The 129072-nt window shown below is 48.6% G+C and overlaps 13 protein-coding genes across 23 annotated transcripts; 7 read left to right on the top strand and 6 right to left on the bottom strand.

Moving 5' to 3' along the window:
• Nucleotides 1–866: 866 nt before the first annotated feature.
• Nucleotides 867–6274, top strand: LOC1270282 (ADP,ATP carrier protein 1). Its single transcript, XM_308964.5, has 3 exons — nt 867–1239; nt 2082–2578; nt 5774–6274. The coding sequence occupies exons 1-3, from the start codon at nt 1077–1079 to the stop codon at nt 6017–6019; spliced, it is 906 nt and encodes a 301-aa protein (XP_308964.2). The 5' UTR covers nt 867–1076; the 3' UTR covers nt 6020–6274.
• Nucleotides 6275–7721: 1447 nt separating this feature from the next.
• LOC5666849 (uncharacterized) lies at nt 7722–10196 on the top strand. Its single transcript, XM_001688092.2, has 3 exons — nt 7722–7897; nt 7976–8099; nt 8180–10196. Exons 1-3 carry the CDS (start codon nt 7847–7849, stop codon nt 10024–10026), a joined length of 2022 nt encoding a protein of 673 aa, XP_001688144.2. The 5' UTR covers nt 7722–7846; the 3' UTR covers nt 10027–10196.
• On the bottom strand, nt 10158–11954 carry LOC1270283 (isovaleryl-CoA dehydrogenase, mitochondrial). The gene is made up of 3 exons (XM_308965.5): nt 11790–11954; nt 11626–11705; nt 10158–11436 (listed from the first exon to the last, which is right to left on the bottom strand). The coding sequence occupies exons 1-3, from the start codon at nt 11952–11954 to the stop codon at nt 10392–10394; spliced, it is 1290 nt and encodes a 429-aa protein (XP_308965.3). The 3' UTR covers nt 10158–10391.
• A 366-nt stretch (nt 11955–12320) lies between these two features.
• On the top strand, nt 12321–14459 carry LOC3290236 (uncharacterized). The gene is made up of 3 exons (XM_565420.4): nt 12321–13090; nt 13162–13742; nt 13826–14459. The coding sequence occupies exons 1-3, from the start codon at nt 12922–12924 to the stop codon at nt 13949–13951; spliced, it is 876 nt and encodes a 291-aa protein (XP_565420.4). The 5' UTR covers nt 12321–12921; the 3' UTR covers nt 13952–14459.
• Nucleotides 14460–15373: 914 nt separating this feature from the next.
• LOC1270284 (glycerol kinase) lies at nt 15374–18874 on the top strand. The gene is made up of 3 exons (XM_061650555.1): nt 15374–15517; nt 15584–17400; nt 17731–18874. Exons 2-3 carry the CDS (start codon nt 16015–16017, stop codon nt 17902–17904), a joined length of 1560 nt encoding a protein of 519 aa, XP_061506539.1. The 5' UTR covers nt 15374–15517; nt 15584–16014; the 3' UTR covers nt 17905–18874.
• On the bottom strand, nt 18161–22290 carry LOC1270285 (BTB/POZ domain-containing protein 10). 2 transcript variants are annotated; one of them, XM_308967.4, is made up of 4 exons: nt 21383–22290; nt 19841–20385; nt 19402–19779; nt 18161–19325 (listed from the first exon to the last, which is right to left on the bottom strand). In XM_308967.4, exons 1-4 carry the CDS (start codon nt 21625–21627, stop codon nt 19165–19167), a joined length of 1329 nt encoding a protein of 442 aa, XP_308967.3. In that variant the 5' UTR covers nt 21628–22290; the 3' UTR covers nt 18161–19164. The 2 variants fall into 2 exon arrangements, with proteins under 2 accessions (XP_308967.3, XP_061506540.1); XM_061650556.1 differs by lacking the exon at nt 21383–22290 and adding an exon at nt 20542–20637.
• Nucleotides 22291–22529: 239 nt separating this feature from the next.
• Nucleotides 22530–55764, top strand: LOC4576338 (PHD finger protein rhinoceros). 2 transcript variants are annotated; one of them, XM_061650544.1, is made up of 6 exons: nt 22530–23881; nt 35865–37124; nt 37251–37445; nt 37548–37764; nt 37861–38050; nt 38211–55764. In XM_061650544.1, the coding sequence occupies exons 2-6, from the start codon at nt 36799–36801 to the stop codon at nt 50615–50617; spliced, it is 13335 nt and encodes a 4444-aa protein (XP_061506528.1). In that variant the 5' UTR covers nt 22530–23881; nt 35865–36798; the 3' UTR covers nt 50618–55764. The 2 variants fall into 2 exon arrangements, with proteins under 2 accessions (XP_061506528.1, XP_061506527.1); XM_061650543.1 differs by having other exon boundaries at nt 22530–24908.
• A 329-nt stretch (nt 55765–56093) lies between these two features.
• On the bottom strand, nt 56094–58007 carry LOC1270287 (UDP-glucosyltransferase 2). The gene is made up of 3 exons (XM_308969.5): nt 57846–58007; nt 56596–57777; nt 56094–56457 (listed from the first exon to the last, which is right to left on the bottom strand). The coding sequence occupies exons 1-3, from the start codon at nt 57953–57955 to the stop codon at nt 56172–56174; spliced, it is 1578 nt and encodes a 525-aa protein (XP_308969.5). The 5' UTR covers nt 57956–58007; the 3' UTR covers nt 56094–56171.
• A 1858-nt stretch (nt 58008–59865) lies between these two features.
• LOC1270288 (protein nervous wreck) lies at nt 59866–70144 on the top strand. Of its 9 annotated transcripts, none has more exons than XM_061650552.1 (10): nt 60305–60807; nt 61902–62253; nt 62443–62672; nt 63900–64983; nt 65053–65188; nt 65271–65854; nt 65924–66167; nt 66326–66439; nt 66917–66939; nt 67059–70144. In XM_061650552.1, exons 2-10 carry the CDS (start codon nt 62233–62235, stop codon nt 67812–67814), a joined length of 3192 nt encoding a protein of 1063 aa, XP_061506536.1. In that variant the 5' UTR covers nt 60305–60807; nt 61902–62232; the 3' UTR covers nt 67815–70144. The 9 variants fall into 9 exon arrangements, with proteins under 9 accessions (XP_061506538.1, XP_061506530.1, XP_061506529.1 ...); XM_061650551.1 differs by having other exon boundaries at nt 60305–60961; XM_061650550.1 differs by having other exon boundaries at nt 60305–60984.
• Nucleotides 70145–71719: 1575 nt separating this feature from the next.
• LOC1270290 (uncharacterized) lies at nt 71720–86571 on the bottom strand. The gene is made up of 14 exons (XM_061640536.1): nt 86225–86571; nt 77990–78104; nt 77801–77897; nt 77581–77733; nt 76457–77509; nt 76158–76389; nt 75917–76089; nt 75712–75836; nt 75443–75640; nt 72978–73188; nt 72802–72867; nt 72577–72726; nt 71973–72505; nt 71720–71893 (listed from the first exon to the last, which is right to left on the bottom strand). The coding sequence occupies exons 2-14, from the start codon at nt 78074–78076 to the stop codon at nt 71861–71863; spliced, it is 3111 nt and encodes a 1036-aa protein (XP_061496520.1). The 5' UTR covers nt 78077–78104; nt 86225–86571; the 3' UTR covers nt 71720–71860.
• A 6728-nt stretch (nt 86572–93299) lies between these two features.
• On the bottom strand, nt 93300–113943 carry LOC1270292 (uncharacterized). Its single transcript, XM_308974.5, has 7 exons — nt 113178–113943; nt 111362–111457; nt 96410–96918; nt 96189–96351; nt 95970–96119; nt 95620–95883; nt 93300–94372 (listed from the first exon to the last, which is right to left on the bottom strand). The coding sequence occupies exons 1-7, from the start codon at nt 113334–113336 to the stop codon at nt 94079–94081; spliced, it is 1635 nt and encodes a 544-aa protein (XP_308974.5). The 5' UTR covers nt 113337–113943; the 3' UTR covers nt 93300–94078.
• A 1684-nt stretch (nt 113944–115627) lies between these two features.
• LOC1270293 (probable lysine-specific demethylase 4A) lies at nt 115628–118633 on the top strand. Its single transcript, XM_061643133.1, has 3 exons — nt 115628–116107; nt 116195–117147; nt 117231–118633. The coding sequence occupies exons 1-3, from the start codon at nt 115994–115996 to the stop codon at nt 117475–117477; spliced, it is 1314 nt and encodes a 437-aa protein (XP_061499117.1). The 5' UTR covers nt 115628–115993; the 3' UTR covers nt 117478–118633.
• Nucleotides 118634–119242: 609 nt separating this feature from the next.
• Nucleotides 119243–125429, bottom strand: LOC3290233 (uncharacterized). The gene is made up of 4 exons (XM_565432.3): nt 124871–125429; nt 120593–121120; nt 120443–120509; nt 119243–120354 (listed from the first exon to the last, which is right to left on the bottom strand). Exons 2-4 carry the CDS (start codon nt 121047–121049, stop codon nt 120345–120347), a joined length of 534 nt encoding a protein of 177 aa, XP_565432.3. The 5' UTR covers nt 121050–121120; nt 124871–125429; the 3' UTR covers nt 119243–120344.
• Between the last annotated feature and the right edge of the window lie 3643 nt (nt 125430–129072).

The raw sequence follows: 129072 nt of genomic DNA, 5'->3' as shown, positions 1-129072 counted from the left end.
TCATCGGATGCAATGCTGAATCTGCGGCACATTTCTCGAAACACACTGGTCCGTGCCGAGGACAGGCGGTCGAATATTTTTTTACACGGATAACCTTTGTGTACATCAGTGTACTGAAAATAGTGAATTATTTTTTCGTGTTTTTACCAGAAAAGGTTATTTAAACAGTTCAAACTACTTTCTTAACACTTGTAAATATTTTAATTAAACAAATATGCATTCACTCATTTTATTAAATTGCCTTTTTTTGGTAAAAAACTAAAGGATAATTGATTGTTTCTAATAGACTGATGTACACAAAGGTTATCCGTGTAAAAAAATATTCGACCGCATGTCCTCGGCGCGGACCAGTGTGTTTCGAGAAATGTGCCGCAGATTCAGCATTGCATCCGATGAATTCAGGTATCATCAACGTTTTCAGGTATCATCAACGTTTTCAAGCATCATACCGCAGTCTTGGCTTTGGCTAAGACAGATTCGGGAAGGGGTCCCGCGGTCTTGAGATAAAGTGTGAAACCCTGTAACCGCCGACAGCGAGATTCAAATTCAAATTTAAATGATTTTCTTTGACGAAAAATTCTCGGAATCCACGCAACTGACATTTTCTACTTATTATGAACATTAAATTTTAACGGATAAAAATAAAAAGTGCCAGGCAAACAAACGTGCATCAGCGCGATAAGTAGCTAATGAGGTTAGCAATCCTTGAAACAGCATCCTAAGCGCCACAGATTAAGCTTAAACGACTGAAAAATTAAATATCTGTGATTTTCGGTAGGATAAATGGAAAATCAGTAGTTTTAGGGCGGTCATCTGTGAATCGGTAGGCATATAAAAAATCGGTTGGAATACAGATAAATCGGTATTTCTGGTCACTCTGGTAGCAATAGCTCGGCAACGTTCGGCACTGTTCGGCCCGCGCGCCCGTTTCGATACTGCAAGTGGCAAGCCGTGGTGGTTCGCAAAATCTTTTCATTCTCTTGATTTGTGCCCTCCGAACGGTTAAGGCCCTCGACCGCGTGCTCCGCCGGGTTTTTCTTACAGTTGCTAGCGTCACCAGACCAGATCCATCGAAAATGACCAAGAAGGCTGATCCCTATGGCTTCGCCAAGGATTTCCTGGCCGGTGGTATCTCTGCCGCTGTCTCGAAAACGGCCGTAGCACCGATCGAACGCGTCAAGCTGCTGCTCCAGGTCCAGGCTGCCTCCAAGCAGATCGCCGTCGACCAGCAGTACAAGGGTGAGTGTGTGTGTGTGTTGGGCAGAGACAGAAATTTGCCAGCTCTCGACCAAATGGTGTGCGAGTGTGTGTGTGTGCGTGTAATAGTGCCAGTATACCGCCCCAGTACCGGGTCCCGGTCTTTGTGGGAGAAATGAACTTCGCAACGTGGTCTCGTGACGGAAGTCTTGAAGTTGGGAAAAAGCATGTCTTTTCGATGTCTTAAATGAAGTGCTTTTTCTCATCGCCTTGAGCCCGCTGGAAGTCGATGGAAATAGCAGGTGGCTGGCATAATTGGCTTGTAGTATGTGTGAGAGAAGGTAGAATAGACAGAGCACAGCAGCACACAGTTGTCGGCATGTATGTGCGGTTGTGTTGCCCCGGTCGCCATATTGATTTTTCTCCCTAACCCCGCGAGCATGGCTCAAGTAGTCGGGGAGAGGAACACGGTGTTTCGCAACGAGCTCCGTTTCCCCCAACCAGCATTATGGTAGGGCATGGTGTGAAAATGAAGAAAACTTGAGCTTTTTCTTTACGAAATATGTCTAAAACATAGCTATTTAGCTTAATACTTTCAATGCTAAAATGAAACTAGCTGTTCTGTGGGGATTTTGCACACTTCACGTGATACACAATTTTGTATGGTTATGTAACAGATCACAGGGTTCAGCCCTGGAAATATTCTAGAAGGATCGTCGGCGCGTGGTCCAAGGTTAGGGAATAGAGTGCGTACAATTTCTTTTTCTCAACCGTTTGGCCAGAACGGGGTTGCATAACGTACTCGCAAATACCATTATTAACGATTTTTTCTTCTTTTCTTCCTCCCCCCTCTCCCACCCACAACAACCCCACTCAATCTGCAGGTATCGTCGATTGCTTCGTTCGCATCCCGAAGGAGCAGGGAATCGGTGCCTTCTGGCGCGGTAACTTGGCCAACGTGATCCGTTACTTCCCGACCCAGGCCCTGAACTTCGCGTTCAAGGATGTGTACAAACAGGTGTTCCTCGGCGGCGTCGACAAGAACACCCAGTTCTGGCGCTACTTCCTGGGTAACCTCGGATCCGGCGGTGCCGCCGGTGCCACGTCGCTCTGCTTCGTGTACCCGCTCGACTTCGCCCGTACCCGTCTCGGTGCGGACGTTGGTCGCGGTGCCGGCGAGCGTGAGTTCAACGGTCTGCTCGACTGTCTGAAGAAGACGGTCAAGTCGGACGGTATCATCGGTCTGTACCGTGGATTCAACGTGTCCGTTCAGGGTATCATCATCTATCGTGCGGCCTACTTCGGTTGCTTCGATACTGCCAAGGGAATGCTGCCGGACCCGAAGAACACCTCCATCTTCGTCTCCTGGGCCATCGCACAGGTAAGTGCTCGGACTTATGTTTCTCAGCAATAGCACAATAATACGGTACTGCGCGTGTTTTGCGCATTACATAACCATTTCCAATCGATCGCGCAAAAAACAGACTCTGGGCGGTTGTTTTGCTCAGTTGCCACAGTTCGATTTGTGACAAATGGGGCTTCTCGCGATTAACGACAGACGGGCTTTGGGAGCACGTTTGTTTGTTCGTGACCTGCACTGTCCTCCGGTTCCTTCAACACCGCGAACCACTCATTAACGCTAAGGGGGAAGAACTCTGGGTTTCTAACCGTGTGTCAGCACTGGGCTCTCCACTACAGCCGCTGTGCGTAGGAAGTACACGGGGGTATATTGGGGAAGTGTAACATGTGCTCGGGGGGCTATCTGATTGTTTTTTAGTTGTGGCCATTGGCTCGGATTTCGCTGATAAGAAGGAAGCGAGCATAGTAATAGTAAGACGTATTTCTCTCCGATTGATGACTTTGCTGCAAACCAAAACACATGTGCCTGCTTTGCGTTTGACAAACGTCGTATGGCGGCCTCTCCTCCAGCAGAGTGAGAGCAGCAGGAGAATGTCGTTTTGACATTGAAATTTCTTGCAAATAGCTGATGAAGATGAATGAGACGCATTTGAAAATGTGCTTGGCTGTTACGTAAAAGGTGGAGGAGTAGAGAATACAGTTGAAATACTATCTTAAATTCGAATTTTGAGGTTTCTTCACTTTGCAGCTTTTGTTCTTATCAACACCGTTGTGTAATAATGGCCGGTGGCAGGATTAGGGGTGGAAGAAAAAAACGGCAACGGAGGAAGTGCGACTGTCAAACGGTCAAGAAGATTGGTGAATGACGCGCAGGTCATGACGCAAGTGTCAAAAACTGCTGCTGCTACGGCAAAAGAATACCATCCCCAAACAAACGTTTCCCCCCCCCCCCCCCGCCCACACTTTTGTACGTAAATCAAAGTTGCAGAAATCGGTCAGAGTATTTTTTTTTAACTGCATCATGTAAAGATGTCACCTGAAAACTGAAAATGCGTATGTTCTTAGACGCACACACTTGCATAACAGCGGCGGTTTACTCCAAACCACCACCACCCCAATGGTTATACAATCCCCCGCCCCAAAAACATACGCACATGTGTGTGTTTAGTAGTAGGCCCCCCATAACAACCGTCACAGGTTGCCTCGTGCTCTCATCTCATATTGTCCCGGTTATATTTAGAGCAAAGGCCACCTTGTTTTTTTTTCTTTCACCGTTCCTCCCGGTTTTCCACGTATTGCTTTTAACCTTTTTTTTATGTAGAAGAAGCTGCGTTTTTCTTTTGCCACCACTTCTCGTCTACTTTCTTCATTAGCCGCCTTCTGATGGCTGCCAGTGGAAAGGGGTGGTGGGTAAAGATGTGTTCTATTGTACAGCGCAGAATGGCAGCGCGTCAAGCTTCCTCGGTTACTCGTTGCCGCCAAGGTCGGATCAATTGATGGAGAAAATCGACGTCAACGAGCGAATGGTTTGCGTCTCTAGGCGTAGGTTTCCTCTAGCCGCTGTTACGCGATGCAGCTATACGAACGATACTTTGTGCATTTTTAGGAATATTTCTGAAAAATCACATTTTAATGAATTGTTTTAGTTGTAGTTTGTTAATGTGCTCAATTTTCCTACTACTCTTTAAAAGCAAATTTAACAACGAGACAATACAAATGTTAAACATTCTTTGGCCCTTTTGGTATCTCGCCTATGGCCCTATCTCGAGGCCTTTACATTCGCAAAAGACAAGGCTGCAAACAGAGTGTGGTGTGTGGCACATTGCTAACGCGAACTCGACAAACAGTTCGACCCATCCTCACCTCAGGGTTGAGAGTGAAAGATTTCGAAACATTTACCACCACTGTGTGGCGCGTGTGTCGCCCTTTTTTTCGCTCAGCCTATGCCATCTTGAAGAGATTGTTTTTTTTAGTGTTCTTGTTGCTTTCTTTTTATCTGTGAAACGAGAATGGCGAGACGCGGAACGTCGTCACAGCTACGTAGCGGGTATTTATAGGAAACAGAGAAACCTCCTACCGCCACTTGAGAATAGACCGGTGTGGGCATGATGAGGAAAGCCCCCCCCCCCCCACCAATCCGTTCTATCCACATGCACGTTTAATCGCTATTGATTCAAATACGCGATGCTATTAACTCATTAAGCATCACTTCGTGGATCCTTTTTGTACAACAATTCTTAATTAGAAGAAATTATCGTTAATCCTTGTTTTTCACCACAAACACCCTTTTTTCGCTGATACTTATGTAACACACCGGTGTGTCCCATTTACAATGAGCGCGCACTATGTGTGTGTGCCCGTGCCCGTAAATGTGACGTAACGTATCATTTTGTCCAGAGTCTTGCCCCCTCGCTGAATAGCCTTGAACAGTCACGAACAGCAGCAGAGCGCCGGGTTGGTTTGGTCAATCGATAATTCTTTCACTTCTTATGCTGTTGTGAATGTTGCAAATACGGTTTAATTTTCGATCAAATTAGCAAACGATGCTACAGAAACCTGCTTTTACAGCAATCACATGATAAGTTGGCGAAATCCCTTTCCTCCCTCGTGCTGCTAACACCTCTCTTTCGTAATTTCTTTTTTACTGCATTTGAGTGGAGCCGCTGTTCTGGTGACAAGGGTATCCGCAGTCTGGGTTGTTATCACTTATCAGCTGCGCAGGGCCAACGCTTTTAACTGGTGTGAATAGGAGCGAGCTCTGTGTTAGCCTTGAAAAAATGGTACGGCTTTGCCCCCGCTAAAGGGAAGATAGCAGCAGCAGCAGCACGCGTGGCAATAACGACTATGGCAAACACAACGTGACACAGCGCATACCTTTTAGAGGACGGAAGATCTCAAATCCGCAGACATGTGATGCGTGTTAAATATGTGTACCTTTGGAATTAGGAGAGTGTTTGATACATTGTGATAATAGTTTGGAGCGATCACTACTATATGAATTGGTTGCAGCGCCAGTGGGAGTATCAGCTGATTTCGAAAAATCAATAATTTGTAACAATGATGGAATGAGCTTCATTCAATGTTGGGGATATTTCAGCCCATCTTAAGCCGATCATGGAAATGGATATGTAAAATGTATTACTACTGTGTTATACCTTGAAAATACCACTGTCAACAAATAATGCTAACCAAAACATTCTTTTCCTCTTTCACACAGGTGGTGACGACGGCTTCCGGTATTATTTCGTATCCTTTCGATACCGTCAGACGACGCATGATGATGCAGTCTGGCCGTGCCAAGTCGGAGGTGATGTACAAGAACACGCTCGACTGCTGGGTCAAGATCGCCAAGCAGGAAGGTTCCGGCGCGTTCTTCAAGGGCGCCTTCTCGAACGTCCTGCGTGGTACTGGTGGCGCTCTGGTGCTCGTATTCTACGACGAAGTTAAGGCCCTGCTGGGTTAAGACGGGGAACAGCACGCACCTTAGTGTAATTAGTTATGTCCAGCCAGTCAGAACAGCAGCAGCAGCAGCAGTAACATCAACAACAACAACAACCATTATAATAACATCCAAATCAACACACACTTACCGGTAGCGATCGGTCTTGGGTGCTGGTGCTGATGGGATTGATACCCTTTAGCCACACAATCACAGGCGATCGCCGCTAGTAAAAATGGTGTATTTGCAAGACAAAATTAACTGTTACAAAACCAATAACCCTTCGCTGTCTCGCTCTCTTTCTCTTGTACTCACTTTTTCTGTATTGCTTTACTGTTCCGAATAACCGACAAGCTACTAGATACCGCTATGCGACGTACGCTTTTTAGAAAAAGGAGCAAAGGAGGGAGCCTTTCGTGTTTCCTCTTTCTCTCTCTCTCTCTACGGGAGATGAGTGTGAGCGGACCCTGGGGGTAGAGACAGTGTGCTGTTTGTTGCATGTACTAAGTCGAAGAAGCAGAAAAGTTGCGTTGTTTTATCATCATATTGCCCTCTTCCTTTGGTTCCGCAACACACGGGCATTAAGGGAAGAAGCCAGCACTATTCTAACTTCCTGGACGACAACTGCTGCACACGCAATGCAACCAACCACAACAATTATAGCCGGGTTAATACGATAAAAATAACCGATTGCGATCACGAAAACAGAAATAGATTCGAAATAATAAAATGGGCCAACCATGAAATAACACGAAGTTTTTTGTTATCTCTCAAAAGCCGAAACGTAACGGGAGCGTTTGAGCGCAATCATAAAGTTATTCGTTGGGCTGGTCTTATTGTAAAACCAATTGGATTTGAAAATTTAGGATTTCCATGAATATTTTGTGATCTTTCCTAGTGATGTGCTCTTTGGAGCGCACCTGCGACGTCGATCTGACTTCGGCTATTGTTAGTCAAAATCCGAACCACTAGTTCCACCTAGAGTCGGAGTCGTTCGGAATCATCTGGAGTCGGCCGTCTGTCCGATCAGACGACTCCGAACGACTCCGGATAATGTTGGGAGGACCTGCTTTCCGGAGTCAAAACGAATCCGAATGAATGCTCTCTGAATTAGTGACCTCAATTAGCGAGCTGGGAGGACCTTCTTTCCGGAGTCAATTCGAATCCGAATAAATGCTCTCTGAATTAATGAGCTCAATTTCTGTTTGTTGGAGACTTTTCGTACGTTTGCCAATCCAATATCACTTTAAAAATAAATAGATTTCATTAAAAAAAAAATTGCCAGCCAAATGTGTTGGTTGTTTATAATATTAAAACAAATCATATTTCCATTTTGAATTTGTTAACGCCTTCATGCAGGTCCAATTTGAATCACAGACGTCAAAAATCATGTGAAATTCCTGCTGGGCAAAAACTGTCATTCCGCCTTTCAAAAACGCTCGCCTGCGAGGGAAAATCGCTCCGATTTGGAGCATTCGCGAGCTCACCAACTGCAGTAATTTGTTGCATCGCGCGTGTGTTTATAGCCTCGCGTTATGATCTGTCCCTTGTCATGCCGCAGAAAAACTCACAAATTTGTTGCAATTTATCGATTTTCATGAAAAAATTATGTGAGAAAAAAGGAGAATAAAATAATTAAACGGAATTGTAATGTATTTCTCGCATTAGAATGATTTTGAGGGGATTGCTGAACTCTGAAGCAGGGGAATTGTTTTGCTTTCATCTGTACTAAAACTTGACGTCGTACCAAAACCCAATCGAAGTAGCCGTTTTTAGTACTAAAAGTAGAAATTTGCCGCCTCACGGCATGCTTGGGCTCATTTACAACAACACTACCGCCCGGTGCACATCATGGACGAGGCAGCGCAGCAGGAAGTGAAAAAGATTCTCGCCGACTTCATGGTAAGTTTTCATTCGCCTTCTAAAATTCGATCACTGTGACGCATTATGCACACTTTGCCTCGCGTTTTATGTTTGCAGTCGAACAATTCATCGTCCTCCTCGCACGATGCGTCGTTCAACGACCTCGAACAGTTGGCCGAGCTGCACAAACAGATAGAGCTGAAGAAAGTGCACCGGGACGATTTGCGTCGTTTGAATTTCGGTGAGTTACACCGTGGCCATCTGTTTCCACTTAGTCTAATTGAAAAACTTCGCTTTTTAATGGTGTCCAAAATCCAACAGGACTGTTCTCGCTCAAGCAGGGACTGGCGAGCTTTGGCAGCGGAGCGTTCGAGGAACAGCTTGCCATCGATCACCACACCATCGTCCGGCAGGTGGTGGAGAAGTACCGGGAGGCATCGTACGGTTTGCAGCGTTATTGCGGCGAGCAGACACTGCTCGGCCACTCGCGGCAGGCTCTGCTCGACCAGGGCGAGCTGCAGAAGCTGCAGAGTGTGCTGCGGCTGCAGGACCAGCTGCGCGTGAAGCTCGCCAGCACGCCGATCGTGAAGCAGTGGGACCGGGAGAAGGCCACCCTGTGCGCGGAACAGAAGGAGCTGGCCAAGCTGGAGCAGGTCAGCAATGAGATTACGCACAAGCGTAAAGACATGCTCGACCGGAAGCAGGGCGAGTTGGCCAACGTGCTGATCGCTATCGGCGAAGGTTTCGAACGGGCGGAGGAGCTGCGCATCAAGCTGGCGGGGATTACGAAGCAGCACGGAGACGACCTGCACGACGACCACAGCAGCGAGACCGATCTGCGGTCGGAAGATGGGCGGAAGGATGCGGGCGGCACCGGTGGGGTGGAAGCGGATCGGGAGGCGAACAGTTCGCCGATGTTTGAATCGATCGACTGGAACCTGGAAAGCGCCAGCATGGACTTGAAGTTGGATCTGAACTTCAAGAATCCGAACGATTTCCCCGACATCCTGGCGCACCTCAGCACCATCCATTCCGGCAAGTATCAGCTGCAGGATGTAGCCCACTCCGTCGTTGACAAGGGCAACGGGAAGAAAGCGCGCCACGAAGCAAAGCCACCAAAGGGTGCGATGAGAAAGGGTGGCAAAGCAGCACCGGGTGAGGTTAAGTCATCGCTCCCGGAACAAACTGACAGAGATGCTGCTGCTACGGTCGCAAAGAAATCCAAAATGGCGGACTGTCGCGAAAAGGTTACTACGCCACAAGTGGAAGAGCGCAACGGGAACGACACGGAAAATGTAAAGCCGGCCGAAAATCGCAAAAATCCTCAGCAACGCAACGATTTCGCAGTGCCCAAAGCACCAATGCCAAAGAAGGCGGTTGGCGCCAATACGGCCAATGTGCAAAATGCTGCTGCACGCCCGTTGCGCAAAGTGCCGCCACCAGGGACGCCGAAAAAGTCCCCACAGAAGCGGGTCACGATGGCCGGAACCGGTCGTAAGGAGTGCAAAAAAGCACTCACGCCTGCTTTGGTCCAAATACAGCAGTCCAGCAGCCATCGCTCTTCAAGCAACCCTTCTGCCAGAGCGTCCGGTGGAAACAGTAAGGGCGGTGGTTCCAACAGCAATCAACCGAACTCGAAAAAGGAACCAGAATATGGCGCTCAAGAGCAGCCACGTGTGCAGCAAGAGAAACCTCAACAAGCCACAGCGCAACAGAAACAGCAACCGCAACAGCAACAATCAAACAGAAACAACAAACCGACAGTGTCGAACACTGCCAAGTCGTCTACCCGTGAGCCGGTGGTGAAGGAGAGCGACCCGGAACCGATGGAGCTGGACGCGGAGGACGACTGCAACATCGGCGAGATGATGGACACTTCGGCGAGCAACAATTCCCTGGACTTTGTGATGCAAAGTTCGAGCGGTGAGTTTGATCTGAACTTTTCCGGCGACCTTCCCGACATGAATCTGGGTGATGATGCTGCTGCCGATGAAGCGGACGATCTGGACTTTTTGTGTGCCGGCCCGGCTAAACAGACGCGCAGCAAATCGCAGAAGAGGAAAAAATCGGTCGATAGTAGTAATGACGTAGCGGACAGCTTTGACTTTGCGTTCGACGGCAGCAACTCCAGCGAATGTTTGGACGGTGGGGACGATTTGTTTAGTTGAGCTACTTTTTTTTTAAATGCTGCTAATTGAATTGAATTCTATTTATTTGCCTATCCCGCCCAACCAAACGTTGGGGGATAGAGCGTAAAATCATTTCTTTCCATTGTTCGGTTTCGGTTTCACGACCTCGCTTTGAAGTTAAAATATACGCAACAGTATATTACAGATTAGCGGGAGTAGCAAAAGGGTTTCGATTTTCCACCAAACGTTTTCATAAAACGTTCCCTGGACACTAACTCTAGTAAATGCACTTTTTTGCTTGGAATTATTGGCGGTCGTTTTGCTGTGTCAACCACAGCCAAACGCCGATATGGCAGCGTCGGTCAGTGTTTGCTGTCGGTTTCGCTCTGCTCCGCCCTCAACCATCACTGGTACTCCTTGTTTAGGGCGCGCCCGATCAGCATGCGCCTAATTTCGGACGTACCAGCGCCGATCTCGTACAGCTTGCAGTCGCGCATGATCCGCCCGGTCGGATAGTCGTTGATGTACCCGTTGCCGCCGAGGATCTGGATCGCGTCGAGCGCGACCTGCGTCGCCTTCTCGGCACAGTACAGGATGACGCCCGCGCAGTCCTTCGGATTGGCCTGGCCGCGGTCGCAGGCCCGCGCCACCGAGTACAGGTACGCCCGGCACGCGTTCATCGTCGTGTACATGTCGGCCATCTTGCCCTGCAGCAGCTGAAACTCGCCGATGCGCGTGTTGAACTGCTTGCGCGAGTGCGCATACTCGAACGCCACGTCGCAGGCCGCCTGCATCAGCCCGACCGGACCGGCGGCCAGCACGAGCCGCTCCAGATCCAGCCCCGACATCAGCACGTACACGCCCTTGTTCAGCCCGCCGAGAATGTTGCCGGCCGGCACCTTCGCGTCCTCGAAGATCAGCTCCCCGGTCGGGCTGCCCCGGATGCCCAGCTTGTCCAGCTTCGGGCCCTGCGTGAACCCGGCCGTGCCACGCTCGACAATGAACGCGGTAATGCCGTGCTGCGGTTTCGCGCTCGTGTCCGTCTTCGCGTAGATGACGTACGTGTCCGCCACTGGGCCGTTGGTGATCCAGAACTTGCTACCATTCAGCACGTAGTAGTCGCCGTGCTTGTCGGCCCGCAGCTTCATCGACACGACATCGCTGCCCGAGCCGGCCTCGGACATGGCCAGGGCGCCGATGTGTTCGCCGCTGCACAGCTTGGGCAGGTAGCGCTCCTTCTGCTCGTCCGTACCGTGCCGATGGATCTGATTGACGCACAGGTTCGAGTGGGCACCGTAGGACAGGGCGACCGAGCCGGACGCACGCGACAGTTCCTCGTTCACGATGCAGTGGTCAAGGTACGATCCGCCGAGCCCACCGTACTCGGGCTTTACCGTCACGCCGAGCACTCCCATCTCGCCCAGCTTGCGCCAGAAGCTGCGCATCTCTCTAAAATGGAATAGAATAAGAAGGGAAATGAAGGAGTTAATATGAGAATTATTTAGTAAGTTTAAAATGATGGAAGGCGTAATTTCCCTTCCAGGTGCCATGTCTCATTATGTTTTCCTACTGGCATTACGCAACGCTACACTTCTTACGCTGACGTACTAATCGCTGGAACTACAACAGGATTCTTACTTGAATTCATTCTGCTTGTCGATCTCCTGTGCCAAGGGAGCCAATTCTTTTTGCGCAAAGTTGAACACGGTTTGGCGCAGCTGGAGAAAAAAAAGAAAACAAATGAAATGCAAAATTATCACCACGACTATCTTCAAAGGCTCCATCCGCTGCTGCACGCATACCTGTTGCTGATCTTCCGTCAATCCGAACAGATACTCATCGATCGGATAGTGCTGCATGGACCGGGCGGGCACAACGAACGAACCGCCCCACGATCGGGCTTGGCTCGGGGCCAACCTAGCGGACAGGAACCTTGCCGCAGTCGTTAGGTTGCGTATTGCTGACATTTTGCCCTACCTCCTCTGTGCCTTCTTATTCTGCGGCAAGTGTTCGCACCAACAACGCAAAACAACACCACCACACACACACGAACGTACGGAAGGAACGATAACCGCGTGGCGTATGTGCTGATACCCGGAAAGGGGGAGGAGAAGGGAGTATTTAAATTGATAGGAGGAGGTGGTGGTGGTGGTGGTTGGCACCCTAGTTACAGTGTGACGTAGCGCAGCAAGCAAAGCCGATCTAACGCCAAACGGAGATACGCGCTCCCGTGTCCAGCGAGTTCGCTTTCGTTCGATCGTGATGCTCGCAGCAAGCAGACTGAGCGGTCGGTTTCGCGTTCGTGGGGGTTGTTTTCGCGACTCGCCGTACGGTGCGCGGCCCTCGCACGCACACACTGCCATTTGGTTGGCGGATCATCAGGCGCTGATAGTAGAGGAGCAGCCTTTCCGACCTTGATTGCCTGTTTCGTTGTGAGAGGTGGATGAATGGCAAATTTTCGATGCCTGCTGGTGAGGGAAGGTACAAAGAGCGATTTCATGGTCCCTTCTGGGGGCTTGGCTTGTGGAACGAGTTGGGGAGAAACTGCAATGGGAATGGGAAGAGAACCACGTTGCAAAAAAGAAGATCATTTTTTTTTGGGATGAAGTTCGATAAATTTTAGATCGTTTACGAGGATTTCAAGCGATTTAGCGATTTTTTGTTGTTTCAAAATTCAATAAATAAACCATAGATTTTTCGTATAGCGAGCTGGCAACACTGCCATCAGCTGTCAAATGCCAAACATCCATAAACAACTGGCTTGACAGCGGAAAAGCAAACGAGAGTAATAAAAAAAACAAGTGATGATGGTAAACAATTTGGCGATCTCGATCTTCGTCCAATAGTGAGCCTGGAATCGTAATTTAACCCTCCCAAGCACAAGCATTTCCTACCATAATACAATTGCTAGTGCGTGCGTGTAGCGTAGGAGAGATGAACGGCAACATGACGGTGAAATGTGAACCAATCAGCGAAGAGGCGGAACTGTTCAACAGCCTTGTCGCGGCCGGCGATGATGGGCAGCCGCTGCCCCAGCAAGACCTTCGGTTTCTCTGCCTGTACAGACTGAAAGTTACCCAAGAGACGGTGGAATTGCTGGAAGGTATACATTCAAATGACATCCAAACTCCTGCCCATCCCAATAACTTCTCGCTCCATTCCGACTCATTCCAGCGCAAAAGATTGACGTCGAGTGTTTGCGCAAAATGCGCATCGAGGACGTGGATGTACTATTCGAGGGGAAGCCGCTCGGGTCGAAAATTTTGTTTCGCGAAGCATTCCTCGAGTGGCGCGACGAGATTGGGCTGCCGTGCCAAAGCATTAAATCGATAGGCGATCGCAAACGGTACAGTGAACCGTCGCCGGCGTCGTCGGCGTCGTTCGATCTGCTGGGCGGAACCCCGCTGAAACAGCAGCTGCTCACCTCACCGAACTGGGACGAATGCCTGCCGCCGGCGGTACAGCTGTTCGGCGAGCGGGAAGCGAACGGTCAGCGGGATGGTGCGGCTCCCGTGTCCTACCGCTCGTTTCAGTGGCCAATGACGCCGGGCACGCTAAAGGACGTGCTGAGCAGTAGCCCGATCGGGCAGCCGATCCTTGCGCGCGGATGTTTGGGCAGCTTGAGCAAATCGCTGCAGTATCAGCTGGCCGCCATCATTATCGATTATCATATGGAGTTCGAGACGAAGATTACCACCCCGCAGCTGGAGAACTATGCGTACTGCATTACGACGCTGTTTCCACACGAAAATGCGGTAAGAATTGGCGCAATGGAGTGCTGAGGGAGGTTTCTGAATTGCTTTCCGGAGTAGCTAACACATTTCTATTTCCCTTCTAGCAAACGTATCACATTCCTCGTGGTCCCAACAGGCGAAATCCGGGCGGTTCGCTGTACTCTCGATTTATTAATCAAAAGATAAGCAAAAAAGCACTCGCCATCGGAAGCACGATGGCTACAACTTAATAGCAGAATGCGTTCCATAATGCCTGTGTGTGCATGAGTGAAATAGAGAGAGACGATTTACATTTAAGAGGATTCATTCAACCGTCTCACGGACCAAGTTTGTGCACAATTTAGCTCTACCACCTTATAAGTCTGTTCAGAGTATTTTTATGTTGCTCGTAAAATCGAATGTGCGTTGTGTGATTAATTGGAGTGATTTAGCTTACTTTCTAGGGTTACATGAAATGGTCATATTTTTTTTTTTGGTGGAAACTGTGGAAGCTATTGTTTATCTGTGGAATCAAATACTTAACCTATCTGCAATATTTATGTGTGTGTGTGTTTTAGGAATCTAATATTTATTCTTGTGATTGCAACGATTGTTTACCATTCATCCCATCCTCTCTACACTGTAGTCTACTTCAAGATGTGTCTTTTTTCAAACATCACTTCATGATATCGGATAGTACGTGATATGTACGCAGGTGGGAATTGCTACGAATAAACTATGAAAACTTTGGATTAATAATTTCAAAATGCGTGATCCCGTGGTATAGTCATCGATATGCTCTTCTTGGGTTCAAGGCTCGTATTCAAGACGGTAGCAAGGGGACTGACTATACGCCTGCCTGGTCAGTTTGAGCTAGTGATGGGAAAAAATAAGTTTTCGTCAGAATCGATTCCGGCTTGCTCCGAATTTTTCTGGAATCGATTCCGGGTCCTACCTGTCCGGAATCGGATTTGGTTCCGCAATTGGATCCGGAATCGATTCCAGAATCTAAATCAGCTCCTAAAACGGAATAGGCTCTGAAATCAGAATCGGCTTCGAAACGGAGTCGGTTTTAGCATCTCCATAAGAACAGGCGTTTGCGTCCAATGATGCTACGTATTGATTGCAGCAAAGAATCAAAATTTATTTGTAAACAATCCATGATCATAGAGACTCCCGGACTGATTTTGCTTCTGAAACTTCTTATTTCAATTCAAGAACTGATTCTCATTCTGGAGCTCATTCCAATTCTGGAGTCAATCCTGATTCCGTTACCGGAACAAATTGCAATTCCCAGATCGATTACGATCCCAGAGTCGATTCTGATCCCGGAATCGAAGCCGATTCCAGCATAGAAATCGGCTCCAGAATTAATTCCGAGCACGGAATCGGAATCTGGTAGGTCCGATTCCGAGCTACCACCACTAGTATGAGCGCAAGTAGGTCGTTACGCGAAAAAAGAGTAAGAAATATCATGACTTGTAAAATATTCTGATCCATTAGGAATACATTGGTTCTAATACTAACAAACCAATAAAAATCATTTAAATTTAAAGAACAATAAATTAGTGTTCATGTCTCAATTCTCGTTGTGTCCGTTGGTCCCATTTTCGCCTTCTCGTCTCTTTCAATGCACACGTGTAGCGGGCACTTTATCATCCCGAGCCCGTTTGACGTTTTGTATGTAAACAAACACAAACACGCTGACATCTGATTTCCCTAGAAGGAGAGAGAGAGAGAGAGAGAGAGAGAGCGCCCGAGACAGAGAGTGCTCTTGGGGACCGTCCACGAAAGAAGAAAATTTTGCTCACGATCGTGTTAGTTACGGGGTGGTGCAACATAGTACGATAAGAAAGATTACATCCCTCTCCCCTTAATTGCAGCGCCACTAATTATGGCATCGTTTTGATGTGCAGCGCGCAAGCGACGAACAATGTTTGCGCTGGAATTGCTGTGAAGTTTGGCCGCCGACAAAGTGTGCGCTGGTGCGCTCGGGGAAGGTTCGCGCGTTGTTTACTTGTGATCCCCTCGCTCGGACAGACCCTTGCCGGAGGACGCAACTCGATAAGATAAGAGGCGGTTGATCGATCTCGTCGAACGAACGGAGACGCAGGCGGTCCAAGACCCCATTGAACAAGCGCAGCGAAAGATTAGATACGCACACCTGCTGTAATCGGATTAGGAGGGCGGTTAGGGCGCTAGTCGGGAGTCCCACCAGCCAGTCAGAGCAAGTGCCAGCCAGAGGACGGTTCTGGTGAACCAGCAGAAAGTGGCAGTGAACTTTGCACCCCCCAACCACCAGCCGAAAGAAAGCATGAGCACCACCGGCGGGATGAAGAAATTCGGCGACCTCGTCGGCTCGATCGACGAGGGCACCAGCTCGGCCCGGTTTCTGCTGTTCCGGGCAGAGACGGCCGAGGTGGTGTGCTTCCACCAGAAGGAGCTGCGCCTGATCTGCCCCCAGGAGGGTTGGGTCGAGCAGGATCCGCACGAAATCCTGAGCGTCGTGTACGAGTGCATCGAGCGCACGCTGGAGAAGCTGGTCGAGCTGGGCGGCAATCCGCAGACCGACATCGTGGCGATCGGTGTGACGAACCAGCGCGAGACGACGATCGTGTGGGACCGCACGACCGGCGAACCGCTGTACAATGCGATCGTTTGGCAGGACATGCGCACGTCCTCGACGGTGGACCAGCTGCTCGAGACGGTACCGAACAAGACGAAGAACAAAAACTACCTCAAACCGCTGTGCGGGCTGCCGCTGTCGCCGTACTTCTCCGCCGTCAAGCTGCGCTGGCTGCTCGACAACGTGCCGAAGGTAAAGGGGGCGGTCCGCGCCGGCAGCTGCCTGTTCGGCACGGTCGACACGTGGCTGATCTGGAACCTGACCGGCGGTCCGGACGGGGGCGCCCACGTAACGGACGTGTCGAACGCGTCCCGCACCATGCTGATGAACATCGAGACGCTCAAGTACGACAAGGCGCTGATGAAGTTCTTCGACGTGCCGCTGGAAATACTGCCCACCATCCGGTCCAGCTCGGAGGTGTACGGGCTGATCAAGTTTCGGCCACTGCAGCACATCCCGCTGGCCGGCTGCCTGGGCGACCAGCAGTCGGCACTGGTCGGGCAGGAGTGTTTGACGCGCGGACGGGCAAAGGCAACGTACGGGACGGGATGCTTTCTGCTGTACAACACCGGGACGGCGGTGATCGACTCGTACCACGGGCTGATCTCGACCGTCGCCTACCAGATGGGACCGAACGCGCTGCCCGTGTACGCGCTGGAGGGTTCGGTCGCGGTGGCCGGTGCCGCCCTCGGCTGGTTGCGCGACAACCTGAACCTGATCGGGGGTGCCTCCGAGTCGGAATCGGCCGCACTGGAGGTGGAGAACAATGGGGACGTGTACTTTGTGCCGGCGTTCAGTGGGCTGTACGCACCGTACTGGGATCCGGAGGCGCGCGGCGTCATCTGCGGCATCACGGAGGACACGCAGCGGGGGCACATCGTGCGGGCGGCGCTGGAGGCGGTCTGCTTTCAGGTGCGCGACATACTGGACGCGATGAACAATGACAGCGGCACGCCGCTGCAGAAGCTCAAGGTGGACGGTGGCATGACGGCGAACGCGACCATGATGCAGTGGCAGGCGGACCTGATCGGGCTGGACGTGTTGAAGCCCAAGTTTGTCGAGACGACGGCACTGGTAAGGTTCACTACTTTTGCTGCTGCTGTGCACAGCTTGCTGTGATTAAACGATTTTCCAGGAGTTCTCATAGCTGTGGGACACTTCATTGACTCCTTCTTGCGTGCAATGAACTTAATGTATTGGGAATTATACTCTATATCACCCTTTGTTGGACAAATCCAATCGGAATTTCCTGTTGAAGCTGTCCAACCATAGAGTCCAATATGAAGTTCACTTCCAATAAGAAAGAGTCAAGGAAGTGTCCCACAACAATGAGAACCCCTAGAAAACCCTGTATTAATGTTTCTTTGGTTGCTATTTTGTTCTACTTTTTTCTCTCTTTGCCAGGGTGCTGCCATGGTAGCGGGCCGTGCGGTTGGCAAGTGGGATATCGAGAACGTGAGCGTGGAAAGCGACAGTACCGTGTTTAAGCCACAAATCAGCGAAAACGAGCGGGACGTCCGGTACAAGCGGTGGAAGATGGCCATCGAACGGGCTGTCGGTTGGGACAAGTGTCTGTAAATTTGAGTGGCCACGCGCAGTTTGCCGAGCGTAGCGAGCGATGAATGGACGATGGAATTTTTATTACTATATCTTTACACTGGACGATAACTCGCAGATAAGGTTTAAACAGTAAGGGGAGAAGGTTGTAGTTATTGTGATAGCGACACCTAGTTTTAATTACGTAAAATCAAAGCGCATTACGAAAATAAACGCATAAAATCGGAAACAGTTCACGGTCATCATTAGCGAAAGGATAAAACCACCAAAATCGATATTTCAAGGCTTTATAATATGTCTTATTTATTTTCGCTTGGTATAAAAAAGGTAAAATCTGTATATATGCGTTGAAAACGTAGGAATAACGGGGTCGTCGCACTGCTCACCGTGACAGTGAGAACGTGGGATATCTCGCGCGTTTGGGGGAAACCGGGAACAACGGGGGGGTTGTGGTATTTTGGTAGTGAAATAAGCGCATACATATAAAAAAAATAAGTTGTAACATAACACTAGTATCAAATGAATATCAAAAAAGTAGGTTAGTTTCATGAGTAATAGAGACGATCGTCGCTTCACAAAATAAGGAGGAGTCACGACAGCTTTAGAAAAACGCTTCACGCGCGGGGGCAGCTTGCGTTGTTAATCGGTAACGAAATCATAACGGTTCACAAACAACGACGGCGTGCGATTAGCATTTGCGTGTTAATAATCAAATAATAGTTGGAGAATATCGTGTGAGTTTGGTTTACATAGATATATATATACAATAATACAATACTAAAGCGCCAATTGAAACAAAAGCGAACGCATTCGCCCAAAACTTGTCCGATCACACAACATCGAGAGAGGAGAATAGTTGTAAAGGTAGAAATGAGCGCATAAAAATTATGATTAATAAACATAGCGACGAAACTTCGAGGACGATTTGTCATTTCATTTTCACGAGCACCACGCGATCGCGCAAGAGGAGGGGGGGGGGGGGGGGGGGAGTTGTAATAATAAGGCAAAACACATAGGCGGAACACACACACACGCGGTTACGATTCAGTGGAGAAAACAGAACGCGGGACGCACACGAACACACACACTTACGCACACCCTGGAATCCGATCAGTCAAAAGAAAATGGATTTCCTACAACGCATGAGAAGATGCTGCTGCGCAAAAAAAGCTACTTTTTACGTACTTCAAGAGTACGGGGGCGGCTCCGGGGGGAGGTTGGTTTGTGTTTTGCATGGGTATCGCCAGGGAGCAGGGCAGAGACTGTTCTGATTCCTTCCCGCTACTGTGGTTCCTCTGGGCCGAGCAGCCCGTTCTCGTCCCCGTTCGGCAGTCCACCGATGGCACCTTCCTCGCCGTCGAGCAGGGCGTCGGGCCGCATGAACGGTTCCGCGTCTGGTTCGTGCGATATTTCAAAGTGCCGCTGAGGAAGCGGATTCCCGGCTGCGGAGGAAGTTAGCAGGGTGGAAAAGCGTTAGTGGCTCCGGCATGCCATTTCGGTGGCCGTTTCGTGTCTTACCCGAATCGAGCTCGAGCGCTGGATCGGCGGTCGCCTCCGCCAGGTTGGTGACCGATTTCGACTTGACGCACTGGAAGTCGACGTGGCGGCTCTTCGCCTCCTCCTTCTCCCAGGACATGTGGATGAACGGCCGCTGCAGGTAGTTGTAGATCACCTCCATCCGGCCGCTCGGGCGCCGCTTGATCTTCTCCTTGTACGTCGGGTAGCCCTCGATGCCGAGCCGGATCTTCTTCAGCCCCCGGTCCTTCAGCACCTGCTTGGCGACGTCCCGGTTTTCGATGTACTTGAAGAACCGGTACATGGCCGTGTTGGCGACCGTTTGGCAGTCTTCCTCGCCCATCTGCGGCGGATACTCCGCGTCCCAGTCGATGATGTCGTCTGGTGGGATATCGGAGGGAGTGTAAATATGCGAAACTTTGCTGAATATTAAGGCACTTACCCTCGGATAGGACGACGATGTGACACTCCCGATGCCCCTGCCGGGCAGCGTCCACCATCAGCGGCAGGATGAGCTGCTCCAGGAACGCCTCGAACTGGATGCTCGCCCCCTCGTTGGACAGCTCGTGCAGCAGGCCGCGCAGGTTCTGGCACCGGATCGTGTTGGCGTTGAACGGGATGAGCAGATAGTCGCACGCCTCCCGCAGCTCCTGCACCGACACGGTCGGCGGGCAGCGCACCACCCCGGACAGGTAGTACTCGAGGATGGCCCGGAAGACGGTGCGCGAGATGCCTTCGGCCACCTCGTACTCGCCCCGCTCGTTCGGGTGGGTAAACTCGAACCCGGTGCTGAACATGCGGCCCAGCATTGTTTCAGGCTGGGCCGTCAGCATCGACACGTTCACGGAGAAGGTCGTATTGTCGACGACCAGTGTGATGCGCTCGTTCTCGGCCAACTTTTTCCCAGCCGCCACCTTCGCACTGTCCGTTGTGTTCTGCTGCTGTTGTTGCTGTTGCTGCTGCTGCTGCTGCATCAGTCTGTTGTTCCTGCAACGCACGAGACAGGAGGGCATTGTGTTAGAGGGAGCGCTGGTCTATTGCAATTGTTAAGTAATGCGAACGAAAATGCTGATTAATCAGACGAATCGTGTGCAATGATTTCACTATTTATCAGCAGACAGAATTACACAGCCTGCTACTCACTTCATCGTTAGGCACACTAGAAACCACGCTTTGATCATCCGAGACGCTTGCTGACTAAGGAAAGTAACCATGGGAGAGCAAATGTAACCGCCGCCGCGAGCAACCAAGCTGCCCTGGGGTGGCAAATGAGGGGGAGCGCGACGCGTGTGTGTCTGTGTCTGTGTGCAGAGTCTGTGCAGACAAGGGCAGAGTTTGCACAGCGCAGCAAGAAAGGAAGAAGATTCAAAACCAGACCAAACCCTGACCTAGCACACAAAGAAACCCAGTCTCCCAGTAAACTAATGATACTTGTTCTCCCGCGCGGCTGCTGGGCGCGCAGGGACGAACCGCCAGGCAAAGGGGAACCCGATCGTGCCCGCCAAAGGTGGAGGGTCGGTAGAGGTAGTCGTCTGGACGGTCTGCGTCTGTGTCAACTCAAAGGATGCCACATAGCCACAAGCCCTTATATCTTCGGTGCTCTTTTCGCGCAATGCTGCTGCTGCTGCTGCACACCAATCGCGACGCATCCCACACTATGCAACGCGATGCTCGGTAGTGTTCATCTATAGACTACACACACACACATGCACATCAAAGGTTGCTTTGTCCTTTGTAATGCATTTTTTTGTCGTGGCTGGTTGCTCCACTTATTTCAGATGTTCCTTCTCAACCCTGCCCGGCGCAGACTCGTCCGTCTCGCTCAGTTTCGGTCGACAAGATTGGGCGCCTGTTACGTTCTACCCTCCCATCCCACATCCCTCTTTCTTCCCACTCTTTTCCCTCGACCGACAAGATCTCCCAAACGCCCGCGTTGTCCTAGGACATGGCCACCCGTACTTCCTGCCACCCTGTTTTCACTTACCTGGCCCGGTTCTTCATCATTTTCCTACGGCGATCGTCCGTCTCGGTGGTGTCCTCCGTGTTGCTGCTGCTGTGCGAGCTGTCGTAGCTGTCGTTTTTGCTGATTGCACCATTGCCAGCGCTGGCACCGCCGCCACCACCACCACCACCGCTGGAAGCACCGCTGCTCGCGCTGCTCGATCCGGCCATCCCGCTGTCGCGCTGCTGTGCGGCCGTGCCCTGTTTGCGTTGCAGCTGCAGCTCCATCGCGAAACGCTTCAACAATTCACACGCCCGGCCAATGTATCGATGACAAAGCGAATGTAGCCTATCCACGACGGCGTTGGTGGTGGGGATGCCGACCGAACGTGTGTCTTACTGGTGGTGGGTCGGGTGGTCCCCGCCTGCGTTCCCACCAAACCCAATCCTTGCACAGGCCAGTAAGGCCACCGAATGGGAAAGGAGGGAGGGCTTCGGAATGTTACGGTCTGTACAGGTTTTTGGGGGAGTTTTTTTTCCGCCTGGCGGAGGTGGGTCTTCGTTCGGCTCGGCTTGCAGCTGGCAAGAAGTGTGGTTCACGAATTCTTTCTCACCTCCCTGCCACCATCACCAAGCACACAGCTACCGGAAGGGGAAGAGAGTTAGCTCGCAGCCTGACCCAGTGCGCTTTTCTGGGCCCTTTGCTCTGGGCAACACACTCAAGAGCACACAGAAACAGAGGTGGGAGGGGAGAGCTGGCTCCAAAACTAAAACCTAATTACTTCGGTATGCACGGGCAAGGTATTTTCCTATAAAACGAAAATTTTCTTCCTCCACCACCATCTAGGAGCGTTTTGCTTCTTTTGTTTGACGGAATGAGTATGTTTCTCAACCCCTTCTTCTCCCCAGCGCCCGACGGCACAGGGTGGTGTTTGACGTTTCGGGCTGCGAAAAACAAAACGGGTAGGGATAACACCGAAATTGGATCAAACAATGGGCGATGAGTTTCAGTTTTTCTGTCCGCGTCAACGATGAAGCAAAATGTTTTACCACTTACCGATTAATAATGTGATGGATAAATCACAATTGTCTTCGTCTTTTCACTAGATAATTCGCACACAAAATTCACTCATCCTGGCGCTAACGATTATTTTGCTCTGTAGGATAAAATGAAAAGGGGCTCACTTGGCGCACGCACCTATCACAAACGTCACCGTTTGACGTTAGTGACGTTTTGGGATCGCTCGCTCTCTCGCTCGTTCGCTCGCTCGGCCGTCCTCTCGCTTCTGCACGAGTGAATGTTTCGATTGGCAAAAAAAAAGAAAAACTCCGCCAGAGTGTGTAAACGGGGTATGAAAATTTCAGCCCGTGTACGCTGGAAAAACGGTGCAATCAATGGTGTAAAATCGCCCATTACCATGCGAACGTGCGTGCTTTCTTCGGCTGGCGTGGCTAGCGAGACGGCGTGAACAGCCAGGGAGACGAACCAGCCAGATCCGCCGATCCCCCCCTAGTGCCCGTCCCATCAGGCGGAGGATGTGGTAGTAGCCTGTCCGGCCTGTGGCAAAAAGGGGGCACCGAAGGAAGAAAAAAATCCCCCGAAGAAGCACTGCGACACAGCAGGGAAAAGCAACATCACACGGGTGGCCAGGACCGTCGTGGCAGGGGGCGCAGGAATCAGTGGTGTGGCGTTCAGGGTTGTTTTGAAACTGCAACAACAGCAATGCAAACGACATCAACAGCGTTATCCAACGCACCACCACGGCCGATACCAGCAGCAGCAGCAGCAGGATGCAGCGAGGAGTAATGTCATCGTGGAGCTGTAACGCGAAGGAAAACTCGACAAAGCTTATCTTTTGCACGCTGCACCGTGCTGCAGGGAGGGAAACGCATTTCCATCGTCTGTGCAGCGTAGCTTGCTACTAGTTTGGCGTGGCAGACCGTGGCTCGTGGGTGCAAAAGCGGTGCAAAAAGCCTGTGCAAAAGCAGTAATATTTGCAAACATACTCCCTCTCCCCGGATGTCTACAGTACTTTTATCAAAGATGAGTTTTTTCAGCTCCGGAGTCGGATAAATCGGGCGAGAAGCGCGCGCGGCCCTTCCATCGTGTGGGAAGGGTCAGCCCCTAGAACAAAAAAAAAAACGACTGGACACTGTATGCGAGGTGATAGAAGAACTATTTCTGGTGCCAACCAAGAACATTCCTTGGAGAACAGTCATTATGGACATTAGCGAACCACCGAGCTGTATGGTTTAGATGCAAGAGGTGTGATGAAAATCGTTCGCTAATTTAGAAGGTGTTTGTGCGAATTTGCGCGGTTTTTATGAGTTCCAACGGTTGGTGACATGGAAAAACATTTATCCGGTGTGGTCGTTTAGTGCAAAATATTGTCACATTGCAACGCGGAACTACTTCATTGCAGTCCCAACGGTATCTCCGCGCTGTGGATGGATCTATGGACTACAAATAGGATTTACTTGAAGCAATACGGTTTACTGCAATACACAGTATTCAAAAACGTCAGTCGATTATTCTGCATTGGTACGTATAAAAACAAACATACCCAGGGATTTAAGGAAAATGGTCTGTTTTGGGGTTCAACATTAAGCTCCAATAGCATCTCTACACCAGCAAGGGGGCTTTGCATTTACTGTGACATTGCAATGCATCGCAGCTTCTTTTCACTCTAATTAATCGTAACTTTTGTATTTTTGTTTTAGCAATACTATACAAGTAGCTTACACGCCACATACAGTACAGTTTTTGCAGAAACAGCATCGAATAAGTCTTAGTTTTGGCGTTGTCTCGTACGTTTTGCACCACGGAAACTTATCTCTGTGGTGCGCATGTTTCCCTACATTTATCACCGATGTTATTGTATTAATGTTTTGATATCGATCAATTTGAAGGAATGTCGTTGGAATAATTGAGTTTGAGTAGTGAACACTTTGTTGATCTACATTTTCGTGCAGAGAAATTGTGTTTGTGTGTGCATTTTATTATGCATCAATATGCTTGGAATATAATTGTGCCAAGTTATAAATATTGTGGAAACTCGCTTAGTATCGTTTTCAAACGTTCAACCAACTTCGTGTTTGTTTCAACCAGCTGAAGAGTCTGTTTGCAGAACATTGATTTTTTTACTTTCGAATTTTGATCGTAATGTGGTTTAATTTTATTATCTTTCCAAAAATTCTAAAACGCCTCTTGAGGTAGCATCCAACAGTATAAAATTCCCAATATAAAGATTGATTAACCTGTGCAAAAACAAATTTTCAAAACGTTATCAGTTGCAACTGGCTCGATTGGCCGGGCTTCTCGCTGAAAGCGCACAGTGAGCTGTCAAACGACTAAAAAAGACAAACGAAAACAATGTCCCACTTGGCACCTCAAGGGTTGAAGTTTTGCCCTACGGGTGGCTGGCAGCACTGGCGCACTTTCTTGACAGTTGGCGCTTGGGATGAAAAAAGAAGCAAAAAAAAAGGATGGAAAATTATAATGGCGGCTGTGTCTCGCCGTACCAAATTTTCGGATTAAAACGCGTTTAATTCGCACCGAAATAGAAATGGTAGGTCGGAAGCGGTGTGCAAGTGCGTTCGGTATCGGTTGGTGATGGATGCCGCGGTGCATCTCGTGCGTGTTGTGCGCTGTTTGGTGAAAACAATGGCGGCCCAGTCACAATTTGTTGTTTACTCTTTTACGATGGAGCCACACCACACACAGAGTGTGGTGTACAGAGTGGAGGCCAAATGATCGATGATTGTAATTGAGTCGGGGAAGGGTGTGCTGTGCTGTGGTGTGTATGTGTGTATGTAGTGTGCAATCGACGTTTTTCCTTTTGCCCCATTGCCCCGTGCACCTATGCGTGCTAGATGCACTGGCTGGATAAATGGTTTCGCGCGGGGGGAAGGCAAATTGTGAAATGCAGTTTGGGCGCATCCATTATGTTGCGGAATGGGAAACGAAAAATTGCAAGCCAGTTTCGCGTTCCGTCCCTTCCTCTCCCTGCCGTCATATCCTTTCCCTCGCCGTCATCGTCATCAGCGCCTCCGTCAACATCCGCGCAGCCTGGCCTTCGCTCTCTTCTCTCTCTCTCGTTCACTCTCGGGCGCTGTACACGCCAGGGCAACCAACAACAGTATCATCATCAGCATCATCATCATCATCATTACCATCATCAGCAACAGCAGCAGCAGCAAGCAGAGAGCAATTCAGATGGGTCAGGTGAAGTTTGCACGGTGGCACGGTGCACTCAGCAATGGCCGACAGGTCTGCCACTGGTGCCGATGCAACGCCAGTGCGGGAAAAAATGTTTTGAAAGATCCGTGCAAGGATTGTTCCGCCCGTCCGGTCGGGATATTTCTTCAGTGCACGGTCCCCAGAAGGCAGTAAGATAGAAAGAGAGCCATCGTACCATCATCCCCAGCGATGAGTGCTTTCCGTCTCTCGCGCACACGTTCGCTCACTCGCTCTCTTCGACGTTCACGACTACGCGTTCCGTCTCTGTCCGTCACACGCTCGCATGGCTGCGTCTCCATTGCACCACCGCGGTGCTTACTGCGTGTGTCAAACCTTACAGCGCTCATGGTGTGGTGGTGGTGTGTGTGCGCGAGAGTGTGTGTACATTACAGTGTGTGCGTGTGATCAATTTCTGCGGAGTTTAAGGCGATGGGTGAAAAAGAAAAGCAAAGAAAAGAAGGTTTTTCACAGTGGTGTGCGCCTTGGGGAAAAGCAATACGGGGGGAAAAAACAGCATGACAAAATTTCCCCGCGATGCAAATTGGCGTGTGAAAAGCATAGCGATCATGCGAAAACGCGAAGAATGATAGAACCCAGCAAGGGGGGGGGGGGGGGGTCAGCGGGGATTAAGGGAGGAAGCAATGCTGTGTGCTGACACAGGGGCACGAAAAGGCATTAATAGTAAACATCTCTCTAATGACGACACACTGATGACGGTTTCGTGTGTGCGCGCGTGTGCAGCGGTGTGAGTGTGTGTGTGTATGTTTGCGCGATTGTTGAATGGTTGAAAAAGAAGGTGAAAAAGAAGCGGACGAAACGGGGCAGGCAGGCGGGTTTGTCAATGATACATTTGCGGGTGTGTGTGCGTGTGTGTGCGCGCGCGGGTGTTGAGCCATCTTCCTTCGTGTTCGATGATCAAGCGAACAACAATAGCAGCAACAACAACAATGGTAGTCGAAGAGGCAGGCAAAAAATAGGAAGTTAACGAATACTAAGAAACGCGTGAATAGGAAAAAGTGCGTCAACAAATGTGTCAAAAAAAAAAAAAAACAGAAATTAAACAGGTTCATTGCTCTTGGTGGTTTTTATTCCGCATCTGGCGTTGAAAATAGTCGAGCAACATATTTTTTTTCGACCACCACGACACAACCAACCACCATCGCCACCCGCTGGAAAAATAGTGTATGTTGTTTTCGGGTTGAGGGTGGGTGGGTGGGTGCGATGGTTGGGATGAGCAGCTTGGCCAAAGAATGCATCCTTCTGCATCGAAGGGGTTGTTTGGGAGGGTGGTGGTGGTGTTTGGGAGGGGGAGGCTGACGACAATGCACAAGGAGCGAGAGACACGGGGTACGGCGGAGCGATGCTAGGAATTGGCTACTTGGATGCTACTTCGTCTTCTTTCAACCGCTGTATTTGGTGGGAGACGATAAAGAATGTTTCGCTCGCACTAAGGGGTAACGGCGGAAAAGCAAGAAGAAAACCAACAATTGTGTGTGCAACATGATGAGGCCGAATGAGCCGAAACAATAAAAAAAAAAGATCTAGGAAAAAAGGGCGGCGGTGAAAGATGAAGGAAAGTTCGTATGCGTTTGTGTTTGTGTGTACGGGCGCAACGCATTGTGGTGTTGGTGGTGGTACTACGTCTAGAGTGTCATGGAAAAGTCGGGCAAATGATGTGGGAATTGCTATTCGATCGGAAGACGAAAAAGTCTTGATGCGACCACCCGCCCGTCCGCGCACGGAAGAAAAAGAATGATGGGCGAGGGAGTGAGAAGGGCGGTAAGAGTGAAGCATCCGATTTTGATTGTGATTAATGCGTCGCTCTGGATAAGCGCGCGAGAGAGAGAGAGCGCGAACGAATAATAGCAGCAGCAGCAGTACACACACAACAGCGCCTTCTGTGAGAAGATGATGGAAGCAGGGCAGCGAGCAAGTGTGCGTGCGTGCTTGTGTGTCCCCAGGGGTGTATGTTCCTGCGTGCGTGCTGGTGTGTGTGTGTGGTGTAAAAAGGGAAGCGTGTGTACAGTGTCGAAGGCGCGCGCGCGCGCTCGCGCACACACCTGAGCGTGAATGTATGTTCGAGCGAGAGAGAGAAAGAGAGAGTAAGCAATCTGGCCGACAAGAGAAGGATGTGAAATGCGTTTCTGTATGCCTTGTGATACGTGAGATAGGCGCGCGCGCCTGTGTGCAGGAAAGAGAAGGCAATACAGTGTACCGAGATGAAGAATAACACAGCAAAAGGTGGCGAGCCATGCGTACGTGCGTGTGTGTGTGTGTGTGATGTGTAAATTTCAGCGAAAAGTATTCACTTCCAAGAAAAAATCATTCAATCAATGAAAATATGCAAAAATCAATTCGCATCCCAATCTCGGTTAGAGAATGATGCATCCCTGGGTGGTGGTGGTGTATGTGTGGTCATGTCGTCGTCGTTCGGCGTAGATGTGTGTGTGTGCGCGAATCAAAACACACAACTGAGCAGGTGTAGAAAAGAAGGGGGAAGACGAGGGGATGGGGGAAAAATGGGGGATGAAAGTATGCAAACTTGGGAAGCTGCGTGCATACGGCACGGGTGTGCGTGTGTGTGTGTGTGTAGTAGCTCTGCGCGCGCGTGTGTGTGTGTTTGTATGACGCGGTAACGGTGGATGAGTTTGATAATAATACACCAAAGCAATTGGAGTAGCTAGCGGGAAAAAGGTGCATGAATATTATAAACGGAATCTGATTCTCAGCCTCAAAGGCAACACGGTTCTATCGTGCGCGAGAGAAAGAGAGAGTGCGCGTGTATCGTCATCGCGATGAAAGAGCGATTCGTGATTCCTCTCTTTCGAGAGTGTGTGTGTGTGATTGTGTGAATTCTGTTGCTACGCGCGTTGAAGGAATAGGCGCAAGAAAGTGCGAGAGAGAGAGAGAAAGCGAAAAGAAGAGGGTGTGAGATTGGTGGATAAAGTGGTGACGATGAGGATGATGATGATGCTGGCTGGCTGCTGCTGCCGTGACTGTCTTCGCTTGATGCTGCTGATATTGCTCCCCCTCTCTCTCTCTCTGTTGCTGCTGTTGTTGCTCCTACTGATCATCCTTTTACACACTTTGCCTGTGTCTGATGTTTTCTTCACTGCCATGTTCGTTTCTAGCTGTTCTAGTCGTGTGGCACAAATCGTCGCTTTTCGCATCTTTTTGTTTTCCATCCTGTGCTGCTTTCCTGTCACACAGTGGCAATATCAAAACGACACACACCGAACTTCAACCTCTCATGTTACACATCCGCCATCGAAGGTGCTGGTGTGATGTTGAGAAGTGCAAACCACCCCCCCCCCCCCCCCACTCCCGTTTTCTTTTTGAAGAAGAGCAAGAGTTGCTTCCGTTGTCGCACAACAAAAAAAATAATAATAATGCGCACACATCTGTGTGTTCTACCGACACAGTTCGCGGAAGGATGTGAAGATGCATCTTCCGAAGGCATGCATATTAGTGCAGGCAGCCGCACTCGCCCCCGTTTTCCCGCGAGCCGAGGGAAAAAAGAGTCGCCGTCCTGCAGATCGTGGAGAAAAATCACATGTGCGCGTTAGTGTGCAAGAAAGAGAAGAGATATGGAAAGAGAGAGAGAGAGAGACAGTGTGCGCGCGCGTGTAACATCATGCATGTGGTAGAAAGAGAAGCAACACATACGCGCTGTGTTTCGGTTTTTCATTTACGAGATTTCTCTTGCTTGCTTTGCACATCCCGTGTTCTCTCGCTCTCTCACTCTCGCTCTCTTTCTCTGTGTTTCGATCCGTCCGGTTGAATTTTTTTGCTTGGAAGATGGAAGCGGAAGGGCTCCTGCAATGAAGGGAAGCGAAACCAGCAAAAGACGACACACGCGAGGTCGGTTCTTCACACACAACACCATCCGCCGCGAGCAAGTCGTCATTCGCGGGCCACCCCATCATCAACGCATTCACACACACACACACACGTGCACGTGCCAGCAGGCAAGCGATCACCATCCTCTTGGTGTGTGCGTGCGTGTGCATATCACAATCGCGACGGGTGGTGTGGCGCGTGTTGTGTTCGCGCACTAACCCAAGCGCGGAGTGTTGGCTGCACCGCCGCCAAACCAACCAACCTCCCAGCAGCAGCCCCACCCGCTTCAGCGTGATTCCACACGTCGCGACCATTATTCGCGCTGTATCGATGGGAAGTCGATGCATACTGGGGATGCAACTCTCCCTCTCTCCCGCTGGCCCTGCCATTTTTCTGCATAAGGTGCATTCAAGATCGACGTGCGCGCGCGCGCTCTTCCGTGGCCTTTCCAGCGCGTGGTGCTGTGCGTTCTCGATCCAATCCGAAGCGCAATCCGTAGCGGGTCGCGGGACATGCAAAACCAGCGCGCCGTCGTTCCTTTTTTGGTGCAGCTGTTGGAAGCAACAGGAAAGAGCGTGAATGAAAAGAAGGAGAACAAAAAAAGCAACACGTCTGGCTGGTCTGGCCTGGTCTGGTGTGGTGTGCGCATACCACTTGCCAGAGGGGTGAACGTTTCGGCACACATCTGTGCTCGTTGTTGCGCTGCACCGAGGGAAAATGCATCGGCTGGCTGGGCGACAAATTTTGTCAAGCATTTCTTCGGCACACGTGTTTTGGTTCAATTTCAGAGACTTTCAGACGCTCAGGCTGCCTGCTTCATTCACGGAGCACATGTTGGAAAATTTGAAACCGGTTTTTTGTTTTGTTTCGAATATTACATTATTGTACTTGTTTAACGCAATACAATATGCAGCTTTATCGCTTCTGATCGCGAGCTTGTGAAGAGTGGACATACAATGTTGCTAATGTTCTTGTAACTGAGCTCGACTCAACCACCCACCACCGACATCATGAGGCGGGCACACATCATCATCGACTAACATCGGCTTGGTCAATGATAGCTATTAACTCGAATCTTTTAAACATGCAGCGGCGAATATATCCAATAGGCTCAAAGCCTCTATATACAGTCGTTGCCACACAAATTGCTCCAACTCACCTATTTATGTCTCTAAGTTATGAATTGTTGACAGTGCGCATCAGTTTTAAGTCTGTCTGTATGTCAATCGTTTTATTTACAAAATCTAACGTAATGTCGGCGAATTCTTTCCAAAACTCATCCACTAAGAGCATCTAGGCAGCCAAAAAGCATATAATGCAGCTTAGAGAAATTCGCCATACGGAGACATTAATGTTGAAGAAACAATTCATCTTGAAGAGACTTCGATAGACTTCACTGTAATGAACAAAGGAAGAAAATGTCACAAGTAATGCAGTCTGCATTGCAGGAAGTTCAAGCTTTACTATTTACTATTGAGCCTTTGAATTCTCTCTTATTCTTTCTCTTGTTTTGAATCCTCAATCAACATCTTTACTCGAAGGGTTTTCTTAGATTTGGACCCAATAATTGAAAAAAATGGCACAAACCATTTCAAACACTCGCCCCTGGATGGCAAAAGCGACGAAATCAATCATTGATGATTCCATGAGATAGTGAGAGTGAGTGTCGTAGTGTGCATTTACTAGTGCTTCCTATTTCTAACCGAGACGAACACTATCAATTCCTACACCTATCAACTCTTCCCACCTACCACTAATGCACGGGATGCATTCTCTTGCTACTCTTGCGTCTTGGGCTGTACAAACGACGCGATAAGCAGCACAGAGTGATGCGTACGTGTGCGCGAGTACTACGCGAGCGTGCCGAGAAGCACAAGTGCGCTCTCGCTGCAACACACTCGTCCATAACCACCGCCTGTCCAGCCCCCCCCCCCCCCCTCCATCGACACTACGCGTAAAATAGCACGAACGCGTTAGCACGTCTTCCGTCCATCCGTCCTTCAAAGCCGATCGGATCAAAGCAAACAGCGGAGATCGTGGCAGTTAGCGCGCGTAGAACGCGGATCTCTCCCGGCTCGACAAAACAAAGCAACCCTCCGAACGCGCACTACCACCCTTGTAGGCAGCTCCGTGCGTCTGTTTGTGTGTGTACGCACTCACACACTAACACACGTGCCAGTCAACAATAATCGAACGCGCGCGGGCGGCGTTCGTTGGCTGTTGGGGTGTCGTCTTTCATTGGGCGCGGATCGCCGCCACCGCTCGCCTTTGACGCACTTGAGCGAACGGCAAACGATCCTCCATTGGTGTGAGTGCGTGTGTAGATAGATCGGATTTAACACATCCCGCAACACACAGGGGGATTTTGTTGTTGGCTGTGTGTTGTGGCGTTTGTTGCCGGAAAGCGGAAGGGGAGACAGGGAGTTCAACCGTTTTGAAAAACCCGCGAGTTCAATATGATCATCCCGCCACCAGAACCTCCGCTCCAGATCGCTGCCCTCTTCTCATTCCCCGGTACACGCGATTGATCGCGGTTGACGATAGAGTTTGAAGACAAAAGCACAGCGCCATGTGTAGCAGTAAAGGTGTGTGAGTGTGTGTGTGTGTGTGAGCGACAGACGTGCCAGCGAAATCCAAGGCTACAAGCGCGCGCGACACAGAGACGGTCTCGGGGCCGATGGGTCGATGAATGTACGATGAAGGCGAATTGGGGAAGGTGAATGAACAAATCTGCTGCCGCTGCGCGCAGTTTAATGAATCATCACGATCTTCTACTGGGTGGGGATTTTGACGAAGTCGTCTCTCTGTGTGTGGCTTTTTTTGCCTTTTTTTTGCTTCTTATTTGGAATGTGCCAATCGTTGTTGGATTATCATTAAGCAGTAATTCTTCCTTTCACGGAGCAAGTGCAGCACATGAGGGTCTTTGTTGGCATCAATGTAGTGTTAAGGGGTGAAATAGGAAAATCATGAATGCAGATATCCTGACAGACAGAGTGATTTTTTTAAGTTTTTGTATATCATCACGAGATAGGCACACACACTGGATTCTTATGATAACATGTGATGCAATTCCAATAAGATTTGCATATTGTTTCATAATTTGCGAAATGAACTGAAATACTTTCTTATTAAACTTCTACAAACGCTAACGCTCTACTTGGAAAGTGATGGAAAAATGATGTTTTCGTTGGAATCGATTCCGGCTTGCTCCGAAGTTTTTGCGTCTGAATCTTCTTATTTCTATTAAAGAACTGATTCTCATTCCGGAGTCAATTCCATTTCTGGTGTCAATTCTGATTCCGTTACCGGAGCAAATTGTGATTCCCAGGCCGATTTCGATTCCGAAACCGATCCCGATTCCGGAGCCGATTCCGATCCCAGAATCGATTCCGAAATTGGCTCCGGGATCGATTTCAGCATCGGCTTCGGAATTGATTGCGAATACGGAATTGGAATCGGATCGGTCCAATTCCGTGCTCCCACCGCTAATTCCAACCATATACGGCAAAACTTCAACCTGTCACGGCAAAACGACAATCCCGTTGCCAAAGAAACCACCCAAGACGCATTAGCATGCAGATTGAACGGTGGGGGTAAGAGGCGCCACCCGGATGAGATTTCCTCATTTTCCCACAGTGGTTGATGGCTAGGCTAGACATGAGGCGCGCTACTGGCTATCGTCAGGCTCAAGAATTCGAACGGGACTTTGGTTTCGGTTGGGCCGTGATCGATCGTGCGCGCATATGGCGTATTTTATGTGTTTTAGTACAGTTAGTGCGCGCATACATTCGCTTGTGCTGGCTCTTTGCTTTCCTTCCTTTCAGCAATTGTCCGACCCACGATGCGGGTCTGGTCACAGTAGGCCCGAACTAGCCAAGACTTAAATGAAAACACAGAACACAAGCGATGGAATGGAAAAGAGGAAGCAAAAGAGGGAGGAGGGAGGACGCCGTTAGCAACTAGGAAGCAGAAAGACAACAGAGCGCGGCTGCTCTGCCCTTCCCACTGGCGTCATATATCCCAGCCCCAGTGCTCTGTGTTTTTTTGGTAGAACGTTTGCTTCGATTGCTTCGTTTAAAACATAAAATAGAAAACTGTGTGCGTACACAGCAATGAAAGAAGAAGAAGCTTCCGCGCGCGTCTTGGGAGGTTTTTATCGGGAGAGTCTCTAGCGAAGAAGGAAGTGAGAGAAAGTGAGAAAGAGAGAGGGAGAGTGAGAGCGAGAAAGTTAATAGGCGAGTAGAGATAGAGACAAGAGAGAGTGAGATAAAAACATCATGCCCTAAAGGGCTCCCCAGTTGTAAGCGCACAACACGCGTCAGGGAGAGAGAGAGAGAGAGATAGTGGAATGATTGTTTTTCCCGTGCTTCTTTAGCTGATGATCGATTGATGCGAGCAAGCGGGAAAGGGCGTCCTTAGTCAATAGAAGCGCAGCATGGCAGCGCGAGCGAGAGCGTAGGTAAAACAAATTCTGCATCTTTCCCGTCCCGCCGTGTTGCTCTTCTATTTTGGAGATGGGGAGGGGGGGTGGGGGGGGAGGGTGAGGGAGCCTCTTTTAGAGCGAAAATTCCTGCCGCACGTTTGCGTTCGCACAGACGACACCAAAGCGTGCCCCCAAATCCGGAGGGGGAGCGGAGAGGCGGGGATGATGGAATGCATGGGCCAGAGGAAGGGGAGTGAAAACCGCGAGAATGATGTTGATGGTTGTTGGGGTTGTGTTGTGGTGGTGGTGTCGCAAGGTAGTACCGTACACAACACGAGCACACGCAGCACAACATTGTGAATTGTCCACCAACATGCGGGAGGGAGAGAGAGAGAGAACACAGAAACAGCATTTTTGGGGAGGCTTTAGAAGGATACCCTTTTCCATGCGTATATTGGAAGGTAAAACCACTGTGTGTATGTGTGTGTGTGTGTATGGGTCATCATAGTAAAAGGTGCCGAAAAGGTATGCGCTTGTGCCGAAGAGGACGAAGAGGGGGCTCCAAACGGGGGTCGGGCGGGAGATGATGCTGAAGAAAATTCCTTTCGTTTCCGGTTTCCGCTCTGAGCGAAAGAGGCTGATTTGTTGCCCATGTGTGTTGGTGCCCCGTGTGGCCTAATGCCTGTTTTTGTGTGTGTGCGTGTGTTTACTCTCGGGGGGGGGGTTGCGATACTCCTGGGCGGTAGTGATGATGATTTCGAGTGGCTCACGGATGCTGATGATGGTTGACAGAGAGAGGGCATGAGAAGGAGGTACCTCAGCTTTTCTGCACGGAAACGGTTCTGCGGTGCCGGAAATCTTCCCCGAAAGGAAAGGGTAACGAAGTGTGGGGGGTGGTGGGAGGCCGTGTAGAGCGCAAAGTAAGCATCTTCTGTGCGGCCCTCGTCGAATCGGCCCCAAACCGGGGAGGAGGAAGCAATCTGATCTCGGGCCACCGGAAGGAAAAAAAACCGACGGGGTGACCTGTTTTGTTTAGCCTCTAGTGCGTTTGTTGGGGGACATTGGGGGAAACTGAAACGGGTCAAATCCGCCAATCATGTTTTGTCATTGCTGGTGGACTATTCTAAGGCTACTTTTGTCTTTTTCTTTACTCCCCAAATTCGTTAATTTTTGAATCCTCGCATCATTCGATGAACTTCTTAAGTAGGCCTCGCTAACTTCATCGCCCCAGGCAGTACTGTACTGGCAGAGCGTGTGTGTTACACAGCATTTAACCCAAAGAAGCCGAAGGAGCGCCTTGCGAAGTGGTGGTGTGGAGCAGCAAAGGCACTGTGTGTGCGTGTGTGGCGGTGGGTGGTGCTGCGCATGTGTGGGGAATTGCGAGGAATGGGTGGAATGCGCACACGGAGCACGATATCGAATGATAAAACGAGCGAAAAACGAGTCCACCAACATCACCACGGGCAGAGGATGTAGGATGCTCCGGCCCCGCTCCGTAAAATCATGTAAAATGAGAAAAGCTTTTGAAAGGCAGAGGTGAAAGGAAAAGTGTTGTAGCGGGGGAGGCTTTTTTGTAAATTACACACACACACACACACACGCACACCCTTCTGATGTTGTTTGGCGGGCGGGGAAGACACACACCTTCCCGCGTGGATCTTCATTAGGGCCAAAGGTGGTGGTGGGCGCGATTGTGCGTAATGCTTGCTGTTGACCCGTGCCAATAAACGTTTTTCCTACAGACAGGCTGTAGAGGAATGCGCTAAATAAGGGCCTTTAAAAACTGTCAAACGAAATGGCACTTCCGGTCCCGTACTGGGAATGAAATACTGTGAGAATTGTTCAATTTATTATAAACATTCGGATCATCAGGCTGTCGTGCTGAAAATTGTTTAAATACCTTCTTGCTTTGGATTGGCTTTGTATCAAAGATTGTCCAAATATTTACATCCAATACACTCAAAAAATGCAAGCATGTCAGCTCATATTATTAACAATTTTCCTTCTTTCTTCTCATTTTAGGTCGCGTTCTCACCGTATTATTACTACAAAAAAGCTGAGTAACTGAGTGTGTGTCTGTGTGTGTGTGTATGTCTGTGTGTGTGTGTGCGTGTATACATGTGTTGTGTACACCGAGCCCGAGGAGCGATACCACGTGAAGCACGTGAAGAAAGACCACCGAAAGCCTGTGCACGAGGGAACGATGCGTTCTTCTTCCTGCCCAGCAAACGACGAGCGAGTGAGGCAAACGGTGCGCCTAATAAACGTAAACAGACAAACGGCAACCGAGTCAAACAATCATACACCTGTGCCGGTGTAAGCAGCCCCGCAGGAGAGGGCAGGCTGCCGCTGTAGTGTGTACTCCAAGAACGAACGAAGACAAATCAACGTCGTCTCGGTCCGGGCCAAAAGGCAAGCGAGATAAGCGACGTGCGGCAAACACATTGCAGGACATATCGTGCGAAGAAGCTAAGATAGAGAAAGCGAGAGAGAACGATAGATATTACAGATACAGAGTTTACAGCAAGAAACTTTGGCGATCAGCGTCTTTACGTTCCAAGTCCTCGCTCGCCCGCGCGTGATCCACCAGTGCGTGGGGTCACACTGGTGTGCGGTGTAGGTGGTGGTAAAGAAGTGTGCTGCGTGGTGCGGTGTACCAAGTGAGAGTAAGTGTGTGTGTGTGTGCCCGATCGCGTGGTCCTTCTGGTAGGGCCGATTTTGCTAACTTATATGTGCAAGTGTCACGGTGCAGCGGGAAGAAGTCGCGGCGGAGGTAATGGTAATCGTGCTGACGTGCGTGCGCCCATACGATTCCACTGTTTGCCCTTGTATGTAAGCGCAACGGGACAGCACCGGGCAACCGATCGCGCGACCGTGCGCTAATCGCGGGCCAAACCCTGGCAAAACAAACACCGCCCCCCACCAACCACCCCACCACCACCCCACACAGAGAACAATGTCTCAGAAGAGCCAGAAGCGCACCAACCGGGGCGAGAACGATGGGCCGCCCCCGATCAAGAAGCGCAAGGGGCGGCCCCCGGTCTCGTCGTCCGGGCTGGAGGACGACAAGGACTCGCCCGCATCGAACGGTGGCGGCGGCGGCGGTGGCGGCGGCAGTACCGCGGGCACTAGTGCCGGCTCGAGTAGCGGCGGCGGAGCAGGAGCAGGAGGAGGAGCTCCGACGACACCGACGAAAAATTGGCAGCCGCGCTCGGTCATCGACTGCAAAATGTCGAGCATCTACAATCGCACCGCGCCCGAAGCGCCGGCAGAACTGTTCAGGTAAGTCGGTGGTGGCGAAGATTCTTGTCTCTTGGTTTGGTAACCCCTCCATCTCCCACCCCCCCCCCCCCTCGTCCCACCCTACACCATAATTGTTTTGTTCGCAATCATCCAACCGCTTTGCAGGAAGGACCTTATCAGTGCCATGAAGCTGCCGGACTCGGAGCCGCTCGCACCGGACGAGTATTGGGTCATCAACGACCAGTGGAAGCAGGAATGGGAGCGGGGTGTGCAGGTGCCCGTCAATCCCGATTCGCTGCCCGAACCGTCCGTCGCTACGCTGCAGGAGAGCTACTTCAAGAAGCGGCATGATTTCAAGCTGTAAGACAAAAAACCGACCCTGCTGCGCCCTTGAGTACCCACGATACTAATGCGGTTGGTGTTGGCGCTTTCCACCCTTCTCGCCTTTTTCTTTTTCTGCAGACCGAAAAACAAATACATTCGGATAACGAAGGACGAAAACTTTACCCATGACCAGCACTATCTCTCGAACACGCCCGCCATCGCGGAGAACGTGTGCTACTACGATCTGGACCAGATCGATGCGGCCTGGCTGAAGGTGCTGAACGGGGAGCGCAACCTGGCCGGCTTGGTGCCGGTAACCGACGAGCAGTTCGAGCGCGTAATCGAGGAGCTGGAGGTATGCGTCGCCGCAAACGAGCCGCGTGCAAATGCGAATCGCCTACATGCTAATTGGTTGCGTTTTTTTCTCTTCTTCTTCTTTGCGCCACTACAGGGCCGATGCTTGGATAAGATCCAGGCAATCATGAAAACGGAGGAAGGGCTCGGAATTGAGTACGACGAGAATGTCATTTGCGACGTGTGCCGCTCGCCGGACTCGGAGGAAGCGAATGAAATGGTGTTCTGTGATAACTGCAATATTTGCGTACACCAAGCGTGTTATGGAATAACAAATATACCATCTGGTAAGTAAGAGTGATGAGTTAGTTTGTCGGCGATTGTAAGGAATAGGCATCGCAAAAGGCTCGAAAGCGCGCCGAAATGGGTGACTGCCACGCTCAACGAAAGTTGGACATAATGTGCTAATGGAGTCATTCTTTTCTCCTTTCCGTTTTTCGATCGCAGGTCAATGGTTATGTAGGACGTGCTCGATGGGCCAGAAGCCGAAGTGCGTGCTGTGTCCGAACATGGGCGGGGCGATGAAGTCGACGCGCTCGGGGCAGAAGTGGGCGCACGTGTCGTGCGCGCTCTGGATCCCGGAGGTGAGCATCGGGTCGGTCGATCGCATGGAGCCGATCACGAAGATCTCCAACATCCCGTCGAGCCGGTGGGCGCTGGTGTGCGCGCTGTGCCGCGAGCGGGTCGGTGCCTGCATCCAGTGCTCGGTGAAGACGTGCAAAACGGCCTACCACGTGACGTGCGCGTTTCAGCACGGGCTGGAGATGCGCGCCATCATCGAGGACGAGAATGCGGAGGACGGGGTGAAGCTGCGGTCCTACTGCCAGAAGCACGGCGAGAACAAGGGCAAGCGGGACAACAGCCGGAACAACACGAAGAGCGCGACCGGTTCGGGCGTGAGCGAGGACGAGACGGGCAATGCCGGCGCCGGTACGAACGCCGCGAGCGGAGGGGGAGGTGGCGGCGCGGGTACCGGCAGCGGCGGCAACACTGGCGGCGATGTGAAGCGGCGCAAGCGGAAAGACATGACGTCGGAGGAGCGGAATTTGGCCCGCGCCGCCCGCCAGCAGGAGATCGAGGCCGAGTTCGACAAGCACGTGAGCGTGAAGGACATCAGCTGCCATCTGCTGGACGTGGACCAGGAGGGTATATACCATATCTACAACTACTGGATACTGAAGCGCAAGGCGGGTCACAACCGGCCGCTCCTGCCGCCCAAAACGGACGAGGTGGACCCGAACGCACAAAACCAGGAGCAGGCGGAGATCGAGAAGATGAAGACGTTCGTGCACCTGCGGCAAGATCTGGAGCGGGTGCGCAACCTGTGCTACATGGTGAGCAGGCGAGAGAAGCTGAGCCGATCGTTCTTTCGCATGCGCGAGCAGACGTTCAACAAGCAGGTGGCCGCGCTTACCGCCTTCCGGAGCGGTAGCGGCGGTGCCGGCGAGGGCGCTACAAACCATCAGCGGAGCGGGTCGCTGCTGTCGCACGTCGATCCGACGATGCTGGAGGCGATACTGCACGCGAACCATGGCCCTACGATATATGATAGACTTTACTCGTGTAATTCCGTTAGTAGTACAATGCCGACCCTGGACGAGATGGTGGTGCGCATCGTTTCGGGTGTAAATAGTAGCAATAGTGGTATTAGTATCAGTGGCAGCAGGGACGGGAAGAAGGCGACGGCGGCGGCGTCGTCGGCCGCGGCGGCTGCGGCAACGGCGGTTGCGTCAGCGGCGGCGGCGGCGGCAGCAAGTGCTAGTGCAACCGTTGGTCATAATGGCAGTGCGGGTAGCAGTAGCAGCAGCAGCAGTGGCAGCTACAGCAGCAGTAGCAGCAGCAGCAGCGGAAGTAGTAGCAGTAGCAGCAGTAGCAGCAGCAGCAGTAGCAGCACTCCCGCCAACAAACAAACGTCAAAGGCGGTCAGCAAAAAGCAGGCCGAACCGCTGCTCATTCACGAGCAGCAGCCGGGCAAGAAGCTCGCGGGCGATGTGAACGGTGTGCGGCAGCAGCAGTCCGTCGGAGGCAATCAGCGTACCAAAAACCAGCTCGCCGCAGCCAAGCGGCAGCAGCCTCCGTACATCAATGGCACGGCGGGGAGGCGTAGCACGAGCAACAGCTCCGCGTCCGAGATGGAAAACGACGACGACGACGACGACGACGGAACGCAGCGCGCGGACAAAACGAACACCAAGAAGAAGCCCCGCCAAACGAAGGTCGTGGAGCGGAAGCGGCGGAAAGCAGCGTCCACCGCGGGGGCAGCAATCACTTCGTCGGCAGAAAAGTCCAGCGCCCGGAGCATCGACGATAGCTCGAGCGACGAGGAGCGGCCCGAGTCGCGGCTTCGACCGTCCAGCGAACGATCCGGGACCGGTGGAGCGGCAAAACTCGCAAAAGCCGGTGCTGGTGGTGCTGCTGGAGCGGATAAAATGGCCACCACCACCACCGCCGCAGCCGGAAGTGGCCGTGCGGCGGGGCATGCGAAAAAGGACTTCCGCAATCAGTCGCTGCGGCAGATGGAGCGCGAACTGGCCGACGATCGGCGCGCAATGCATTTAACCGACGATGACGATTCCAACGACAGCGACGAGCTGATGCATATACGGCCCGGCAGTGGCGGTACCGCTGGACGCAGCGGTACAGCGGCCAGCGCGACCAGTGCAGCCGGAAGCGGCGGTGGTAGCGTGCCGAGCGCTCGGGGGAAGAAAATCCCCGACATCTACTCGGACAGTGATAGCACGGACAGGGATAAGACGGACCACACGGCCAGTGACTCGCAGCAGCATCCATTCCGCACGAAGGCCGCCATGAAGGAGTTCAACCTGCAGCAGGAGGCGGACCGAATGAAGCAGAAATCTCCTACGAAGGCGGGCCGAGCGACGAGTGCCGCCGCCGGTGGTGGGTCTGCCCCGGCAGCGACAATGCCGACCGTTACCTCCATGGCACTGCCCGTGGCTACGCCGACTTCCGCCCTGCCCGGTGCTAAAGTATCATCCTCCACGAAGCTAGCAACTGCTGCAACAAGCGCCTCCTCCACCGTTCTACCCGATGCCGCCGGTTCGAAACGATCGACCGCCAGCACGGTTGAACACGTTGCTCCTACGAGCAAGTCGGCGGCGGCCAGCAGAGCGGGCGGCAGCAGTACCAAAGAGGGTCATACCGGTGGCACGAAGAAAAAGCAAGCACAACAGCCAACAGCGGAGAAGCCGACGGATACGAGCGCTACCAACACCACGACGACAAGCAGTTCGAGCGGTCGGTCGGGAGCGTCGACGAACAGTAGCAGCACCGGGGCGGCATCCTCGAAGAAGATGGAGTTCTTGGCCGACTTTATGGTGGTACCGCAGCGTGAGGCAGCTAAAAAGGCGGCAGAGAATATGATGAAAACAAGCAGCGGAACCATCGTCAGCTCAGCGTCCACTGGTGGGTCTGCGTCGGCCGCCGTTGCAAGCGTTGCGAGCATGAACTCCTCCTCCACTGCTACGTCGGCCAGTGCGGCGCTAATCAGTGCCGGCGCGGCAAGTAGAAAGCAGGTGCCGGTGGTTGATCGTGAAGCCGGTAGTAGCAGTAGCAGCAGCAGTAGCAGCAGCAGCAGTACCAGCAGCAGCAGCAGCAACAGCAGCAGCGAGGGCAGCGCTTCGACAGTCAGTGTGGTGGGCACCGGCAGCACGAAGGTTGACGGCGGTGGTGATGCCGATCTTGTGCCGCCGGAAGGTGTGAGCAGTAGTAGTAGCGCAAACAATCAGCAAAAATCTTCCATCGTAAGCAATACTAGCGGTAGCGGCGTGGGTAGCGGTAGCAATCGCAATCGAAAGGAGGCGGAACCGAAGGTGGGCGCGACGGCTGCCAGTGCGAGTGGGAAAGCGAACAAGCGCTCCACTGGTGCAGGTGCTACGAACAGCAAAGCCAACAAGCCGAAAGAACCGGCGGCTGACAGTGTCGCGCCGAAGGTGGACGCTAAAAGCTCGTCGTCCGCTGCAGCTGCAGCTCGTAACAAATCCAAAGAACGATCTACGGGGACGGACAAACCGCTTAGCGGAACTGCAAGCTCGACGGCTGCTGCTGCTGCTCGGTCGACGGCGACCAAAGAGCAGCAAAAGGCAAAAGATCGGCTCGCGGACAATGCGTCCCCGGTTCCCGTGTCGGCGGAGAAAGCGACCGTCGAGAAGGGCAAACCGGCTAAGGAGGCGAAACAGAAGCGCGAAGCACAGCCCGAGATTTTCGCCTACGTACCGCAGCGGCAGGCGGCAAAGAAGGCTGCCGAACACATCAAGAGTGGTCTTGGCAAGCCGTCCGGGACAGAACAGACTGCTGTTAGCGACGAAAAGCTACCGATGGTCACGCCGACGCCAGTGGCACCGTCCAAAGCAAGCGCGGGCACGAAAGCGGCCGCCAGCAAAGCGAAGGACGACCGCAAGTCCAACGCGGCGGCAGGTTCAAGCTCTTCCAATAGCTCCAGCTCGTCTGGCGGCAGTAGCTCGTCGTCGTGCTCCAGCTCGAGCAGCTCTGGTTCGGAAAGCGAAGACGATGACGACGAGGAGGAGGAGGAGAAGAAGAAGAAGGACGAGGCCACAACCGGCCCGGCGGGCAAAAAGCCGGCGACAGCCAGTAGCCGCTCAAAGGCAACGACGGCAGCAGCGCCGTCGGCCAAAGCGAAGCAACCGCCGCAGCCAGCCCAGCGGACGGTCAGGCAGGAGGTGTTGCCCTTTCTTGACAAGGGTCCAGCACGGTCCGTGTCCGAATCGTCGAGCTCGTCCTCGTCGTCGTCCTCGTCGGGATCCTCGTCCGACAGCGACAGTGACTCGAGCAGCAGCAACCAGAGCAGCCAGGAGGAAGCGAACGACACTTCGGTGGTGCCGCCTACGCCGGCAGCGAGTGGCGCGGCGGGTCGTAACAGAAGAAAGTCAGTATCCGCCGCGGTTAAGCAGCAGGATGCCGTCAGTCCCAAGAAGCCAACGGTCGCACCGGGCACTAACAACAACCGAAAGGGGCCAGCCGCCAGTGGGAGAAAATCTTCTACCACCACCACCGCCAGCAGCAGCCTGTCCGACGCCGAAGACGCAAAGGATCTGCCTTCCACCGCCGCCGGCAGCAAACAAACCGCTGCTAAAGTGGGCAAGGAAACGACAAATCGTAGCGGTAAAGAGAAGCAAGAGAAGCCCGCCAAAGGCAACGATGAAGAGTCTTCCGTTCCTGTTGCTGATATTACTGGCCCGGTTGGAGCTGAGAAATCGATCACAAATCGTCGAAACTCGTACCAACCGGCAGCAGCATCGCTGTTGCCCAACGAAACCCCACTCAAACGGGGTGGCCGCCGTCAGTCCGTGTTTGTTAGTGCGGGCGATTTAGAGGAGAAGCAAAGGAAATCGTCCCTTGTGCCACCGGATGTACCGAGCAATCGTAACGCTAGTCGCAGAAAGGCTAGCGAACAGGCGGAGACTGAGAAGCAGGACGATTCGCATGCGGAAGCGAAGAAATCGGCCAAGAAGACCGATACTGCTGACGCCGCTGTGGAAAAGGAGGCAGTCCTCGAGGATACGATATCTTCGAAGCGTCCTCTTGGCGACGAACAGCAATCGCCAGTGGCACGGAAGCGCCGCAGTCCAAAGCTGTCGACCGAAGCGGAAACTGTCGCCAGTCCTTCCGTCGGTGCGACCGAGGCTAAAGAACCGCTCAAACCACCACCGACCGAAGCAGAGGGCAAGGAAGCACAAAAGGAGTTGGAGAACAAGAGCCTTGGTTCGTCGGTTGCTGGCAGCGATGCGATATCTTTGCTCACCGACGAAGATTCAGCCGATCAGCGCAAAGTTAAGGAACAGATACTGGCAGCAACACCCACAAAAGCGGATGCTGATCAGGTGTCACCTTCTTTGGAGGGAGGTAGTAGTACTGTGGTGGCGAAAGAAGAGGAAAGCAAGCCAACGAAGAGCATGGAGATTATCTCTCTGGTGGATGATTCACGTTCCAACGACGATGTCGTGGTTATCGAGGACGCCAGCAACGAAGCGAAGGTTGTTGATCAAAAGCCTCCCGACATTGCTAGTGCTGCGGTTGCCGCTGGGGAACAGAAGGTGGAAGGAGGTGAAGCGAAGAACATCCCTGCGGTGAGTGTACTCGATGCAAAACCGTCCCTGGACAGTGCGGGTGTACTGAAGGATTCGCAGCCATCGCAGGTCGTTGTGAAGGAGGACGAGCAGAGCAAGAAGAATACGATTCCGGTCGAAACGCCTGCGCTCCCAACGGCCACCGCACAGCCGACGCCGTTCGATAATGCTGCCGCGCTGCAGTTGAACAGCAGTAACAGCGGTGGTGCACCCTTCGAAACCACGTCCGGCGTGTGTGACGGAAGTGCATTCGGGTCATCGATACAAGCCGCTGGCAATAACAACGCTTCGAAGGATGACGGTGGTAGCGGGGCGGCGAGCGGTGGCGGACTGCTGGGTAATAGTGATGGTGGTACACCGTCCATCTTCGACCTGCTGTTGCCGCAGGACAGCTCCGTAACGGATGACACGTTCGAGCTGAACCAGTCGCTCAACTTTCCCTTTATGGAGGATTGCAAAGAGGACACGCAGCGGGAAACGCTCAACCTGGTCGAGAAGCTGCGGCAGAAGTACAAGAAGTCCCACGGAACGGCCAACACGAATGCGGCCACCGGCACACCGCTCGGCAGTGATGCGATGAAGGCGATGAACGACGTCGGTGCGGCGGACGGTAAAAAGGACAGCGATATGATGATGCTGGACAGCGTGGTCGCGGCGCAGGTTACACCTACCACGACTCAGGCCCCCCTGCTGGTGGCCGACTTTGTGACGGAGCGCTCGAAGCAGGACGGCCTTCCGCTGGAATCATCCATCGGCGACACACTGCTCGGCGGCAAGGACAAGCTGCAGCCCGACCTACAGTACGGTGGTGCGTTCAACAAGTTCCACCCGGCTGGCGGTCCGGCGGCCGGAAGTCCGCTGGATCAGCTGTCCTCACCGATGACGGCGGCGGCGGGTCCCGGTGGTATGCAGCCTGCCGTGCAGCAACCAACGCAACAGCAACCGCCAACCAATCAGCTGCAAGCGCTCAGCCAGCAATCGCAGTCACAGCTGGGCAGCAAGAGCGCGAAGGAGGACCATCTCGACCATCTCGCGTCCAGACCGTCGGACGAGCGCTGGGTACCTCCATCAGCGGTACCGTCGGCGGCGGTGTCGACGGCCGCCGCGTCCATGCTGCACCATGCGCTGCCCACCTCCGTTGGCAGCTCGATGGCAGCAGCGGCAACCTCGGGCGTGCTCGGTGGCAACACCGTTTCGACGGCGCAGCTCGCTCAGAACTGCATGGAAGCAGCCCGCCTGCTTAACAGCCACCAGACGAACAACAACAACAACGTCAGCGCACTGGACAGCGAGAAGACGCACGGTGCGGCGGGACCGGCTACCGGGGGCGGACTGTTCGATGGCGGTGCTATGACGAACCATCTGCATCCGTCGATGCAGCAGCAGCTTGGCAGCAGCAACGATCTGAACCATCATCACCACCATCACCAGCAGCAACAGCAGCAGCAGCATCAACAGCAACAACAACCGCACCATCACATGCACAATCCACTCTCTGGGCTGGACTTTATGCAGGGCATGAAGGTTCCGAACCAGAACGAAGCTACCTCAATGATGCTGTTTGACAATATGCAGCAGCGCCAGCATCCCTCGCCGCAGCAACCGGTCGGTAGACGGGGCTGGAATCAAGCGAACGATGGGCTGAACTCGATCGAGCAGCAGCAGAAGAAGCAGCACGAATGTGCTGTAATGCAGGAGAAGGAGAATCTGCTGCTGCAGAAACAGCAGCAGCAGCAGCAGCAGCAGCAACAGCAGCAGCAGATGGCAAACAATAGCCATCGCAAGCTGAACGATCTGAACAGCTTCATGGATATTCAGAACACTCCGTCGATGGTGAATCAGCAGCAGCAGCAGTCCGGCGGAGCGCCCTCCATCAACAACAGCAACACGCAGGGCACGCCGAACAGTGTCAACCCGATGCAGCAACAGCAACAACCGTACGGTTTTGCGGCCAACGATCCCCATTCCGCCCATCACCAGCAGCAGCAGCAGCAGCAGCAACACTACCCCGGCGCAGTTTCACTATTCCCGCCGGCGAGTGTTCCGGTGCCGTTTCCTTCACCCGGTGCCGGGCTATATCCGCCCAACTTCGGTAACGCCGGCTATCAGCAACCGACGCCACCGCAGACGACCGTCCCGGGTGGCGGAAAGCCGCATCAACATCAGCACCATGCGCCTGGCGGTGGCCTCGGAGTCGGTGTGCCGACGATGGCACACCACGGCATGGGGTTGGGCGATGCAATGGTATCGCCGCATCGTGGCGCTGGCGCTCAGGCAGCGGGTGGCGCCCAGCAGCAGAAGCAGTTGGACCAGATGTCTTCCCCACTGTCCGGGATGGCCGTTTCTCCCAACAAACAGCAGCAGCAGCAGCAGCAGCAGCAACAGAGTCGACAGCCAACGCCCACCGACCAGCAGCAAAACAGTTACCTGCTCAACAGTAGTGGCGGCAATGGTGGTGGTACTAGCAGTGGAGGCAGCACACCGCGCACTCCGCAGCATCGACGCACACCGCAGCGGCACAATCATCAGCTGCCGCCGGGACACCAGCCCGATGTGGCCGGGATGGACATGCTGGTCGGAGTCGGTGGCCACTCGTCTTCGAAGAAAAGCCCAACCAAGTCGTCCCGCTCGTCGTCGCGCATCCAGAACCAGCAGCAGCAACAACAGCAGCAACCTCCTCCGCCACCGCCCCACCTGCAGCAACTGCATCCGGCGCACCACCATCACCATCCGCTGCTCATGAGCGACAGCAACGGTGCGAGCGCGCTGGCCGGAATGGTGCATCCATTGAGCCACCAGCTGAAATCTCCACCGTCGGTGACGGCCGCCGGCGCGAAGTCGCTCAGCCCGGGCAAAAGCCCGAAGACAGCGGCGGCCGCCGTGTCCGCCTCGGTGTACGAGATGCAGAAAGCGATCGGTGGCGGTGGCGGCCTGGTTCCGCCACCAATGTCGTCGGGCGCTAGCGGCAAAGGGTCGAAGGGCGGCGAGACGACGGCCGGTAAGCCGGGGCGGGGTCGTGGCCGAGGCCGTGGCAGACCGCCCGGCTCGGGACGGCAAGCGCAGGCGGCGAGAGAAGCGGCTGCAGCGGCCGCTCTGGCTAGTGGCGTTGGTGGCGCCGGCGCCGGTATGGGACGCGGTGGTTCCAACAGTCGGCAGCAGCACACGCACGGTTCGAGCTACCATATGGGACAGCTGGGACCGGGGTCCGATTTCGGGTGCTTCGGCAGCGGCACGATACACAGCAAGATCATCGGCACGGTGTACGATCTGGACTTTGACGAGGTGATTGACTGTGGCAAACTGCGCGATATGCGCGACCGGCGCCGTTCGACCGATGGCCGGTCGGCGGATCTGTCGGGCGCGAACGTTGGAGCGGGCGGCGGTGCTGGCCAGGGTGGATCGGGCGGTGTGGCCGGCGGTCCGGATGCAAAGTCGAGCCGTGGCAACAGTGGCAGCGGCCCGAATGCGGGCTCCGGCGCTGGAACGGGCGGCAATGCGAACAGCGCGTACGGCGCAACAGCCACCAGCGTGGCCGCTAGTTCGCTGCCCGATATGGCCGTACTACCCGGCCCGGTGGACATGCGCACGTACAACAGTGGCTTCGATTCGTCCAGCAACACGGACGCGTACAACAATCAGCTGCTGGGCGTGTTTGCTAGCGGTACGGCCGATCAAACGCTGGCCGACATCGACGAGGACATGGAGAACGAGCTGCAGTCGGCACTGAAGGCCGACACGGCGAGTAATCGGTCGGCGGCAGCAGCTGCTGCGTCGCTTGCGCAAACGAACGTCACGACGAACAGCACAGTCAGCACCGGGTCGGCCTCCTTGCTGGCCGCTGTCACAGCGACCGGCAACAGCCAGAGCAGCAATAGCAGCAGTAGCGTCACATCCGATTCGAACGCAGCCAACAGTCAGCTGAAGGCAGCAGGATCCATGCCAGCGGGTGCCCCGTACGTTCCCTCCGGTACGCCACCGGAGACTGCGGCCGCATTACCGGCAGCAGTGCTGAACGAAGAGCCAATGATCGAGCAGCCACAGGATGAAACGAACGATTCGGACAGCTTGCAGCCGCTTGCGCCAACGCAACAGCAGCAGCAGCCGCTGCTGCACAAGATGTCGTCGCTGGCGGACTCGCGCAATATCATGAAGCTAAAGATAAAGGGACCGTTGGCGCAGCTGGACAGCAGTGGAGCTTATGGTGGCGGTGCCGGTTCGTCCGCCGCGTCTGCGGCAGCATCGCAACTGCAGCATCCATCCATCGGCATGGCGTCGTCCATGGGCGTGCAGATGGGTCCGGGCGGTAGCGGTGGGGTCGGTGCCAGTGGCGTCGGTGGTGTCGCGGGCAATGTCGCTGGCATGGCCGTGGCTGGCGGGGCCGGCGGCTCGTCGAACTTGCGGCGCATGCGCAAGAAGGAGCTGCTGCGCCAGTACTGGAATCAGGACATGAACCAGGACGACCCGCAGGCCGTGCTGCAATCGGCGGACCATCATCATCTGCACCATCATCATCATCATCATGCGCAGGGAATGTCGATGGGTGGAACCGGGCATGGCAATCGCACTACGGTCGGTTTCCCGAAGGCGGTGGAATCGCTGGGCACGATGCCGACCAAGGACGACTACAAGGAGTATGGTGGCATCCACCGGAAGAAGCTGTCGTCGAACATGTCGCGTGAGCTGCGCCAGCTGGCATCGGTACCGCAGGCTGCCTCCGAGCATCACGAACTCATGCTGGCCGAGCGAAGGCGTAGCGTGAGCGGTTCGGTCGGAGCAGTCCTGCCGGGAGCGTCGGGCGTTGCCGGTCCGAACGGATCGGCCATGAACCTGTCGATGGACGATGTCAGCGGCGTTGGTTTGGGCGGCGGTGCCGGCGTGGTTGGAGCCGGTGGTGGTGTCGGCAGCGGTGCCGGCGGCAAGCGACGATCGCGCAACAACCGGGCGAATGCGACGGCCACCGTAACTGCCGTCAGTCAGCAGACACCACAGCAGGCACCGAAGCTCAAGATCAAGCTCGGTTCGGGCGGCATGGATGGTGGCGCGTACGGTATGGGATCGATGAGTGCCGGGCCGAGCGCAAGCAGCAGCTTGCGGCCGCCGAAGAAGCGCATGCTGGGCAGTGTGCCGCCCCCGAGCCTGGAGGATCTGAAGCGCGAGTACATGATGTACGCGGAAAACATAAGCTTCGAGGACGATGGGCCGGGCGGTGCGGCTGACGAGGACACGCTCGGTGCTGCCGGTGGTGATACTGGCGACGACGAACCGAAGGCTAAGAAGCACAAGCACAAGGACAAGGATCGGGAGCGTGATCGCAGCGGCAGTGAGCACAAGAAGCGCAAAAAGGAGAAAAAGCACAAGCGCGACAAGGGCGAAAAGAAGAAGGTTGAGATCATCTGCAACGCGGCAGTGTCGGTGGCCGGCAACGGGGACGACCAGGCGCAGCAACCTCCGCCGCGGATAGTGATTCGGTTGGGCGTGAAGAAGCCGGCGCCATCGGAAGAGCCGCACGCCCCCTCACCCCAGTCGCAGGTGGGTATTGGGGGCGGCAGTAGTGGGGCCACGCAGCAAGCCTCGCCCCAGAAAACGCCCGTCACTGATGAGCGAGCGGCAACGAGGAGCAGCGGTTGCAGCTCCTCGCCCGAGACGGATCCACTGGTGATCGACCTGGCGGCCATACACAACACCAACAGCCGGGGCCAATCGCTGCAACCGTCGCCCGAGATGGACCATCGCACGGCGGCGGCACAGGCCGCGCCAGCAGAGAAGCCGCTCATCACGCCCATCCGGCTGAAGCTGGCGCGCAACTCGGCCGGCGGTGGCTACGTGATGACGTCGAAGCAGAACGCCGCCCACCAGCAACAGTCGTCCTGCGGCGGTGCGTCCGACTATGATTCCGGTTTGGGCGACAGACCGAACCCTGCCTCGGCGCACACGGCGAGCAGCAACGCGTCCTCACCGGCGATCGACACCGAGCGGATGGCCAGACAGCCTCCGCCCCCGAGCTATGCGGCCGGTTCGGTAGACCTAACCACGTCGTCCGCGGCGGAAGCAGCGGCAGCCACTTCGAGCAAGAACATGATCGAACGGTTGCTTACAGCCGCCAACCTGGCGGACAGCTCACCCAACGCGTTCGAGCGTGCGATGGGCTTTGCAGCGGCCGTAGCCGCTTCATCGAACGGTGGTGCCGGATTGGGAGGCATGGGACAGCATCACCAGAGTGGTAACCCGAGCGGCAGTATCGGTGGCGGCGTTGGTACCGGATTTGCAGCACTCTACGGCATGTCGGCGATGGGCAAGGCAAGCACTACGAGCAGCAGCAACAGCAGCAGCAACACCACCATGTCGTCCAGCAACAACACGTCCATGTCGTTCAAGAGCTTGCTGGACTTTGCGGCGAATACGAACACCAATTTCAGCACGTCCTCTACTGCAGGGTTATTCGGTTCCGCCACGGCGCACCATCAACACCACCAGCAGCAACAGGTACCGTTGTCCATGAATCAATCCGCAATGCTACCGTTAGGGCTCGTACCACCATCTCAACAGCAGCAACAGCACCTGCATCAGCACCAGCAACATCAGCAGCTAGTAGCGGGACTGCAATCAATAGTACCGACGTCCAACAGTACCGGCCCCAGTAACAACAGTAGTAGTAGTAGTAGTAGTAGTAGCAACAACAGCAGCAACACTCAGCAGCAAGCAAACACGCCCGCTAACAGTGCGGCGAAAAAGGACTGCGAGGTGCGATGACAGTACATGCTCTAGAAGGTGGCCTAATCGTAGTCGTGAACACTTGTTGCTGCACCACTACGCATTCAGGGTAGCCTTCGCCACTTGGCGCTGGGATCTGTTACTGCTGCTGCTTTACACGGCGGCTAACTTTCCTGCAAATAGGTGATAGGTTTTTTTTTTCGCAATACTTGGTTTTTTTATCGTGCAATCGCAAAAACACACACACAGACACTACAAAGTAGAAAGCTTTACTATCTGTTGAAAATTATTTCACCAGATACATTCTAAATACTTGCTTATAAGATTATAACGTCCACATACATTCAATCGCGCAGACTGATTATCGTGATTTTTGTTTTGTTTTTTGAAACGATGGTTGCAATCTATTTTTGGGGATTGGCACCGTTTGCTGCAACAAGTATTATCTTTTGTTATAACTTTCAATCGTGCAAATCATACATAATTGTGTACTTTTACAATATTTTTGATACTTTTTAACTTCTTTATATTTTTGACTCCATTTTTTCACGTTCACCGCAGTAAGAATGAACCCTTTTTTTTTTAAACGCAACTGTTTATCGATACACCTCTCGTGTCCTTCAATGTTTTGTTAAGTTGTTTGGTGCTGCTAGTTGCAGTACAGTTGTTTGCTGCTATCGTCGCTCCTGGCTGTGTACACAAAGGCCGTGTTAATATTGTGCAAAAAAAGGCTCCGCAAACGGTCTAGATCCATGAACGTGCGTGTGCGTACTATGCGTGAAAGCAAAGCAAAGAGAGAAGCGGGCTGGCAAGGAAAAAAGGGGCAGAAGGGGCTAAACAAGATATTTAATTGTTACGAAAAACTCAACTGTACAGTATAAAATTGTAAAACATTTGTAGCGCATAGTTTAAATTAATTTAATCGCTTTAACTTATCCTTTTCGCGGGTGGGCAGTGGAAAAGAAGTATAGCAAGAGAGAGAGAGAGACAGAGAGAGAAATAGAGTGCTGTGCTGAGTGGATAGTGAATGTGCTGAATGGTGCGGTATGTGTGTTTGTGTGTGTGTGTGTGGAGGGTGTAGGGCGCGTAAGGGCAGTTATGCAGTATGCAAATGAACCTGTAACAGAAGGTTTAGACGATGGCGCTGGCAAGCAGGCAGGCAGGCTGTGTATGGGTATGCGCATCGCGTTGCAATTTTGAGTTGTTTTTTTCTTCTTCTGCTGCCAATGGTAGAACACAACGGGCAGGCAAATACAAACAAAAAGTTATCGAACATTCAGCAGGACAAATCCATCAAAAGTGCATTATTTTTCTTTGAATTGATTACACTTTTCTTTTTTGGATGACATACAGGGTTTTCCCCAGGAGTTCTCATAGCTGTGGGACACTTCCTTGACTCTTTCATATAGGAAATAATTGTAATGGAAATTGGGCTCTATAGCACCCCTGTTGGAGAAATCCTGAGAATTTCCTGTTGAGCCTGTCCAAACAGGGTGCCATAGAGTCCAATTTCCAACATATGAAGTTCACTTCCTATTAGAAAGAGTCAAGGAAATGTCCCACAACTATGAGAACCTCTGAAACCCTGTTATCTAATTAGTTTGTTAAATTTGTAGATGTGCATGTTGCAGTCGAATTTCAAACAAACTTTTTTCATTTTTTTATTACGATCGCGTGCAATTACAGTCGTGTAAAACAGATAATAGTGTGAAGGAAATTCTAAACAAAAGGGTATACAAATTCAATCAGTTATGCGTGTGTGTGAGTGCGCCTGTCGGTAGGATTAAGCTTTCCAATGGTGGAAATTTGTCAATTAGTACCCTGATCCCCATCCCTTACGCTGCGGATGATAATCATTGTATCGATTGAGAAGTGTGCGCCATTACGAGAAAATAGTCACACTCTAACAGGCACCGCGCAACAAACTCTTCAAACCATCTTATAAACGTCTCATAAACAAAGCAAGGAAAAGCGATGGGAAATGTGTGCAGTAAACGGTTTAGTTTAGTGAAAAAATCACCGAATGGTATTAGTATGGGCTGTAGAACGTATAGGAAAGGCGGCGCCGCGACACATGGCGAACGGAACTCAGTCAGTGCTGCTGCTACACCAGACAGGGCATCGGAATAAGCTTTTGAGTGTACATATTTTTAAAACAAATTACAACAAAATAAAAACGATGCTTTTGAACCGTTTCAAATTATTCAAAACGGAGAGAACACACACGTTGACGAAGCGTAACTAAAAACCGCCACCACCACCACCACGTGAGATCATTTCTTCGTGATCGATTAATTTCCCTTCTTGCAAACAAGTACAATGATTTTCGTTATCCTTCGGGGAAGGATTATTCAGGGCTATTATTGGTATTCTTTTCATTGGTTTTCTGTTTTTTTGTTGTGAGAATTGGATTTTGCACTTGAATGTTTATTATCATTATCACGAAGGTAAATTTTAGTTACAGCTGCTTTTTTGTGTACAGAATTAGATTCTATTGCTTGTTTTTTATATTATCCATTTTGTCACAACTCATCACAAATTAGCGCTAGAAAAATGCATAATTAGGCAAACGTGTCTTATTTTGATGAAACTCCGTTTAGAGAACTACAAAATGCCACAACACGTACACCACACCTGCCAAAATCGCCACAAACAAACAAACAAACAAAAAACGATGCAAAACATGGGGTTGAAATTGTAAAAATAAAAATAATACTGTACAGAATGCCAAACAAGCCAGAGGTCAGAATATAAACACAGAAGTTCTCCTTAACAAATCACACAATTATCCCAGTCGAATTGAAAATGTACAACAAAGCAGTAATGGTTATCTTTTTGTTTGGTATTTTAATTGAAGATAAATTACTAATAATACAAAGAAACACACAAACACACATGCGCGTACTTTGAAACAACAACAAAAAAAAAGTTGGATAGCAAAAAAGAAAACCGTTAGATTTGGATAAGTGGGCGGACGGACAGAGGATCGCACAGGAGGGGGGGGGGGGGATGTGCGATGCGGTGCATCTGTTCTGTTCTCTGTTTTAAAATCGTTATTAATCTTTACACAGCAAGGTAGAAAGACACGGTCCGGCATCGGGTTTGCGAACAAACAAATCCCTCTCTTGCAAGCACAGCAGAAGCACACGCACAGAAAGGAAACGTTTAAGCGAATAAAACGATTATTTTCCACTGCAAGTATGAAGATTGATGGTGGCATCCGGTTTTTTTTTTTTGTAACGTTTTTCACCACAGGCGGCTCCACCGAACCACGTGCGTTTGCGCGTGCGTAGATTGTTTTGCGCGTTGCCATGCAACCGTGCCCCATGCCATGCCATGCTCGGTGGATCGGTGGAACCTTGACGGGACGGTGAACGGGAGCGCGAGCAAAAAAAAGGGGTTTTATTGTGTCAAAAAAGAAAGGGAAGTGAAGCAAAAGTTATTTAATTTATTTATGTAAAGCAAATCGTAGGATTAGACTAAAAGCAGATGGGAGCCGTGTAGGTAGTGGGTGGCGTATACATAATGCTTACTATATATATATACATACATATAGATATTCCTAGACATACTACCTAACTATATTCAGGGCGATGTGTCTCAAATGGATGGAAACGGAAACACAGAATAAAACACGCTCCAAAACCACCACCACGTGATTGGTGGGGTGGGTCTTCCCACACAACAGCACCGCCTGGTGGTGGTGGTGGAGTACGAGAAGAACGAAATACACGCGTGTATTTGAAGTTTGTAAAAAGTGTCTAGCATAACCGAATTAAAAGTAGCAATCGCTTCAGTTTTCTACCACCAGGAAAGGGGCACTGGCACAGGCAGTCAGGGAAGAACCATGTAAAAAAAGGAAATCGTGCAACAAAAATGCTCCACATCTCCTAAACAAACCTAAAACAACCCAACCCAATTAGCCATGTAAGGTCTACTAGAAAAATGGAACATTCCCGTTCAAAATGAAAGAAAGAAAGAGATAGAGAAAGAGATAAAGAGCGTGGTGGTGGTAGCACGTGCCACAGGACAAGGTAATCAGGATAGTTGATAACGTTAAACAAACAAACAAAACATACCTTACCACACAAAAACAAACCGCCTAGCCTAAACAAAACGACAAACGGTTACAAAGCGGTATGAAAATATTAACAGTACTGCAAACAGAGAGAAACCGACAGCCCACACACCGTTATTTATTTCCCACTAGTGAAATTGACAAACAGCACCCGCGGCACAGACACGTTTTTTTCTCTGTTTTGTAACGTTTTGTTTTTGTTTTTTACGTGTAATGATGCGTGTGTGTGAATGATGGATGAATGGCGCCTTATGATCCTGTGCACAGGTGGTGCGCGCTCCCTCTACCCGCAATCGGAACGGTGGCGCGCGGGGGCTTGGTTCACTTGGGACCAAACCCAAAGTGTGTGTGTGTGTATATATATACTAATTATGATGAAAAACAAAAAGAACAAGCAAAAAGGGACAATTTAGGGAAAATGGATTTGGGTAGATGTGTGCGCGCACACGAACAGTGGAACGCGATGCCATTTTAGGTGGTACGTCGTCTGTCTCTGTGTAGCAAGGGGGGATGTAGCGTGTAAAATGTGTATAATGTGTCCACTTAGGCAGTAAATAGCATTATCTGGTGTAATGGTGAGAAAAATTAGTAAGAGCGTGGCGGTTGGAGAGGGGGAGCACATGCTCTTCTGGTGTAGTAAAAGAAACAAAACAAACGCGAGAACTGTTGTTTAGTTACAAGTAGAGCAGAGAAAGAAGGCAAACAAGTGGACGCGATCGTCGATTGTGTGTAAGGTTAAGATAAACAAATAATTAAACAGAAAACAAAACAAAACAAAACAAACACACACATAAGTAAATAAAAACAAAACAACAGCACGTAAGCGCGTGTAAAAATTAGAAGAAGAGCAAGTAAGCGAAAGGAGTGTAGTAAGAAGAACCGTTTATTGTAGAGAAGTGGGAGAGAAAGAGCAAGAAAAGGGAAGTGGAAAAATTGCAATATTTTTTATTTTTTTATATTTAATTTCACATTTAAAATCTCTGTAAATTATAGAATTTACACAAAACAACAACAAAATCAATCTAAATAAATTATTACACTTAAAGTACAGAATTAAAGAAAAATCAGAAGAAAATGATAATTAAAATAACAAAAAACAAAAAAAAAATCACTGTTTTGCTGTTTTTTTTCTACTGCGGTACATCCTACTAGTCGGGAAGAATTGAAAGAAAAAGGGTCAAAAACTGCCCATCAGTTTAATCATCATTCAACTGTAGGGGGAGGGGGGGGGGAAATATTGACAAAAAAAAAACAAATCAGGTACGTATGATAAGAGGATTGAAGATAACAGTTCAAGATTATTGCAGCAAAACATACAGTGTAAGGTGTTGTGTGTAAACTCTAACCCTAAATTTGGTTTCTAAATTTGGAACCCAAACGCACCCAGCTGTTGCTATCTCGCTGATAAACCGAAATGATGGATGGACACAGATGTGGTAAGTGCCAGTAAAGGAGGTGAGAAGAAAGCAACCACCACCACCCGTTACACTTTATTGGAACGATTCTAATACAATTCTACGAACGTTTCTGCTTTCCAGGCGCTTTGCGCACCGTTCGGCGACAAAACATACGGCGCACGAGGAAGAACAGGCCGTGGCAAACGAGCGCAATGGCGGCGAACAGTGGAATCAGCACGTCGTACGAGTACTTCACGAACCAGTTGAGCCGCGAACCGTGTGTCAGCAGCTCCGTTGAGTCCGGGTGGCGCAGCACCCATTCGATCCACCAAACGGCCCGATCGAGCGGATGTTCAGGCTGATCGCGGAACAGCGATGACATGCGCTTCATGTTCGTACGGTAGCTGTAAAGTGTGATGGGGGGGGGGGGGGGGGGGGGGGTAGAGGAAGGAGGAGATATTTTTAGCACCTGCATCGTATAATCTAATCCTAGCTTAATCTTTCAGCTGCTGCTGAGTGCGTTCGTGATAAGACAGACTCACCTGTCGTTGGTCATAACCTCCCGGATCGTGTCGATCAGCTCCTGCTGGTTCAGGTGCTCAATGCTAAGCCGCCGGCCGACGCCCCGTGCCATGCAGTAGTTGATGTTTTTGAACTGATCGGCAAACACGGGAAAGCCAATCACCGGCACCCCGTGCCAGATCGCTTCCTGCGTACTGAGCAGCCCGCTGTGCGTAATGAACAGCCGCACGGCGGGTTGCGCGAGCAGATCGTTTTGCGGCAGCCACTTGCGCACGTGCACGTTTGCGGGCAGCTTGCGGGGTAGCGTTTCCGTTTCAAACTTCCACAGGAACGTATACTCGGGCAGCGCTTCCATTGCGCCGATGATGGCCAGAATGCGCGCCTCGCCCAACGAATCGCTGCGCACGTTGGTGCCGAGCGAAAACAGTATCACACCGGCCGGGCCGGCCCGTTCGAGCAGCTGGGCCAGATCGGCCGGCAGCGGTTTCGGCTTGATGATCTGCAGCCCACCGACCGGGATCACGTTCGGCATGAACGGTTCGGTGTACTGGATGATTGGGTTGGCGTTCAGCAGGACCAGCTTCGTGTTGGCGTTAAACTCCGCCACGTCGGGCAGGGTAGGATCGATCGTGCGCAGCAAACGGTTCGAGTCCGGTATCATGGAGTAGCGTTGCAGCAGCTCCTCCTCCAGGTTGACCAGCAGATTGATGAACCGTTGGCTGTAGCTCATGTCCTCGGTTGCATCGTACGCGTGGTTCGGTACAAGGGCCGAGTACTGGTACGCACCGGTGATGGAGAGTGTGGTAGATAGACCGTGGTACGCAGTGACGGCCACGACCGGTGGCTTGCCGAAGCGATGGTGCGCCAGCGCTGCCAGACACGGCCCGGACAGGTAGTCGTGTATGATCAGATCGAACCCAAAGTCGGGCGGATAGCTCTGCAGGCGTTTGGCACCCTCCGTCTTGAGCACAATCTCGCAGACGCCTACCACGAATTCGTTAAACACCAGCGTCATACTGAACGGGCTTATTTTGCTCATCTCGAGGAAATCGGTGTGCATGTTCGGATCACTGTACAGCGTCTTGTACACATCTTCCATCACGATGAAGGTAACGTTCGGTGGTGGGTTCGGTTCACTGTCCACGCCGAACACGGTCAGATTGTGGCCCCGCGAGGCCAGCTCGTACATTAGCGCACGGTTCCTGTTTGGGGCGAAAAGCACATTATGTTACTTACGCACTTGCTTGCCCAACCGATCACCCTCACTCACCATCCGAAATGGCTAGGCGATGCAACGGTGTTCACGTAGAGAATGTTGGCACCAAGTGTGACCGAACTGAAGCACCCGAGCAGGAGGACTAACAGCGCCGCAGATGCCATCTCGTCGCAACGACTCGTGATCGCGTACTGGACGGAAGCCGCACTTCTCTGATGTGAATTTCGAATTGTCTACATTGACCGTGGAGCGTGTGTCTGATAAGATATGAAACGCAGCCCGAGCGTTGGTGGGGTTTGGGGTCAAGGTGCACACTGTGTGTCTCTAAACGGCTAAACGACCATTAGGCATCTTGCGAGGCGTTTATGCGATCGGTACCCGAAGCAGCGACATAGAATTCGGGGTTCTCAAGTTCAAGGCGTATAGGGGAGGCGGTTTTTGGACAATCATCGTGCGAGATTGAATTTGATGCACTCAATTTGTGGAGTAGATCTGGATGGCTAGAGACCGTTCATTGCACAAAGAACCAACATTCATGTGCTGGTCGAGCGATCGGAAGCTAGTGGTGAGATATTGATCGTATGATGATGAGGGCTGACGTGAAGTACTTATTGAATTAATAGTATCTCAATAAATTATTATTTATGAACATAACCTCATGGTAAATGTATCAGTAATTATTATTTTATTTCGATTTATTGGCGCAGTACGATTATCTAGGAATGAAGCTGTTTAAAAAAAACCATTCAAATAATCAAATTTCGAATTTGAAGAGCGGCCCCGTGGTACATTCGTCAACTCGTACGACTCAACAATATGCCCGTCATGGGTTCAAACCTCATATAGGCTGCCCTCCCGTTGCAAGTACTGACTTTATCCGGCTGCGTAGAATTGAATAACATCTCGAAAGCCTGTATATAGGACGGCATGTCCGCGTTAGGACGCAAAGTAGAAGAATCAATTTTCAAATTTCAAATACTTTCGGGATCTTTTGGATAGTATATTAAGCAAAAAAGAAAAACATATGGAATCAATTACACTTGGTAACATACTGTATTACAGAATGAGATCAAACTACAAATATATTTGAGAGTTGTGGGTCTCTCCAATTTCTTGACTTCACGAATGACATCGTTGCGGCATGATGACAGCAAAGATGTGTAAGGCGATTCCCGATTCCCGACCCGATTCAAACGCGAAGCAGCAAGAATTGGATTAAGAGTCAATGCGACAAAAACGAAGTTCCCGCTCGCCGAAGGTGATAGGGCCCAACTGGGAGACAGTATATAAGTTGACGTTTTGGGACGGAAGTTACTTCGCACTACGACATCAGCAGCGAAATCCCGAGACGCATTGTACAGAGAAATCGTGCATATTTTGACCATCTGCTGAGATCCAGAAAATGTATAGATCGAACATTGATTCACCGGGCGGATCCTCTATCGACATGAGACTAGGTACATCCACAAGTACAGGTACATCCGAACGGACGATGTAAGAGATCTGGGAGTGTTTAAGCGACATTTCCTCTGGACCATTATAACTTACTCAACAATGCATTCTGACCTATTCCATCAGCCTACAATGCTACAAAATGACAGTTACTATTTAAACTTATCCTTGTATATCATGGCAATCGTTTAAAGTTAATTGCGATATGGTTGTAGTTTGGATATGAAACAGATCAAACAAAAACACAAAAAAGGTCCGGAATTCGAAGCTGTCCGCAATAATAATGAGAACACTACTAAGAAGATAACTACTGGAAGTATGGCTACTCTCTAACAGAGGGCGCTGATCCAAAAAAAAATGCTACCATGCACAATACCACTATCAGCAGCGTAGTATCTACAAGTGGAAGGTACTTGTTACAGCCCTAACTAGCACTGTCGCGATAAGAGACAAGCGAAGAAGGACATTCTCATTGATTTGGTGTTTGCTGGGTTTCTGCATCCGACAAATCATCGATAGTTACCGAACACGAGGTAATTGTTTTGTGTGCCTTATCTGCACCACACCACTGACCACGAAAGCGACGATAACCGGCTTTCCTTATCGCCGGTGGTTTGGCGCCCGATAAAGGTGTTGGGACAGCATGCTCCTCACAGAACGTCACGGATCGGGGCGCAGTTTGCAAACATCTTCGATACGCAAAGCATCTTATTTGTGTTACGACGGTGCGCGAAAGGCGAACACAAGCAACGGACGCGGAAGTGTAGCGGCAGGGGGGCAATGGGAAAGGCGCTGCACATGTCGGGCTCGCTGCCCAATTTACCAGCCCCACCGGAGCGGGCAGGAAGGCGCCGGAAGCTGATGAATCGATACTACCAGCGGCAGGTAAGAGGGGGTTGGAGTGCTTGTAATACATGTTTTTTTCAGTGTAGATTGGAGATGTTCTGAATTTGATTTTGAAATCCACAAGCTTTACGAAAGCTCTTGAGTTGTAGTAAACACCGCAATTAGAGTGCACTGACAGGTAGACGAAGCTTTTCAACCCTTCGATGCACATATCTTCGTCTGTCATTCTTTGCGTGTGATAACGCGCTCTGCCAATTACTACCAGAGAGCGCCGAGAGAGAGCATGCATTTGAATCTCTCCAACGGTGGCACTGAAGATATCTGGAGATATTGGAGCTAGCAGGTGAGGGAAAACGGTTCCACGACGCTCTGCCGTCATGCGCGGTACGCAAGAGGAAAGATCGAGCGAGATAGAGAGAGAGCGAGAGTATCGGGAAGCTTGCGTGCGTTGCGTGCGTACGAGCGAGAGCGTGTGTACACTGAAAGGACGACAGGACAGCAGTGACAGTAGTGACGCAATCGTTCCTACCGTGCATTCCGTTTGCTGGGGACGTTGGAGGGCGTACGGGCGGCAGGAAAGCGCGCAAAGTGGGAAAATTAGTGGGCCCCGATGTCTGATTCGATTGTCAGACGGAGGAAAATTCGCACCGTTCATTCACAACGAGCAGAGCGTTTTCATCCCAGCGCGCGCGCGTTCGTGTGTGTGTGTTTGTACAAGGTGTGTGTGTGTAAGTGTGCGTTTTACGGTGGAGCACACATGTGAGTGTGTGTGTGTGAGTGTTTGTGCGAGTTAGAAGAATCAATACACTGTACTCTCCGTGTCGTGTCGTGGCTTGCTGCGATTTGAAAGTAAACTGGAGCTGGTGGAGCTGGTGAGAAGTTAAAAAAAGAAGGGGTCAGTGAAATTTTCACACCGCCCGACGGCAGGCGCTATTTGGGTGCGTTTCGGTGAGGTTGAAGCTGTCCGCGCTCGCGTTCACGAAATGCAGGACGTGCAGTGCGTGTAGGTCCCGCTCCTGCTCGTGAGAGGATTGTGGAGCGTGAGTGTTATTACATAAAATAATCGAGTCACACGGGTGTCGGGTGCGTGAAAGGTAGAATTGTTCTGCTTTTTTTCCCAACTGGCGAAACCCTACGTGAGTTTTTGCTACGGAAAAAATGCGGAATGAAAATGTCGCTTGTATGTGATGGTGAAAGTAGCGTGAACATAGCGATACAGATAACCGACGGGAAACTCCCAAGAAGCCCACGGAGTTTTCCCTTAACGTGTATTTCGTGTGGGTGTGTGTGCGTGTGCGTGGGAGGGTGGTCATATCCTGTTTCAGGAAATCGCAATATCGCAAAAACGTTCTAAGATAATACAACTCATAATCTCCTCCCACACTTGGAATGTACGTTGGATATCGTGTACAAGGAAATGCGATGTGACAGCTCTATGTTCTGGATTATTGATTGGAAAACTGACACGGGACCTAGAACGAACCCCGCAGTGCGTGAAGCTGGTGGAGGGATTTTGGTGTAAGGAAATTCGACTTCACAGCACACAAGCGTTCGGTTCGTTCGTTCACTTTCCATTTGCCACACACCGATGCGTGGTTTCCTGCGGTGGCCTGCTTAGATTTTCGATGCAGTGAACCCGTGATCGTCGCTAGGTTTGAATGTCAAAAGTACATGCCCCACACATCCACAATGTGTCCCCATTTCCCACTCCCCAAACTTCCCATTTCAGCATAGAGCCTATTACTGCTTCCAATTAAAAGAAAATGTGAAGTGATTTTAGCATTTTTCTCATTCATTTCCCTGTCCGTCTAGGAGTGTGTGTGCGTGTGTGTTTGCTTCTTGGGTGGGTGAGCTGTGTAAGCATTGGCTGAATTTCCCACTGTGCTAAAGCAACGGCGCCTCCGGTTCTGGCACCGCCGTGTCCTATGAGTGTGCGAAGAAGCGTTAAATCGCAAAGGCTGCACTGGTGACCCGTGTCACCCATCTTCCCGGGCGGGAGCGTGTCTAGAGGTGGTTGTGTGTGTGTGAAGTGTGAAGAAATTGTAGCAAAAATAGTGGCAAAAAGCAGTTGCAAGCAAACCTTTTCAAAGAGAGCAAGCGGGTTTCGTACGAGTGCGGTTTTGGGAAGGAAAACATCGCCAAAATGCAGCCTCCACCACGAAAAGTAAGAGAACATCGTTTTCGGTTAAGTTTTCGTTTCAGTTCGCAAACCGTTTTTGGTTTTGGTCATTAAAGGTCGATGCTGCGTACTTGGAGTAATTGTTTTATAATTTATTTCGTCGCTGGTTTTGCTTATCTAAAATATCTTTTTACTGAGAATTTATTTACCATTTTCCATTTTTTCCTTTTCCAGGGCAATTACACAAAGTTTCTGAAGAACCTGCACACGGAGCAGCTGGCCAAGCTAGCGCTCAAGAATCAGAATGAGTGCGAGCTGCTGGAGGACATCCGGCAGTTTACGCTCAAGCGGTCCGCCATCGAGAAGTCATACAGCGAGGCCCTGCTCAAGATATCGTCCGCGTACCTGAACAAAAAGCAGGCATGCATACCGGAGATCAAGATGGACGGTGCGGATGAGAAATGGTACGAGTACGATGGTACACATAAAAACACACATATACACCCATTTTCCTAAAGCTAAAGCAAATTGTGTCTTTAGTGCGCCTAGACCGTAGGAGGTCGCTCGTTATATCTAAACCAGAGAGAGAGAGAGGGGAATAACAGGAAATGGGTGGGAGTGCTGAGAAAACATCAACATTATCGAGCGATTAGTCGCTTGGTGTGCCGTCCAGACCACCAGACCACCGGGCCCGGTACAAAATATGCAACGGATATCGCATTGGCTAATTGTCACTGTGGGAGGTGCACGAGAAAGCTCGGCTTGCTGGTGCCTCGTTTTGAAGGTGGCATGTGATGTTGGTGACATGTGTGCTTAGTTGAAGCCAAGGATGACCTTCCAAGGATGGTAAAAAGGGAGGAGAATCAACAACAAAAAAAGAAGAAAAAAAGACGCACATGATAAATATCCTTTCGGGGTATTGTCAATCGTGGAGCAGGTTTGACGTGCCGCCACCATTGTCATTCATTATGCATCAAACACCTTGCTGTGGTCGCTTTGTGGTTTGTGGTAGCGTGGAAAAAGGGCTTTCGCTTTTGGGACTATTTTTAGAAAGGTTTAGAGGAAGCGGTTGAGTGGGAAAATAGGCCGCTGTCGGCGCAGCCTGTAGTCGGTGTTACTGGTTGAAGAGGAGCTCATGATGGTCGTTTTTTTGTTGTTGGTTGCTGTTGCCGGTCATATCATTATCCCATGTCTTGGGGGAGATTCCTTGACCCTGGCAAGGTTGGGACCTTTGCGTGCTGGTTTCATTTTGGAGGTGTTCGGAGGTTATTATGATGGTCTGTGGTGCAAGGTGTATTGAGTTTTGTTTTGATGATGTAGAAGACTTCATTTTCCTGGAAAGTATTAATATTTTAAATCTCATTAGAGCTTGACATACCTTCACTCTACTGAGAGCGGCATAATTTTCTTGGAAATGGCTTCTGATGAGGCTAACGCGATGTTGGATAGTATTAAAGAAGTTTACAATTAATGTGTAACACTTCACATTTCCTTGAGACCCTGTTATTTTGCTGATGTTTATGTACCCATTGTGTCCCTAACGCAATGCAATTATGAATCCTATCTCTATAAAAAAAGAGATAATCTTATCTCTTTTTCATGCTTAAACTCATACGTCATTTGACGAGAACGAACAATTACAAAATAATTGAAACAATTAAATATAAATTTCCTACCCTTTCCGGGCGCAGGAACATGTGGAGCGTGTGGCAAACGGTGCTGGAGGAGAACGAAAAGTTGGCCCGCGCTCGGCTTGCCGCCGTCGAGGTGTTCCAGCAGCAGATCGCGGACGAGGCGAAGGTGCTCCGCAGCACCAAGCTGAACAGCAGCAAGCGCTGCATCGAGAACCTTGCCGTGGTGCAGAAAGAGCTGCAAAACTCGGTGACCGACGTGGACAAGACGAAGAAGATCTACTTCGACGAGGAGCACAGCGCACACGATGTGCGCGACAAGGCGCGCGACATCGAGGAGAAGCTGAAGAAGAAGAAGGGCTCCTTCTTCCAGTCGATCACGTCGCTGCAGAAGAACAGTGCGCGCGTGACGTCGCGCAAGGAGCAGCTGGAGGAGAAGTCGACGGGCGCCCGCAACGACTACATCCTCAGCCTGGCGGCGGCCAACGCGCACCAGAACCGGTACTTCACCATCGACCTGCAGACGACGATGGCGACGATGGAGAACTACGTGTACGAGCGGGTGGCCGACTATCTGGCACTGATCGGCCGCACCGAGCTGCTGACCTGCTCGGCCACGCAGAACTCGTTCGGCAAGATACGCGACCAGGCGCAGCAGCTGACGCGCGAGTACAACCTGCAGTGCTGCTACCTGTACTATCCGGTGCTGAAGCAGCACATCCAGTACGAGTTCGAGCCGTGCGATAACGATCAAGTGCGCAAGATTACGGCGGACCATGAGTCGGCCGCCGACACGCTTAGCCGCGAGGGCAAGCGCTGGGCGGGTCGGGTGGCGCGCGAAAGCAACGTCATCCGGGAGTGTGCGCGCAAGCTGGCGGTGTGTACGGCGCTCCGCGAGGCGGGCCACCGGACCGATCCGAACGACCAGAATGGGCCGGACCTGGAGACGAAGATTGAGGAGTTCCGCGAAAACATACGCAAGTCGGAAATTGCCAAGGCGAAGGCGGAAGCGCGGCTGGAGTGCTTGCGGATCGGCGGCATCAACGTGGACGAATGGATACAGGAGGCGGAAACGCTCAGCGTGCAGGAGATGCCGCGCTCGGCCAGCTCACTGTCGATGCGCACGGACGCGTCCGGTCAGGGGGTAAGTGGGGGTATTAGTCGATAAATTGTAAGAGCAACATGCTTAACACGTTTCTTCATCATTGCGTAGGAAAATCCCAGCTCGGACTCATTCTACGACAGCGACAATGCGGAGCAGGATCAGCCCGTCTCGGAGTCATCGCCCGCACCGAAGCAACCGGAGCCCGCATCGGACGAGTTTACGGCTGACAGCGATGATGATGAGGGTAAGTTAGCGGCCTCCAAACTCCATTAGCCCTTCTAAAGGCAATCCCATTCAAACCCTGTTGTGGCGTTTCCATCCGGCAGAGTTTGGCGTAGAGCAGGAGCGGCAAAAGATTGAACAGATTTCCCACGGCTGGGACGATCCGATCCAGGTCGACTGGGGCGCGGAAGAGGCGGCAACGGCCGCGGCCAGCAGTCAGGTTGCGTCCCAGGAATCTTCGACGGCAGCTGCACAGCCACGCGAACCGGCGGGCCAAACGTTCAAGTGCACTGCGCTGTACTCGTACACTGCCCAAAACCCGGACGAGCTAACCATAGTCGAGAGCGAACAGCTCGAGGTGGTCGGCGAGGGCGATGGGGATGGGTGGCTGCGGGCACGCAACTACCGCGGCGAGGAAGGTTTCGTGCCGCACAACTATCTCGACGTGGAGCGTGACACACCGGTCGATACGCACACGCCTGCCCAGCTGTCGAGCCAGATTTCGTTCTCGTCCGTGGACTACACGGTGGACAACGAGGACCAGGATCCGATGCAGGACTCGGGCCAATCGCCGGACCAGATTTCGGTCATATCGGCCCCGCGCAAGGTCAACAATCAGCTGTACTGTGTGGCGTTGTACGATTACGATGCGACCGCTGAGGATGAGCTGACCTTCGAAGAGGGACAGGTAAGAGGATTAGGATCGCTACATTCAACTAAACACCGCTGTACTTTCAATCTCTATTTTCCGCTTCAGATTATCAAACTCATCACCAAGAGTCCTCACGGTGTGGACGATGGTTGGTGGGAAGGCGAATTGATGGGCAAGATCGGTAACTTCCCTTCGCTGGTGGTGGAAGAGTGCGACGAGAATGGTGAACCGCTGACTGATGCTGAGGACGAATCTCCACCACCGTCGGCACCGCCAACGTTCGCTGCCCCGGCACCACCTCCGCCGATGATTCTGCATGAAGCAACACCTCCTGAAGGTCAAAGTCCAAGTACGCGTTACTCATTGCTTCTTAGTAGTAGTGGTAGTAGTAGTAGCAGTAGTAGTAGTAGTAGTAGCAGTAGTAGTAGAAGTAGTGTTTGCATATATTGTAGCAGCAGATTGGGTGCGGATGTAAAGGAGATTACTAAAATGCCCTTCCATCAACAGATTTGACCAACGAGGGACCAGCAATCGACAAGTTTGAGTTTGAAATGAACAACGTTCAACACGAGCAGTATGGAACTCAGTTCTCGGCCCCGCCACCATCACAGCCTCCACCGGGTATGTAGTTTTTGGAATGTTTCGGGGACATTCAAACTAATGTTGTTCTTCATGAATCTTTCGTTGAGATTCATTCATATCAATCTTCAGTGATGAGTGATACGAATCTCTAACTGAACCTCCTAATATTAGTCATTAAGGATCTCTGACGGTTCATAAATCGCTCAAATTCTTGAATTTTTGGAGGCTTCAAGATATTGAATTACTTCAGAATATCTAAGAATCTCAGAATATGTATGTTTCTCATGTGATTCGTGGATCTCTATCTGTAAAGGCAATCTCTAAAGATTCACGAATTTCATGACGATCTTCAGAGATGCACAAACTATCAGTTGATTGATAAATCTTTGGAAATCTTTGAAGATTTGGAGATTCATGAAACTCAACAATTTCCAATAATATGAATCAGAGTTGTCTAGCCATAAAATGATTAAAATATGTTGTTACAATTCCTTTTAATCGCAAACCCTTGCACAGTTGTTATCTGTGAGGATCCGGAGGTAAACTTGATTGTTTTGTTTTTAATATTTCTGAACAAAACTGTTTATTATCAGAGCATATCATTCTCCTGCCAGACATTGAACTGCATATACTGATAGATATTTCTACCTTTCCACAGGCCGAGGAGGCCGCTACCATGGAGGAGGAATCTCGACAAGGGGCTACCGCATCAGTCGCGGCCGCAGCGGCACCAGCAGCAGCACCAGCAGCTACTGCTAGTGCCGGCGACAGCAACCAGCTCAACTTTGCGCAGATCATCGTCACGGCCGCTACCCCGATGCACGACGAGCCGGACAAGAAGTTCCTGCCGACGGAAGAGGCACCGACGGCGGATGACGCCGAGTCGGAGATTGTGGAAAAGCAGGAGCAGGAGAAGCAGGAGATAAGCGGTAAGCAGAAATCTCACGAGCCCGAGGCGCCCGAAAAGCCACCGACGCCACCGACGGCACAGGAACCGGCGGCCAAACCGAAATCCGCCCCGCCCAAGCCGGCCAAACCGCCGTCACCGCCCAAGCCGGAAAAACCGGCCACCGCTCCGAAACCCACCAATGTGGCCGGCAAGAGCCCCTCGGCCAAGAAGCCGGAACGGGTACGGCCGTCCGCGGTACCGGAGCCGGAGCCAGAGCAGGAGGCGGCGGCGGCCCCGATTGAGGATCCGGTCGCACCGTTCGGGGATCCGGGTGCACCGTTCGAGACGAACTTTGAGGCAAACTTTGAGGCCGGGTTTGCGGCCAACTTTGATGATGCGTTCGGGCAGTCGAGCAGTCCGCCCGAGGTGCCGAAGCAGGTGGTCGGGGGCCGGGCAAGCATACCGGAGGAGCTGGAGCCGCATCAGCTCGCAAGGCTGCAGAATCTGAAGGAATCGAACGCATAAGGCGCCGGTGAGAGGACGCGTAGAGTGGACGGTATCAGTGCGCGGGGAGGTATTGTGAGCAGGAGAGGGGACGAGCAGAAGATGGGAGGACACACACACACACAATTACACGAAGTGGTTAATCGTTTACCGATGCCGATGCACTGTACAACGGCACCGTTCAAAACCGTTCTGTGGACGTCAGAGGAGAGCCGCGGCCATGCAAATCAAAACTACAATCTGCTGCAACAATCATAATACGTAGGGTATTTTGTGCAAAACTCAATGGTGAATGGCAAACGGGGGCCATGTTCAATTGTGAGAGATTCATTTTTAATCGTTGTATGTGTGAGTGTGTTTGTGTGAATTGGAACGGTCGTCCAAATGGGGTTTTTCGTTGTTGCTGTAAGTCATTGTCATTGTCATTATCGTTGTCGTGTCAGGTATACAGATGTTAGGAGAACGTCGTCCAACGGGATATTTAGTGTACTAATCAAGATCAAAGCTGCTAATGCATTTAGATCCCAAACAAATAGCATCACCATTACCACTACTACTACCACTACTTTGCCGTCTGATAAGCGTCAGACGGCTGGTTAGGCTTCCTTTGCGACGTGGACGATGGGGGTTTGCCTTTGTGATAATAATGCATTTTAAGTGGTGCCGTCTCGCCGGCTTTCAGCGGACGACCAAATTCGACCAATCTACTAAGAAAACTATGATAGACCGTATCTTTCCCCACTCTCTTCTACCAATATGGTATGGTTAAAACGCGACACGAAAGCTCATTGCCGTAGCGATGAAGCTTTGTGTCGTAAAAGGATTGAAATAATTCGCATTTTTTTTCCCAGCTGATCTACCCGGCTGGAGCGGACATTTTCCCCACATAGTTTAACATATCACAGTGGAAGCCATTCGTTGCGTTGTTTCATTTGAAAGTAACGACCAAAATCATGCCCATACTCTCACTAATCTCTCTCTCTGTACTGCACCTTACACCCGTCCCGATTGTGTAGATTCGATTCCACCACGAATCTCCCAACAGCTGCACTCTTCCATTCTGTCCCAGGCTCTTGCAATGTGTATAGTAGATTCCTTCCTTGTGCGTTTTCAAGCAGAGATAAAGTAAACCCTATTGCCTACTATATCGCGTTATCCTATTACGAAATAAATTAGGTTTGAAGTAAAACAACGCTCGATGTCGTCGTGGGGTGGTGATACAGGAAGAGTCACCGGAAGTCATCCACACACACACGCCCCGACTTACGACTGTAAGATTTTAGACTACTTAAAGCCTCTTGGTTCGTGAAAACAAGGGCAAAACTATACTCATTAGTCAAATTCCACACGAAACTCACCGGAACAGCATCACAGTGTTGCCGTTATGTATTAGCGCGCGCGTGTGTGTGTGTGTCTGATGGAAACACAATCCTCTAAGCATTATATTGCCGAACGTACAATAATTACTCGATCTACAATTCACGGGTAGGAAGAGATGGTCGCTAGCAGAGCGGCCATTACACCACCATTACCTTTCATATACATACATATATAACTGTATCTATAGTTTGCGTTGCGCTTAGATAACCGAATGTTGTTCATGCTTCGATGTTTCGTTCGGCAAACGAACACACCAACCGTTTTGTCTTGGTTCTAGGAGCGCATTTAACGTTGGAAAAAGAACACTAGAAAGCAAGCGTAAGCCGCAGATGAGTTTCATTGCACCAGCAATCAGCTGTGTAACTAAAGCGACAAAGTTTAAGAAAAAAACAGAGTATTATTTACTACTACTAGGCTATCCTATTGCAATACCAAAAAAAAAAAACATATTCCAATGCATTGTTCTAGTGCACACTAGTGACACAGTATCTAAGTACTGGTAGGTTCTTTACTGAGATACATAAAAACAAAAAACCATACACAATCGTATCGTAATGCTGACAGTGGGAGCATTTGGTCAAGGGTCCCCCATATACCATTTAGAGGCAATTTAGAGTGACTTGCATGCTCTGCAACACAACATGCCTGCGCTGTAGAAACGTTAAAGAAAAGGCCTTTCCAATAAGATTCTAATAATACGCACTACAATCTAAAGCAAACGTTATGATTTACCTTGATACGCGTTGAATGTAGAAAACTCCTGTTATAACACCACCCAACACTAATCAGCCTTCATACTCTGGTAGCGGTTGAATTGACTCTCTCATAGCTTCAAAACCCATCGACGTTCTGTGTGGAAAAGTGAGAAACCTTGGCGAGAGAGACATCCCTTGACGCGCACAAAATCACGCTTGCGCCCGGTACTGTAAGATACTAGTAGAAGCAACCGTTAAAGGAACAAATCACGAAAACCCCCCCCCCCCCCCTTGCAGAAACAGTTAGCATGTTAGGTCAAAGTTAATCAAGCGCTTGGCAAAGGCTGACGTTACATTGGATATCCTTATAGCAAAGCCGTCATCATATAGTGAGGTTATTCGCTTGGTTTGCCTTCAAGAAGTTGCAGCAGTGAGCAGCAGTCAGTAAGGGTTACACTAGGTTAAGCCTGGTTTGATGTTTAGTTCGCGTGCATAGACTAAGAACATACCGATTATGGCAGCTCGAAAGATTGTCCCATAGCAAACGAAGTGCCATTGTGGTTGTGTTGGTCAGCTGCAGCGTACTTGCGAAGGGAATGCACAGAAGTAAATGCTATGAAATGCTTGAATAATAATGCCACGAAGGGCGTGAGGTACGCGTCAATAGCACCACTATTCGAACGATTCCTGTATAAAATTGGAAGCATCTCTCCCTCTCTTGACAGCCTCTCTAGATAACGCTCTTACTACTACCCGCTATTGAATTGAAACCAGAACCGAAAGGAACGCATTAAACGAAACAATTATACATATATATATAGCCCCTCGTACATAAAAGATACATATACATACTATCTACCACAACCCCCGTCGTATTCACCATTTACACACGTGACCTGTCGGAACGAAACAAACGTAAACATTTCGAATGCGATCAACAGACAAGCAAGAATCACATCTACACGAAACCACGGTACAGAAATACTGTTATCTGTTTTTTTTGCTCCACATTTCTTCGAGGTCCTTCCAGACTCGAAGTGAGTTATCGAAAATAGAGCAATTCTACGAGCCTTCACAGGTCCGACCGTAGCACAAGCGGGGGACCGACGGGCAGGTAACATAACGATACAACATAATAAGAGATGAGAAGAAGAAGAAGAAGAATAAACGAACGCCGCATAACCAGCACGTGTCATTTAAGCCCACAACACACCCCCCCCCCCCCCCCCCCCCCATTATGTACATCCATTTGTAGCAATAATAATAAGTAGGTAATGTGTTTTTGGCGCAATTGCGCTCCCGTTCGTGCGTACATGATCCCCCGTCTCTTCCCCTTGGATCGAGAAATAGGGCGGCGATTGGACTTGAACCTGACAACCTCTAGCGTTCCGTTCTGTAAGCAATTGTAAGCAATTAAACCCAAAAGCGTAAAGTATGTATCCATGCGCATGGCAACGCGGAAAGAGAGTGGAAGGGATAAGTCATACTTCCTAGCAAGGAATGCTATCCGCCTATGGATCGAACGCGAATGGATGTGCAAATCAAGTAGGCTGGGAGGGACAGTATGCTGTCTCGTGTGCGTGCGGTTCTAGTGCAATGAAACCAGTTAAGTTTACTTTCCTGTGTTGACTATTTCCTCTTATTGCGATTATGGTTGTACTTTAATTCTAACGGTCAAATAAATCTATGAGAATGCTAAACGGATAACGGATCGTGTCATATGTTTGTTGGTGTGTTTGTGAGAAAATGGAACCGAATGAAGTGATGTGACAGCTCGTGTTGTCGTGATGGCGTTGTCTTGTTTCAGACGGCAGGTAAACAGTCTGGCTTAAATATTTGCACAACATCATGTCATTTTTAATGTTTATTTTCTTATCAAACGAAAGAATGTGTACTTTATAAATATGTTTTGCTTTGCTCAATTAAGTATGAAATTGCTTTTCCTGTCTCTCACTTCATCAGTGGTGATGGGGGTCCACAACACACGTCCTCTTAACAACAATTCGATTGGAAGTAAAGATATTCCTGAAATAAAACAAGGGATGGATGAACTCGGTGCGCCATCTACGCAAAGTACCATCGCACACACCGGTGCACTTCTTACCAGCATAAAGGCGGCCGCTATGAACAGCGACTTAAACTTGACGTCCATCGTCGGGTCGGAGTAGTAGATGTTGTTCGTGTAGCTGGCGGTGTTCACGTTCCAGGCGCGCGTTATCGTTCCCTTCTGCGTCATCCGGTCCCGGTCCAGCACGCGAAAGTGTGTCTCCTTCGGCATGCGCAGCGCGTTCAGGAACGGTATCGGTATGCGGAACATCGTGTTAATGTCACTGTTCAGCAGCACGATCTCCTGTGACAGTACGCCGTAGTCCTGCTGGATGCAGCCGATCAGCTCGCCCGGTGCGGCCCACACCTCCAGGAACTGGTTCTTGCAGAAGCAGCAGAACACACCGCAGCCAAGATTCTTCTTGAACAGTAGCACCTCCTGATGGCTGCGGTCCACAAGCGACAGGCTGAACGGTCGTAGCGAGCCCCAGAACCGATCCTTCGGGTCGGACGTTTCTGATGCACCGTAGAGCGCTTCGTTTGAGGGTCCCCGTACGGTGAACCGATTGTCCGAGGCAACGCCCGATAGTACTGCAAAATGGGGTACGCGTCCGAAGTAGGATTATGAGCGATTGTTCAAAACGGCTGTTCAACGGTCTTACATTCGTTCAGCTCGTAGCTCTGCTGGATAAACACCGACGGCAATCCGTAGAGAAAGTCGAGCCCGGCACGTGGCGAGAACGGCGTTAGAAAGGGGCTGTTTACGGAGCGAATTGCGTCCCCGGGTGGGGGTGAAGGTATTCGTAAGCTTACTAGAAAAAGTTACAAAAATAAGCAATTTAATTTGCCTTCAATATTCCGATCGGTTTTGTTCATTGTTTCCTTACCACCGTCTCGTTCACGCTGCTGCGATTGTGGTTGTGCCGTGATTATTCGATTCTCGCCACTGTGCACTTGAAGGTATGACACACAATCAACGAAGGGTTATTTACCATCAATAACAAAAACAAACACACACACCCACACACCACTGTAGCAAAGCGCAAATAGTACGACTACTTACCGACAGGTGGCACATTGTTCGGTGGCGCTGCTAGTGCATTGTCGTAGTTGTAGTCCCAGCTCAGATCGAACGTTGGCGTGTCTGGACCGTAAAACTCCGGCGCCTGCTGCTGCTGCTGCTGCTGTTGTGGTGGAACTCTGGCAGATGACATCTCTCCCGTCAGCTGGCGTAGAGTGAACGTAGCAGGTCTTGGAAAGCGTCCGAAGCTACACTAAACCCATCCGCAGTGAGGGCCATCACTCTCGACCCATCGACGAGCGGTGCTTCTCGTTTATCTTATCGCGCCGTTTTCATTCGCGTATCATCACCAGTCATTGCTGCATTGATAGTGGCCCCGCCGAAGTGTTTGGAGTGGTCCCGAAAAACTGAAACCCACTTACACCGAGAAGCTCACTTTTCCGGGAAGATTCACCCGCCGAGGTGGACAGGCGTTTTGTTGTATTGAGTAATAATATGATGGAATTAATTTGGATACAACAACCATAAAGAAGTCAACCAGTACAGGAGGAGTTTTGTTTGAGTTTATTTTAGGTTTCAACAAATACTGACGCCATTGGCTTATTGAGTTTGTTAAGTGTGTTGTTATCTCGCATGGTTTGTAAACTGTATCTGCGTGTGGGTGTTTAGTTTTTTTTGTGTAAGTCAATTGTTTCCAATCGGTGTCCAATAGTGGGGATTTTCTTTCTCCCCCCCACACCCACGATAAATGCCATCAAGTGTTACACAGAGTAAATAATATTCTTCGCCACATCGTGCACCTAGTGCGCTTTACTCGTTCACCTTTTGTTACGTTTACTGCACGGTACGGCTTAGTGCCAGAAGTAAAGAACAAGTAGTGCGGTAATCAATTCCACATTGATGGCTTTGTGCTGCTGCTATCTCGTTATCGATCGTGCTCTGATCGACGTGGTGGTGGTTGAAACGACAACAAACAGGGCGGGGGACGTGTTGTGCCATTTAAAGACTTTTAAACGTACATTGTTTTGTTTCGTTTGTTACTTTGGTTTTGTTATTGTGTTTTTTGCTTCCTCTTCTTTTTGCCTTGCTAGCCATGCTCTGTCCACTACTATTGTAAAACTAATAGCTGCACTCAGTTCAATTTCAGTAGTTCAGTTGTTACATTGTCGATTTGTGTTATCTTTTGCCTGTCTTTTGGTTCGTTTCAGTGTGTAAGGTTTAACTGTGTCTACATGTGGCTGTTTTATAACCACTTTCATTTTGTTTCATACGTTCGTTATGTTTTTATTGTCGGGAGTTTTTTTTGCTTTAGAAGTTTTATCGGCTTTCTTTCCTTTCTCTTTCGTTTGTTTTTTGTTCTCCTGGTTGATGTTGTCCATTTTCATTTCGTTTTTTTCTTTTGAAAGGGATTTGCTGTGTTGCACTGTGTATGTTAGGTTTGTGTTCTCCTTTTTTTGTAAACTATTATTTATTTGTTTCAGAAACTTATCCGTACACATTCAGTATAATATATGTTTTTTTTGTTGTATATGTATAATAATTTTTTATTTGTTTATTTGTTCTGTTATGTGTCTCACAACTAGAGTAAGGTCGTCTCGACCTAGTCGATTTTTAGTTTAGGTTTTTTTTTTGTTGAATGTTACCAATATCCTTTTTGTCAACTTTTTTTTCCTCCTCCTTGTAAGTGTTGTAAATAATGGGATTTGACTAAAATCTTACTTATACAGAGTCACATTTATATTTGTATATATGTAGGGTTGTAAAAATATCGAACAAACCAGGAGCAAAGAATTGAGGGAACGAGCTCCAGTGACAGCAAGGGGTGTGTGTGTGTGTGGCTGGGTCTACACATACATACAAGGGGTGAGGGAAGTTGCGTTGCATGCGTTTGTATCAAACACAAAATCACTGATAGATATAGTTGATAACGTTACGCCGATTGTTGAACATCAAAGGGAACGTATTCTTCTGTCTGTATCGGTGTGTTGCTGTGCGTTAGTGTGCGTCTGTGTGTGTTAAACATACATACAGTTATCGATATGCGATTAAAAATGAGCTCCTATGCTATGAAATCGGTTGTGTCGCCTCAGTTTAGCGAAAGCGGCCAGGGAAGGTAAGGAATGGGAATTCCGCTAGTTGGTTTAATGCCACTGCGTCCGCCTGCTCAGTCCAGCACCGCCTCACGTTTCTCGGTATACCTGATCATCGTTGTTAGTTCGTTCGTTTCGTTCGTTTCGTACGCTAGCATTAGCCGGTGTATATTGTACCTCCCCCGCGGGAGCAAGCATGTATGTATGTGCCGGGCGCATTACCATTCTTGTACTGTACAGCCACCGTCCTTCCTTTCGATCGCGCACACATACGCTCGTATGTGGTTTGAAAAACTTAGCTCGGTAACATCGTCACAACTTCAATCGGGACATCAAGACAGCGGCCGAAAATGGAGTCATTTTCGTGTAGTATATGTGTGTGTGGGTCTCCAGATTGTGTGTTTGGGAGGCTTAATTTACAACGACACCGACCTCGACCATGGCCCGATACAGGCAGGGATTTTTGGCGCACTCGCGCGGCCCAAGCTGTGGGCCCGGGAAGCCCCGCAGTATCATCAGCACCGACCGGGCGGTCGTCTGACAGTCGGGTTGGTTTTCGCAAATGTTGTCCGCCTCGGAGAGATACTGAAGGTCGCAAACTTTCGGTGAAACGCCCTGCGGAGAAGAAGAATAGGGTAAAAGAGTGTAAGCAAAGCAAGAGTGCGGAGGGAGCGTATTACACTTACGCATAGGTAGCAAAGTTGATGGGCACCGCAGGCTGGCAGCAGTTCCTGGTAAATGTCACCGCTGAGCACATCTACACCGCGACACCGCCGCTCAAACGCATCCAGCAGTGGGCATTCAGTGGACTCTAGAAGCAGGGAAGGAAGAAAACGCAGCACCTAAGCAAGGGCGTTTCTTCGAGATGAAAACTTCCAAAAAGGGGCTTACCAACAACCAGCCCCCGGCTGTAATCATCCTCCATTTCGGGCTCTTCCGGTCCTCGGAATACCTCCTGGTATCGCTTCTGGGTGCGCTTTTTCTTCTTACTGTCGCCGTCAACGTCGCCGAGATTGTTTTCCACCTCCTCGTGCGCTACCTTCTCGTTGCCCTCCATGCTGTGTCTGGGGAAAATGAGGAAAAACATACAACCTGTATAGTGGCCACGTGAGCCTTAACCGATCCAACTTACTGGCTGTGATCGTACTCGGCCCGCTCCTTCTTCACTGCCACACGCTTAGCCTTTTCCTTTTCCTCACGGGGATGCTCCGGTTCAACCTCGTTTAGCTTCAGCTGATCATCGCTAACCGAATCCTTCAGCCGCTCCAGTGTGTGGCGCATCTTCTCGATACTGTGCGCGGTAGCCAACCGGTCCAGCAGTTTGTCCTTCAGCTCCTCCAGCTCAGCCGGCTCAGTGATGGTTCCTATGCAATGATAAGACAAAGAATTTGTTTATGCCCGGCATTTCACTCAACGTTCCGTCCGGCATACCTTCATGATCGCCCGCATACTTGACGGTCTGGTCCAGAATAAGATCTTCGATGTTTTTCAGCTTCTGCGCCATGCTCTCCAGCTTGCCCTGGTTGACGTTTTTCTTCTTCCGATCCTCATCGTACGTTTTGTAAAAGCTCAGCGGATACGGCACGGCAGCACCGGCAGCGGCACCGGCAACAGCCCCCGGCCCATTCCGGCCATCCTTTTTCCTGCGATCCATACCGAAGTACTTGTTCCACTGGATGGACTTTTTCGTCTTAAACTCGCCAATATCGCCGGGCAGAATTTGATCCTCCTTCACCACCTCCAGATTGGACCGCTTGCGCACCGATCGCTTCTTCTTCTTGTCGTCATCCTCACCCTCGAACTCTTCGCTCGAGTCCTCATGATCGTGCTCGTGCTCGTGCTCGTGCTCATGCTCATCATCATCCGGGCCTTCCTCCGAGCTGTGTTCATGGTGCTCATCGCTCGAATCGCGCTTCGTCTTGGCAACTTCCATCACCGCTGGCCGCACGGTCGTGGTGGAGGAGGTTGTGGCCATGCTGGAGCTCGCCGTAGAGCTAGCCGGCTTCGCCGGTTCACTCGATCGTTTGCGCTTCGGCTCGATCGGCGCTCCAAAGAGGGCCTGCAAATCCTTGGCCACCTTTTCATCCGTTCCGGTTGGGGCTGCGTCCGGTTTGGGCGATCGTTTTGCGACCGGGAAGCGCTTCTTGCGCGTAGCGGGCAGCCAGGGAAGGATTGGGAGCGTTCGCTTGCGCTCCTGCATCGGTGGACCGTAATGGGCGGGCGAGGGTTCCGATTCGGACATGGGGAAGCCTTGCCGCTTTTCGTACGGCCCTAACGGTTCCTCGTCAAACAGTTGCTGCTCGATTTCGTTCTCCTCCTGCTGGTACTTGTTCCACAGTCGCTGCAGACGCTCCTGGAACTCTTCCTCTCGCTCGTCGTTGTTGAGACGCTGTACCGCTTTGAGGAAATCATCAGACAGGTCGGGATGCGGGTACGCTTTCTCCTGCTCTCGCTCCCGGAACACGGTCGGGTAGGAGGATAGTTCTGCAAAAAGGATAAACCGCAATTATAGGCTGTAAAGAGCCAGCCAATCAGTTTCAACCCCAATAACTCACCATCTCGCTCCCGAAAGACGGAACGCTTGCGTGTGTCCAAGTCGTAAGGATCGTAGCCATCGTCCGGCTCTTCATCGCGCCGCAAATAGTTGGCCAGAATGCGGTTCAGGCGCTGTCGGTTCGGGCGAAACTGTTGCTGCTGCTCTTCGGTTGCTAGGGGAACAAAGGCAATCCAATCGTTTAATGGTTCTGTGGCGGACGGTTCACCTCGCCTACTTACGTTCCATCCAGTAGCCATCGTCGTCCAGCTGCTCGGCGGCGGCTTCCTCGCGTAACGCAAGCTGTGCTTCTCGGCGGTGCAAAGCGTCGATGGCAGCCTGAAAGTATTTTTTTTTGTTTTTGTTGGAAAATTTCAATTACATTTGTTTGCTGTGGGCGAAAAACAAGGCGAGGTCAAAGCAAATCATACCTGCAGGGAGTACGGCGAATGTTGCGAACCCAACACTAGCAGACTTGTTCCGAGAATCAGCAGGGAATAGATGGTAAAACCCGCCATACTGAGGGTTTTACTGAGGGACAATGTTCTGTGAGAGAAGAGAGAAAATCGGGGTGAGTTTGTATTGTTTTGATTATTTGATTGTTTCATGCATTAAAATTCTCTAAAATATTCAAAACTTAGTTGTTCACACCAGCGAAATGGCAAACCGTTCACCAGTGAGTAAACATAAACACTGAACTGCAGCCATATTTCTCCTTTATGTGGTTCTATTACAGAGGCAATGAGCAACGGAAGCAAACTCCATTTGTAATCGGCTTCCGCCGTAACCACAGCCGTAACCCACACTCCCTCGCTTTGTACGGTCACTGTTCGGGCTATTTCATTTCCACCAGCCATTCGTCACGTTTCTCGCGTTATTACAAAAAAGGTTGTATAATGCCATGCCGCATATTCTGTGGAAAAACCATCGTCGTGACCAACATTGAAAAATCGTTCCATTCGTTCTAGTCTCGGTGCAAATGACATTTTATGGGGATAGGCAACGCACTATGGGTGTGATGTGAAACAGAGTAAGGTGAAAACAATATTTCAACAAAAGGTATGATTGATAAGATTTCTGTCTAAAAAAATATATGTGTTTCTACTTGGTCAAGGTTTGTGATGAAACATGGACAATGACAGGGAAAATATAATGAAACAAAATATTTGAAACATTTTTATCATATTCCTTTGAACATGTAACATGTGGTTTTAAGTCAACTACCAAGCGTCTCCATATCGTAATATTACTTCAGTATTAGGTAGTAAATTATTATTTTATCGAGATATACTGTACTAAGTGCATTAAAATTTATGTACTGCAATGTTTAAACAGCACTTGCTCGTTTAATGTTGGCCACTGTTGGCCACTGTTTCTTTATATTTTTTCTGTATACAAACTACCAAGCGTCTCCATGTCCATAAAAAGCTTTTTAAAACATTGAAAAATATAAAATAATATTGAGATGTTATACCACTATCATTTAATAGTTTAATGTAAAAATGATAAAAGATTTTGATAGCTTCTAATAGATTTTCAAACGAAGAATCGTTTCCAGTTTCTATGGTCTGAACAGCGTCATTCTTGCGTTCAACCGCAACACAAAGTAGGCAGGGAAAAGCAAAGCTTCACGTGGAATGGAAGTCACAAGCCAGACCGCACAAACCTTGTTATAAGCTCATGGTTTATGTTGCTAGCTTTGGCGACATTGTGTGCACTTTGGATGCAAGTGGGCTACAAATCATAAAGTAGAAGAGAAAGAGAGAGATAGAGAAAAGAAAGAATGCCATTCGTATCTCGGGGCACACTAACGACGTGCTATGATTCAAAGTCAGCTGCAACAGGGCCGAACAGGGACGACAAACGCCGCAAGCAAGAATGTGCGCACGGTTGTGAAATACAATTCGCTCTCTCCATTCGTGTTCCGTGTGTATGCGTACGCGGGTGCTCTACCACCGAAATGTTTGCAAATGATCGGCTTAGTGTGGGTGACGGTTGCGGCTTAACTCATCCGAATGGCATGTGATTCATTTGTCTGACAGTGGCGGCAACAGAAAAGGGTGTCCAGCAGAATAATTCAGCACAAGCAAGGGACCACGAGGCTACCGGGCATAAGACAGGATGCTGCTGCTGCTGCTGCTGAGTGGGTATGTTGGAGTGGTTGTTGGACGTATTGGTTGACATTTTTATTGCCCCCCGCCTTACCGGGTGTGCTCAGCCCGGGGTTGAAGCGCCGAGACCCATCGATGGGGGCGAATACTGATTCGACTGATTATGACAGATAAGGGAGGATTAAGGGAACCATTTTCCACTCGAAAAGAGAAAGCAGCACTCGAGCAGCACGGAGTTCTTTAGCCTAATGCAAGAGTCCACTTCTGTCTCTGAAGCATGCTGGAAATAAACCATTCCCCGAAGCAATTTATTATAAAAAGCTGCTCAGAATGTCGGCTTAGAATGGGAGGGCGGTGATAGGGAGAATAAAAAAAACGAAGGCAAAAGTTCGAACGCGCCTCGCATGCTATTAGCAGAGAATAAGATTTACCCCACCAGAGGGAAGTGGCTCAACTTTTTACCATCAAAAATAGCACCATTTGCTTAGACTTAGAGAAGATGGGATTTGGGAAATGAAACAATGTCCCTAGAGGTGGCGAGTTCGAGAAATCGAGAAACTACTTAGTGTGCCCCAACCCTCTTCAAACGATTACCTCACGCGCGAGGCAAGGAAAACGAGAGGAGATGCTTTCTCTCCTCTTCGTCGGAGGTCTTTTGCTTGCGCTGAGGTGATGTAATAGTCCCAGCAATCGACGACACCGTCTCGTCACTGTTTATCTATTCATCCAATTTTCATCCCGAGCTTGGGCTTGCCTGCACGAAAGTTTGATTCGAACCTTCGGGCGATAAGTTTTAATCCACACTCGGCAAAACACTCGAGCGCTAGACGACGACGGTTCGATACTTTAGCTTTTTCTGTGAAGTTCTCTTCACAAAAGCTCGTTAGACCGGGGGTAGGGTTGGCAAATAAACCAGCGAACAGTTTACTGCCGGTGGTGATGTTTTCGCTGCGGCCAAGGTACAAACGGTGCGCCATCTTATCAGATGGCAACTTTATCACCATAGCTAGCGGTCGTTTGGATTGGGAGAATTTTCTAGCTGGTGATGTGGGTAGGTATTATAGACTAATTAATTCTGTTTAAATATTATAAACCAATACGCTTCTTGTCCACTTGCCTCCGGTTGCCGACGGTTTCCTGCCATCAGCTCAGAAAATTGTTTCGGCTTTGCCTCAATCTGTCAAACTACCGGCTGCAGTGTGTTCGGTGTAATCTTAATGGGATCTAGAAGGCAATCGGATTACTTGGTTAAGGGGGTTTTTGTTGCTCTTTCTTGCCGTTGTTGTTGGTGTTGTTGTTGAATGTTTTCCAATAGCTATAAGAAAGCTTGATGGGAAACTGGCTACACAAACACGTGACGTGCCGGAGGCTACATTTCGGAGGGTGTTTATTTAGGTCGGTTTTATTGGAGATTGGATAACAGTGAGGATGGGTGTTGGACAAATTGGATAAAATTTGCATTAGGTATCAACAAATTGAAAGCCGTAATTGTGCTGTTAGGCAGTTTAATGTTTGAGACAGTTGCATTAAAAGGTTTACTATGTGGTCAATTGCTCTATGAAAATGTTTAGTCCTTCGAACCGGATTTCGTATCGATAACGGAAGCTACAAACCACTGTACAGAGCGTTATGAAACTAAACAACATTCATTTTTCATCTCAAAAGCACCGAGACAAACTAGAGAAATCACAAATGCCATAAACGTATAAAGGCAAACCGCAACCGTGGTCAATGGGTCATTCCAACTCCAAACGTATCACGGATGTGCATCATCGCCCACAGAAAGCTCCTCATAATTCCATTAGCACTCGTCGCGCTTCGTTTTGTGTTGTAAAATTTTATTCCCTATCATAACCATTGCTTTATTGTGTGGTGGTGTTGTATGCGGATCGCTGACCCTGACGTACCTGACCGGTGGCAGTGGTGTAAGCTTTCGCACGGGACAATCCATTACACTCGACATGACAACACTCGGGTGTATTAAAGCATGTGTGCAACTGCCGTAGATAGAGGTTATAGTTCAGTGATAAATCCGGCCCGTTGTGGAAAGGCAAGGAGAAGATGAGGAGTACAATAATGCCTTGTTGCAGGCCCTCTGTACAATGGATTGGAAGCTATGCGGGAGTTTGTTCAATGACCCGTTGACATTCAACACCTGCAGGAGGGTTCAGATTCTGTATCTTGATGGTAAAATGGTACAAACGGATGATGTGAGTGGCAAATATTCATTTGTGTGTGTGTGTGTTACTGTTGACGGTAGCCATTCGTTCGATTTCGATTGAATTTCAAATTTCTATCCAACCCGTTTCACAGCGGTTTTCGTCCGTCCGTCCGTTATCAAGTTTTATTATTCAAGTGATTTTTAGCATTTTCCTTTAGAGTTCTAAGTTTTACAGCAAGACAATTTGGGGATGATGTTGGTAAACGTCAGTTTGATTGAGCGATCTGAGCCACTAATTTTCAGATTCAGTTAAGGCGTAAGTTGAGGCAAACTTTACCGATATTCAATAGGCTTTAAATAGACAAGAAAGAGACTGACAATGTTTTATATAGCGATACAACAGTGCCATTGTTCATCATATAACACTAGCCGTCATCAAGACCGAGTATGCTCGGGTTAAGGTAATTCGCTAGGAAAGAATGCTTTGTTGTGCAATAATGTAGATCACCATTAAATATGCTCCATAATCATGGAATTCAATAATTTATAAATAGTAAACGACGAGCTTGATTATGATATCTAAACGAGACATGTAATTTAAGTTTGATTTATTGTATGAAAATTGTGTGAAAAGTTGAAAAATCGCACCATTGTATAATGTTAGAATGTTGCATATGTCTTTAGTTACATATCATCGCTGCAAATTGATATAAACGTTATATATTTGCACACAAAAAAACGGCTCCAACTGGCCAACATTAAACCAACAATTTGACCAGAGATTGGCATCTTTTAGGGTCCTGCGCGATCAATAGCTAATCAAGCGTTCGCATTTCTATGCCCATCCCTTTACCTTATCGACTGTAGCTACAGGAAAGGACTCATCTGTAGCTCTGAATGAGAAAGGGGGGGAAATTGGACGGAATTGCAAATTTATGTCCATTTTTTATTGCCTTTAGTGCGACAACGCACATCCGGAGCGACGTGCGATTCGTTTGTGCGTTCGTGCGGTTATATTGGAAAGTTTTTATGCATCTACGCGGCAAAAGCAGGCAGTAGAAAACACAGGTACAGGGATTTACGTCTGGCTAAAGTTTATGTGTCATTCCGGATTGTACGAGGCTAGCGAAAGAGCTTCTAGTTTAACTTTTTTGTTTTATTTGCTATCCTTTGCTAGCTTTTCTCCCCGATCCTCGTTACAAGGGGCTTTCGGAATACATTTTCTCCCCCCCCCCCCCAGACGAGCAGTAACGTCGGTAAGGTCGTAATTTATTCCAGCCGCAACCCACAAACCCCTCACCATTGCCGCATGTTACCGGTGCGACCGTGTTTTGCAATTGCGACTCGGTGCGCTTGCAAATGAACCGCTACATCCGCTGCCTAGTAGTCGGTTTATGCGTGCGGATCGATTGCACAAGGTGCTGTAATCTGGCTAATTAATAAAACTCACCTCCACTGCCGTCAAACTCGTGTGATATGCTGTCGAACTCGTTCAGATCAATAAAATGATGGATGTGAGCTCTCGGAGCGCGTGCACACAGTAAGGCACATTATGGGAAAATGGTGTCGGGTGGTAACACACTGTCCGAGCAGATTCAACAAGTCGAGGTTTTGCGCACCCCCTCACGACACTCGGCGCCTCGGCTCACGTACCACTGGACCGTGGTCTGTTTTTACTGATCCCGAGCGGCTGATATATTATCGCCAAAAGCGAGCAAAGGATCCAAAGCAGCGATAAAGCCGCTCATTTGTTTGCCCGTGCCATGCTCTGCGGGGGTGCGGGTTGATGATGTTTTCCCAGCCACTCCAGTGATGTATGATAATTTGTTCACACTTGAGCGAGCTTAATAAATAACTTCCTTCCCGTACCCATAACGAACGAAGGCCTGCGTGTCGCGTGCCGTCGCGTTGTCAGGACAAACTGTTTTCGTAAAATATCCAATCAAAATGTGTCGTGTTGTTGTTTCATCGCAAAAAAAACAGTATGAAATAAATCTGCCTTTTGGCCATGAAGGTAGCAAACGAACTGGTTCGGTGCAAACACACTACCTTCTGGCCTGTCTCTGACCAGAAGCTTTTTCAGCGCAAAACGCTGAACGTTGGTCCTTTGGCTCGTGTGGGAATTGATCTTTCTGCTGCTGCGCTTATTGAATAAGCACCAGCAATCCTCCCGAGAAAGTGTGAAGGCGTAATCATTGTGTGGAAACGATGATGGTGTCGGGTTGGACAGGGACATGTGTGTGTGTATGTTTATGAAACGACATCCTTGGCAGTTTCTAGTCTTCCCACGATGACTACCGTCTTGTGCCAGCAGCATACACGAAAAGGTTACCAGTCAACCAGTCAAGGCAAGTAGACATGTTGCCCATATAGCTTTATCACGTGTGGGACTTGAAAGTTTGCTCATTTAATATGGTTTCTGATAGATGATAGTGTGTGTGTTTTTTTGCTTCTTCAATTTATTTGAAGATCATTGTGCAAGGAGCACAAAAAACCCTCTTCCTACACTATTACACTGGAAAAAAAGGTCGAAGCTGAAAAGCTCCTTTCATCTTGACCCTAACTTTAAGGCTGGTATTGGAAAGAAGAAAAGAAAGCATATAAAAACACACACACAAACTACGGTAAAAGGTGCTTTATTGATCTTGCGCAACCAAATCAGCCCACGTGACTCATTACGTTCCATTCCGTTCGGCTGGGTGGGTTGCGGGAGCGTATTTGCAAGTCTGAGTTCAAACCCGGCAATCAATAAGCAATCTAGTTGCCTGCCTGCCTGCCTGCCTGTTTGCCTTCTCGGTAGACAGAATGTTATTAAAATACTTTCGGCAGAATTTCCCGCATCTCGTTAGAATGTGTGAAAGCGAGTAGTGGGGGGAGGGGAGGGAGCGAAGTGAATTCCGCCTTCTCGGATTGCCTTCAAAATGAACTCCCACACATACATACGCGCTCGCGTGAGCTCAGCTGTTGTTGTGAGAAAAGGTGTGTGTGCACGTTGATTAGAGGATGTAGTTAAATGAAATTATTTTCCAATTCCTGGCATTGTATTTCTTGGAAGGAATCGAGCACGGCGGGTATGGGCACTCGAGTGAGTGAGAGCAAGAGATGAGAGAGACAAAAACTTACAAATTTAATACCATCCTCGAGCTCGGAAGGTTTCAGGTGCAAAAGGGCAAACGCGTTGCCTGCCGTACGCTTGCAGAAAGTAACCTTTGCAGCAGCAAAGCGAATATTGCCCTTGAGCCCCCTCTTTTACATGTTTAGAAAATACAAACACATTAAGTATGCTTTGGAATAACACAGCCAAGCAAGAAAGCAAAAAAAAAAAGAAGCTGCAAACGCTGTAACCCTTTTTTGTGTGGTAGCCGTACTGTTTTTCTTTTTCCTCCCTCGCTCACAAGGTCTTTTTTTATGAGAGCCGGAGGCACTCGTAACGTAAACATAAACCCTTTCCAGCAGTCGGCTTAGCGTGCTGCTCGTGCCCGTCGCCAAGTAACCTGATAAGCTCACCTTTAACGGTTAGGCAAACGAAGCGACCCGAAGAAACCCGCTCCATGATGGCCGTGTATAACTTGTTGCTTCTGCTGTAGCAGGCAAAACAGAGCCCCACCGCCCTTCTACTTTCTCTCCTTCAAACGCTTTCACACGGCCAAGCCTTCTGATGCTAGGCTGAAGCAGTACAGCGGTCGTGCAAAAAAAGGGTGTGGAGCAAGTGAGCTTAAAGATATGGAGAGCATTTGCTGCTTCAATTTCCCCGGACATAATTTGCTAGCTGACTTAGAGAAAGGGGATTTTTTTTTCTCGTTTTATTGGCACACCGGTGAGTGAGGTTAAACCCTAAGGGTCCGGATGTGCTGGAAAGCACGATCATCCTTCGCCAATTAGTAATGCCGCCCCATGCCTACTTCAATGGAGTGCTGAAGACATGCAACATGTCTGCCATACACTGTGCCATGGATACGGTGTGGCTTTTGCGTGTGGAGGGGGGATTATACTGTAGCAAGCATACATTGTGTAAGCTTAATTCCTATCTTGAACCGTGTTACACGTATAACGAGCTATTTTAGCGTCCTTCTTATAGCAAAAATGCCGAGCATAGCACAGAGATTGCCCCTTTTGTCGTTCGTTTTGTGGCTCTCCATTACATCCTCCTGTTTGTTTGTTGCGAAATTTGTGTCTTCGTTTTGCGTCGCCATCTCCCTTCCTCTCCCCGCTCGACGCTGCGACAAACAACACAAATGGCTACATCAAGTGTCGACCGCACATTAAGCGTATCTTATTACCACGCTTCGCATGACGATGACTTCACGGAACACAGACGCACAGGTCTCTTTCGAATTTTCACTCCATCTCCTTACAGCACACCACATCAACTCCGTCACAGGTTTGACACTCACCCTGGTAGCTTTCGTATGTAGTCACTGGCAGTCGCAGCGCTGTTTTTGTGAGCTACTGCTGGTACTTTGCTTTAACTTTATAATGTCTTTTCACCTAATGTCCTTGACTTGATTGTGCACTACACGCTATACACGCACTTATGTGTGTTTTTTACACTTGCACGCGGAACGCACGCAACACACCACCACTCGCACGAATACAGTGGAGGGGATAGGTTTTCAGTGTGCTGTCATCATTCTCCAGGGTGTCACCAGTTTGCCCCTCCCCCCAGAGTGCGAACGATATTCCTTGTACTGCCGAGCGTTGCGTCTAAACTGCGTACGGCTGGCAAAACCCGACCAAAGCGCCCCTATTTATACAGTTGCACGGGAGCGAAACCGTGCGGAGCTTTTCTTTCTCTCGGAGAAATTTCTAATCCCCGGACTCGAGGGTCATTAGGTTCTTGCACAGTGAACGAGGAAAAGGAGGAATTTTGTGTTGAAAGGCCTAAATATTGTTGAGGAAATACTACTGAAATGCATATTAAGATCTGTTTTGAAACAAGGCTTTATACAACATTTCCTGAAAATTAAGTGAAAAATGAAATGAATAATCTTTGATTGAAAGAACGTAGTTGAGATTTTGACCATTTTGTGGCGTGTTTTATTCCACTGTGATTACAAGGAGCATAAATCGATATCACTGCGCCTGCGATTGAAACGAAAGCTCTCGCGAACAAACATTGAGAGCAATCCATTTGCATTTCCATGTTGTTTTTCTCTCACTATCATCTTTCTCATTCTCTCTCTCTCTCTCTTGCTCCCTCAAGTGAATATATTCTGTTTTTGCTGCTGTTTCTGTTTGGTCTCGGAAATGATGAAAATCGGCTCGAAGTCACCCTCGATTATTTTCCCTACACGATTCCCTGGCGACCAATCTTTGATCACAGTCAAAGATATGCAGCTTGCTTCTCTTTTTCCCACACACACACACACATACACTCTTTTGTCGTAGTCTTCGTTTGCTATAATGCCATGCACTTGCACAATAAAAAAACGGTATATCCATTCATTCATCGGTTGAGACTTGTTTCGTGTCCGTGAACCGACCGGGAAAAGCTTTTACCGATGACGAGGACGAGCACAAGGGGCAGAAAAAAAAGCTTCCACAGCAACCTTCAAACAGGCCGCTGTCGGTCCGGTTTGGTAAGCAGCGAGCAACAGGAGCCGTTCGCATGGGCGCCTCCGCCACAACTCGTCGCTTCCGGTTGGGAAGCGAGAGCCGGAAGAGAAGGGTATGAAATAATTGAATTAATTTCACAACATCAACCATACACAGTGCCGACGCTTACGACTTGCCGACCGTTGGATTACGTTGGTGAGTGTGTGCTACCGTTAGCGGGTTTTCTTTTCTGTTTCGTTTTGTTTGCCGCTGCTCGTTGCTTTGCTTTCTCTCTTTAACGACCGATTTGATGGCGTGCTGCGTGTTACGAAGCACCTGGCGTCTCCATTCGCTGTAGAAAAGCGCGTCACGCGCGTCTTGGTACGCCTCCCCCGTGAGACATTCTGGAGGAAAGTATTTGCCGTCGAAAATAGCGTAAAGTATGTGCAGGAATGTTACGCCTTCTCGGGACCGGTCCCCGTAAATACCGATATCATACATCCACCGCTCCCGCGGCTGCTCGAGTGCGGCACTGAGAGCGCCGGGGACATTAATTTAAAAGGTAAGGCAGGATTATGCTGATGAACGATGACGTTCGCCAAACCGAACCAGGGGTTTCTTTGCTTTGGTCTTTTATATTGTTGTGAAGCCTGGCAATTCCACTGCTTTTTGCTGTGTGCCTTTGGAAAGGCAGAATGGTTTGCATGATTGCTGAGAGAACGCACTTGAATGATCAATTAGCTTGATTGATCGCGGTGCGTGCTCTATTCCCGGGAGATGAGGGTATTTTACCTTTTAATTAAAAATCTCTAAGGTAGGTTAGTATGGCCTATAAAATGCACCTTTTTAATGCATGTTTTATTATATGTTAAGATAGATATAAATCTGCATCCAAAGCTTTATTATATTAAAGTTTGAGTATCGCAATGAAATTAAATTATATTTGAAACCAATCGAGCAAAACAAGTTACAAATAAAGGAAAAGTATTTTCCTCTTCCGGGCAATCAGCTTCTCCTAATTAAAGATAAACACACCATCTCGAAGACAATCGAATCACAATCACCAATCAGCTCCAAAAATTTCAAACGGAGACTGACGGTTTAAATTGGTCTGCCGCTGCTAACCATCGCCGTGTTCCTTTTTGTCTTATAAATATTAAATTCAAGCCAAACGAAAAATTCATGCCCAGCAGCACCGGGTACGGTTTAAAACTGATTATCGGAAAGTTTTGCTTCTATTACCAGCGTACCAATGGCAGTTCGCAGAATTCACAGAAGCCCAAGCACAAACCAGCCAAAAATGGAAACAAAAAGCTCTGTGACAAGATGAAATGGTTTGTTCCCGAGTACTGGGAACGATGAAACGAAATGTCCGCTTTCAAACTGGTTAAGCAAGCGATACTAATGCCTAAAAGTTAATTCTGATCATTGCAGAAACGTCTTTCCAGCGAAATGCCTACGGTCTGGCAAGACGCATCTGTATGCACAAAACACTGAGAACGGAAGCTTGTGGAAACAATGTCCCTAAAAGGAAATAGATCATCGCTTTGGGATGCAAAAAACGAAGCACAAAAAAACCCAACACTTATTTCGTAGAATTGATCTCGAGAAGTAAGTGAACTATTTTTAAGCGTTCGATAATTAGCCGGAAGCTGTTTCGCTTTTGTCGACGAAAGTTCGTCCTCCGATAACGCCTCGCTTCAGATTAACGGCCCCAACCTTGAGCAATTGTTGGCGGGAGCCAATCAAGTATAAGCATTCGATTCCGATTTGGACGTCCGAAAACTCACCATGATGTGTCTGGTGTGGTGGTGTGGAACTTTCGATCCACTCAGCTCATCCATATTTATTCATCCCCGGGAATCCGTGTCCGTTTTTTGTTGGTGTGTTGTTCGCCTCTTATCCGCATCGACTGTGTAAGCTGGACTTCCAAAAGATTTTTGTGGGAACAGAGAAAGCGTGAGGTCGGATGCTGTACTGTACCGCCCAACCGGGCGTAACGGTGGTCACTTCGTGCTGTCGTCTGTGTCCTTCTTGCGAAGTGAAATCAATAATGAACGCACTTGAACGCTCGCTACAGCGCTACAGTAGCGCACTGCCGGTGCCTTCTTCCCACAGCCGTGGGGGCCATTAATCTTCGACCTCGGACACTGGATCGCAGGATGTGCTGCCTGGGTGGCTGAGTGTGAGCGTGTACGGATGCGAAGGTGGAAGCTGTTATTCCTGATCCGGTTGGCCAGTTGTTGGTGGTCCATTGTGGTGCGTTAATGCGCTGCCCGGCTGAGCAATGGTTGAAAAATTGCCATCCCTCTTAGACCACGACGCTATAGAATAGCTTTTGACGCTGGGTGCGTTGAGTGCGTTGGTCGTTCGGGTGTTACGGCCGGCAGGCAAAATAATATTGCCTTTCTGCGGTGAAGGACTGCTGCGTTTCTGAAGTGCCACACACAAGTGAAAAGAAACTCATGTAATGGGTGTTTTTATGAGGCAGTTTTCTATGCTTTGAAGCCCAATATAATGGTTAAAAAATGTATTTAATCAACTGTTAAAAGCGTCATGCTTTGCTATTTGAAGAAGTCCCCTAATGTAACACTAAATTTTCACACGAAACATTTACTCACTAAACACACCAGCTTACCAGTGATTCTCTCAAAACCCATTTGTACCAGAGGACCATCACGCTCGAAGGAAGGAAGTGACACTCGCTATTGTTAACTTTTGAGAGTGATTTTTTCTAAGTAAATGTCACCTTTGCCAGATTGAATTGCTATGACAACTACTTAAGGTTTCTCTTTTTCCATTCGAGAGCATACTTTCCGGTTTTGATATGAATCTTCCCCCCCTCCCCCATGATGATGGACAGAGAAGAGCATTTAGTTGGTAGTGCATAACCATAGTAACCATATGGGGAAAGTTGAGCTTTTGTGGTACTGAGCGAAGCTGTTATGTATAAAATTTACTCGTGCTAAAAGTATCAAAGCATTTCAGTGCAGATACAGTTTTTTTTTTGAGAGGCGATGATATTTTTGTAAGTAATTAGACCTTGGAGTAGTGGAGGAAAGTTGTTTTCAGGTAAAGCCCTTCTGGGAAGAGCATTACGGATTACGACGGGGAGAGTGAACTTCTAAGGGGAAGGTGGGTAAATTTGTTTAATTTGTTTATTACTCGTTCAATGGATAACAATGGATCCGTGTGAATGTTCTTAAGTCTAATATTAGATTAAAATAAGTAGTAAGATCATCTTAATAATTCGCTTCTAAGGCAGTTTTTAAAGGATTGCACTGAGGTTCCAAAATCAAACAAATGACGAACTTCGTTAAACACCCTAATCATGGAGTTGAGGGGGTCTCTAGATCCATATCCAGTTCGACTACGGTTCAGGGCAAGTAACGGACGAGAGCGAAGCTGAACAGCAGGCGCGTAAAAGTTTAACTGCTGGAGTAGGGAAGGACAGTCGATGTTATTTTGCAGTAAACCAGCCACAAATAGTTGTTGTGCGGTACGGCGTCGGATGTGGAGCGGTTGCAGTCCGAGGAGCAGAAGTCGCGATTCATAAGGTGGTAACTGACTGCCAGGTGGCCAAGGTAACAAGCGTGTTGCGTATCGGGATAAGCGACGCTGTATCGATTCCATTCTCTCAGAAAGTCTATTATTAAAGACGGACACTTTGTCGTAGGGAAAGAAGGACACCGAATTTGTTGATTTATTTCACCTCGTAGTAATAGTTATTTCACTATAATAGTAATTTCTGTAAGCTGGAGCAATTTCTGTAAGCTGGAGCAACGTCCGCTGTAAGTGCAAAATATTCCAAAAATGCTATAGGCTCTGAATTCCACGAGGTGTTAGAAATGGTGCTTACAATTCCTAATTTATGTTTTTAATTCATGAAAAGAACATAAACATTCATAGAAACTTAAAAGTTTCAACACATTTTCTGTTAAAACATGAGTGTGAGATAATGTTTACACATTTTCATGGTCGTTGTATTTAAAAAGTCTCCAGATTTTTAACATTTTTCTTAACGTGTCCGTCTTTACCTACCTTCCCTTACTTGTTAATGTTCCGTATTTGAAATGATGCTAACGGTACTTGCTTTAAATTAAATAAGATTAAAATAATTTGTTTTTTTGGTGAAGAGCGAAGTGCAACCAAGGTACACATGGCATAAACGCAGCAAACAATGAACAATCTGTATGTTTCGCTTGTTGCACGCCTTCGCTAAAGCTTTCACTACGATGAATGTTAAGGGAAAGCGCAAGAGCAAATGCACAACAAAAAAAAAAATACTTCACCACAGCAAACGCACATCCAGGACCATAATCCTTCGTCTGCTCGAAACCCTCGAAGCTTACAAAGTTCGCCAGAACTTCAATCTGCCGCACATCATGGCGTATTGTATCACGAGAGCCGAGAGACCTTCGCCAGTTTTGTTGGTTTTATTTCAACCACCTCGTTCTAGCCATGATGCGCGCGTGAAATATGGCGCGCCCGATCCGTCACCACCACCTGTCAGAACGCTCCCCCATTTCCCATTTCATTACGCACTAATGCGTCTCCCGTGCTCTCCCGGCTGTGGACGTGGTTACGAGCCGGCTACACCGCTACACCAATTTTTATATGCCCTTTAGAGCTTCATTTTCACCGCCTCCTTTTATGATTGCTCGCTACACCGTGTTACATCGTGTGAAAAACAAGAGTGAGTGCAAAGAAAGACACCGACAAGACATTGTCGTGTATGTGCGCTTCATGACCGGCGTGAGCGAGCTGCGCTGCTTGTCGTAAAGCATAAAGTTGGGGCGCTTTTCGCCGTGCGGCCGTTCCTGGCGGCGGGATGAGGCATTTTTATTATTTCTGCCAGCGTCAGCATCAGCGTGGGTGGGATATGATAATCACCCGGCAAACGATAGGGGCCGCACGGATGGGGTTGGAGCTTGGGTATGCTAAAATATGCTCCACTACGGGCACGCCCCGGCGTACGACGTGTGAAGGGGCGGTTTTCGGGGCGATGGAAGATCTCCATGAATAGGAGCGCTTTCACAGAAAACTAGGGAGAACAAAAATAGAAGATGTATGGCTCAAAAGATGCCCAGAACATTGCACACTTTCTCTTCTTATAATGAAGCGAAGAAGCCCCGTGAAGAGTGTTTGTTATGAATGAAGCGATAATAGAATTAATATTTCCAATCGCTTTCGGTCTACCCAAGAACTGAAGCTGCCGCTTTAATAAGGATATGCAAAACGGTGCTTGACGAGTTAAGTTCGTTAAGGGGCAGACAGAAAGCAGCGATGGGTTTTGACTCCCGACTGTCCCGACTTTGACATTACCACGTTGCGCACGTTGACACCTTCTAGAAGTTCATACCAAAAACCGTCTTAAATTCGTGGCTCAACCCTCCAATCCTTTTTGCCAGCTCGCCGAGCATTAAGTGTTGGGCGTGATTGTACCGGGGGAGGGAAAAAACGGGTGTCACGGCATCGTTTAATATGTGTGTCATCGCCCGTGTGCCGGGTCATTCCCGGGCCCGTGGTGCCATTCTTGCTGACATGCATCGTTAAGCTTTTCTGGTCGTTGTCTTCTTCGTTCCGTGTCTGTCGCACCAGCGTTGTCACGAGTGCCGTCACGGTTCACATTCTTGGGTTGGATGGACGCACCATCACGCGTCCCCAACCCCCCCCCCCCTCTCGGAGCAGTACATTTTCCGGTTTCGTTGCGCGTGCTGGAATGCGAAAAACTTTCCCAACCGGAATCCAACCCAAGAGAAGGAGGCAAGAAGGCCCCCTTAAACGAGCGCCAGGCTATCAAACGACGAATATTTGGATCCCCGTTATCGCCCATCGAGTTATCAACCCTATCTGTCGTGTCTTGGTTTTATTTTTTGCATCCCCCTTCCACACGATTGAAGTTGACGATTCGCTCAAGTGTGCAACACATTCTTTCTGCTTCCTGCAAATGGTACATCTTTATTTGGGAAACGGGTTTTCTTCACTTTTCTTTCTTTAGCTTTGACACTCTGTCTCAGTTTTTTGTGTGCTATTGTTTTTACTGTTCTTTGCTTGCTATCTATCTTTCTCAACCTCGATCATTCGGTTCCCTACACTTATGCTATCAAATTGCACACGCCTCGTTACTTTCGCTGCATCAATCCGTGCCAACAGGGCCGATTCCGTTGCTCAGCACGAAAGCACGTGCTGTAAAATTAACACACAAACTCAATGCTTTCCTTGGGCTGCATTGAACCCGGACGATGGAGAGCTATGCATGTCCGACGGGTGAGTGCAAACCAACAACAGGGCGAATGTGACTACATGCAGTACATTGTGTGCTATGCAAACACGAGGCGATACAGTACAGTATTATAATGCAGCACAGAATGCTTACTGGTAGGGAGTTTTAGTATTTAGAAGTAATATAAAAAGGGGGGAAAACGAACGACAAACACACCGGGATGAGAGGGACAATAAATACATAGAGAGAGGCTACACATGCTTACTACATTGCGCTGTTGCCTACCACACCACCTAGTAGCGATTGCAATAAAGTGTTACAATGTGTGGCCTGTTTCCTAACCCATTTGCTGCTACTGCTTCTTCTTTCTTCCTTCTTTAACTTCACCTTCTCTCACACACACATACAGGTACACATGCCGAAATACAGTACATAAAGTTTACAATCGCTTCACAATCGCCTTCACGCCCTGTTTCCGCTGCCAGCATTAAGGCAGCACCTTCCGGGCTTGGCGCAGTCTCCCGTTCGGGCCGGTGTGCGGTGGCAGCCGGCCCACCTTGTACACGCCGAAGAACGTTTTCTCCGGGTACATGACGTGGTGCCGACCGTGGTCAAAGTCCTCGATCGCGACCGTCGTGCCGGCGGTTTCGATTTCCGTCAATCCCGCCGTAAAGCAGGCGTTCGTGTTTTGCCCCTGCACGTGGACGGTGCAGGAGAGATGCTTTTTGCCGCCGACCATCACCTTGTAGCCGTTGTTGCCGTGCTCGTTGTCGTACGTCACCTGAAAGTAGGGAAGGAATGGGCAAAGATGGAGAATATGTTGTAGATACCGTCTTTACCAGTGAATGTAGACGTAAAGTCACCAATGTTTGTCTCAAATTTAATAATTTTTGATAGTTTATCTAATTTTTCTCTCTATCAGACACTAATTTGTGTTTCTTTGTTTTTAACTTATATCTCGATGGTACCAACTTGTAAGCAATTATAATATCTTCGCTCATAAGAGTTGTATTAGATCAATTTTAAATGAATCCTAGCTGAATATTTGCGATTTTTCTATTCGGCGTGACGACCTACGTGGTCATGCCGGCATATACAGTCTTTCCAGACTTATTTAGTACCACGTAGTCTGATAGTCAGTCCTTGCCACAGCTTACTTTGAAAGCTTCAATGGAGTTGTTTTTCGTAATTTAGTTTGCAGTTTTGGGCAGATAGAAAGTTGTTGAACTTAATTAAAATGTATTTTTAAATAATATACGTCAACTCATACTACTTAAAAACATGCTCGTCATGGATCGTGCCCCCATACGTAGGACTGCAATGGTAATAAATAAGTCACAGGCCTAGACAACTCACAATGCTATAAATTGATAACTTAGAAACAAACAATATTGCACACTGTTAAAAAAGTGTGGCCCAAGGCTGAGGATTTTCAGAGTTACTACTGGGTCCATGATGAAAAAAGTGAATGTCAATTTTTCTCGGTACATATTTTTTCTCACAAAAGCCTAAACTCAATGGCTCAATGCTTAATTAACTTGCTCTTTTTTTCCTGAAAATTGAATGGCGAGGAACTCTGTGCCAGATTTTTTCAAGCGAACGACGTTAGCTTCTGCTTTCTATGAAATTATAAAGCTCTAGCCTGGATCACAAGTCCATCATACTCTAAATATATTATCAGGCTTCTTGGAAGCATTTACCGAATAACTAAATAAAATATTTCCGAGAATAGGCGACAGTGTTAGAAAACGATTTTAGATGCAAAACTCCTAAATAATTTGTACCTTCTCCGAACATACAAAACCGCCGTAGGGTACTGCTGTGGTTAGTTTTCCGCTTAGCAAAGAATGTTTCTTCCGTTTTCACAAAAAAAGATATCTATATTGGTGAAAAAAATACCACGAACAACAATCTCCTCCCATCGATCCGGAGGTCGTCGCTGTGCTCGGTTCCAGTGAAAAGTGTCACGCGAACGACAACACTTCCCGGAAAGCCGCGTATCCCTCATTACCCGTACGTTCGACTCACCTGAGCGTAAAGGTAGTACAGGCCGGGCTCGTTGATGGTAAGCTGCTCGCCGTCGAACGCAAAGGTCGTCTGGGACAGGAGGGCCTGCTTGCTAACATTGTCCTTCGCGGTCCAATCGCGATGGCGCACGTTCCGGTGGGAAACACCGTTCGGCGATTGCTTTACCAGATGCAGCCCCTTGGCAACGGGTTCGGCTCCGCCCTGCACGGCTCCGGCTTTGCGTTGCCGCAACCGAACGCGTGACTCTGGTGCCATTACGATCTCCTGGTGTTTGGATGCGGGTTGCAAGAAAAGGTTAGCTCGAACAACATTGTAGAATGAACTGCGGTTTGGGTGACCGATCCGCTTACCTTTTGCGTTCCAGGATTTCCCACCACCTTGGGGAATCGCTGTTGCTGATGCTGCTGGAGCTGCTTTCGCATGTTTTCGCCCGTTGCCTGAACGCGGCTCATGCGGTTCAGTATCTGTGCCGGCGGTTTAGTCGGATTTCCAGCGTTCAGCTAGTGCGAAGTAAAGGGAGTGCTTATTAGTGGAAAGTTAAAAGTCAAAACAGGATCCCCATTCATTACCTCATTGCGCGAGTGGTGCCTTACACCGGAGTGTGAACCGTACGACACGGGCATCGGCGTGGTGGTGCTGTGATGTTCCCGAAGTTGATGCATCTCGTGCTGGTACGGTCTTATGCTGATCGACCCGTACGACTGCTGGCTGTGGGAGGCGGTGTGTGTTTTGCTGCAAACACAATCATTAGCACACCAAGACCAACCAAGACACTTGAGGCGTCACTTACCGATTTTCTACATCCCAGCGGAACATCTCGCCCGACGTCGGTGGTGTGACTAGCTCTTCCGGCCGCTGGCGCAACTGCTCAAAGATCCGGTGCGGATGCCGAGTGCGGTTCCGGCGCGGTACGTACGGCTCGTCGACAATCGGTACGCCCTGCCGGGTCACACCGGAAATGGACCGTGCTCGGCGCTTGCCACCGGCCGCGGACGCCGACACGCTCATGTCGACAGTGTCGTCAATCAGTATACCCTCGTCCTGTTCGCCGTCCTCGACGTCCTCGTTCGTTTCCTTCAGCTCCTCGAGGCCAAGGTTTTCCCGTTCCTCCTGCTCCACCTCCTCCTCGCCAACTTCCTCGCTGCCCTCGATGTCTTCGTCCTCTTCGTGCATGCCGCTGCTGGACAAACCACTCTCGTTCATTTCCGTTTCGCGCCGGTGGCCATCCTCGACCATATCCGGATCCAGGTCCGGTTCGTACACGTACTCATCATGCCCGTCGAACAGCTCGTTGTCGAACTGCAATGAGAGAAGTGATTATTGGTATGATTTGCTGATAACAACTCCCAAACCAATCGTTGCACAAAGGGATAACAATTCTCGTTAAATCAAAACCTCCTACCTTCCCCCACAGGGTTGGTCCCATTAGGGTAGAGTTCATTAAAAGTTTCACCCTTCCCCAAAACTCGATTAAGCAAGTGACAGTGAAACCCTTTTTTTTTTGAGGAATACCTTCCTTTCCGAAGAAAAGGAAAAGGAGTTCGGTAGAATCTCGTTCCCTTTCGCTTTTGTGGCTTGCGGGAAAGAAAGGTTTGCACATCATGAGACAAAGAAAAGGTCTCCATTTACCTGACTCCAAGCAAATCATTACGCAAAGCGTTTTCTGTTGATGTGTGCGTCCCTGCGTGGGGAGCTTTTAAAAATATCGAATTTACTATGTAAATCATGCCCGTTTTATGTGGATGTAGCTTTGCTCTTACGACAGAGCACAGAAGGTTTCGTAGCAGGCCGAGCATGGTACGGGCAGGTGATTCGTTGATGACGTACGGATTGCGTACTTGAGAATGTTGGTGAGTTGATGTTTGACATATGGGTTACATTAAATGGTTTGACATTTGGTTGAAATTTATACTAATTTTGAAATCAATTTCGAATATGTTTTTTTGATCGCATGTGGATAGAAGGTAGAAAATGCCTAGAATACGGAGGCAGATTATCTTAGATGAAAACATCAAACATTCCTCCACAGAGAGAGCTGTTTATTGAAATGCCTAACGAGACTGGGTGTGATTTACAACTGCCGCGATCGTTAAAAACCGTTTGTCCACAGTATTTCGATAAATTATCTGCAGCTTATCAGCGGTTGAGCGGTTATACTCGCCGTTTTGTCCGAGCATATTTTTACACCCTGAAACATGATCACACAGCGATTTCAATAAATTCGGCTGCCGGGCAGGAGCAAATTCACACATTTTAACACTCCCATCAATCTTCCGTCGCATTCACCAGATGATTTGTAAAAAAGAGAAAAGACACTCTTTTACCTATGCCTGCATATGTACGTCAGCACACCGTTATTCAAGGTGGGATCGGTTCCCTACGGAGAAGTATATGGCCTCGCACCGTTCAACAACAAACAAACAAACCAACAACCGTGCGCTGCCCAGCGCTCGAACCACAGGAACCACCTTGGCGGGCAGGGTCGCCCGGTCGTCGGTGAACCGCTCGGCCCATTCAGAGCGCCTCCATCGTGCACATACATCACTGTAGCGACTGTAGATCATTCTTTGGCCGGCAACTATGCGCCACATGTATTAGCGGCGTGATAAATGACACGCGCGACATTAATTCATTCGGTAGATTTAATTTTTCACGCTCTTTCCCCGTTCCCCTTGTATTTTGCTTCCGTCGGCTAATAAACATGACCCTCCATCCCCCTTTCGTTAGTTGCTTCCCTCGAGTTGTGGAATTGCAAAGTGAAACGCACAAGTTCACATGGTGAAGCACTTTACTGGCAGGCTGCCGGCTGGCCAGCCTGTAGCGAACCACCCACTCGCCGCATTAATCATTCCGCAAATGATGATCGTGGTGCAAATTATAAACTGTGCTTGAAGCGAAAACGGCACCCGTACCCATGTGAGATTGTTGCTCGACCCGGTCCGCGGTCACATCTGCGTCATTTGCCCCCTTCTCATCTCAGGCCTGCCAAAACGGCTGCCCAATGCTGATTGCGATCGAAACTACAAAGCACCGGTCCACTAATTACCGCTTGATCCAGCAGGATCAGTCTTCGGGCGGAAAATGGAGCGCGTCCGACGACTAAAAATACTTCGAAAATATTTTCCACCCTACCCTCAATGAACTGCATGGTATGGTGCGGAGTTTTGTATTGCTAGCGTTCGTTCCAGCCATAACCACCACCTGCCACCGTCTAATGAACTCAACGACCTGTCTCAACGAACTTACTGTTGGCAAACTATGTTGGCCTAAAATTCTTTACGGGTTTCAGTGTTTTTGTTGCTATTTGTACGGAGCGTAAAGTTTTCATCCCACGCCAGAAAGAAAGACGAGGGTCGTTCGAGCTACAGTGGAACGACTGACTATTGCCGATCGAACGTGTCTGTTCCGATACGCCGGCAAAGATGCGGAAGCTCAAGCATAAGATCAAATTAATCGTGGCAGAGTGTTTTGCTTTACGCTCGCTGAGCTGAGCTGGCTCATAAGTAAGGGAATTTTGTGCTATGTGCGGTGCTGTTTATCTGTTGCGTGGTTTTGTTTTTTTTTCAGTTTTTGCACAAATCGAGCGAATGGCGTCGAGACTATCGGGATAGAGAGATATACTTGAGAATGAAAGCCGCTAAAAATGGGTGGCGTCGTCGGAAGTTTTTATTATGCTTTTAGATGGTTCGCGTTCTCGGGACGGGATATGTTTCGGCAGATGGCACTTTTGCGCGCTGGAAGGAATTTTAATTGATTATCCTGCTTGAGCTGGTAGCGTGTGGAGGGGAGTGTTGGAGAGGCAAAAGCAAATAAAATGGAATTTATTTTGATGTTTGGAAGCAACTTAAAGCCAAAAAGCCATTTCCAAAATGTTGATATTGTGTTGAATGTAGTGAGCAAACACTGGGAATTAAATCAGTATAAGTATGGATGGACAAACCAAAATTATTTGAAATTAATCAAATTAAATGCATTTAATTTGATTTAAAGTGTCCTTAAAATGCATTATTATACAAAATTAATTTTGATTCATTAAGTATTCGAGTGATAGAAAATTCCCTTATAAATAAAATCTGCTTCTAGCCACATTTAATTCTGTACCAAAAATCCATACTTTCTGCGTAAAATGTTCCCCACAAATTACAATGAGTCATGGGCAACGTTGAGTCGTATAAAATCGAGCCACACAATCCTCTATACGGCCCTTGAAGAAAGCGACCCTAAGCGCAACCCTAATTTATGCTTGAACATAAAACATCGTGTTTTTGTATTTACGATACTGCCCCAAACTCATGTTTTCATCATTCAAACTAAAGTGTGTGTGTGCGTTGTTTATTTGACGAATTAAACTCCTCTCCACCGAGCGTGTTAGGGCTGCCAAAGATGAGTCCTAATTTCACCGCAACGATTAAAAGGTCCATCGGTAACGATAACGATTTACCCTCCCCTCCACCTGCTAATGAGTCAGTCCTCGAACCGATCCTGACACTGATGGACCTGACCCCGCAGGTAGTAGGGCGGTTTGGACGAATAAAAACTACCATAACAATTAAAAATCCTCAAACAAAGCGACCATGACCATCAATTTTATTTGCGGGTTTTGCGGCTTCGCCAGCATCTTGCACCAGGCATGCAGTGGGAACGGGGGAAAACTGTAGAAGAAACAACAAAACAGCAACACTCATTGACCAGCGTCAACAAGATTCTTCGTCCATCTCCCCTGCGTCAGCATCTCCCGTTCTCGCTAATAATCGTATTTCCTCGCTAGAAGAGTTTAAAAATAAGACATCAAACTGGCGATACACTGCCCTGCTTCATATTTCACTACTGCTGCTGCTGCCTTGGTAGTTGTAGTACGCTTCCATGTTTGCGTACCACAGCCAACATGCGAGTACAAACGGCGGCAAACCGAAAAGCGATAGAAGCGGCGATAAATCTTCCCATTTAATGGTTCGTTTTCGCCGAGTCGTTGGGTTCTCCCGTTTTGCCGATTAAAAAATGTGTATGGGTGTGTAGGGAATGTGGAGAGCGAGGGTTTGTTTTATCATCTTCGCCGCGTGGGCATAGAAAGATAACTAAACTTGTATGACGCGCATAAGAAAAAAATGCCGCTTTTGCATGTTAGATTTGATACGATCGTTTGACATTCGGCAGCGCCTGACGTCTTGTGTACAGTCGATTGTTCGTGAAGATCTAGCCTTCTGTTGCCATGGTTTCGGGCAGAACATGGTGTGAACCGTGCCAAAATGTCAACACTTCCCTGTTCCGCGCAGCAGAAGATCACACTTTACTTCCCAGCCCCAGAGAGCTTATGGTTGCATGGTGTTTTTGGGACGAGTTTTCAAATTTGTTTACGAATCGCTGCTGCCTGTCAACCCGAGTGGCGCCTGGCAGTTATTTATGTTTGTGATTGTGTGTGTATTTGAGTGGGCTCGATGCAACACCGTTGCAGATGTTTCGCTGCCAGGCGATGCTGACAAGAAAGCGAAATAGATCAAATTAATCATCATTTACACGGGCGGTATTGTTTGTTTCTTTGCAGTTTACACAAAGGGAAGCCGCATAACCCGAGTGCTTGTGCAATCGACGGTGCAGTGTATGCAATGTATGGGCAATTAAATTAAATTGTTTGAATTAATTGAATACTGCAGCACATGTTTCCGTTCCCTTTGCTCAAACACGCAAACGATCTCAAGTGTGAGTCAATGTTTCGATCGCGCGTTGAATTCCGAGTGAAATGATCTTATAAAATGTTTCTGCTTCTTGCGTTACACCGTATGGGGGATAAAAATAGTCACAAATCATTCATAACTTCCTCCCCTTGCCTATCCACGCCTTAATCGAACGTACACTTCTGAGGATAAAAATAAACATTAATAAAAACCCCGCGCGGCACAGATGATCGTGTGGCAAACATATGATAAACAGGGCGGCTTTGGCCGGGACCGAACCATCACACCAGTAAATACCGATCGCCAAGTAGATCGCCCGTCCAACAATCAGCCTGTGATGAGTTTGTTTACATCGGTTCAACACACTTTGAAATGAACCATTTCCCTGCCAGTTATGGAGTGATGCGTGTTATCGTTACGGCGTTCTCGAGAATCGAGTGAGTTGTTTATTGTGGCTAGGACTACCCGCGACCCGCGATCGATGATTAACACTGCCAAGAAGGTGCACCCGTTAGCTTGTGTGCGTGCTGAACTGGAGAGGCTGAACGACCAGCAAGACGCCAGCGGGTAAGCGTGTCAATAATTTCACGTCTTGAGTGCCGCTATCGCACCCGATCGGATCGCAACCCGATTCCAAGAGCAAGGCCCGCCGTGTCACGTTTGCGACCCGCATCGGTTGCTCCCCCAGTGCTAGACGACGCACCTTTTTGTGGTCGCTTTTGCTTCATTCTTCTGTGTCTATGCGAGCCTCCCGTACTGGAGGGCGAATTAGAGCCCGAGAGCAGACGACATGGGAAGCGCTATAAATCAATGCCAGATCCGGTGGTACCTGTTCAACCAACAAACCGAACCAAACAATAAAAGACCGCCATGGCGTTAGATGGTAAGGGACCATATTTGGGGCCCCACGGGTGTGATTGAATATCCGTGACCTAAAGACTTGTGGACTGATTTCCATATCCGACATTTGGTGGTGAATTATGGAGCTGGTGGGTTGTTCCGAGCATAAGCCGTAGCTCACGCGCAATTTACGGGTCAAGTCCTTGCAGAACGGAATGATTTCTGACCCCACCAGATTTGTTGGCGAATAAAGCAGAAACAATAAATTCATGCTTATTTGATGTGCTTTAGAAGCAGGTGGATTTGAACCTAGTCGAAAAAAGACTCTATTTAAGCTGTTCCGTGTATAGTGCATAACAGCTTTGGGGTGTAAAATAGAAGCAAAGGATTTAATAAACTTAGGGATTAATGTTTAAACCAATTAAAAAAGTTTAATTGATGTTTCATAATTAGGGAATAGAAATAAAACAATTCCATTACTTGGTAATCCATCTTTGCTATAGCTAGGTTATCTATATTAAATCATTATCCATTTTAGCCAGTATCGACAGCATTACAGTGCCAGCGAGCTAACACGAGTATTCCATTAGGCTCTATCATTTTCCCAGTAAGTGCACACTCCACATAAATGTCAGCATTGAATGCCAATTAGTCAAAGTTGACGAGCTGGACCATGGCAACCCAGGGTGGCCGCTTGTTTAATGTTCCATAACGACAGGAGCCATCCAAGTCTGGTGAACGATGGTGATTTGCAGAAGAACATTCTTACGCACTATCCAGTAGCCGGAAGGCTAGACTCCATGTGCCTCGACACAAGCCCCGACCTATTTGCGGTTCATTATTTGGTATTGCCCAGTTTGTGAAGTGTTGCATCCTAACAGAACGGACAGAAATGCAGAACCCGTACGTGCGGGGAGTACGATTGGGAACCCCTAAGAACAAATCACACAAACGAACTGTCAATAACGACAATCAACAAACCGGTGGCGCCCTACAACGCCCCATCCATCGTAGTTGGAATGGACGAAGCGGCCAGTTTCCGTACCAGTAGTGTTGCTGACGGCACAGCAGACACACAGATCAAAGGCTGGCTAAATGCGTTTCATCACTTGTCGTGCACGGTTCGGGGGTGAAAGGTTGTATTTGACCAATCCCTGATGTTGCTGATAGCGTGGCGATGGGAAGCTTCGTATCGTTGGACAGTTCTTTGGCTGCTTGCTGAGGCATTTGGCATCAATAGAATGACGGTTCGCTTGTGAGCGTGGTTATGGGGAGATTATCTTGCAACTACACTCTACTTTCGTGCTGAGGATGTAATACAAGCGCAAATGGGTAATTGTGTGCAATTCGACGAACGTTGTTCCACGATTCGAAAAGAGAACATGTGCAAAACATTCAGTCATTCTCAAAAAATTGTGTTGTGTTTAAGCCACAGCGGAGGGGAAATTTATGATGTCAAATTTATGACCCACCTACCGTTATGACCACCAGCTGCACTGAGAAAGGTAATAAAACGGTAGACACTGTGTGGTACGTCCCTGCTGAAAAGAAAAAAAACCGAACCTTCTTCGAGGTTGGTCAAAGTCAAGGACAAACGCGCATCGCGCTCAGTACCACCCAGTGAGCAGTGGGGGGGGGCTATACGCCGTCACACGGTGACGCAAATCGTGCATGGCGTGCGCTTCCCATTTCCCAGCCGTGTGGGTGGCAGGTTCATCTGTACTACGATTCGGTAGCCATTAACGGTCGAACTCGTTACAAACGGACACTCGTTGGCATCTTGGCAGGGGGGAGGGAGGGAGGGCAGAAGGCAAAAGTATCGCATTAGGCATCATCGGCATCGTTAGAGTGATGGGAGTGATTGGTTCGACAGGTTCAACGAAATGAAGTCTTGTTTCGCTGCCTGTGCCGTTGCCATCAAGCGGAAAGAAAGTTCACACCGAACGTTTAACGGTCGGTGACAGCATTTGCAAGAATGCAATAAAATGCAATAAAATGCACCTGGTACCTTTACACCTTATTCTTTGCTCTATTTCAACGGCACGGCAACAGAAATAGATTCGCTTCGGGACGATGCACCCGCAATGGCCAACCATCACAACCAACACCGAGCGCAATACCGGTATTTCCATTCACCGGTGTGCCAGCATCCAGTGTGCAAACGGTTCGGTTGCAAACGTCGTTGACGATGCACCAGCAGCACCATGGAAAAGGGCAAATAAAGACCGATTTTAATTAGCAGCCGTTGCAGCACGGGGAATACAGTCGCACGGGTTGTCAGCGGCGGGTCAAGCCTCTCCGAGGCCCTAGGCGTTATGGTAGACGGGGCCCCTTCACCAAATCCATCGATGGGGGGGGGGGGGGTTTGTTGTACGAATCATACACTGCAAATTTTATAAGTTTGCTGCAGTTACATTTTTACTGAAAGCTATTGAGTAATACATGGTTTTCTCGTTTCACTGAATATCAGTAAAACAAATTACTGAAAATGCAGCTATTTATTCTGTCAAAACGACATTTCTGAGCTTCAAAAGAAAACATAATGCGATGCCCACTTGCTCGTGATGAACAAACATTTGATTTGGTAACCGCTTACACCCCGATAAATTTTAGGTGCGTATTCGGCTTGCGGAATTAACGTTTTGGTTGAGAAAAATCTTCACACCACTTTGCTGTTCTTGCTGAAATTTCATGATAACCGTGAGTGCGTACCAAATCAACAAACTTGTTTCGACAAAATACAGTTCACATCTGTATAAATCTTTATGAAACAGAGATGAACAAGAGCAGCATGGACTGCCACCCGCGCATCAATAAAAACTCCAATTTCAATACTTTTTTTCGCCAATTTTTAATCGATATCAATGACTAAACAATCAGTAATATCAGAAAGGCTTTGTAGTATGTTCAAATTTTGGGTACTGTGGATACTGTTTCGAAGCGGACTTTCGACACTTGATCGTCTAGGCGATCATAAAAACCTTTCGGACGTTGGAGTTTAGAGGGATTACCTTGGGTAGGAGGACATAACTAAACTCCTTAAATGAGAAGTCGATAGATGATGGATGGGCTTAGTCCTATCCTGACAATCCGAACAAATCTGACCTGCCATGATCGGAGTTGGTTTTATCTATACTCAAAAGAAGTTAAAGGTCGGAAAGTTATCGTTTTCGCTAAGCTAGTTACATTTGTCTTTTATTGACAAGAACGATGGTTCTAAACGATATTTTCTTTCCTACTTTACAGTTTCTAGCTCGTGTTTCATAATACGGACGATTTGATTTAAAATCGTCATCGTGAGCATAACATGAAAACAATATTTTGCTTTTACGTTGGTGTTTACCTTTACAATGAATACTGAAGTACCGTCTTGCTTCGAATTACGGCCACTTCATTTTCAATCGGTCAGAGCGATAACTTGTTGCACGCGGGAAAAACAATATTTTCATTCGAAAGTAACTGGAAATACCTTGTATTGCAGTATGTTTGTCTCAAGTAATCCACGGACCACAGGTCGAGCGGTGAGGGCCAGGAGAATGCATTTTTTTACACATATATTATTATATTATTACAGTTAATACCCAAATAACTGGTTTATGATATTAAACAATGCGATTGGTTATTGGTTTTCTTAAATTATTATATCATCCAAGCAAGTTTCAAATTCATTTTATTAAATAACTAAAATTGATTGTAAAGATTCTTCAATTAAGAGTCTGCAGCATACTGTGCAAAAGTCATAAAAAGTTCAAAACAATTAAGCAAAATCGCAATATCGCTTCTGAATGTACCCTTCCTTCCATGTTGCAAAATGTTTTCAGGATATATCTGAAGATGGTACAAAAACCTTAACAGCTGAAAAATTATCGAGACAATCGTACAATCGTTCAGTACCATTATGAGGCCACGGACAAGTAAGGCCAGGTCAGACCAATTGATAGTGCATTTCTTTTAAAAAAAAGCTCCAAGAAAATCGTTGCATCCTTAAAAAGCAATAGTGTTCTCGTAAAATCAACAGTCAGGTTTTTATGGAATTATTCGTTTCTATTTTCTAATTTCTCCTCAAATTTGACCATATTGATTGGTCCGACAATCCATGTTATGGTGATCAAATTTGGAATAGTTCAACGATATGAATTGTCATATTAAAATATGTTCAGTTAATTTGTAATGAATAGGATCTTCCTATCTTTCAAAATCGCGCAAATATTTTCTCGGGCCTGACTGCATATTGTGGCGGGCCGGACTTTGCCGACCGCTGCCGTCAAATTTTACGCGATCATTCATATCGATATTTCCTTTCCGCCGACCCTTCCAAATTTGACCCAAACCCTTCAACAGCTTACTTTTCCACCATCACTTCGTCCAGTCCCCAAAAGATAGCAGGGGCACGAGTTCTTAGTTTTTGCGTGATAACATAGAAACAGGCCAAATTAAAAAGCGCACACATCGACATCGGAATCGATTCTTGAATGAAACCTCAACAGATAAAAAGAGCGTGCTTGGTGTCAGCCAATTTTTCTTGCTAATTTCTCCGGCTACGAACCGTTGTGTTGAGATCGGTTTCGGAGCCTTTTAATGTCGTATGTGCAAGTAGTTTGCGTGAGGCATCTCTTGTAACGGATTTCGCTTTACCCAACTCGCGCGTAACGTTCAATGCATTGGGCCAACGATGATGAAATGATATTGTTTTGAGCTGTGGGCATGTATCGCAGCGTTCTACGCTTCCAAATAAGGTGCACGTGTTAAACAAAAATATTGCACATGTTAAAAAGGCAAATGTTTTCTGCTTCTGATAGTAAAATGCTTATGATAAATAAAATAAATATGCTTCTGATAGGTCTGGTAGTAATAATAAATCTGATTGTAAACATAACCCCCGGGGGGAAAATGGAGGTATATTGGGTTGACAACACCAAATAGAAGGGGCCCCTCAATCGACGGGATCATCAACGGGGCCCCAAATGGACGCGGCAATGGAGATTGTTCTTCGTATTATGGCTGTGTATGGCTGTATGTAGATGCATCTGTAACGGTTTTTGGTCTTGTTGTATTCGCAAAACTTGAAATAGTCGATAAAAACCATATATAAATGAACATGTTCCATAGGTTCCTTGAGTATTTTTATACCCTTCCCCCCTTTCTTCTAACTGAAACCTTTCCCATTTCCCCTTCTCTTCGGTCCACAAACTGGATGTGTTCGATTAGGGCCAAGAATGAAAATTTTAGTTTTTGCATTAAAAGACACACACAATCCACTATCCCAGGCCAGGAATGTGAATACCATTTTTCGTGTGAAACAGCTGTCTGCTTTTGGCACAGAATCGCAAAGCGGTAGCAGGGGCCCCGTATACAACAACAGGACGGTTCATCCCAGCCAAGAGCGCACACAATGACATCGATTTAACCATTCCTCGAATGAAACCTCAACCCACTGAACCCACCGTTGACCAAACGACCTTCCTAGGCTTTTTAAAGCGACGCGAGCTTGGTGTCATTTTTTCCTGCTAATTTCTCCGGCTACGAGCCGGTGTATTGAAATTTTGTTTAGGGGCCTTTAAATTTTTGTCTGTGTATGATGTGTGCTTGTGGCTGTTGAAACGGGTTTTCTTTGTGGTTAAACGCAGCGTTCTGTTCTGTGTGCTGTGCATTGGATTTTAGCAGCAAGTGTCTCCGCGTTTTTTTTTTTTTGGTGAGCTCGTGCATCGACCATCCACACCAAGACATCAAATGGACGGGCCCTTCATTGACGGGGCCCCTTATAGACGGGGCCCCTTATCGACGGGGCCTCCTTACCGACGGGGGCCCTTACCGAAGGGGCCCCTTCATCGAAGAGTCCACATAATAGTTGGGGCCTCGTAAACCACCTTTGAGTTTTAGTTTCAGCATAGCTGTAACGGTTTTTTATCTTGTCTTCACGCAAAAAGTTGTATGTAAATAGTGATAAAACATCATTTTAATATTAACATGGCACAGTTTCTTTTTGGACATATAAATACCACCCCTTCCCGATCTCCCCTATTTGTCAGTTGACCACAAAAGTTGAGTAAGGCCCCGCGTGAAAATTTAAGGTTTTGCGTTAAAAGCAGGCACGCTCCACGATCTCAGGCTTGAGATGTGAATACCATTTTTCGCGTGAAAACAGCTGTCTGTTTTCGGCACACATCTGCAAAACAAGTATAGGGGCCCCTAGACAAGCGCAGGCACGTTTCATCCCAGCCAAATTGAAAAGCGCACACATCGATATCGATGGAATCGTTTCTCGAATGAAACCTCTACCCACTGGAGCACCGTTGCTTGCTTGATGTTAGTCAATTTTTCTTGCTAATTTTACCGGCTACGAGCCGATGTATTGATATTGTGTTTCGGGGCCTTTAAACTTTTGTTTGGGTGTGTTGTATGCTTGTGTTGTGTAACGGGTTTTCGGTGGTAGTTAAGCGCAGCGTTCTGTGCATTCCATTTTAGCAGCAAGTTGCTCTGCGTGGTTGTGGGTTTGGGTGTCTCGTGCACAGGCCACCCACACCAGCAAAAATTGACGGTTTCTCGCTCTGTCCAATACTTTGCGCCAACGATGATGAGGTATTGATTTGAGCTGTGCGCGCGTGTCGCAGCGCAGCTTTGATGCAAGTATTGGCAGATTTCTTAGAACATTTAATGTGCTGCTTTGAGTAGTATGGGCCCCGGTTTTCTGCAGTTCGGGGCCCTCGACAAAATACAGTGAGTAAAGCGATGGGAAAAATGAATTAATTAAAAATGTGTCTTTTTGAAATAGATGGTAAAAGTCCCATCCAGAGGCGGGGGGGGGGGGGGGGGGGGTTAGAATCAGTACGAAGTCGAACATCACAATGACGGGGCCCCCTAGATCGACGGGGCCCCTGGCGGCCGCCCAGTCCGCCCACCGTTTAACGCGCCACTGCGGGTTGTGCGTTCGCGCGGGATCGAGCTGTTGTTTACTGAAAACCGCAATATCGACCGCGTTTGATTTGGGTGGTGCGTGACACGTTTCGCGCAAAAAAATAGGCAGTAGCTGTTATGGTATTGAATGTATCGCGGTCGGTTGTTTTACAGGTAATTAGTATGTTTGTGATTCGATGCAATGTATGGCATCAAACAACTTTGTTGTATGCTTTAATCCATTCGTCGTACAGCATTTGTTTGAATGTGGGTGATTACGGTGGTATTTGGGTGATTACTTTTGATGATTACTTTTTTTTTTGTTTAAAAATGTTTCATAAATCATATTAAATTGATGAAGTACATAAAAAAATATAAATTAACAGGAAACATCCAGCTATAATAAAACTCAGAAGAATTGCATAGCTTCAGGCGTGATTCCCGATATCCAAAGCAAGAACTAACTGGAATCTGGTTGGATTATTGTACGTCTGAAAATAAATGTTGCGCTATCCTTGTGCAGCTCTATTTTAAAGAACATACTTTAAATTTCCTGCTTTTTAGACGTTGTTATTGAACATTGTTAATAGAGGGAAATGTCGCCTGTTTTTTCGAAGGTTCTTAAAACATAAACAAAATAATAACATGGAACTGGATTCTACTGAGAATAGTATTCTCATTTACGTAGTGAAACAAACGACCTTGATGTGGAAAGAACTTCAAACCAGCTTAGCGATAGCTACAATATTCATGTCTAAAACATTCCATTTCATATATTACCCATTTTATTTAAACCTTGACTTCATTTTCAAACATCCAATGATTAATCATCAGTGTTGAGAAAATTCAAGGATGCAATAATGCTGCCCAACACCCCGTTATGATGGCTTTCCCTGGAATTGGAATGACCTTTGCCCGGTCCACCTTGGTCTAATTTTCCAACATTTGTGTGGATCTGAGAATAAGTTTCACCTCCAAGCTTCTCCAATACCCAAAATTTCTGCCACTTCTTTCACACTCTTTCATCGTGCCCGCAAACATAGTTTTGAGTTGTCCAAACAGCGGAAACTACGAAATGTGTTTTTTTCGATGAAATCATAACGAACACGGCACTACAGCACCCAATGACGTCGTATCATCACTTCCCCCAAACGGGAAAAGGTCATCACGAAAGGCGTTCGCTTTTAAAGCACGACAAGCAGTTTGCTGCAGCAGTGGAAAGATTTATCTAAACATCTAATACCCGCTGCTGATCAGCACACACACTTGTTTGCATCTAAACGGGACCAACAAGAGGACAAAAAAAACAAACAAACCTGTCATGTGCAGTTCATAAAATCATTTCCACCTCAACTTTTTGCACCACCACCACCATCAAAGACCGGAGACCGTGCGCGGTGGAGGTTTTGGTTTTGTGTGTTTGGATTTGGGATGAATAGCACACTTAATGAATGACGATTTGGTGATATCGTTTTGGGACGATCACCGGGTGGCGCTGGGTCACCGTGAGTGGCCGGAAACCCGCAGGAAATGTGATATTTGTCAGCTCACAGACCCCGGGCCGTGTATGCAACACCCGCAGCGAGGGAACGAGATGGAACGCTCCTGCTTAATTTCACCGCCAATTGTATGCAGGAACGGAACGGAAATTCAATTTCATGCCAGAAGCTTCTCATTTCGGCACAGGCACCGGCTGTTATTATGAAAGGCCCCCCCCAAAGCATGTGACAATGAAGGGTGGTAGCCCAGAAATAGGCAACAGGCTGTGGATGCCAAAGTTGGAAAGGTCATTACAACTTCGAACAACCAGTAAAAACGTGCCCATATACCGACAGGTCGGACCCAAAAACCATCATAAATAGATCACGCTGCGATCGTTGCTGCTCTGGAGAAGGGGAGTTGTGGCATATTATCATCCCCAATTCTGGGGCCGGTTTTTTTTGGGGCGAGTGTCTCACTGTCCAGGCCGTTGGAGTGTGACATTTCGGGCCGGAGAGGCTTAATTTAATGGACATCGTCGGACAGTGTTGCGCCCACGCGCCAAACGCACGCTACAAGTGGTTTGCCGGCGCCATGGCTTCCCATTCCACAGACACCCTGGTGCTGGAAGCGTGTCTTGTTCGTGTGTTTTATTGTGTGTTACTCAGCGCATTGCAGAACCGTGCCACCCCGGGTTTTTTTTTTGTAATCTGACCGTTTTTGTGGTCTGGATTTCCATCGGTTTTGATTAAAGTACCATTTAGACGGACAGTGGCTGTCTGTCGGTTGGATTAGGACGCAACAGCGGCCGCAGGAACCGTACGTAGATTATTAAGATTGCGGTGCGATGCGCTTACCTCGTATTCGTTGAATTCGCGAGCCCGTAGGTACAGTTGCTGCTTCAGGTCATCGACTTCCCGCTGCAGTGCGGCCGTCTTGTTCAAGTGCCAGATCTGTGGGAGGGAAAGGTTAAAAGATTCCAAGGTCAGTACAAGTGAGCAGTGTCGCTGGGAGGAGCATACCGACAGACCATTGCATACATCAAATCGAGTGGAATAAACGATGCTCCAATTAGGGAAGCGGGCTTTTAATGGTAAAGGAACCGATGCAATGGAACGAAATTGATGCTGAGCTGCACCCGTTGTACAATCGTCCACTCGTACGACTTAACAACATGCCTGTAATGGGTTCAAGCTTCCTAAAAGTCCGTGTCCTTCATACGCGGAGGGATGGACTATCCTGCTATGGGCAATCATCAATCAGTTACTGATAAGCAAGCCCATTAGTAGTGGAACAGACAGGCCATGACCGATAACGGTTGTTGTGTCACAAAAAGAAGAAGAATAATAAAAATGGAAACAAGCTTTTAAATGTGAAAAATTACTCAAGAAATACTCAAAGTTCTTTACCCTCTATCTACACAGGCCAATCTTCAGTAGCGAACACATTAACCCGCTATTAATATTGCATTGAATTGACCAGGAGTTCGATGGATCAATTTTCTCATCATTCTCATGCATGGAGTTGCAAGGGTTCGAAAAGTGCGAAACAAGTTAAATTGTGCTGCCTCTACACCGTTATTATTACCCGTTAGAACAACAATTCAAATATATCAAGCAAAACTTAAGAATACAATTTCAAAATATTCCAAGGATCAATTTGGAACCATAGTAAAGCTATATGAGAAGAAAATACTAAGCTAAACAGGGCGGTCCCGTGGTACAGTCGTCAACTCGCACGACTAAACAAAAGGCCGGCGTGGGATCAAATCTCATATGGACCATTCTCCCGTAGCAAGGACTGACTACATCCAGCTGCGTTGGAACTAATAAGTCTCGAAAGCCTGTATAGACCGGCATGACCTCGTAGGTCCTTACGTCAAGAACAAGATGTAACCAAACAGGCTGGTTAATTCGGACTGCTCTACGAAGAAGGTAAATATCAGAAGAATGTTTTACTGAAGGACATAGAATCTGGCTAGGCTGCAAAAGGCTTTTGTAAGAAGTTTTTAAATAATAAAATAGACAAATGTTTGGAGAGGACAAAAGGAGGTCTGATGTCAGCGAATCACATCAGAATCACAGACCAGAGTAGCTGATTCGATCGCTAGAAAGATCACGAAGTAGAATCTGGTTTTGGTTATGATTTTAATTCAGATTCAATATAACGTCATATCGTCACACAGTTCGGATTTATTCCCAAAATATACATGACACTAAGCAAAGGTACACTGTCACAAGGAGTGATACAATAAATACAGTCGGGCTAGTTAGTCCGTCTTTCGAATTACAGTCCTAGTCTTCACCTGTTTGCTGTGGCTTTAGCATTACAAAACAACCGAATCTCACATGACTTAGACGTGTAGATAGTGCGACCGAATGTCATAACACAAGGCATTAATATTAATTACCGCATAATTATTTCATAAACATCCCGGCACACACACAAAACACAGACCGCCCACTGTCAGCTATAATCCCGCACGGTTCTATTTTTGCTTTTAGCACGGATTCCCTTTCATGTACAGCAAAAATAAACAACGTGAATGAAATCATCCTTAGCGGAAAACGCTTGCCTGATGTATGGTTTAAAAGACACTTTAAGTACGAGCTTATCGGCTGCCCCCCGTCCGCCACACATCACTGGAACTTGGAAGCTGATAAACGTACATACCTGCACACCGATGAGCGCACAGCAAAGGGTCGCCGCCAGAATGCATCCGAGCGCAAGCAGGCCGCGCTTGACGGCGGACTTTTGCGCACAGTGCGCCTTCAGATCGCCGGCCGTCGCGTTCGGTAGATTGAGAAATGGTTTCAACGTTTCCGCCGTCATGACGCGGCAGCATGCACCGAGTTAATTGGTTTCGTCAGATAATGCTGCTCTCTACACTCTCTACAAGCTTTAGCAACCGATTGGACACATTAGCTCGGTTGCAAGAGCAAAATGCATAAAGCAAAATAAAAAAAGTACAATCCAATACTAAGAACTTTGCGCACTACTGTTTTGTCACGGGTTTTTGTTTTTTGCACTTGTTGTGTTCTGTTCTCCACTTTCTTGATTAGCTATCTTGTCGAGGAAACGTTCGCGTGCGTCACTTTCTTCGTAAAATGCCGTTCCCCGGTCGCTCTAGGATGGGTAAGGAATGATAAAAAATAATTGCACAAATAAACACGCTTCAGACGGACTACAACAATTAGCCGCGCATTCCAACGCGCTCGATCGCCGTTTAGCAACTGAACGTCGGGACCAGCCTGTCCGCGGTACTAACGCGATCTTAATTCTCAACGGTCGCAACAGAACATTGCTGCTCTCAAACACTCTAATACTCTCGATCGCTGATGCTCTCGCTCTCTTTCTTGCTCTCGTTCTTTTCCTCTGCCGAAAGGAAAGACCAAAGCGTGATACAGGCGTTTGAGAACGTATTCGTCTTCATTAATGAAGTGTATCACGCTGCCTGTGATCTTCGCGGGGTTAGATTGATCAAACATCAAACGCTGGTGATTTGTTTGCCTGTTTCGGACTATCCGTTCGAAGATCGGGAAGGTTGCTCTTAGGGAGAAAGAGAAAACTTCAAAAGGGAGCATCCGATCCTCGGGATCGGGTCGATTGACCACCCCGTCTGTTAAATGAATTATCTCCCGTATGTCACATTCGTTTCGAGTAAGTAATAACTTCATCATACACAAGTGTTCTGTCCCTCTGATCCAATGATACTGACAATAAACATTGGCCTACTCTGTGTAACGCATTGCGCTAGATGCTAGATTTTCATGTCAAAAACACACATGCGGTAAATGCTCACCATGCATCCCAGTAGCCTAGTTGAGGGCCCTTGATCGTAAACCTGCGACCATAACCTTGGGCAACTCCCGCACCCGGCCTTGTTCGTTCAAAGCCACACACGGTCAAGATGAGATCGCAATAAAAAGGGCACAACAGTGCCTTTGCTCATGGGCACGCCGCGATCAATCTAAGATCAATCCTAGAACCGCTCGGGACCGCCTAATCATTCCAACAGATGGCTGGCTGGCGCCCTGTGGACAGAGTTGCTCAATCAAAGTGTATCATTGCTCCGTGCTCGTACTCACACCCGTGCCCCGTCGTTACGTCCAATGTACGGCAGAAAGGAATGCGACGCATGTTCGGTAACACCCAAACTGTGGGGGGGTAGTTGTCGTAAAAAGAATGGGATTAACACGATAAAAGTTAATGTTGTTTCTTGGCACCACCGTTGGGCCTGGGTATAGGGGGCAATGCAGGCGGCAGGGTGTTTATGAAATTTTTCGCTTGACGCTTTTGTGGTCAATGAACGCAAACGCGTGCGCCTGGTACAGCTCGGCTCAGGCGCAAGTACGCAGTTGCACTTGCATTGCTCATTAGAATCGTTTGTTTGCATTGGATGAGGGGTGGAGAGATATTGAAGTTGAAATTGAGATGTTATTTTGAAATGCTGTCTAACGAACCGAGTATGAATGGTTAAAAAAAGAGTGAAAAAAACTTGTCTTTTCTTTGGTATGTTGGTATGCGCAAGCATCTTATGTGCAAGTCCTTGCAAAACGGAACAGAACTTACTGTGATAGACTTTAATGCATTAAAGATGTAGCTATGAATCATTAGAGATTTCATTAAAGATTTTAAGTTAAATCTTACAGGAATTTTCTGTGAAAGATGCTTTATCGTTGGTTAATTTTAGATTTAACTTATTTAATTTGCTTTTATTTTTTTTATTATGACAAGTAGGCAAATAAATTTAAGTATGCAAACAAATAGAAATTTAAATAAAAAAGCATAAACAAGCTGAAAACAGAAGAACATTAGAAAGCTGCTTAAATTCAATTCAAAATCACTTCCACGTGTCACGTGACACTTTCCCACTGTGCCGGTGATGATTTGAAAAGTTGCTAGAGTTAGAATAGTGATCAAGTTGTGGGTCAAAATATACTTTTAATCAAATAAAAACGCTCACAATGTAAGCTATACTAACACAGACTGATAAAATTTACGCATTATTTTTGTAAAAAGTAAAAAAAGAGCCCAACAACGACATCAACCCTTATTGAACTCTTGAACCAGAGCGCTTAAACGCCTCCACGCAATGCTGAAGAGGTGGTTAGACGAGCCAGGCCTGAAAGTATTTTGACAGCTGTAGCGAAAATAGAAAAACAAATCAGCTCACCAAATTTGTGCTCTACCTAAAGCTAGCAGTTTTCTAAATAAAACATACGCAAAAAGTGACCCAAATAGTGTGTAAGACCAATGTTTTCCATTTGCAGATAATGAACGTAGAGGAAACGCACCTCGCCAGCATCTAGCATTCACCCCCTGCGGGACAACTTTGCAGCCCGTGCCTGTCGTCGTAGTGCTTCCTCGCACGCAAGAAGAGGAAGAAACAGCAAACCTAAACAGCAGGTTGTGTGTGGGTTTGTGCAAAGAAAAACATTCCCCGGGGGATGCAATAGGAGGGGCACAGCGGAACCGCGGCCACAACCATGAGCATACCGAGAATAATGGTCTTTCGGCCAACCTGGGAAGAGTTCCAGGACTTTCCGGCCTACATCGACTACATGGAGTCGAAGGGAGCCCACAAGGCGGGTCTGGTGAAGGTGAGCCTCCAGTCCGCCTGTGTTTACACGCTCATTCCCAGCGTGCCGATGAATTGTTTTGTTTAATATTTTTTGTTTGCTTTGTAGGTCGTCCCGCCACCGGAATGGGTCCCGCGCAAGCAGGGATACGATATTAAAAACATTAACGTCAACATCCGGACGCCCATCTCGCAGGTGGCGTCGGGTATGCAGGGTGCCTACCAGCAGATCAACATCCAGAAGCGCGCGATGACGGTGCAGGAGTTTTACGAGAAAACGAAGGAGGAAAGACACGCGACCCCGAAACACTTTGACTATGCCGATATTGAGAAGAAGTTTTGGAAAAACATAACGTACGTCGCCCCGATCTACGGCGCGGATGTACCGGGCAGCCTGACCGATCCGGAGGTGAAGGTGTGGAACATCAACTGTCTCGGCACCATACTGGACTACGTGAACGCGGACTATAACATATCGATTGCAGGCGTCAACACGGCGTACCTGTACTTTGGCATGTGGAAAACGACCTTCGCCTGGCACACGGAGGATATGGATCTGTACTCCATCAACTATCTGCACTTCGGGGCACCGAAGACGTGGTACGCGATTCCGCCCGAGCACGGTCGCAAGCTGGAGAAGCTGGCGGAGCGCATGTTTCCCGCCAACTACCAGGAGTGCAAAGCGTTCCTGCGCCACAAGATGACGCTGATCAGCACGCAGGTGCTGAAGGCGAACAACATCCCGTTCAACAAGATCACCCAGGAGCCGGGCGAAATCATGATTACCTTTCCGTACGGGTATCATGCCGGGTTTAACCATGGGTTCAACTGTGCGGAATCGACCAACTTCGCGACGGAGCGGTGGATCGAGTACGGGAAGCGGGCGTCGGTGTGCAACTGCCGTCCCGATATGGTGAAAATTTCGATGGAAACGTTCGTGCGCCGCTTCCAGCCCGAGTGCTATGAGCGGTGGTTACGCGGGGAAGATTACGGCTACCATCCGGAGGATCCGACCAACTACTGTGCCGCCCCGAAACCGATGCTGCCGAAGAACTTTAAAAGGTTTGGACATTTTCCATCATCAATTGTTTCAATTTTTATAACATTTTTTTTTAATTTTATTTCATTTTCTTGTTTCTGCACAGCAAATGTACCACCGATACCACCGTTCCACAGAAGCGTGGCTGTGCGCCGGTCAAGATGGACAAAAAGAAGGTAGTGAAAAAGACGAGCGAAAAGGCAAAAGATAGACTGAAATCCGTCTGGAGCAAGCTGGAGGGCAGGGAGTGTGGCGTTGCGACCGATCTGCTGATCGATGGGCCGGTCAAAAGTGGCACCAAGCTGCGCTTCCACACACGAACGATCGATCTGATCAACGATAATGCCGTTTAGTGGATCGCACGGGACAACAAACACTCACCCGTTGCTTCGTCCCCGGATCCTATGCTACTAGTGCACTGCTAACGCGACTACCGGAAGGTTTAAACGTTAGTTTTGTACCACACCACACATATACTCTCTCGCTCTCTTTAGCATAGCCTTGCGAGAGAGGAGAGATAGTGAAAGCGGAATAGAAAGGCAGGCAGTGTGCAGCAGTTCTGGCCGGAATGCAAACGCAATTCGAATGCATTACTAGTGGCCCTAGACGCACACTCACCCTATACGTCTGGCCGTTTCCGCTGTGCAATTAATCGATAGTTAGGTAAATGTTTTTTTTTTGTGTTTTATAGTATTCGTATTTTGGGCGACGTGTTTGAAGCGTTCGCGACACTCCATCCCCCGCCCGTTTGCTAGACAAAGCAGATCTCACAACGGATTATAACCCACCTGCCCGAATTCTGTTGTACACCGCACCGGGCAGTGATTGTGCGATTGATGGTGTGTGTGTGTGTGCGTGCGTGTGTTGACGTGCTTGTATGTGTGTATTTTCCTCCAGATGTTTTTTTTATTACCTTATTTTCCCACGTCTTTAAACTGTGCATCGCGTAGCGCATACTAACTCATTAGTCAACAGTCAACAGTTTTGTTCAGTGAAGATTAGAATGCGCAACGTGTAACATGCAGACATGATGATACAGCTATATTTTAGTAACGATTTCCGTTCAGTAGTAGTACATTGTGTAATAGTCTGATTTTAAAAGCAAAATGCAGAAAACGACGGAACGGGAATCACCCAACACCACCACCATGTGCGTGAGATGACGTGACCGCACGTAGAGCTACCAAAGCGCAGGAAACAGAACAGGCCAGAACAGGGGCACAGCATCCATTGGCAGCTGGAGCAAGGGGGAAGAGAGAGCAACCCGTCTGATGTGAGGGAGACTAAAAAGAAATTATGGTTTATTATATATATTTAAAAAGACGATTCGTTTTGAGCTTAAGTAGCGTACCCTCGTGAATACTATTGGCGCCAATTTGGGGGTACAATTCGGGGGGGAGGGATAGGTAGCAGTAGGAGGTAGAGAGTGCGCCGAGTAGTGTCGAAAGTGTGTCCTCGAATTCGGTGATGCCTAGCAATAAATATAATCTTTTTACGTTCTACCAACAATCCTCTGAATGTGTTCCTCTTCCTTTTTTTCGTCCATTTCTCAACAAGGGGTGGGGAAATGATTCTGGCAAATCTCGTGAGAGAATTCAACGTAACATCAGAAGCAGCATCGTTCGGAAATTGCTAAAAAAAACTATTATTAGCAGCAAATAATTACAACTAAACCGATACATTTACATAAACATACGTATATACATAAACACGCTGGAACAGCACTGTCTCGTTTCCGTTTTCATTTTGCAGTTTCAGTGTTTCTTTTTCCTTTTTTTGTAATGCGATTATTTAACCATTATACATTAGCTGATAGGAGTGATGTCCAATAAATAGTATGATGTGTACTATACTATACTAAGTAAGCTTTCCGTTAGTATAGGTGTTTTTCGTCCTTTTTTGCATGTTTCCTTTTTGTAATACATCGAAGCAGAATAGGTTGGAAAAAATGGGCACAATAGATAGGGGTGAAGGACCTTTGTTCGTGTTTCGTTCGTTTCTCAGATGGGTCAGAAACCTCCTCCCCAGCACTCACCCTCTCGTATCGATTCCCACCATTCCCTACCGCAACGGGTTTCAATGATTGGTAAGCACGTAAGAGAACGTAAAACGTATGCCTTTTTGTTTCTGTCGTGAATATGTTGAATTTTAATTATAATACGATTAAAAATTAAAGCTAATAATACGAATCGTTTGCTTTCCAGGTTTTGGTTTTGCGTACTTTCAAACACACAAAAAAAAATCCCTAACACCTTATCCTGCCCGCTAACAATCCTGTGATGATGTTTGGTCCGGAATGGTTTGCCACTTTAAAGCTAAAAAACTAAACAATGAAATGAATGAGACCTTTTTGTTTTTTGTTTTTTTTTTTGGTTGCACTAAAATGTGGAATGTATGACAGTTACTGTAAAACGATGCATAAAGAAAAACAGATAATTCTGAATACTTGTTCATGTTCCGTGCGAGAATTAGCACGCGCTGGCGTGCTCGCTTCGGCTTGGATGGTCTCGGATCTACACACACTACCCTACCCTACACACTTCATGGCCATTGTGCTGTGTTGTAACTGTTTGCTGCTACTGCTGCTTCTCTACCATCTCTAATACGGGGACTTTCTCTCTTCGGCACCGTAAACCCTCATTGTCCTCATTTGTCCTGTCCCTACCATTGCCTTCGCTGAATTGTATATAGCAATTAGATAAATTTAAGTAACATTTCAATAGTATTTTCAATCAATAATTTAAGTATATCATAAATAATTTGTCTTTTTGTGTTTTTTCCCCGTTCGTATGTTTGTTTCTTATCTCCTTGTTTGTTTGTTTTTCGTTTGTTTTAAGTATTTTTGTTTCTTTTCTGATTTCTCTTTCTTTGCCCTATGGTTTCTCGTTAATGTATTTGTTTTGTTACTGCTTGGTGAGCATTTCCATGATCTCTACTTCCAGTTCTCTATAGTGCGGTTTACACTGAAGTGTGTCTGAATGTCTGCCTGGGTTACTAATATGTATGATGCTGCTCCTGCTGCTGCTGGTTGTACTGTGGGCGTATAAATGTATGCCATGTATATGCGGCGTTCTCTATCATCGAGCGGATTGGAATGTCCCCCGGTTCCGGTTGGCCACCCGTGGAATGTCTTTTCCGGGGAAGCGTTTTTTTTTGTTTAGTTTGCTGTTTCGTTGTACATAAAAGTGTCGTTCTGGTTTTGTCAGCGCTCGATCACCGTTTAGTTCCAGCTGGGGGTGGAGTAGAGAGTAGAATATAAATTATTAAAATTAATTCGTAAAAAACAAAATACTATAACACTACCCAACCAATACTTACAATTGAGGATATCGTTGATTGCGCTTACGGCCCATGTTGCACAGCTTGAAGTGACACAAGGACATATCTGACAGAAAGAGAAAAGGCAGACAATAAGAAAATTAGTATCCAACGCCCAATTTATCCTGCAGCTTCGCCTCAGCTACTTACAGTGATTATTTTTCTTATCATTTTTGCTCTTCTGGTGCGGAATCTCCTTCTGCACCGGTTCGCTCTGGGTGACGCTCTCGTGCCCGTATCCGTTCAGATTGCGCCCCGAACTGTTGGCCGCCTCCTCGGCCCGTCCGTACTCCTGCGGTATGTCGTCGAGCAGCGAGCCGGCATCGTCTAGCAGCGCGTTGGTGTTGCTGCTGCTGCGCACGTCTAGCGCAAGCTGCTGCTGTTCGCGCTGCGCCTGAAGGTAGGCTTCTTCGCGCTGCTGCCGCTCCGCCTGCACGCTCAGATACTGCAGGAAGCGTATCTCCTGGTTGTGCAGCCGCTGAAACTCCTCCGCCAGCTCGTTGTAGATCTCGGCCGGCGCTTCCGGTTCTAGCGGGCGGGCCAGTACCGTGCATGGCCCGGCAATGGCGACCGCCACCAGCACGATCAGCGTCCAATGGGTAATCATTGTTGTAGTAGTAGTTGCTCTGCTCCGCGTGTCCTTCCGGTGCGTTTTACGTGCGTGCAGTGTGTAGTAGGCTATGAAAAGAGAGGGCGAAAGCAGAGTGACCTTTAGGGGTGAGTTTTCGATGGAATAAAACTTTTCAGTTTAAATAACCGGCGATGGGGAAAGTTTGGTTTCGCAAACAGATTCGCCTATCTTGGTTGCGTGCCCGCCGGGTGGGCTCCAATTAGTGTTCGATGTGTTGCAAACGTCCGGTCAGCTGGGTGGGTTTATTGGAAAAGATTGCTTTCAATGGGCAGAGAGAAAGAAGAGTGTTTACACAGCGCCTTTAACTTGTCTCGAAAATGATTGTTTGAAATAACAATAGCCGTGGTGAAAAAGTCGATAGACTAACAAGCGACTACTAACCTGCAAAAGGAGTGTGGAAAGTTTCTTAGAATTTTTCCTCCCACAAAAAGTTGTTAAAGATCGCCCTCCCCCCGGCAGCAGCAACTGGGTGCATGTGGCGAGACGGACTCCTTCCTTCCTGCAGCTCATTGTTTTAACAGCGTTTGAGTGTTGCCCTGTTTGAAAGTCACGTTGCGTAACAGCGTGTGTAACCCGGGAGGGTCCTGCTGCACACTGCACGGGATGCACTGGATGCAGTTTTTCTCCAGCAGAAAACGGGCAAACACTTGCCAAACACTTATATAAACGCACGTTACAATGACCGTGCCTGTGTTTTCAAGGTCCGGCACAGCGCAGTCACCCACAGGAAGGTTAAGGACAACACCAAAGGTAGCGACAATGTGCGAAAGTTTTCCCCCATTTTCCTCATTTTACACAATTGCGCTACTCTGCTGATGGAATTATTTTAAACTTTTAAGCGGAATGTTGTTAACTGCTTGCACAATCACGCAGACTAGGCGTCATTTCAATCAAAGTAAAGTATAAGTTGTTTAAAAATTACATTAAGCAAGGTTGGCAAATAAAGTAAAACAAACCGCTCCGAGAAAGCAAGAAAAAAAAACACAAGAATTAACACACAATACGGGCTCGTGCTCAGCCAATCAGTGTTCACATCCCCAATCGTCCATGGCACGTGGCATTATCGCGTGCGTTCGCCACACACTTTGCGTTGCCGTTTTCTTTCCATCCATTGTTTTTTTTTCTTCCATCCTTTCGTGGTGCGAGCCACGCCTGCTATTTGCGCCATCGCTCTGTGCTGCTGCTGTTGGTCCATTACGCATTCGTTCGGTTTTATGAGCCGCCCACCATGATATGGCTCCCCAGACTCGGTACTCGGTTTGCAATTATGATTTAAGTGTGTTTTTTTTCTCATTTTAAGAGAGCGAAACTCAAATCAATCACAGCGATTGGGTGAGGGAAGGTGTCATATTATTAATGAGGCTACTTAAAGGAACAGGGATTAGTGTTCGCCTTTCGCAGGGCTAATGGTGTGTCATTAGGAAGGTAAAAGTTTAGCAATGACGGCGTACCTTTTCTGTGTCACTTATGCTCCCACAACTAAGTGCAATTATTTAATTAGTTAGGAATATAAGGCATTAAATGTCTGCTTAATTCCAAAATTTCCCCGTTCAAATACTCATTCTGAAATCTTTTCCCTTAAGAACACCTTCAAAAAAGACAATAAATGAAAGCTACTTCAGACAGCTCTTTACCACCAACGTATTAACACCGTTGCATCATAAACTGACGCATACTGACTGACTCTGGCAAAAACATGGCCTAAAAATACTTCCAGCCTTTGTTTGCAATTAATTATTGAACACGCTGACGCATGGGAGTCTCCACCAGAGAGAGCGCGAGAAAAAAAACATCCCGAGGCTGCATAAATGGATAAAGTCAGCAGAGAATGGTAAGCATGCGTTACATCCTCCGGGCGTAGGAATTAGGCTGAATCGGGGGGGGGGGGGACAGTTTACCGTACCGAACATCCTACGTCTTTCGTGCGCCTGAACAGAGTTTTTATACATTTTTTGCTTCAACAAAAACAACAAAAATGCGTTGGAAATGTTTTGAAAATTCAATATTCAATGCGTACTTTGCGTGGCTGGCTGCATTTTGCTTTAAAAATCAGCGCGTGGAAGCAGTAACGGTTACATTACAACCGCACAGGTCGCCACATTTAGAACAGTCCAAGCAGTCGAGTTCGTGGAAGAAATGGTATTTCATGGCTCACTGATCGGCACGACAAAAAGATGCCCGCATGTCGGGCCATCGAAAACGCTCACCCGAGAAACCCCAACCGGTTTGAGCGTATTTTCGTCCCATAAAGATGAGCCTCTTGCCTGTCGTGGGCGCCGCAGTCCGCAGATGACGCCAGATAGGCAGCACACTGGGGTTGAAGAGTTGAAGCTCCTGGGCAAGAGGGTAGTGGAAGCCGTACAAGATACAGCCAACTATCCTTCTTCCACTGCTCTGACAGCAAAGCATTAATGCCATGTATGCTGCATGTAAAACCGGAGACGAAGATGCGGTGGCAAAGCCTACCCCACCGTGAAGGATTTCCATTGATTCGGCTGAAGCGTCAAACGTCAAGAAAAACCCCCGCACACACACACACACACGCAGTAGAAGGGTGAAAAGTTTAGCAAACAGTTCGAGAAACGTGTGGAATAAAGGGAGGGGGGGGGGTGGTACTTACACCCAGCCGCACGACCTTCTGCAGCGTTTTGTGGTTTCAGTACATTAGCGTGAGCAAAGTCGGGGGCAGCATTTGACGGCCGCAGCCACGCGTGCTTCAATCAAAACAAACTGACAACTGCTCGAAAACTGCTCGACTTTATGTTGCGCTTCAGGAGCAAGAGAGGGAATGGAGCTTTCGAGGTTTCCGCGAATACTAAACAGGTTTATTTTTTTATTTAAATTGCGGAATAATGAATATGCGAACAATTGATATGTTTTGTGAGGCAGCTGGGGTCATGGAGTGAGGTAATAATATTATTCTAGCCTTCTCCACCCGTTGTTCGTCAAGTGATATTGTTGATGCTAATTTAAAGAAATATTTTCAGCGGTTTGTGGCAGAGCAGAGTTAGATTAGATTATTTTTACCATCTATAGCTGTACCAACAGAGCAAATAAGCCTTCTTCCTTGGTGGGCATAATACTGCAATGGAAGAAGCAGCCACAAAGCATTCGCGTTGGTGTTACGGAGTAAACGTGCTTTCCTGTTCTGTGTCGGTGGGCAAGTTTTTCGTTTTAAGCGTCGGTTTACCCGGCACTTCTTGTGCCGGACGCCGGAGGACCGGAATCAAAAATGGAGCAAAATTAAAAAAAAACTGTTGTTACGCCTGGTAAACGCAACATCAGCAACAACCGATGATTGGTCCAACAGGGAAGCAACAGGTGGAACATCGTTCACTATTAGGTTCCTCGCTCTCTTTCTCTCTAACTCTCCCTCATCCCTTACTTTCCCCATCTCGAACGGAGGCGATGTTATTAAAACCCGTTGATCCGTGAAGCCGCCAATGAATTTGCATTCATCCCGGTAGGTCCCACTCCCTTCACAATACCGGCACGCGCGGGGAAATGGAAAAACAGGAAAATAACATTTCGGTAGCCATACGCTCACCCCATTCAGCTGATTTTTTTCCACCTCCTGCTCTTCCTCATTTTATTGTTTTGCTTTTCCTGCAGGCTCTGTCCTGTGTTTTTTTTTTTTGTTTTGGACCACCATCAAATCACCACGGGCAAAGCGACACGGACTTTAATTATGGATTTCCACGAAACAGAACCCAAAATGACTCACCGACGCTCCGGCATCGATGCTCGTTACGATTTAAAATTACCAAATAGCAAAGCAATGTAGCAAAAATATTCACCTTTCTAGCTTCGGGGCGCAAGCGAATAGAACCAGCGCTGCTGAGTCCACCTGAGATGACGCTGCGTTTGCTTTCCCGCTTCCAAGAACAATCACCGTTGTAGTCAGTGGAAACACACAAACACTTGCTCTCGATTTTAGAGTTGAGTTTGAAAATGATGGTCAGTTTCACTATCTTTGCCGTATCTTTTGCTGCAAAGCGTTTCCAATGCACACACTGTTCACACAATCGTCCATGTAAGATGCATCGATGCTTTTAAATCACTTTCGATGCCTGTTTCAATGCTGTCACTTCACACTTGTTACACTCTTTAAAAAAAAAATAAACAGTTTTTTACCGCTTTTTTAAACAATTGAACAAAACTGCCCTCTTTCTTTTGTTGCTGGTTGCAATTAATCAATTACTTCGTTGCAACTTTCACGTTTTGCTTAATCTTGCGCTGAGAAGCTGTTGCCTTCACTGTGTGGCGCCGGCAGCGCTGCCTTTTCGGTTGCTTGTGGCTGGCTGCTTATCGTTGCGTAGCGAAGCGCTAAACTGATGCTGACTGCAGCTCGACCACTTCTTTATATAGAGTTTTGTTACAAATGCTCCCGCTTACCCGAGCACGATCGTGCGCGTATTCCGAGCGTTCGCGCGCGCTTCTTCTGCCTCACCGGCCTCTCTCTGTCTCTCTCTCTCTCTCTCTCTCTCTCGTACGCGCTCTCTTTTCCCCTCGCTGCCACTGAATGGTGGCGAATGGCCACAATGTAGCCGCTATCATCGCCTTCGTACGCTTCGTGGCTTCAGCCTCCGCTTGGCATCGGCGTCGGTTCGCCCCGCGCACTGTGACTCCTTTACCCGGTTTTGCCTTGGGCGTTATCTCACTCTTGCCGCCGCTTCTTATCACTCTGCTGTCTCTTGCCTGCTTGCTAGCCTTCTTGCAAACGCAGCGGCACTCGTCGCCATCGCTAGCTCGCCACGGCTCTGTCCTTCTATTCCCCTTTACGCCCAACATGAAATTTCCACGAAGCTGCTTGCTCCACCTGTTGCTGAATACCGATCGAGCTTGAATTTGTTTGAAATCGGCTTTTTGTTTCACCCTTTTTTTTGCCCACCGGTCCCTACACGCTGCTTGAGTATAGTAACAATAGTGGTAGGATGTGTGTCGGGAGCGTTTTTTTGTTTTAATTTACCAATTTTAGTCTACCCCATTTTTTTTGGTGCAGTAAGAGAAGGGAGTATCGCGTAAGGTTGGCTTCAGTTTGCCTTGTTTTTGCTTTTACCCATTATAGTCTGTCGGCAGAATGAACATGCCAAACATAATGGCCATTGAGGTGTAAAAATGGGCAGACTGGGTGATTGGCGGTTAGTCAGCGACTAGTGCCAGATTTTGGTATGATTTAATTTTTAAAAGGTATGACGAAATCCACTAGACTAGCACAGTCAGTGTAATTTTTCTACAATTAAAATCAAAATTCATTACCTTTGCTACCACGCGAACCACGAATACGTCACTCTTTAATGATGGGTTTCTTTTGTTGCTGTAGCGAGTTCGTTTGGATGTGCAAAAAAAAGAAGAACAGCCTCAGTCCTAAGAAAAGATACGTCATTTGTCTTGTTTTCTGATTTCCGCTCGTCTGCCAGCATGGGTTTGGTCCTTGCCCGAGGACATGCAAGTGTGGTTTTGCTGCGTCGAGCAGCCAGCGTTGACGAGGTCAACGAGCAGTGGCTTTAAAACAACAATCACATGGTAGCTATTTTGAGTTCTTTTTTGCGCCCTTTTCGGACAGAGCGCATTTCAGTTTGCTTGTAAAATGAGTAAAAATAATTAGGAAAGTTTTTATACCTTTGTCTCCTGATGATGCACCAACGACTGGGCGCCTCCATGTACGCACCGCTTCGTGCGCTCAGTAGCCACGTGGCACATAGTGAAATAGGTATCGTAGTAACCATTGCGCTATGATGAGTGCTTAAAATCATAATGCAATATAATAATGAATGAAAAGCTGCGGAAATAATACTTATTTAAATAAAATTAAACTGTAATAAATTGAAAATAATTAAAAAAAAAAACTAAAACTCAATAATACGTATGCTAGTAACTTTTCCACAGCGTCGGTGGTTCGTTTCGTTCGAGGTGTTATGCTTCCGTAGCTACGCTACACTCTGGCGTCGATCGGTGCGATAACAATTTGATGATTTAGAAAACACCACGCGCCACCACATACAGATGAATCGGCATCTCGCGCGGCTGTTGTGTGTGTGTGTTTTTTAGCCTCTTTTTCTTCGTCGGTAACATCGGTCTGATCGTCCGATTGCGTAGTACACAGGCTGCGCGCACGGAGGCTCGTTTGAATGTTGCGGCACGTGAGAGAACACGAGGAATTGTAGCGTTGTGCTGTACATGCGTGTGTGTGTCTGTTGATGCGTTCACATCGTTCGATAACCTTCCTCCGTCGGGGTAGAGTTGATCGATGAGACACCGGAAACGTACGATCCGGCTGTCCTGAATCGTAATCGAACGAGGCAACACAAAAGAGAGGGAAAGAGACAATTGAGTTTAAGTCATACGCCATGAGCAGAAAGAACGGGCCATCTGTTTCATTATCATTACAATTAAAATCAATCCACAACATTTTATTAATAAAACAATGCGCTGTTCTGTCTAATTGCTTGCACACAAATGATGTCACTTTTGGTATTATACATCAAGCAAGTGACTGCAAAGCCAAGTGAGCAATAAATGAACTGCGCAATAAATAAAACCCTCAAAACTCTTATCAAAATGTGCTTCTCTTTCGTTCGTTTATTCTTCATTCCATCATGGTCTGTTCCCCACGTTGCCAAAACTTTGCCCCATGCAGCAATCCATTCGGCACTTGCATCAGATTGCAGAATTGACCACTGAATTGACCGCTGCCACCCAACGCGTCCGACAGCGACCCTGTGCACGTTCCGGTACAAGTGTGCGTGTGAGAAGATCATAAACATATGCCGATATGCTCGTGCTCGAGATAACGTACATCGAGATAGCAGTTTTTCAGTTGCCCGTGTAGGTAATCTTTATCATATAAAGGCGCACACACACGAAAGCCGCTGCCGAGCTATGCAATCAGTCTGACCGATTTGCAGAAACCAACAGGGGGACAGGGTTTTTTTGTAGCCGTCTCTGTGCTCTTTCCAATGCTTGCCGCCAGGTGTCGCACTGTGGGCGCAGAAGTGACGCGCCGAAAGCGATCGATTGCATCATGCTAATGTGACCCAGCATAGCAAAAACATGGCTCGTAGTTAGGCACCCCACCCGAAAGAAAGCAAGCATAAAAGGAGCGGTCAAACAAACAAAAAAAGGGAAATAAAGGCAAACGTCCCCAAATGTTGGGCCCCCACCACGATCATGACGCGCACGGTGTGCCGTCTTTCATCAGCCAAAACGCAGATCGGCAGACCACCACCACGGCGGGACGCGTTACCAATTTTGGCGGGAATTCCATTTGGCGCGCACGTTTCGTGGAAGGAAGCGAAACGAGGTGATCGTCTTTCGAGCGATCCATTTTTGGCGTTTTTGTTTTGTGTGTTGCTTTTTGTTGTTTGTGTGCTGTGCAAAGGAAACAGACACTGGGCCGGACCGACGGGCGATGAAAACAGGTCAAAAGCAAACCACGGATGACGGAAGCGAATGACCCTTTCGGTTGTGTGTGTGTGTGTGTGTGTGTGTGTGTTTTTTAACGATAATGACAGCGAATCGAACGGTTGGGGAGGAATTTGGAGTCGGCTTGTTTTGGACGCTGCCTCACGTGAGCTCCATGGTATGGTTGGTTGGCTTTTTTTTGCTTTCTCCTGTCCTTCAGCAGCGGAAGGATGGGGAACGAGAGATACGGCCGAATACCAACGGCTGTGGAATTCCGCACATTCCACGACGATGTTACGATCACGCCCATTGGTCAATCGACCGATCGGATGATCAATGATCGAGCCCCTTTCTGCGGTGTGCACGTTCCGTTGCCACACATGCGATGCGTTGAAGGCTCTTTCCCTTCTTTTTCGGGGGCTCCTCGCAACACTGCTATGAATGAACAGTGGATGCGACCTTGAACAAGACCAGGCCCTCCTGGTCAATTTGGCAGGCATTAAGCTTTGTTGCCTTTTTTTTGCCCCTCCCCCCTTATTTCGTTCCTTTACGTCAGCAAAAACACGTCAGCAGCGTAGGGCGCGTAGAGTTCGCA

Source organism: Anopheles gambiae, chromosome 2, assembly GCF_943734735.2.
Source record: "Anopheles gambiae chromosome 2, idAnoGambNW_F1_1, whole genome shotgun sequence".
NCBI classification, from domain to species: Eukaryota; Metazoa; Arthropoda; class Insecta; order Diptera; family Culicidae; genus Anopheles; species Anopheles gambiae.
Note: the sequence above shows the minus strand (reverse complement) of the source record. Positions and strands in the feature narration are given on the sequence as shown.

Excerpts from the sequence above, each read along its gene's own strand:
- LOC3290233 (XM_565432.3), bottom strand. The coding sequence starts at position 121,049 with ATGATTACCCATTGGACGCTGATCGTGCTGGTGGCGGTCGCCATTGCC. Across the intron at positions 120,510-120,592 it reads TGATAAGAAAAATAATCACT|ATATGTCCTTGTGTCACTTC; the intron begins GTAAGTAGCTGA and ends TCTTTCTGTCAG.
- LOC5666849 (XM_001688092.2), top strand. The coding sequence starts at position 7,847 with ATGGACGAGGCAGCGCAGCAGGAAGTGAAAAAGATTCTCGCCGACTTC. Across the intron at positions 7,898-7,975 it reads AGATTCTCGCCGACTTCATG|TCGAACAATTCATCGTCCTC; the intron begins GTAAGTTTTCAT and ends TTATGTTTGCAG. Across the intron at positions 8,100-8,179 it reads TTTGCGTCGTTTGAATTTCG|GACTGTTCTCGCTCAAGCAG; the intron begins GTGAGTTACACC and ends AAAATCCAACAG.
- LOC1270285 (XM_308967.4), bottom strand. The coding sequence starts at position 21,627 with ATGGAGCTGCAGCTGCAACGCAAACAGGGCACGGCCGCACAGCAGCGC. Across the intron at positions 19,780-19,840 it reads CATCGTCGTCCTATCCGAGG|ACGACATCATCGACTGGGAC; the intron begins GTAAGTGCCTTA and ends ATATCCCACCAG. Across the intron at positions 19,326-19,401 it reads AGCGCTCGAGCTCGATTCGG|CCGGGAATCCGCTTCCTCAG; the intron begins GTAAGACACGAA and ends CTTCCTCCGCAG.
- LOC1270284 (XM_061650555.1), top strand. The coding sequence starts at position 16,015 with ATGAGCACCACCGGCGGGATGAAGAAATTCGGCGACCTCGTCGGCTCG. Across the intron at positions 17,401-17,730 it reads TTGTCGAGACGACGGCACTG|GGTGCTGCCATGGTAGCGGG; the intron begins GTAAGGTTCACT and ends TCTCTTTGCCAG.
- LOC1270282 (XM_308964.5), top strand. The coding sequence starts at position 1,077 with ATGACCAAGAAGGCTGATCCCTATGGCTTCGCCAAGGATTTCCTGGCC. Across the intron at positions 1,240-2,081 it reads CGTCGACCAGCAGTACAAGG|GTATCGTCGATTGCTTCGTT; the intron begins GTGAGTGTGTGT and ends CTCAATCTGCAG. Across the intron at positions 2,579-5,773 it reads TCTCCTGGGCCATCGCACAG|GTGGTGACGACGGCTTCCGG; the intron begins GTAAGTGCTCGG and ends TCTTTCACACAG.
- LOC1270290 (XM_061640536.1), bottom strand. The coding sequence starts at position 78,076 with ATGGCGGGTTTTACCATCTATTCCCTGCTGATTCTCGGAACAAGTCTG. Across the intron at positions 77,734-77,800 it reads CGATGGCTACTGGATGGAAC|CAACCGAAGAGCAGCAGCAA; the intron begins GTAAGTAGGCGA and ends TTGTTCCCCTAG. Across the intron at positions 72,727-72,801 it reads GCAGCGTGAACGAGACGGTG|TAAGCTTACGAATACCTTCA; the intron begins GTAAGGAAACAA and ends AACTTTTTCTAG.
- LOC1270292 (XM_308974.5), bottom strand. The coding sequence starts at position 113,336 with ATGACGGCGGAAACGTTGAAACCATTTCTCAATCTACCGAACGCGACG. Across the intron at positions 96,120-96,188 it reads GGCACCACTCGCGCAATGAG|CTGAACGCTGGAAATCCGAC; the intron begins GTAATGAATGGG and ends ACTTCGCACTAG. Across the intron at positions 95,884-95,969 it reads GAAATCCTGGAACGCAAAAG|GAGATCGTAATGGCACCAGA; the intron begins GTAAGCGGATCG and ends TCCAAACACCAG.
- LOC1270287 (XM_308969.5), bottom strand. The coding sequence starts at position 57,955 with ATGGCATCTGCGGCGCTGTTAGTCCTCCTGCTCGGGTGCTTCAGTTCG. Across the intron at positions 57,778-57,845 it reads TCGCCTAGCCATTTCGGATG|GAACCGTGCGCTAATGTACG; the intron begins GTGAGTGAGGGT and ends CGCCCCAAACAG. Across the intron at positions 56,458-56,595 it reads GAGGTTATGACCAACGACAG|CTACCGTACGAACATGAAGC; the intron begins GTGAGTCTGTCT and ends CACACTTTACAG.
- LOC1270283 (XM_308965.5), bottom strand. The coding sequence starts at position 11,954 with ATGTCAGCAATACGCAACCTAACGACTGCGGCAAGGTTCCTGTCCGCT. Across the intron at positions 11,706-11,789 it reads TGACGGAAGATCAGCAACAG|CTGCGCCAAACCGTGTTCAA; the intron begins GTATGCGTGCAG and ends TTTTTTCTCCAG. Across the intron at positions 11,437-11,625 it reads GACAAGCAGAATGAATTCAA|AGAGATGCGCAGCTTCTGGC; the intron begins GTAAGAATCCTG and ends ATTCCATTTTAG.
- LOC4576338 (XM_061650544.1), top strand. The coding sequence starts at position 36,799 with ATGTCTCAGAAGAGCCAGAAGCGCACCAACCGGGGCGAGAACGATGGG. Across the intron at positions 37,125-37,250 it reads GCGCCGGCAGAACTGTTCAG|GAAGGACCTTATCAGTGCCA; the intron begins GTAAGTCGGTGG and ends ACCGCTTTGCAG. Across the intron at positions 37,765-37,860 it reads GCGTAATCGAGGAGCTGGAG|GGCCGATGCTTGGATAAGAT; the intron begins GTATGCGTCGCC and ends GCGCCACTACAG.
- LOC1270288 (XM_061650545.1), top strand. The coding sequence starts at position 60,024 with ATGGGAAAGGCGCTGCACATGTCGGGCTCGCTGCCCAATTTACCAGCC. Across the intron at positions 64,984-65,052 it reads CGGACGCGTCCGGTCAGGGG|GAAAATCCCAGCTCGGACTC; the intron begins GTAAGTGGGGGT and ends ATCATTGCGTAG. Across the intron at positions 65,855-65,923 it reads TGACCTTCGAAGAGGGACAG|ATTATCAAACTCATCACCAA; the intron begins GTAAGAGGATTA and ends TTTCCGCTTCAG.
- LOC1270293 (XM_061643133.1), top strand. The coding sequence starts at position 115,994 with ATGAGCATACCGAGAATAATGGTCTTTCGGCCAACCTGGGAAGAGTTC. Across the intron at positions 116,108-116,194 it reads ACAAGGCGGGTCTGGTGAAG|GTCGTCCCGCCACCGGAATG; the intron begins GTGAGCCTCCAG and ends TTTGCTTTGTAG. Across the intron at positions 117,148-117,230 it reads CTGCCGAAGAACTTTAAAAG|CAAATGTACCACCGATACCA; the intron begins GTTTGGACATTT and ends GTTTCTGCACAG.
- LOC3290236 (XM_565420.4), top strand. The coding sequence starts at position 12,922 with ATGAACGGCAACATGACGGTGAAATGTGAACCAATCAGCGAAGAGGCG. Across the intron at positions 13,091-13,161 it reads GACGGTGGAATTGCTGGAAG|CGCAAAAGATTGACGTCGAG; the intron begins GTATACATTCAA and ends GACTCATTCCAG. Across the intron at positions 13,743-13,825 it reads TGTTTCCACACGAAAATGCG|CAAACGTATCACATTCCTCG; the intron begins GTAAGAATTGGC and ends TTTCCCTTCTAG.